Source organism: Salvia miltiorrhiza, chromosome 3, assembly GCF_028751815.1.
Source record: "Salvia miltiorrhiza cultivar Shanhuang (shh) chromosome 3, IMPLAD_Smil_shh, whole genome shotgun sequence".
NCBI lineage: Eukaryota > Viridiplantae > Streptophyta > Magnoliopsida > Lamiales > Lamiaceae > Salvia > Salvia miltiorrhiza.
In genome coordinates this window covers 58,500,150-58,616,890 of record NC_080389.1, presented here as the reverse complement: position 1 = coordinate 58,616,890, position 116,741 = coordinate 58,500,150, and the positions used below count along the sequence as shown (strand labels likewise).

Genomic DNA, 116,741 nt, shown 5'->3' with positions numbered 1-116,741 from the left:
CGAGATGATGCTCAGATGAAATAAAATTTTCAATATCGATACATTTTTCAAAATATTATTAAATAAAAATCTACATAAAAAGAATATTTATTATTCTAACAAAAGGTTAACATTTAATTGGAGAATATGATTCAAATTAATATAATTTCAACTATATTACCTTAGATTAAATAAATTTAAAAATAATTTATATAATAAGTTAAAATAATTTCCCGTCGAATTTCGACGGGTTGCGCACTAGTATAAATATAAAAGCATTGATGGTGGGAGTGACTTGATAGAAGGAGAGACTACATTGATCAAAAAGAGGTAGCTGATATGATCTTTTTAGTTTTGATTTTTATATTTTTCATTTAATTTTAATTACATAAATTTAGATAACACAATTTACTTCAAATTTAAATTGTATTAATTTTAAAGTCCTAAAAAATAAATAAAAAATTAAATAAAACTAAAAAATTTAAAAATATATCATAAAATAACTATTCTGGCCCTAGAGATTCGAAACGTGTCCAAACATGTTCGATCAAATCATGTTGGAACTGAGCATGTATCTGTCTATCTCAGAGAATTGCATCTCTTTGCACGTATTCCTCGAAGTAAACTGGGGTTGCTCGAGCACTTTCCGTCGAGTCACTGCTAGACGCCCCGTGTCCTGCGTCATCATCTCTTCAATGGGCAGCTCTTTCACCTTCGTTCTCTACAATGATGTTATGTAGAATGATGCAACACATCATGATGTCCTTGAGATTGTTGACGTACCAATCTCGCGCCGGACTTCGAATGATTCCCCATCGAGCTTGAAGCACTCCAAAGCCTAGGTATAACTGATTGCAGAGAAATTGTTCTTTGTAATCCAGTTGGAAAGTTTACGAACCTCTTTTCAACTGACCGAATCGAGAGTTTGAGCCAGAAGGAGTTCAGGCCAGTGCTCTGACTCCGTGAGATCTTAGTGCCCAGTGTGAGCTAGGAGTGAGAAATCCAACCCAGTGTGTTGGTACTAAAAATAGGATCTTCGGTTGTTTAGGTTTGTTGTGCACCCGTAAGCACAAGCCAAGTGAAGTTGTTAGTGTGATCAACTGACCGTGGACGTAGAAAGTGTTTCCGAACCACGTAAAAATCCATTTGTTGTTTATCACTTTCAGTATTTATTTTCCTATCTTTGCACAAACCTTTATCAACTGAAATTGATTAATTGCAAAGTGAAACATAAGTCTTGACAACTTGTTTAATCACAAAAGCTATTTCGAAAGAAAAGTTTTCCGTTGTTATTAGTCTAACTGATAAATCTTCGGATAGTCAGTAAGATTCATAACACTCCTCTGTTTTTTCAAACCCGACTGAAGCCTAACGTGTATCAGTTAAAGTCTCTGACTTAACTGATAATTCTTTACTGAAGAGTATTCATTATCAGTCGACAACCTTAGTTTTACTTAACTCTTTTAACTGAAAAGGTTGTACCGTTTAAATAAGTTGTGCAAATATATATCCTAAGACCTTTAATTAGGATCAAACTAAACCACAAAAGAGAGTAACATATTAAGGGATGGAACAATTGTAGCATATTACTGTAGCATGGATCTGTAAACAAACCAAATTACACTGAATGACTTCTTATTTAAACTTTATTTCGTAATTGATGATCGGAATACATTGTTATGAGCAACAAATGACATATGGGAGAGAGAGAGAGAGAGACGTGACTCGTTTAGTTAGACGATTACTGAAATTGCATGTATAAATAGTAGAGTTGTCAAAATTAGCCCGGCCCAACCCGCCCGAATTTAGGGTTGGTTGGGCTCGATAAAATAAAGGCTCGAACAAAACAGGGCCTAAAAAGCCCGCCCAGACAGCCCGCTGGGCCGACAGGGCTTCAGGGCTAAAAAGCCCGGGATTTTTGGGCTTTTTGGCCAGCCCGATTTATTTAATTATTAATTTATAATATTTACTTATATAATTATATATTTTGAAATTTAAAACAAAAAAGAATTAAAAATAGATTTATGTTCAGATTTCACTCTTATGTTAACTCATTAATTGAAAATTTTTAGCTTCTTAAATGCTCCATAAAAAATATTATATATTGAACTAAATAATTAGTACAAATTAATATATATTCCATTTATTTAAATTATTTATTTTTATGAACCATTTCATGATATAATGAGAGTGGCCATTTTTCTTAATCGACTTTGCCGTGACCGTGAGTTTGTCCATATTAAGAATAGACTTTAATCAGTGTAGTATGAAATGTGAATGTCTATTTTGCTAATTTTATTATTTAAAATGAGTGCTTTTTTTATTTGAATACAATTCTATTAATTTTGAGTTTACTTAATATATTTACTATTAGAACTTTAAATTTGCTTAAATACTTTGAAGTGTTATTTAATTTGAATTTTATTTAGTGTGTTTTGACCTACAATAATATGATGTAATATTTTTATTTTATGTTTAATTATATTTGTGAAATTGATGATTTGATTTGATATTAGGTGATTCAATTGTTTTTTATAGCAAAAAAATAGAATTTAAGAGATAAAAATTATTGGGCGAGTTTGGCCCGACCGCCCGGTGGCCCGATAAGGGTCGGGTTGGGCTTGCTATTTTAAGGCCCGATCATATTTTGGCCTGGGCCGGGCTGGCCTGACCCGACCCATTTGACACCTCTACATATGATACATCTTTTGAAAGAGCTATACAACAAAGAAAAATCGCTAGGCTTAACCACTAGCAACTGTATGTTTTTTTTTCTTTTTCTTTTTCTTTTAAAAATAATGATATTGATGTTATTCTTTTGTATTGCTATTGATGTTATTTTTTTGTTGTTGAAGGTTTAGGCTTGACACCCGGAGTAAGTGTGAAAGCACGTGACATGCGACGCAACATAAAACATACACAAAATGTGTTTGTGCAGTTGCAAGCCTTTTATGACAGACAAAAAAACAAACTGGTTGTTAGTGAAATCCGGTTCAAATTTGATGAGCATTCAAATCTCATAGATCATCCTCAAGCTTTCGCCGGGGATCTCGTGGAAAATGCATTGTAGGGCTGCCCTGATTTGACTCTGATTTGGGCTTGTAATAAATTAGTTAGATTCTTATTCGACTTGTTTTGGGCTTGTAATAAAGTAGTTACTTTGTGAAAGTTGCCTGAGCTCGTTTTGGGCTTGACACTCTTTTTGTGATTGATGTTTGGTTGAGTATTGTGGGAACAATTTACCATGTCTTGCAATCAACTACTCCCTCCGTCCCAATAAAAGTGGCCACATTTTCTTTTTGGGTGTCTCATTAAAAGTGGCTACTTTCTAAAAATGACAAAAGTTTACTTTAATTAAGTCAACAATTACTCACTAATTTGGTCAACAATTGTAGGCCACTTTCTAAAAATGCCAAAATTACTCACTAATTTGGTCAACAATTGTAGGTCACTTTCTAAAAATTACTCACTAATTTTGGTGGGTCACACTCAATTAAAACATAACAATCCATTTCTTAATCTCCGTGCCCAAAAAAAAGTGGCCACTTTTATTGGGACGGAGGGAGTATTACCTAGTATTTGGTTCATGTGACAATGTCTCATGCTTTTTTAGATCCTTGAATCCTTTTTCATCTAGTTTGATTGGGATATTATTAAGGTGCTTTGCATATCCGTTCAGTTTGCTAGCAATTACTGGATATTGTTTATTGTGCTGCAACATGTTTGTTATCTGATATTTTTAGGTCTTGCATTCTTGTTACACAAGAGTATCACCATCTGTCGAGGTGGATAATCCTCAGCTTGCGTTTGTTTGAGTTATAATGAATTTGTTCGTTTTATGTTTTGTCTTTTATATGTTATTGTATTATAATTCAGTTTTCATTTAGTTGCGGTAATTCATTTTATTTTTGCATTTATTCAACTCTTTTTGGTAGTTATTCATTTTTTTAATTTTGTCAAAGGTGTACAGATTTGTAAAAAACTGTGCCTTTTTTTTGCAGGTATGAGATGATTTTTACGCCTTTCACATGAAGGAATAACCATGGGAAATGCATGTCATTTGGTGCAGTCTTATTTCGCGAGAAGATATGGATTCATATGCATGAGTGATGAATAAGTTTCTTGAATGCATAAGTCAGTCATCGCGGTTGTTCATGACTGGTAATTTCGCGAGATGAATAGGCTCGCGAACATGTTCGTGAATAACACATTATTTTCGCTCCCATATATAAACTTAATAACACATCATTTCAGGTCTAAAATCATTTCAGTCTCTCTCTAAAAACACTCAGCCTTTCAGCCTTCTCTCCTAAAACACTCGCCGCCTTCTCCTCCTCCGTCTGATCTCCTTTGTCGCCGGCGACTCTCTTCTCTCCGGCCTCGCCGCCCTCTCCATCTCAATACCCTTCTCCAACCACCTCCCATCGCTGAAGCAACCACAGACGCCAGCCACCGACGAATATGTAGGTTTTTGGCTCCAATCTGGGTGTTCCACCGCCTCTCGGTCTCTCCTCCCCTCTTTTAGATTTATTTTTGTAGATCTAAAGCTAATATGTAGCCACCGGCGAATAGATCTCAGGCAGATCTTGGAATACTTAAGTGGGTTTCAATTTGTTTTGATTTTGTTCGATTTTTGTTTCTCTTGTCTTGAATGTCTGCTGTGGATTTATTTTTCTTTCTCATACACTCCATTTCCAAACTATGACGCTACAGAGGATGCGAAGCCAATATTTGAGTTTGTGATATTTTTTAGTGTGTTATGATATTCTCTAATTTCCAAACTAAAATCGAGCCAAATTCGAGCCGAGCTCGAGCTCGAGCTCGAACTAAACGAATAATTAACGAACCGAATACGAATCGAGCTCGAACTTAGTATTATTTCATCAAGCCGAGCTCGAGCTCATTTTAAAGCTCGATATCGAGCTCGAGCTGAATTCGAGCCTGCCCAAAAATTCGCGAACCGAGCCTGAGCCTAGAGGTATTCGGTTCGGCTCGGTTCGTTTATAGCCCTAGCCAAGACCCAGGTTTGAAGAAAGCTGTTAAATTAGTTTGACCTAATCCTTTGCATAGGTATTGTATATGGCACATAACTATGAAAGTTACTGAGAAAGTGCCGATAAGGTTGAGGTTAGATATTGCGTTCAAGATTAGATTTGGGAAGGTTGTATGGAATGATTTGAATGAACCATCTACGTTTGAGAAGAATTGGATGGATATGATTTAGGGGATAATAGATAGTTTTCTAATATGTATGAAGAACGGATTTCATGGGTTCTAGCTTATTTTAGGGATGTGTATATGAGTGGCCTTTTTCGCACGACGGCCTTGTCGGAGAGTGAGAATAGCTACTTCAAGCGTTTCATCAATAAACATTTCAGGTATTGTAATTCTTTCCATGAATTATAGAGTTGATGCACAACATGAGATTTACAAAAGGAACACATTAGATGAAGAAACTGGATCTCTGGTTTTGATTTTGAAGTTGAAAATTGAGCGTCATGCTTCAATAAACACTACATTCATGGAGGTTCAACGAGAAATTGATGCTCCATTCATTGATTGTAGTATTTTTAATATTGAGTTGAATGGTGTTCTCAATTCTTATGTTGTGGAGGAGAATGGGAAGAGGGTTTTAATGTCACACATGATTGCAGTCAGAAATATTTTGATTTGTAGTTGCAGCCTTGCAGGTTGTTCGTCAAAAGAGGTATTATATGCAGACATATGTTCACTGTTATGAAATCTTTGAAGATTGACAAGATTCCTGATAAGTATGGTGTCAAACGTTGGTGCAAGCTGAGTATTATTTCTCCTGATGATACTAACATTCTGTTTGAATGGGGGTGTGGCGCTACATCAACCTATTGCCACAAAGAGATTGATCAGGGTTATAAGTCAGTGCATTAGTAATGTTAGTGGTGATGAGCAGGGCCGGTCCTGAGATTTCCAGGGCCCTAGACGTAACGAAAAAAAGGGGGCCACAAAAATTGAAACTTGAAAATTCTTGTTGCTTCAAGAATAAGTTTCTCTAATACCTTATTTTCAATGCATAAAATTTATAACTTATTTAACATTTCTTAAATTGTAGTCACTTAGAAACAAGAAAAGAACAAAACATGAAATAGAGTAAATTGGAAGATGAGATAACAAAACATAGAAGACGAGCACAATGCAATTAAATTCTTTTATTATAATCAATTCAAGATTAGTATATAATACTATTTTATGATTAATACAAAATATATTATAATTAGTGAATTTTTAAAAAAATTGGGGCCCCTCAACTTTGGGGGCCCTAGGCCTTTGCCCCACTTGACATATGAAAGGGTCGACCTTGGTGATGAGGAGAAGACTGAACGTCTTGTATGCGATCTGACTGAATTGATTACAAAATTTACTGTTGATGGGTCTTGTATGTCTACTTCTTTGCAGCGAAATGATCGTTTTGTTGAGTTTTTCGGTGCATCGCCCTCGGATCATCCTGATGTATTACCTTCGCAAATTGTCAAAACTAAGGGGAGTGGTGCTGGTGGTACGAGAAAATCAAATTTTGAGAAGGCTCAGATTCTTGCCCAAAGACCTTTGCGTAGATACAGGAAATGCAACACTATGACTCATCACGATTCAAAGAATTATCCGGGGAAAAACGTTGTTTTTTATTGATTTTTTTCAATTTTTATATTTTGAACAAGTGTTTCTGATTTTTAACTCCATATTTTTATGTGAAACATTTTTTAGTTTTTTTTTCAAGTATTTTATGTGATCATTGTTTATTGATTGAGTAGGTAAATATTTTGAACCAAGTACTGTTTAAGTTCAATTTATCAAGTATTTTATGAGATCATTTTGTATTGATTGTATATGATTAAATGTTTCGAATTAATTACAATTGAAAATGTTTTTTTTTATAGTTTAATAATAATATGTATTTTATATTTGTGAAATATACATTTTATTTATTTGTATTCAGATATTTTAGTTGTATTGGTGTTTTAGACTTCGTTTTTTTTTTTTAGGGAAAGACGATAATTGGAATTAAACATAAAATCTAGAGTTTACATCATCAGGAATAGCCCGAGAAAAGGAAATAGGCGAAAAAGTACGTAAAGCAAAACTAGCTAAATGATCGGCCGTTGTGTTCCCCTCTCTAGGGGTCCAGCTAAAAGCACAACGAGGAATGGTAGAGCTCAACTCAAAGATTTGGTTCAGAGTATCCCCTAGGTATGATCGGTCGTTCTCGCGCTTCACCAACAACCACTAGAGAGCTTGGCAATCCATTTCAAGAATTATGTCGTCAATCTTCCAGTTACAGCACCACCTCACAGCTTCCACGAGTGCAAGTGTTTCCCCTTCAATGGCCGAGAAAGCCCATGGTTAGGCGCCAAACTTGCATCCCAGAAGAGCACCATCTTCAGCCCCCAACACCACTTCAATCCCACATCCTTTGCTCTTATTAATCGCTGCATCACAGGAGAACTTCATTTGTCCTTCACGGGTACAATTCACATAGGTCGCCATGGTCTGGTTCAACGATGAGTATTGAGGCGGCGTCCATTGAGCTCTAGAAGCAATGCGCAGACATTCCAGATGAGACAGTTAATTACTTTGGTAGATTTCTCGCATACCAGCTCGCCCATAAAATCGTGGCAAACGTTGCATGAAGTTCTCTATGTGGGTAAGCTTTCATTCGATCAAACTATGGATCTATAGAGCTATCAGTTCCCATCGGAAAATGTTGCAAGTGCAGTCGTGATACAACCTATAGGAACTCCACCCAAGGGCAATCGCGAAGTGCATGTTCGATAGTCTCCTTACTACTCCCGCATCTTCGGCAAATGGGATCAATATCAATAGAGCGTTTGCAGAGGGCAATTGCAATAGGTAGCGCCATCGATAAGCATCTCCATAAAAATATTCTTACCTTTGGAATGACATCCAAACCCCAGATCCAGTTCCATAATCCATTATTGATAGTTGAAGTGGAGGTTTCCGATCTTCCCCGGATATCACTTGCGAGCCAATAACCAGATTTTACAAATAGATATAGTACCCATCGGGACCTTCAACCCATGAACTCGATTAACTGCATCACGTAAAACACGAGAATCAGCAGCTGACCCCTCCCACCTAGTGAGCACATATACAAACTTCATATTTCTGTCACACACGACAAGTGTGTTTGTAGAAATCTGCCTCTTTCTCGTCCTATACCATTGTATATCGCAATTGGGCACCATGACATCTATATACGTACCATCTAATGCGCCTAAGCATCCCTAACACCAAAAAAATAATACGAAACGAACATTAAATCATTCGGTATGCAGTTGAGTAATATGGAATTATTGTATACTCTAGAAAATTAAATTGTACCTTGAACCACTTCCATCGTGGGTCGATACAGTTTTCGGGCACAACCGCGAGCTTCACAAACAATATTACATGTAATTTTATAATGACTTTGAGAACTACGTGCACGTAATGCGATATGATTTGACCACTCCTCCGAAAGTCAAACTTCACAACACTATTCTTCCTATGGTGAGCTGAAACAGACAAGAAGACAACTACTTGCTCTTCAACACTAACATACCTACCATCACTAAGCCCTCCCCCCAAAAAAACTTCAATAGTTGACACAACCGACCAAAACAATTGCCATCCATCCTTAGGTTCATGATGCAGTCCATGTCACTAACCTTATGCAATCTGTTCAAATGCTTAACTTGATGGAATATTCTAGGTATCATGGTGTATTGCTGTCAATTCAAGCTACGTTTTCTTTTTCGGTTTGTAGCCATAACAAGAGCATCTAGTGCAATTATAAGCTGGAGCTTCTGTTGTTGTAATATTTCCTCAATCATCATAAGGATAAATGCATTACGTTTCCTGTTTGTCGGCATCCCTATAGTTCACCGTCCTATACAATAAGTTTATCTATATACTTTAAGACAATATTGTTGAGTAATCCAAAATACAATTCAAAAACAGGAACATATATACCACATTAAATTTTATCACATTTCAATCAGAAGCACAATTCAATTCAATCGGGAACATACATATATAGCACACATCAATTACAATAGAAACAGATATACCACAATTTCAATCATTTCAATAACCATCATTCCTTCATATACTGATATCATTTTACCACTACGTAGTGCAGCAACACAATTCCAGCAGTTTAACACACCACATGCCACATGTTATCGACATATCATTCTAGGTATCTCAAAAAATATCTGCAGATTACCAAAGATAAGCGAATATAACAACTATAATTTTCGAAGATGTAGCGCGAAGTTCCGTGAACTTGGGCTCCTCCGAATACCCTCTAAGACATCACAGGGTAAGCAATGAGATGGCCATACCGTAAAATCAAAGAAAGGGAAAAATCAGAAAACCCAAATCGATTGTTCAATTTCAAATATTTTCTTATGTATTTGTTAGAGAAATCAACAATCTCGTATAGGGCTAGGTATACAAAAGATCAAGGTTACCTTGTAGAAGCTCTTCTTCTCTGATGTAGCCCTAGTAGGGTTTCCGATGCACCGGTAGAACGAACACAACGAAAAACCAGGAAATCAAAATCAACATATGAAGAAGAGGTCGTTTTCATCTATTTGTTACAGATTTCGACAAATCAAAAATCGCATAACTGTGGCTTTGAAATATAGAAGGTTACCTTCTCCAAATTTCACCTCTATGTTGCAGCCCTAGCAAGGGTTTCCTACGTTCCGGCAAAAACAACAGGGAAAATTAAGAAAGCCAAAATCGACGGAGAGTTGCATATTTTAATCGATTTGTTAGAAAAATCGAGAATCACGTCAATGTACGAAAATGGCTTACCTTCTCCGAGTTCTTCTTCTCTGGTGAAAGTGTGATGTGTGCGGCTGAAATGAAAAGAAACAATTTTGAAAACCTAAAAGGAAGGGCATTTGCGAAATCGTAAAAAAAATAGTATGTGGTACTATAGCAATCAAGAATATTAATCAAAGGGTCGACGCCTCATTCAAATTCCGATTGCAATAGTTTTTTTGTAGCGGGCCATGACGGGAATAGAGGCCCTTCAACATTATAATTATGACTACCAAATGAATGATTATGGCCGAAAAAAAGGGTTAATCAATCCATTTATGGGCTACCAAAGAGGCCCTAATTAGTATAATATTTTAACAGTTATTAATTTAGAATTTCATGGGACTTATATATTTATAAAATGATTCTCTAAAAATATTATTTTATCAAAATCGATGATTTTTTAAACTGACACATGTCAAGATGGGAGAAATTTATTAGTTTATAGAGTTTATTAATTTAAAGAAATTTATCTACAATTATAGAATCAAATAAATCGAATTACCTATTAAAAAATTAAATATTCCATAATTTTTATTTTTATCAAATAAAATAATATTGATTACGCTTAGTACCCTCTTTATGCTAGTAACTATAACAAAAGGACATTATTTTGAATCTATTTAGCTAGAAAAATATATTAATGTTCGAGATTATTTGAATTTACATTGATTTAATATGATAGATGACATTTACGATATCTCATACACAAAAGTCTTGTGTGATTGCGATAATATATTTTGATTGTGGAGTAGGGAGTAATAATTCGACTGCAATTTCCATGTGGATTTTTGTGTGTGTATAGTATAGATCAAGAGGCTTTGTGAATTATGCAAAAGCGAGAACATATTTCAACAATCTTTTTTTTTAGATTCAAAGTTTGGAAAAAGTATCGTGTCTTTAGAGGGAGAACGTGTGGAAGTGGGAAGAAAAACTGTAAAAAATTGCCGGGAAATTAATGCCGCTAGAAACTCATTTTTTCATATAATATATCGATGTCTTATAAAACTATCCAAAGCACAATTGATGTTGATAGGTTTGCATGATTTTTTGTAAAAGTTCTTGCACTTTTCTTACATGCATAAGTACAATTGTGTAAGATAGGTTGCTAAAAATGCACAAAATCTGATAAATGTGCAATTATTGTAAAGTCACGTCACTTTGTACCTAAGTTTGAAAGAAAAGAGGACACATTTGTGTGTTATAAAACATTAATACGAAGGTTGAAAATTTTCAATTTATGTGTATTGTGAAACAAAAAACATTCGGAAGCTAATGGATCCACTAACCGTGGATAAAACTTAGTCGCTCATACTAGCCGCGGGTGTTTTTTCAGCCTTCGATTAATGTTTTATAACACACAAACGTGTCCTAATTTCCTATTTGTTTTTTAAAATATATTTTCTAAAAATAAGTACATATGAGTGAAGGAGTTTGACAAAATTTGGTGCGGATTGACCTTTGAACTTGACACCCCTAGAGCTTTGACTCCCCCATAGTCGACCGAGTTGCATAGACCCCCCCTGAACTTCCGAAAAAAGGGGCAATTAAACAAACGACGCTCAAACGCCGTCAGGTTTTTTTTTTCTTTATTTCAAGCGGGCTCCACCATAAAAATCAAACACATCACAACACTCTTCTTCCTCAGATTTCGCAGCCGCCGTTGACCCTTAAGCTCCGACAATGCTACTCCTCCTCTCCGGCGTGGGTCGACGCCCTTGTCCTCTCTATTTCTCACCAAATACACAATTCAAGTGCGGTCTGGAGCTTCCCCTCTTTCCGCTTCTGAAACTCCTCCGCCATCTCCTACGGAAAAACAGTGAACAACCGCCGGTCGTCGTTCCGCCTGAGTCGGACGCTCCCCCACACTTCCCCTCTCTCAATCCACTCGTCTCTCTAAAATCCTTTGAAGAAGACGGAGATGAAAAGCCCTAATTCCCCCATAAAAAATCGTTGTCGCTGCTATTCCAAAAATCGACGAGCGCCGGCCTGAGTGTTGTGCTTCCATCCTCGATTCTCACTCCTTTTCGTTAAAACCGTATTCAATCAAGGCAAAGAGGGTGAGCCCTAGTTTTCCCGATCCGATCTAGGCGAGGTTGCTGTCGTTCGTGGAGGGCTGGCGAGTTAGTGTCGCTTCTCTCACTCGCTCAAATCTCGGCTGAATCAGAGAAAGGGAAGCCCCACAAAGGGGTCTAACAGAAGAAATAATAATAATGATAAAAAAAAAAGTTAAACAACGTCTAACAGTCGCTTAACGTGAGGGGATAAAATGCCACTTTGTACATTTGCCCTATCTAATATTATCACGGCGCAATTCCATTCCTAAAGAAAAACGCCCTAATTCCTAAATTCTCAATTTGGCCCTCTTAAATAAAAAGTAAAATGAACAAAACTCTCCAATGGCGTTCTCTGCAACTGATTTCTTGATTTTACGATTGCAAACTGTTTGATGGATTCACCAAGCCAAAACCCTAATCCTCCAACCTCTAATCAGCTCGACGTTTCTCACCAATCCGCTGTTCATCCCAATTCTCCATGTTCCAACCCCACTGCCGCTCGTCACTCCAATTTGAATCCCAACATTGTGCAAAACCATAGTTCAGATGCCAATTCAGTCCATGATCACTTCCTTTCTGCGGCGATACCGAAAGGTAAAAGGCGCGGCCGGTCCCGGAACTTGACGTCGCCCCAAAACCTTGTAAGGCTGTCAACTCTGTCTCTCAATTGCGGCGTGAGTAATGCAGGGGCTTCTTTGGTAGGTTCTAGTTCAGGTCAGGTTAATAGGGCTCAGCTGCAAAACCGAGGCAATTTAGTGTCGAAGAAACATGGCTCTAGTTCAAATTCTGCTACTCCGACCAAGAAAAGTGTGGACGACATGTCAGATGAGATAATCGTGATAAATAAGGATGCCACAGCTGAGGCCTTGATTGCGCTTACATCCGGGTTCCCGGCTGATTCGCTTACTGACGAGGAAATAGATTACGGGGTTGTGTCTGTGGTGGGAGGAATAGAACAGGTTAACTATATATTGATTAGGAATCATATAATTACTAAGTGGCGTGAGAATGTGTCGAGTTGGATAACGAAGGAAATGTTCGTAGACATTGTCCCAAAGCATTGCGGGCCACTGTTGGATAAGGCTTATGGTTACTTAGTTTCACACGGGTATATTAACTTTGGGGTGGCGCCTGAAATAAAGGAGAGGATTTTGGTTGACCCAAAACAACCTAGTGTGATAGTGGTTGGGGCTGGGCTTGCAGGTTTGGCTGCTGCAAGGCAGTTGATGGCTTTTGGTTTTAAGGTTACTGTTCTAGAGGGTAGGAAGCGTGCTGGAGGGAGAGTGTATACAAAGAAATTAGAAGGTAACAATAAGATGGCAGCTGTGGATTTGGGGGGGAGTGTGCTAACAGGCACTCTGGGGAATCCACTTGGGATTTTGGCTAGGCAATTGTCGTTCTCACTTCACAAGGTGAGGGATAAGTGCCCCCTATATAGAGTGGATGGGACACCTGTCGATCCTGTTTCGGATCGGAAAGTAGAGGCTGGTTTCAATCAGCTTTTAGACAAATTAAGTAAAAACAGGCAGTTAATGGGGGAGGTTTCACAGGATGTGTCTCTTGGGGCTGCTTTGGAGACGTTCAGGGACCCCTTAGATGAAGAGGAAATAAACTTATTTAATTGGCATCTCGCAAACTTGGAATATGCAAATGCCAGTCTACTGTCTAGGCTTTCATTAGCCTTTTGGGATCAAGATGATCCATATGATATGGGAGGGGACCATTGCTTTCTGCCAGGTGGAAATGGAAGACTGGTTCATGCATTATTAGAGAATGTTACTATTCATTATGATAAAATTGTCAAGGCCATCCGTTATGGCAGTGATGGGGTGCAGGTTGTTGTTGGTGGGGGCCAAGTTTACGAGGGTGATATGGTTCTTTGCACCGTACCCCTGGGGGTTCTGAAAAGTCGGTCTATTGAGTTTATCCCTGAGTTGCCTCAGAGGAAGCTTGACGCAATAAGGAGGTTGGGATTTGGCTTGTTAAACAAGGTTGCTTTGCTCTTTCCCCATGCATTTTGGGGAACCGATCTAGATACATTTGGCCATCTCTCTGATCATCCTAGCCGACGAGGAGAGTTCTTTCTTTTCTATAGCTATGCAACCGTTGCTGGTGGTCCACTTTTGATAGCTTTAGTAGCAGGAGAAGCTGCTTACCGGTTTGAGATTGCAGATCCTACTGATTCCGTGCAAAGGGTGCTTCGGATTCTTAGAGGTTCAAAATGTTATGCTCCTTTTCTTAAGACGAATGCTTATAAATCATTCTTTGAGTTTTTGGGGCATGCTATGGTTTTTACTTGCTTGCTATATTTATGAGAGGGCACCACTTTCAGTGGAAGATCTCGAACATGGTTGTGGATGTAGGACCACTATATGTTTCTGATTTATGTTGTTTCACGCATTCATACATGCCCTTTGTTTTGTCTCTGCATGCAGTCTTATGCAACTAATGTTGGTACCCACCCTGATCGAGGTCCTTGGTCATCATCTGATACTATCTCTTTCGTATGACTCTTGATGTGGTAGTTTAATGTGAGCTGGTGCTTGCTGGTTTCAGAACTTATTGATACTCCAAATGTGGTTGCACTTTCGTTTTGTCGTTTTGTTTGATTATTTATTTATCTATTGCACAAATTCTGAGTCATTAATAAGAAACAAACTGTAACATATACAGAAATGAGGCTCTTTGAGTATAAAGACTCAGCTTGTGGAATTAGATTATATTTGAAAAGCTAAAACATGTTCTTCAGGAGTTGTGTAATCTCTCCTAGTTTTATATAACCACTCCAACTCGCAATATGCTCTAGCATGATCTCTGGCCTCTTTAATGCAGACATATATGAGCCACAAGGCATTGAAGTCCCAGATCCTATTCAAACTGTCTGCACAAGATGGGGAGGTGACCCCTTAAGTTGTGGTTCTTACTCGAATGTTTCAGTTGGAGCGTCAGGAGATGACTATGATATTTTAGCAGAAAGTGTGGGGGATGGGAGACTTTTCTTTGCTGGTGAAGCTACCAATCGACGCTATCCAGCAACCATGCACGGTGCTTTGCTTAGTGGGTTCAGAGAAGCTGCCAATATGGCTCACTATACTAGAGTTAGAGCATTGAAAGTAAAAGTTGAGAAGAGTCCATCACAAAATGCACATACATGTGCTTCTATTCTTGCAGATTTATTCAGGCAGCCTGATGTGGAATTTGGCAGTTTTGCCGTACTATTTAGTAGAAAGAATGCTGATTCAATGGCAATTTTGAGGGTTACATTTGGTGGACACCGAAAGAAACCAGATCAGCAGTTCTCTAACAAGTTACTTTTTGAGCAGCTTCACTCTCATTTCAATCAGCAGCAGGAGTTTCATGTTTACACACTGCTACCTAAGCAACAAGCCCTCGAGCTGAGAGAGCTTAGGGGAGGTGACGAGACTAGGCTAAATTACCTTGAGAAGGTTGGTGTGAAGCTGGTTGGAAGAAAGGGTTTGGGGCCATCTGCGGATTCCATAATTGCTTCGGTTAAGGCTGAGAGGAGCAGCCGCAGGCGCAGCCGTAACCGCAATCCTTCTTCATCTGGTTGGTGGTCTCAATCTAAGCACTGTACTGCATGGGATAGAATTTTACTGAAGTTCTTATTTAGCTCATGTCAAACAGATATTGGCTTCGGCACTCTGCATTTTTCCATTTTGCTTGATTTAAACCATTCTCATGTTTTATATGGTTGTGAAAAATATGATTTAAACTGCTGACATAGGAAGCAATGCCTTTCATTTCGGAGGTTACTTCTTTTATATCTGGGTTATTTGCACTTGTGAAAAATATGATTTAAACTGCCGACATAAGAAGCAATGCCTTTCATTTGGGAGGTAACTTCTTTTATATTTGGGCTATTTGCACAAGTAAAATCAAAGGTAACTATTTGTTTTCTTCTTTCGTGAAGCAATGCCAAAGCCGCGAGTAGTTGCCACCAACCAAAGGCAGATTAGGTATGGGTAGATACTTGTGTTTCTTATGAATTTTGGTAACTTTGCTATTCCATTGTCTTATGTTGTTCCTCCTTTGAATAGGAAGGCTAAAATTATACGCAACAACAACATATTTCCCAGTCCAAGCACGAATATCGAAATTAAAGTTGGCAGCTGTGGTACTAATGCGGAGTCTAGGATATTGGTTAATAGTAATGGCTCAGATACTGGGGCAAGAGCAGTTATGAATAATAAGGACCAACCTCCTCCAAATTCACATGATGGTGCTGACTCTATATGTGAAAATAGATGCCCCATCCCTCAAAATTATGGGCACAATAATGGTATTACAACTTCTTTGGGTCATTTAATTGGGTCAGCGGCATCATGCAGCGATAACAGCCTTGCACCTCTGGATTCAAATGATGTGATGATACTAGGTGATGTACAAAGTTCTAGCCCTTCGAACTTTCTTGCCAGCAGCCTGATTCCTGCTAGTTCAAGTAGCTTGGAGACAGTTTTAAGCGTTACAGACAGCCTGTCTCTACCAACACATGTGGATGTTCATATGGGTTTACCGGGTGATACCAGTGGTTCTAACACTCAGAACTTCCCCAGCAATAACGACTCAATTGGTTGTCCGTCATCTGAAATTGAGGCCACAGCAGTAAGCAGTAATTGCAGCTTGGCTCCTTCTAGTTCGATTGTTCACAGCTTTGGCTCTGAAGACAGTGCTGTGGATATTTCTGATAGCATTAGCTGTATATCTACTCAAGACAACATATTTGAAGATATCTTGAATGAATTGCTTCCTCCTTCTAGTGCAAACTCCAGTACATGGCAATTCACAGGAAAATTGTAGGAGATGAAGTCGGTGTCAAGGACACTTGTTTCTCTGGTAACTGTTTACTATACCATTCTTCTAAACTTGATGTTAGACTTTCTAAGGTAGTCTAGTGGATATAGTTTAAAAGCATTGATGCTGTTTGTTGAATAATCTGGTATCTTTTGACTAGTGGAAAATAAATGCATTATTTTGGACAATGAGTGCCTTCTTGATGACTATGATTTTTCCTCATCATGCAGTGTGGCTGAATGAAGTAAAGACAACGACAAGCTGATTATGCAATTTGTTCCTGTAGATATACGGATGTAGAAGGTAGCACTTCCTATAACTATAGTCTATAAGTTCCTTTTTCAATACATGATTTTGAGATGTGAGCTTGTCTATATGATTTTGTACTATGTAGAGATGGAATTTACTTATTGTCGTAATGAATGCTTTAGTTTTTCAATAATGTCACGGGACCCAAATTTCGATATTGGAAAATTCACATGGCATCTGATGTGGAACTCATACATGTGTTTTCATATTAGATCCAATGTGCCATGTGTTGATTCTCCGATGTCAGATTGTAAAAAAGTAAATCTAAGCATATTGTATTCATTGTGAAATTAATTGCACTTCAAAACAAAAAAAATGTTCCTCATGAGATTTGAATTCGAGTGTTGCATTCATTCATCAAGGTTAAAAAAATAAAAAAAAATTCAACCCGCATGAGATTTAAAAAAAAGGGTTTTATATGAACTTCTTTGATGGATGAATGCAACACCATAGTTCGAATCCTATTAGGGGTGAAGTGTTTTTTTTTTTTTTTTTTTTTATTGCAGTTTGTTTAACGGCGGATGTAGTTATTTTATACGTTCAGTGCAATATTTTCAGTTATTACTTATTAGTAGTTTTTAGTTTTTACGGCAATCAATCCATGCATATATAGAGCTGGGGACCAAAATTCACAACGTAAATGCACAAACTAATACAGCAACTGTTTTTCTAAAAGATAAATACTTAGTAGAATAAAAGAGTTGAGTTGTAGTCGAGATAGGAAATTGATTTGTATTCGGATGCAATCTAAATCTGTGTATAAATATATGACAATAGATAGGAGATAGTAGAATAAGATTTACGGCATTGACGTAGGATTCATATATATTCCTGTGGTGTTGATATTTGAGGCTCCGCTCTATACCATTAAGCTTAGGCTATGGATGCTTTAAATTCGGTGAGAGATTTCCCGAGGCGCAGCGTCTGGTTCGTGAAGCGTTGCCAGAAGCCCGATCTCAACGAATTTACTAAGGTGGCCGCTCGAACGGCCGTCGGCATCGTCGTCATGGGTTTCCTTGCTTTCTTCGTCAAGTTGATTTTCATTCCTATCAACAATATTATCGTTGGCGCTGTCTAGTTAAACTTTTTTTTTTGAATTCTTTTTAGAAAGATTGTCACTTAGAGCCTATGTGGGAAATTTGTAGTTATGTTGCATTTAATTCTTAACAGTTGGTTATGTTGCATTTAATTGATTTGTCCATAATGAAATATACATGAGTGACCGAAAAGCTTTTAGTTTAATTTCGACGAATTAAAACATGATGCTGTATTTGCTATATTACAAACATAATATTTACATTATGGTGACTTTTTCCGTACAATTAACCCCTTTTTTAAATAGCAAATAAGCATCGATATTTCGATATAACCCCTTCGATGTGTGGAAAACTTTTATATGTGTTTCTTAAACTGAAGTTTGAAGTAAGTGGAATACGAATAGTAGCCACTCATTGAAAATCATTGATAATAAGATATAAAAATTACAAAATGCAAATCTTCATCTACAAACAATCAACACATTCACTCTTGTATGTCATGACAATCAAGCATACCAATTAAGAAAAGAGGTGGTCATGGAAGCAAGTCCCGGTGAGCTAAAGCTCCTCTGTCCAATTTCTTCCCCTCTCTTTGATCCTCACCACCAGCCCTTCCCAACCATTCTTCCAGTTTCGCTTCCCGATCGGCCTTGAACTCATCGTAGTTCTCGTACAAGGCCAGAAAATGCTGATGAGACAAACTTTTACTGAGCTGCGACTCCTCTTGCAGTTCCCTGCCATTCTCATTCAACAACGGCGAATCTGAAGTCTCCGGCTCTGCTACCGTTACAGAAGGACTGCTACCTGATGTACTCGCGACTGCAGGACCAAACTCCGAAGGAAGCTTCTCGTTCTTGGACTGAAAAGCTTCCTCAGAGCCCGTCTGAGACCGGTTGAAGCTCTGAGCTCGCTGTGTGACCGACTTAAAAGCACTGGACAGGTAACTGGGGCTCCTGTCGCCATCCTGCCGTGGAAAAACTGCATTACGACCCCACGAGGACGGAGACCAGGAACTCGTTCTTCCAAGAAAACCCGCGCTGGAGCTGTACACTAGCCCACTTTTTGGCTGCTTGGCCGATATGATGGAAAGGGATTTTTTTATATCTCTAAGCATTTCATCCACAACCGGGATGCCACATTCCTTCATTGACCTCAACATTGTCATAGAATCGTCCAGATCTTCTGTATGCAAAGCAGTCTCGCGTGATTTTTCAGCGACTTTGTTCTTGAGATTAAGAAGGTTGGGAGTTACATTCTGAGTGTGCTGCTGGATATAGTAAAGCCCCACTGAGGGCTCATTCGCCACAAATTTTATCATGTCTGCCAAATTTTCGTTTATCTCCACAAAGCCATCGACTGTGGAAAAATCATGCATCTTCTTGAAGGCAATTGGCTCCTCATCACTGGATAAAACCATCAGAAATATATAGTTTCAATAATTACTTGAAAAAGGAAAGCGACACAATAATTTCCACACAAACCATAAAAAATTGAAATCAAGAACTCTGATATAATCAATCATCACCACCATCAGAGCTCATCCATCCCCCATGGATGCTCATCCTTCGAATTTCCCCACTCTTCCCACACGCCATCATTTAATCCGAGGTCCATAACATCAGCGTACCCCCCACCCCCCAATGTCTTCAGCTAGCTTAGCAATCTAAGATTTGTCTAGTTGGGGCCATAAGAGAAAGAGGGAAAACTAAGAAGTTGATGAAGCCATGAGTATAAAGGCGAAGGTGTCGCTAAGAAAAGCATGAACTCTCAATATTGATTGGTAAAATACTGATAATACATAGGAATATCTATTGCAGGATGACAGCATCAGCACTAGCATATTGAAATGCTGAGCTTGTTCAGCAAAGAAGAAGACAAGCACAAAGTAATATCACTGTTCACATCAATGTTCATGTAAAGAAAATAAAAAAATTGAGGAGCAGAAGAAGCAAAAGGCAAATATCAATGGTCAAAATTGAAAAGCGATTCTAAGCTGGGTCACATAAATATTACCATGACAACTATATTTCTAGTCTCCTAACGGTTCCAGCTGATCACATGTTATCAAGAATTAGGCGACACATCACAGGCACAGGCTATAGCGATCTAGTTCAAGGCGAATCCAATGTTATCTCATCTCACCACTCCATGGTCCTTGTCTAGAACCTCAATACATTAAAAACTAACACTTTCATCAAGAAAAATAAAACTGTCACATCTTACTTGAACATAGATCACGCATCTAGTGATGAGCTTATTTTTGCAGAGTTACATCCAATCTTAAACAAAAAACACCCTGCAAATCGAAGTCAGAAAGAAGCCTTCAGTTAGCGTTTCAATACTTATTTCCCAAATAAAAGATTAATGAGTCAAAATTATTTGTCGAAACAAGTCAGCAGATTTCTCCTCATTTTTGAGATAGAATTTATTTTGCCGTGCATCAGATGCAGTCAAAGTTTCGAGTTAGTGCTCAAACTCAAAGCTCATCAAAATTCTTGAATAAGAAGCTAATGCAGCATATAAAAGGTATGCTAATATCAATATAATTTACGAAAAGATGCACGAAATTGGAAAATAAAAGCAATTTTATTTAGGGCAACCACGAAATTCCTTAAAATAAAATCCTTCAGAAAAAATTGTGGCTCGAACTCGAAGAATCAAAAAATAGCCCTACCCCATTGAAATTCAGAAGGAGCCCACTTCTAAAAATGCAATTTGTAGCTCATTGGCAATCGAAGAACGGATCAAGAAGTAGAAACAGACATACAATTGCAGATAATATTGAAAAAACAATACTATGAATTAGAGGTGAAAGAGAAGAGTTTCAAATACTTACAAATGTTTTACCCAGCTGAATTGGCTCCTTTTTTGCTATCAATTTACATGAATTATCATATACTGATGACATATAAAAAAATTATTATTAATATGTTAGCGGATGTGATGTCAATCTTCACAGGGTTTTTTCTTTTGTCCCTTTTGTTTGTGATGAGCTTTCTTTTTGTTGTATTTCGTCTACAATTCTTTATGCTAATGCCAGAACAAATCGACTCAAAAAGACCATTTTACCCTTTGTTAATGCCAAAAAGTATCTAAATTTGTAACATTAGATTAGCTAAATCAATATCTTGACTTGACTCAATTAAAATATTAATTGTGACCTCTTTATACTCCATTTTCTTTCGGCAACATATTCCCAACATAAATATGTTTTCTCATAGTTTTTTTACATTATATACGCACAAATATGAATAAATCACTTTATATATTCATCGAATGTATAATAAAAACTAATCTCGTAAATCCGTGATAAATATATTGATTATATTTTATTAAGGATTGATTGTTGCAATGTATACTTAATATTTATTTAATATTTTTTCTCAATTAAGAAGACATTAAATATTGAAAATTACAACATTATTCAGAATTTAGAAAATTAAAAATTCTCAGAATATAAATGTATATAGTTGAAGGGGTATTATTTTTTATTTAATTTTAATCCTAAAGATATTACCTATCATATTCATCTGCAAGAATATGAATATCTAGTGTGGAAGATAGAGAAAACCAGTGTGGTGTGGTGATGGCTTCTTCACTCATCTCCAAACAAAATTTTCAGTTCCAATTCCCTTCTCTCTTTCTTCATCAACCAAACACACAGTTGCATTTGAAATCATGCATTCCAAATTTTCCTTCATCAGTTGAAGCTTTTTCTCATTTGAACCTCAAACTCAAGCACAGGACTTCAAGAGCCTCTTCTGAAGGTCTCTCTCTCTCTCTCTCTGGACTTCCACGAATTGAACTATTTTCGTCTTTTAGTATATTAAAATTGCATTTTGTGACTGCTTTTATTGGGGCAATTACTATTGATATTCATTGCAGCATTTTGAATGTATTGAGAGTTTGAATTCTACGATTGTGAAGTTTTGATTAGGTATCATTAGACAGAATTGCTGCAATGTTAATAGGGATGAATGTATGATGTGTTTCGATATGTCCAAATTAAGTGCATAAGAATTTTAATTTCAGATGGTTAACTGAAAAAACTCTTAGAGCCTAATTTGCTTTACATGTGGCATTGCAGATCTTCCTTCTGAATTGGCTGAGGATTCCAAATTTGTCCCTTTAACTTCAGAGGATTCAAATTATGGCCCCCCTGTAAGTTCTGGTTAGTTCTATGTCATATGCTATCTACATGTATTGTTTAGGTGGAGAGAAGGAGATGATTTAATTTTAATAGATTACTCTCGTTTACTCGGCTACAGGCAAGCCAGATAACTTCATGAAAACTGAACCTCGTGAAAATAGCATTGTTTGTTTTGTCATACTACATTAGCTCAACTTTATACTAAATCTAGTATGATTGATCAAAACTGATGTTTTACATTATTTGCAATTGTTTCAGGCTTTATTGTTGCTAGGTTTTCAAGTTGAAGATGCAGCAAAGGTCTTGACTGATTCTTTGTAATTCTGCAATTCTCAGTAGTTTTGTGTTTGGCTTTAGTCACACTTCCTTCCATATTTTGGCAACAGATACAACAATTTCTGAAGGAGTTGGATGGTGAATTTCTTGAGGTAAAGAGAATTTTGTTATTTACCAATGGGATACTCATTATTGGTGCTTAATTTAAATAAACAAGATGTTTCCTATCTCTTCACTTGTGACTAGAAAATGGTATTGGAAATGTTCATCCTTTTTCTTTTTCATACATGTATATATAAATTCTCTTTATATGCATTTATGTTTTCTTGTGCATACATTGTTTGAGTCATTCAAGTAGACAACCTCGTAAATCAGGCCCAAACTTGAATAGTTTGCTCCTTTAATGTTTATGAAGGTGATTTTCTGCACTGAGGACATGATCAATCGTTCGCTATGGGAAGCAGTGAACACCAAACAATCTAATCTGGAAACATTGAAGGTTAGATTTCTAAAACTACTGCTTTCTTTATCATCTGACAAAAAATGTAGCCTGTTCTGCTGTTTTAATTTGAATACAGTCGGCTATGACAACGTTTAGTTCTACGTGTAAGATAGATACAATGCTGCTCGTGCTCGGAGTTTAGTAGTTTATACATCCATATTGGCTGACCTTAACTCAGCCAATGGATCTATGCAGTATGCACTTTGAGCTAGTTTTCAGCTTTCATGCCAACTCGAGCTGCTTCTTGAGTCCGTTGTTGTTGGAGAAACTTTTTTTGTCGGCTTCTGTTTAAAGAAACCGATCTTTGAAGACTACAAGAAAGTTAAATACTCTAGTGTAAATCATCATGTATAGAAGGTGCTGATTAATGCAGTTTTGTGAATAATTTGTGTATACAGTGATGCTAATCTGACTTGGGAAAGATTATGATCCTTTTGAACAAAAGTGAAAGTAAAATTCATTCTTTTCTAACTTAACTAATAACTAAAGACGAGCTTAAGATCATGCTTATGTGCCTCTATGATTTACCTAATTTTGTGATTGAACACATTTGCAGGTTGCAACATCAGTTCCGCGAATTTGCTTCCTATCCGGTCTTACCGGGGAGGAGATGATGATGTTCATCGATGCCTTCCCTGAAAGTGGTAATGAATGATACGAAACACTATAATTTTCTCACTTCCTCTTTGTTAAATTCCAGAGATATCCTAAGATATATTCCTAAACTAGATTTCAAGTCAAAACTATAAAAGAGAATCTGTCTAAAACAGACATACCAATTCTAGAATAAAAATGACTAGCAACATATAAATTCTGAGAATAAAGATAAGGCCACCATCCTGATAGGCGCTTGATGTTTGAATCATTTGTATGTTGAAGATTCTTTATGATATTTCTTGCTTTTCCGGTTTCTCTGTTTTCGTGTTCAGGTTTGGAACCTCCCATATTCGCGGCCCTCGTCCCACACAGCGCCGACAAACCTTTAGCAGAGTTGATAGACGAGATCATGGGAGACCATGAAATGCTAGTAAGTTGGTCAGCTATACTCGTTTAAACTATTTTTGATATAGCTATAATATCCTTACATATTATAATTTGTGGGGACAATTTAGTAATTTAATATATAGTATATAAGAATCCTTTTGCATGTAGAATTCTTCAAAATTATGATTGGATTTATCTATTTTTGGTAAAAAGAGAAGGTGGAGGAAACGTATATTTGAGTTTGTTTTTTCATAGTTGTGAATTATTTGATGCAGTCTGCGCGGCAAACAAGCTAGAAAGGGCATGATTGCTGGGAAGTTTAAGGTGAGATTGCAATCTAAATTTTCCATTTAAGCTGTGAGATGAAAGTAGGTGCAAACTCTTATGGTGTTTGTTAACATTATGTAAACTGAAGAGCCTCTTTCGAAGCACAGGACTTCAAGAGCCCTTGAAGTCCTGTGCTTTTTGAATATTCTAAAGCACCACTTTTCATACAGTAGTTGCTAAAGGTATGATCATGTAAATTTTTCCATGGTGGTGAATCTTGGATCAGGAATTTCAATATTCTAGATATGTATATTCTGAATGAAATAATTAAGGTTGCTTTTGCACTAGAGGATTTGAAGAATATATTTCCAAATCTCAAACAAACTATGCGCTCTCTCTCAGCTCGGATTGGTTTCACCCCTAAACCATAACAATAATTTTACTATTCTTCAGAAGTTGGCGCCAAAAATTATTCGACAAAAACCTGCGATGGAAATTGTGTATTACTGTATTACATTTCTGAAATTCTTAAATATTAACTCCAGGGTATAATCAAAATACATGATTTATTATTTGAGAACAGGAGAATCCATTTTTTTTTTTGACGGAAGAACAGGAGAATCCATTGACTTCAAGTGGAATTGTATTTATAGGTGAGTGCATTGACTAGTCATTCCAACAAATTGTTAAATTTATTTTTGCAAAGTTTATCATAGATATAATTCTTAGGAGTGCGTTCTCTTTGGTTGTAAATTTATCATGGGAAAAAGAAGGATAAATAAAATTTCACCCTTTAAATCATTCCTTTCTTTTCCCACATTTTCTACTAGACCATTACTCATTCTTCATGTACACTACAAATGAGGGATAATATTATCACACCATTTTTGGAGGGATAATATTATCCCTCCTTTGTAGTGTAAATGAGGAATGCGTAAGGGTCAAGTAGGAAATGTGGAAAAAGGAAGACAGGATTTAAGGGGTGAAATTTTGTTTATCCCTATTTTTCCCATGATAAATTTACAATCAAAGAGAACGCACCCTTAATGTAATCGATGATAGCACAACTCAATTGATAAAACTTTTCTTCTATGTGTGTGAGTTGTAATTCGAAAAAAAATATTTATCATAATTTGGGGGCAAAAGGAAAAGGAAAAAGAATCGACATATAGCAACCAAAAAATAAGAAGAAGAAGGAGAAGAAGGAGAGATTAGACAAAGGTGTGATGGTCCTTTTCAATGAGGCACATACATTGGAGCACGTTCTTCCTCTTACTCTTCTTCTTTAGAAGAAGATAACACGTTCTTTGTTCATATACGAAGAAACTTATAGAATATAAATGTGAATGATATGAACAAATATTTGATTGTATATATATATATATATATATATATATATATATATATATATATATATATATATATATATATTTATATGTGGTCATAAAATTACAAAATTTCATCCAAATTAACGTGAAAGATATGCACGAATAATTTATAGGTTAGTTAATATCCTGAAATAATACACCCGAATAATGTACATGCAATTTCACACAATTATAAAACTTTACAATCACACCACCATTTTTTTTTTAATGTTTACATACTTACAGTAATTACAAATTCAGATAAATATATGTTGTGTTATTTCCAGCAATTAATTTAATTTATTACACAAAATTTGCTCAAAATGTGAAAATTAAGACAAGTTATTACACATACCACCTGCAGTACTCCTCCACCTTATTAATTCCTTTGTCTAACACCTAGCTAGCTACTTCCAAACACCATTAACGTTCTTGATTTCTTATCTCAAGAACATACACAATCTTGAAACAAATAAAACTAACTAACTGATTATAATGATGACACACTGGCTAATTAATTGCTTAATTATTTGTAGGAATGAATCTTTCTTTGTTTTTTGATGTTGTTTGATGTTGATTTTGAAGCCAGTTGGAGAAAGATTGGAGGGTATTCATGTCTGCCCTGTAGTGTTTCTGTGTGAATTCAAGTAGGGTTGGCCATGTGAAATCTGGATATATTCTGGGATTATTAGAGTCCACTAACTCAGCTGGTGGCCTCACAATCTTATCCATTTTTGGACACAGGAAGAATGCCAGAGATTTCCTACGACACTTGCTGTTCACCACTGCCCTGTGCAAACAGCTCTTGTATCTCCCATTTGATACTGCCTAATCAATTCATTAATTACTTACTTTTAATTAATATATTCCACAACCACAATTAATTAATTAAACAAATCAATCCCATATATATTTAATTACCATGAATGTGTCACCAATGTTCACCACAAAGGCAGTGGGGTCCGGACAGATGGCTCGCCATTGGTCGTCCACGAAGACTTGCAGGCCATGGACGTTGTCTTGATGAAGAATGGTGAGTGAAGTGGGATCGCAGTGGGGCCCTGTGCCTAGGGTTAGCTCTGGTTTCTTACACGGTGGGTAGTAATTCAATCTCATTATTGATTCATTATCTTCGAACAACTCCTTCAAATCCTCACGTGACACGCCTAGGCTCACCGCTAAAAGCTCCACGATCCCTATCGACAGTTTGCTCATTGCAACGCAATAATCTTGGTAAACGCTCCTGCACATCATCATCATATATATTAATCTTAATTCATCATCATTTTATAATTAATTAATCACTCATATATACCCCAAGTGTGCAAAATCTGGACCCAGAGTGGTGCGGAAGTAGTGTTGGACGTTACTAGAAGAGCCCTCTTGAGAAGAGTGCTCAAACGAGAGAGTCTCCTTCCACGGCAGCTTGGAAGAGAATCTGCCGATGAAGCTGCTCGCGTACCCGCAGTGCTCGCCGCTTCTCCTCTCAGCCCTAATCTTCTCCTCGAACGGCTGCTCGAAGAAGTCGTCCATGAGGCGGTGGGCGTCGGCGATGAGGCCGGCGTCCACGCCGTGGTTCACCACTAGGAAGAACCCATGCTTCATGCATGCCTGGCCGATGAGCTCCGCGGCCTCTGCAGAGGCCGCGGGGTCACCGGCCAGGAAGCCCCCGATGTCGACCACCGGAGCGTGGAGCTCCGGCGGGTCGGGGGAGGGCTTCTCGTGGTCCGGCCATATGAACTGTGGGGGTATGTGGGAGTGGTGTGGAGAGACTAGGGCGTCCAAGGTTAAAGTGTTTTGGGGGTTTTGGTTGGGAGATTGGTGGGAAATTGGGGATTGGTGCTTGATCATGCAAGGGATAGTCATATCCTATAACTTGAATCTTTAAAAATTATTTTTTTCTCTTGGTGGAGAATGATTGAAAAAGAGGAGGATGGATGGAAAAGGTGATATAGTTTACATGGGATCAAGTGTAGGTTTATAGAAATATATATAGGCCAGGAGGGTTTTTTTTGTCGAATTCGACTCGGTTTAATTAATTTAGATTATGTTTATTGTGTGTGTCCAATTCTTCTTCTATCATTGGATTGGTGAACTTTATTTTGAACTATTGTATTTGGAGCCACAATTGAGAAATCGTGCCTTAATTAGAGAGAAGGCGTTGGGATCTAAGAGAGATACGTAGTAAGAAAATTTTAAAAGCATGTACGAATTGGATAGAAAAAAAATTCCACATGAAATCATTTGATGTAAAACCGTGAAATTTGAACTATAAATAACCTTCATTATAATACGAAAGTCATCATTAATTGTTTGAAGAGTCGTTGGTCTCCTATCAGATCGAGTGTATAGGTGTGAGACAGATCTAATCCGACTCGATCGGAGGATGCGGGCACTAGGGAGGGCGTGGGCGCCGGTGGCGAAGGGGCACGAGCACTGGGGAGGATGCGGATGCGGGGCGGAGGATGCATTGTGGTCAAATAACTATTTTTATAAGAAAAAGTAATTATTGATATAAAGAAAGATAATGTTTAAAAACATTATTTTTCTTCATGTCGATTGTTACTTTTAATCACAATAATAATTACTTCGAATAATTCATATTTTTCAATCAATCTTGACTGGCAGAGCAGCAGAAGGTGCGGGCGCGGAGCGAAGGACACGACAACATTGTACTTATTTTAGTCAAATAGTAATTATTATTGTAATAAAAAATAATTATTGATATAAAAAAAAGGTAATGTTTCAAAAACAATACTTTTATTCATATCGATTATTACTTTTCATCACAACAATAATAACTTTAAATTATCCGGCACAAATCCGCAATCCGGGTTCCGCCCATACCCGCATCCAAATTCGTTCAAACTCGTGCCCCAATCTCGATCCGATCCGTCTCATTTATATATTAAATTTGACAGGAGAATTTGTATTGTTTGAATGTTCACGAAGAACCTATGTACTTCTGTTTTACGCATAAATTAATTAAGATATTTTGACATAGTTAATTAAATTATAGAAATTGTGATAGTAATATAGTCAGCGTCCGTGAGAGAAGCAACATAAAATAAATGTTTGCATGTGTGGCAGTGTTAGTGAAGGCACACGTGCGTGGACCCAATCAATATTGATAGTAGAATACCTTTTGGAGACAAAACAAGTAATAGAACTGCTCCTGGTTTTTGTTTCTATTTTAAGTACGTTTGAAAGCTCAATTTACAATATCTCATCAAAACACACGTACACGATGCAAAATTGATACTACTACTTTATACTAACTAATTTGCAGATAATCATATAACTTATACTTCATTCGTTTCACTTCAAATATCTTATTTTCCTTTTTAAACTATCTCACTTCAAATATTTTGTTTCTCTTTATAAGAAAAATTAATCTAAAAAAGATTTTTTTTTAAAGTTTACATTACCTTTTTAACTCTGCGCCACATGTCACTTAATAATCTAATTAACTTTATTTTAAGTAATTGTGATAAAAAAAATAAAATATTTATAATGAGAGGGAGGACTATATAAACTTATTATTCTAAGAACACAAAAATTTGGATACAACTGGATGCATCGTACAACCGATTGACCCATATCCAAAATAGTAATGAATGCGGGTTCAAATCAAAATGCGGGATAAGGTTTGAGTACGAGTGGTCGAGTGCAATCCGATTGTACGATACAGATGCTTGTACCCAAGACCACCTCTTCTAATAAAAAATATCTATACAATTCATCAACTTTAAGTTGTTCCATAAAAAAAAAAACAAATAAACTTTAAGTTGATTTCAATTATCTACCAATATTCGAGTTTTTCAAATCAAACAATTTTTGGGCCGATTTTACTGAAATGTGTCTTTTCTTTTGCAGGGCTGCCATGGTTAAAATTTAAAAAACACCAAGTCTTTATTTATTTTTTATTTTTTTATTTTTTTTGGAGAAAAGCCTTATATCTACTCGCTCGGTCGCTCCTTCCGACCAACACCCAAAATCATAGACTCATATATAGTATCGAACTCCAATTAAAATATTTCCAAATTTATCATCTCTCCATTAAGCTCCCAGTCTATAGGTCGTCGAGGATTTTGGATTGGCGGCCTATTTTATTTCCCAAATGAAATAACGAATGCATTATTCTCACGAAAAAATGTATAACATGTTTTGAAATAACGAATGCATTATTCTCACGAATGCCTATTTATAGGACGTTTGATAAAAATTTGATAGTTTTGAGGGTTCAGAGAACATTTTGAAAGTTTCAGGGTATTTTTGATAAAGCGGGTATACTTCAAGAATTTTTATGATATTTTCCCTTTATTATATATATATAATTTTGAATAAACCCACGTGATAATATCTAATCAATGTCCAAGTTATATTTGGGTTAAACACCACAACTTAACAATCAAATAAACACTAAGTGCGGAAAATAGTAAAACTGATTGATATTCGCCAAACATATCCAAGTGCTTCCCTTAAAAATAAAAACATATCTAAGTGCTTCAAATAGTAGATTTGATTGATTGTCAAACCACATAGAGATATAAAGGTTTTGATAGCATATACAAGTTGGTGGGGCTTCCGGGTCGGATCTTTCAATTTTATTTTATTTTCTCAAATAAAGCGCATATTAACCAACCAACTTTTTTCTTTTTTAAATGGAAAAATAAATTCAATTCATGTTTTTATATATTAAAACTAAGTCATTTTATTTTCAGTTATGTTACTACTGAATTTCTGTGAACTAATTTTGACATAAATGAATGTGAAAAAATAAGTCAATTTTATAATGAACAAAGTACGTAGATCTAATTCAGAAAGGGAATAAACGGAAGAAATAGAGACAGAAACTAAAATAACTCAATTAAAAGTCTAGATTTCTTAGAATAGAATTGAAATATTACAATAAAAAAACAGCAAAAAAAACTATACAACTATTTTGTTAATAAAAGGAAAATACTTATTATCAAAAAATCTAATTCAATCGATAAAATTGAGACATCAAAATTTCATCTTTTGTCATTTTTGAAATGTCCATAAAAATTAGTCATTTTTCATTTTTGTAAACGTGGGCCTTATTTTCACTCACAATACATTAATTATCATTACAAACGCTACTTTTTAAAAAAATTGTAAAATTTAATCAATTCATACATTTTGTAAGTGGGTACTTATTAATTACCACAGATACAAACACGATGACAAGAAACACCTCCATACCTAATTAAAAATATATCAAATCAACTAAAAAGTAGTACAGCTGTTGCCACATAAATTTTTTGATACCCCTGATTTGCTTTATGTACTTGATTATGATTCCTCAAGTCATCCAAAACGGAGAGGCATGAGGCATAGAACTTTCGACATATACATGTCATATTACATGTAACAAAAATGTAGGAGTATAACACTGTTGTTCGTCTAACCTAAATTTTGGAGTTTCCAAGTGGAGAAATGAAAAGATCCATGTTCAAATACACATACATATATGCACGCCATAAACAAATTCTATGTTTTATTTCTGATTAATAATATTTTGTGTCCCCAATTTTGTATTTTTCATAAAATATACCAAATTTTCATCTTTCTTACAAAATCCGTTAACGAATAAATAATTAATCTTTTTTTTTTTCACACAAACTTCAAAAATTATTTCATGATACAGAATTCGATGATGGAAAAATGATTTATCTCGTTGAAGTTTGAAGTGATTTTTTGTTTTTTGTTTTTCCCCCCACCTAAACTAAACGCCGTTTTAATGCTTGGGGAGAAAAAAAAAATACTCTTTAATTCATCTCTATCTCCAAAATATCAATTCTGGCGAAAAGATTCCACTTACCATCACCACCACCATCATCAACTGCGACTCTCATCTTTTCCCTCATTTCTGCAGTGATCAATGATGACGAGAGACGGAGAGATTGTTGAATTTTCAATTTTGTTTCCATCCAACATCAAAACAACATCGTTTCATATGATAAGGTGGAAAAAAATATTCCAACTTATATTCCAATAAAATGAATCATATTTCCATCACCGATATTTGAATCGCATGTCATTTTATGCAAAATATTAAAGGTGGGGAGTTTTAAGAAAAAACGAAAATTAGTAACATTTACGGAATTCACTAAAACTTGAGAGTACAAAACACTATTAATCCTTTTATTTAGTACAAAATCCAACGAGACTTAGTTCCAAATATATCCAATTTATTACAAGCAACAACAATGAACCAAAATATAATTGTATCTGTTTACATATGTTAATTTTGTCATAGCTTCTACTTGTCAAGTATTTGGATGGCAATTAATAAAACCGTACCACCTCAAACTATTTTCGCATTATCAACTATATCTTGAATTATAGTCCCCAGATAATTTGAGATTTAAAATGATAATTACCTAAAATAAAATATGATGAGATACTTCGGTTGTATAAAAATAATAGGAATCTTTAACTAGTAATGCGGATCCAAAGACTTTTAGTCTAACCATAAATATCATATATTAGTACTCGTACAAATTAGTAGGATCCCAAAAGTAGGAACCCTGAGAGTTGCTGTTAACACCCTTTACTCTATTGATTGGGCCCTCCTCCACTTTAACGTATCTTATTTTCTGCCTTATTATTGAATCCAAGTATTTATATTTTTAAGAACTGAGAAATGGGCAGAAAAAATATGTTCTATTCTGTATAATCACCATATGGTAACACAACAACACATACATTTATAAGTAGAAGAGAACGAGAAGCACGTGTAGCGTGGGTCACACATTAATACGTTGATGATGAAGTGACGTCACATTGAATTATACTCCCTCCGTCCACGAAATAAAGGCCTACTTGCCTTTTTGGGATGTCCACAAAAACAAGGCCTACTTTCTACTTTCTATTTATGGAAAGTTTTTATTCATATTTAATTGGTGGGTCCCTTTCTCCACTATACTTTTTCTCCACTCAACTAATAAACAATACATTAATTGGTGGGTCCCTTTCTCCACTCAACTAATAAACAATACATTTTGTGGGTCCCATTCTCCACTCAACTAATAAAAATACACTTTTTCTTAAAACCCGTGTTTTTTTACCTAGGCCTTGAAATCGTGGACGGAGGGAGTATTAGTTTATCAAAATATAAAGTGTAAATGCATGATAAAACTCTTAAGTAACGAAAGAAATTCCATAAATAGTATTATCTACTATTTTTCTTATTCGAGACTCTACTCTTGCACAACCAAATAGTATGTCAATACTAGGCTTTTGCATCACTCTATTATTACATGAAAGTTGATTGATTGCGACTATATATCAAGCAAGCATAACCATGCACATTATAGTAGCGGATTGAATGTCAAACCAAAGATAAGTATTCTATAAGAAACAAACTGATGCGGAATCATAAGGCCCTACGAAGTTTGTCTCTTTTCTGATTTTTTCGAAAGTAATCAAACTTAGGTACCCTTTTTTCTTTTATTACTTTGGCCAAACAAAGAAAAAGCAGATGTATAGTGGCGCATCTTCAAATCAATTCCAACTTCTATTTCACCTTTCAACAAGTTTCTTGTGAAACCTATTGATATAATTAAGACAAAACAAAAGGGCCAATTTATTAAAGTGATACTAATATTGTAGGAAAAGATGACACACACTTTGTTTGCTCCAAATGGGTGATATATAATTGAACATATAATCTATAGGACTTAGTATTTGAAGGATTACATGATCCAACAAACAAGTTTAAACAATCAAACAAAATATGTGACGGGTTAAACCTATATTATTTCTATTTATTCAAGCTATCACCTAAAGTGAACACCCCAAAATGTGACGGGCTAAAACCTATATTATTTCTATCTATTCAAGCTATTACATGATTCACTTGGCTCATGCACAGATGTTAAAAATTGAATAGTTTATAATACAACAAAAGAGAGAAAATAACTATTTTTGAGAATATATTTGTCAAAAAAAGTAGGAGAGATAATAGAGATATTCCTTTTTAGGTGGAAAAAAGAGATAATTATATATGGGTCACAATGGCATTTTGTGTAAATAATTAGTTGAATAAGAGTGTTTGTTATGTATTGCTTTCTATTTAAGGAAGTAACCTATTGAATTGAGACGGTGAGAATACTTGCCAATATTAAACATTGCCAAATTATGACATGGCACAAGCTTTTGCTACATAGCAACAGCTAACATGCAGGGCTGGACACTTAATTTCACAGGCTATGATCATTGTGTACAGTAATAGAATATAAATGGCGATGGAGAAGCCTTGGAAGAAAGGAGGGAGAAAAAAAAGATTATGTATACTAATCACCAGGATTGAGCTAACAGAATTACCAACTGGGACACCTTAGCCAAGAATAAAAAGATAAGGTGATGTGGGGAGAGGTCCACTTGTAAAGCAACTAACATGGAGGAGGAATGGCACCATATTTCAGGCATACAAAATTTGAGGTGGGACATAATTGCTTAAGATCCCATGAAACTGTCAACAAACAGCTATTTATTTGGATCTCAACTCAGTACAAAAGAACTATACACAAATTATACATGAATTGTTTGATATTGTGGATGACTGGTTACGGAGGGATGCATACATGTAGTCACACAGTCAATTTTATTTTATAGCCTAGACCATCATGAGTAAATTATGCGAAGTTCAAATACCTCAAGATTAGCCACTCATATAACGAATCAAGATTTAGTAGATTTACCCTCTGGATATCTTGACTTCATGGATCCACTACAGTTCTTCTCAGGTATAGACCAAAAAAAACACATCTTTTAGATCCAATCCATTATCTCAAAAGATTACCATCATGTATTTGGTGGGGCTCGTGATGAAATGTTCTTTTGATGTTATTGTAGAATGGGGAGCAAACACGATCTGCATTTGATCTTGGTCTGGGGCTGTTGTTTTGATAGTAAAGTGGTTCCAAAAGTTTGTGACTGTTAAGGTTAACTGTTTGGTGAAAGCAAAAGGGGGTTTGTCTGCACAACATAAACAAGGTTTCCCGCCAACATGTGAAGTTGTTGGCTACTTATCGGACTAAGTACTATCAGATCAACTAATTTTACACTTAGGATAATCCATTAGAGCTGGTCGGATTAAAGAATATTTATCAGTTTCTGAAATTAATTCAAAGATAGAATCATTTCTAAGTCCTATAGTATGCAATATAGTCAATAAAATTGACTTCCTATTCCTACCTCAAGTTGAATGTAACACACTTTTAACTAAAAACTGAAAAGGCAATGTTGGTTGTGGGAGGAAGTTTCTTTGTTCACTCTGTCTAGGATTGAAGGTTTACAAAGCTTTGTTCACTCTGTATAGGATTGAATATTGTTCTGTTGATTTATGCTTCGACTCGATTGCAATATGACCATAGTTTATTTAGTACACAAGTTGATGAGCCCACCACCCTGGAGCACCCCACTTTCTGACTTGAATAAAATTTACCTTAAAGTTTTACGGACTATCATTCATGTTCATATAGTGTGAGGGTATGCGCTAAGTCCATGTGCATCGTTCACAAGACAAGTATTTTAATTGACAAACCCATCTTAGAGTGATTTACTAAGTAATGACTGCAAGTAGAACTAGATCAGTGAAAGATTTGAAATTTACCTTTGTTAAAGAGAAAATGAAGCTGAATCAGTGCAAGGGCTCCATCACAGATACCCCGTTTTAGCTCCATCCAATCCGTGAGTTAACTTGGCACTATGCATTCAAAAAGGACAAAGATGGATCAAAAGACAACATAGAAAATAACAAAATAAAGCTATACTCAAAGATGAGAGAGGTGGGGATCATGCTCGTGCAACTTGTACGCAAGTTTCCCATATTTAGTGGTCTACATATACCAAGCGCACAAATATATATGATGTAGGGTAAACCAGCCAAAAAATAGAAAGTGAATTGACACTTCCGACTTGAAACACAGGGCCCAATGACAAGATAGCAGCAAACGGAAAACCACACGCAACATACGGAATCAATGTACAGTAGTTACAGGTGCCGTCAACCTCAAGTTCAAGGACTGTGTCCAACTGATCCTTGGTCTTCGTTTGTCCATCAAATGCTGCAACAGAAAAGTATAGATATTTTCTGCTTTCAAACCGATTTGTAAAAAGAAAATGAAAGTGACATCAACTCATGGAGAGAGCACTAATTAGTGCCAAAGTCACAAGGATCATAGCTTTGTTGATGAAGCTAGGTCAGCCTGTCTATGAGCATCTTTATAATCACTAATCAACATTTCAAGTACAATAGGGATCACAGTAAGGGTCAATATAGCACCTTCCCGGGACTAAACTTATAAATTGAATGGTAGCAATAAGGCATGGTAAAAAACTACTCACCCTAGAAAAAGAATTGCCAAGAAGGAAAAACAGGTCTGGAAAATACTACTTACCTCCCAAATTGAAGTAAACCGCCACCATAATAAGCTAATAATAGCGGATGGGGATTTTAGTACATGAAGGCAATAAAACACAAAATTAGCGGATGGGGAAACTATCGTTTCAGTAAACAAAGGCAAAAAACTGCTTAGCAAAAGGGCAGTCATGCAACTACACAACAACATAGGGCAAGCTTCATAATTGAAGCACATCCAATTTCAACATTTTGCCTCCATATATTATCCAACATAACTATCATGAGGCTGTAAGATGTCGAAAAGTCATCTCTTATTTACAGACACTCTATAGTCCAAGAAAAGCCAAGCTTCGCAATCACATTGAAGAAACCAGGTTTTCCTGTTCAGCAGTCAATTTTGAGAGTGACCCCTTCATCCACCTCCCCATCATCTCTAGTGCAGCTTTAGGTTGATCCATAGGAACCATGTGTCCAGCATCATGTACCTATATTCAGAAAGGGACTTGTAAGGACAAATTAAAGAGTCAAAAGAAAGGAGGAAGTGGAAGAAAGGAAGTGGAAGACCTTTAAGAAACTCAGAGGTCCATAACTTTTCAATAATCCTGCTTCTGAACCATCAACTTGAAAAGGGACTTCAGGAGATGATTCGAAGTCATTCTGGCCACTCCACTGCATTGCATGGACCCATCTTGAATTACCTGCTCATAAAAATTATTGATACAGTTTTTGTCAATCAGTAACCAGCTATGAAATTTAATTTGGATAATGTTACTTCTCCCTGATCAGGAGTAAAGTAGCCTCACCAAGCCAGTTGCAGATCAAATCATATTCTCCAGCATACACCAACATCTTTATTCCATCCTCAAGAAGAGCAGGGATACCAACTTCAAGATTTCTCATCCAATCCATAAGCATTGCCTGGTAAACAGTAGGACTGCACGAGACAAACTCTATATCTCCAACTCCAAGCGCACTCCTCACAGATTTCTCGTTAAGGAACTTCTCCATGATTGAGAAGTCGTAGCATAAATTGCCTATGCACTTCTTCCTGATATCATAATACTGCAGTAAAAAAGTTCCAAAATGCTTAGGCACATGGTAAGCATAGATTGATGAGTTTATGAATTTCATCAATGAGTTCAATGGCTTTATTTCATCCAAGTTCATCTCATGGATAGATGAATATGATAATATTTTTTGCACAGGAGTGATACATCAGGAGATAACCCACAACCTTGGTTCCAAATTGGATAATCACAAGTTAGCCATAAGCAGGCAAGTTATAGATTTCTTACATTCACATCGCCAGCATGTGAAATAATAGAGCTGAATATTGTGTTGCAAACAAAATAGGCCGCCATGCAAGATATTGTTCCATCAGTGCCTGAAACAAGTAGAGGAAATAACTTTAATAGTTAACTAGCAACATAGCTACAGAAAGATAGCACCTCCAAGCACTTGAAAAATATAATGGTAACTCATTTACAAATAAGGCTGAACAACTTGAATAATGCCCTCGCAGAAAACAGACAGAGAACAACAATCCAAAAACACATAAATCATTGTAACATAAAGGATATTAAGAACAAGAGGGTGTATAGTACCACAGAGCTTGATCGCTGCTTCACATAGTGGAAGCACTTTGTTGATACGGTCATGCTCAGATTGTGTAAGTATTCCCATATCAAGAGCATAATCAGCATATGCAGCATACTGAATTCCTGGATCCGTGAGACCATTTCCAATGGCAAATCCCTGTTTAGTTAAGTTAAAAGTCATATAAGATAATCAACAGAGCCACAGAAAGACCTCTAACATTATTCGTTCAGGAATACCTTCAGATTGACATGAATTCCTTCCGCTTCTTTGTTTCCGCGGTGGACGCGAGCAGCAAAAGCAGGAATATAATGTCCAGCATATGACTCTCCAGCAATGAAGAAATCATTCTTTGCCAGTTCAGGATGCTCAGTAAAGAATGCCTATAGCAGAAACTGAGCGGTGAGGACTCTTATCTATTAAGTTCTAATATAATACTCCCTCCGTCCCACTAGAATTGGCACTTTTGAGTTGGGCACGGAGATTAAGAATAAAGGGTTAAGAGTGTAAAGTAGGTAGGGTCCACTTATTATATGTGTGTAGAGAATGTAGGGACCACATACCATTTTAGGAAAGTGTCAATTCTAGTGGGACAAACAAAAAAGGCAAGTGTGCCAATTCTAGTGGGACGGAGGGAGTACTATATTTCCTCATCTAATCCAATTCCACCCTAATTATAGAAAGAAGGTACCTATGAATAAGTTATACACTACACAAAAGCTTGAGAAAGAATTGCAAAATATTAGTACAATGGCACAACAGGTTCGCATCATTTGTTTCATCAGTAAATTATTAGCAATTTTTTTGTTCTGTCTAACACTAGTAGAACTTAACCACACAGAACTTCAAGAATAATCATCATTATACACTTCATTCAACATTTTGAATTAAGTTATTAAGAATTACTAGCTGAAGTCCTGCTGGCAGAACTAATTTTATGGAAATATGTTGAGCAAAGTTATAAATACAGTGACCACAGATTCACTCTAGGGTGACAATGAAAATTATCAATCCCACTAATTCTGTGTCTTTACTTTATACCCTGATTCCTTTGCAAAGTTTCCCCTCCCCCATCACTACAGCAAAACATGATCCCAAGAAGGGTCCATCACTAATGAAAATTATGTTGGTCAAATTCTAAACATGAGAAAACCAACTACACATCTACTTTAAAGTATTTTTTCCATAGCCTGTTCCTTTCTGCTATGGAACAATACTAGTCCCACCGTCCCATTTGAAATGTCTCAAAAAAAAAATGGGAACAGAGATTAAGAATTGTGTGATAAAGGTGTAAAGTGAGACATTTCAAATGGGACAACCCAAAATTAAGGGCAATTTTCTTTCTATTTATGGGTTGAGCCATTTCAAATGGGACATCCTAAAAATAGAAAATGAGACATTTCAAATGTGACGGAGGGAGTAATTTTCTTTCAGATAAATATCAAATTTAATGTTAGTATTAACTAATCCTCGTACATCATCAGGCACAACTAGTAAATAGAAATGTATTTAAGGGTTAACTTCATTAAATTAAACCACACTTAAAAAAAAATGAATTGCGATAATTTTGTCAGCGAGTGGAAAGAGAGAGCTCTGGGTACTTGGCATTTAGTAACACCCTTTTTCTCTAATTTCTCCTTTTTTTTACGAATAAATCCAATTTCCGCTTGTGTGTCTAACACCTAAACCACTAAGATAGATGTAGATACATTCAATTTCGTTCTGAGCAATAGGCAGCATAGCAAAGACCAGATGTTCCTCTATGAGAGGGTGTAAAAGAGAAACAAAGTAACAAAACTAACCTGTATAAAGTCATACAGGTCATCACTGACATCATGCTCATTATGGGGAATGTCACGTTTATCAGAACTATAGCTGAATCCAGTTCCAATAGGTTGGTCAACAAATATAATACTTGAGATCTGCAAAATCATTAAAGAAATTCAAATACCACAAGTGTTTCTGAAACTTGACATGTGACTAGATAGATTGACATATCAGGAACAATGAAAACCTAATTCAGCAGTTCAAGCATGGCACCAAAAATCTTAGAACACTAAATGTTACAATTCCAACAATTAGCTGAATTCAAATAACCTATTGGTATAAGCATTGTACAATATAAGGATTTTATTGAACAGTACGTAATATAGTATTATCATCACCAAAATTAACGAAGGATAGTACCTGGAACCACCCATACTCATTAAACACAAGAGTTAGATTATCAGCAATATCACCAATACTGAAGGGCCCATTTTCATAGAAAAGAGCCAACTCACTGCTACAACCTGGCCCACCAGTCAACCAGATGAGAACAGGGTCCGTGGTGCTATTTTGAGACTCAAAGAAGAAGTAAAACATCCTGCAATCATAATGCCAATAGCCTCAGTTTGACCATTGGGTATAGTGGGTATATCAGAGGCTACAGAAAATCAAAACATTTCCATAGGAAACTTTACAAACTTATGTCCAAATAAACTAGAAATGTTATACACTATCATTCATTTATAAAATGAACATGCTCTAGAATATAGTTAATCCGTAAGTAGAAAAAACAAAATCCCCAGTTACCATTGCTCATGAGGTCAATAAACTTAATCACAAAGATATATGGTCACCAGCCCTTTTATTATCAGCCAGCTCATGGCAATAAAAAATGTTAAATGTCAAAATTAAGGTTCAGAGTAGATTAACCTTGCGTAAAATATCAATGCCAAAGCATAAAATCCAGCTTAACAGATTCGAAGATCCGCATTTAGCGTCATTAGACAGAAATGCAAACAAAAATACAGAGTGCAAAATGATAATTAAAAAAAAAAAACAAAAAAAGCTCTAAATGCAATCCTAGAAAGTATCTGAACAGGCAGAAAAGTGACTGCACATAGAAAACAGGTCCCATTCAAGTTCAACTAACGGATAATACATTTCCAATTAGTTAAACACGGGTATTGAAATTTAAAATGCTCATCGTAACAAAGTAATCACAAAATGCTTTAGCTCGATCAATTTGAACTCGCTATAGAGCGTTGAATAAAACAAAAACATTTATCGCGCACAATTAATTGATATAAAATCACGGATAATCAAGGAAAATTAGTCAGACAACCGTCACATTTCTATAAATCGGCTGCTAGTGCGGATCATTTACCGAGTACCAATTAATTAACGACAACAAAAGGAGTTCGCTGAGAAGGAGCTCTAAAGTCAATTTCTGAAGAAGCTAACCTGGCGGCATGAGAATGCTTAATCTGATAGTAACCAGCATGGTGACCTACTTCCTCAGCTGCTTTGGGATCGACCGAAATCGGAGACCTAAATGGCCTCTCGAAGATCCTCGCAGCGTCGGGAGAAGCAACCTCATCGTCGACGATGTTGATCGGACGTTTAGGGAACAAATTGAGGTCGTGAATCAGCCGCTCAACCGAAACCATTGCCAGATTCGGCGGCGCACGGAGCAGGCCAACAACGGAGGCGATCGGCGAGAGGAGGAGGACGACGACGACGAAGAGAGAGAGGTAGCTTTGCGAGGAAGACATCATTTTGTCGTGAGCTTGAGAATTGCTAGTAGTGTGCAGTGTGCACTGTGTGTGTTTCCGTTGCTTTGCTTGATATTTATATCGAATAAAATAGAATATTATCAGCTGTGTCAAAATATCCGTAGAGAATACATGATGCTTTGACGTGGCCAGTTGCACCTCGCTCATCTTAGATCTTATGGATGAGGCGGATGAGGGTGCGTTGGAATAGTTAATGCTTAAAGATCAATAAGTTAATGCTTAAAGATCAATAAGAAACACATGCCCAAAAAGAAAAAGATCAATAAGAAACAAACACAATAGTGTGTGGGGTGGGGTTATTGGGCTGTCGGTGAAATAATTGATGCTTAAAGATAAAAAAAATAGGTTCGAATTTATTATAAGGCGATTTTTAAATTTCTTTGTTCAATTATTAATTTATAAAAAAAATAAAGAATGTCTAATTTATGCTTCGCTCGTATATTTAATAATGTAGGATAATCCATTCGCTCAACATGACATGCACAAATTGCTAGCCCTGGTATCTTGGGGTCAAATAAAACAAGAATTGCTAAAAAGTATTGGAAATTCTTACAGTAGACATAACCAGGAAAACTTTTACAGTTGCAAGTGTTGAGATGAACTACAAAAATAGTTAAAGCATTACACACCAACATCTAGCCACATTTTTGATGTGTTCATACAAATCTAGTATTTAGCTCGTCTTCATCTTAAGAAGAGACAAGACCAACAACTATGATTATCAGATTGAATGCCACTACCTACACTGTTACAACAGCTAAAACTGGCAAAATAAGCCATGCTTGGATCATCTCAAATAACTTACACATGGTACTTATTCGAGAACACGAGATATAGCACCTTATCTCAACGGAGCATGATTATTGTTGTATAATGGTATATAAGAGCAGAAGCTTATCTACCGCACAATGTATCATTAAGGAGCATAATCGAGCAAAAAGTACGTTCATCACTATTTAACAGCATCTAATGTGGCAGCAGAAGTCGATGTTTTTTGGTTTGTGAAGCCACTTAGATAAGAGTATCTAATCAAAAAGCCCCTCATCATGCCAGATATCAACCAAAAAATCTACCATCTCCTGCAAAAGTGTGAATGCATCTATTTGTAGCTACTTGTATTAGAAAAGACTTCAAATATGGTATAGCACAGAGTTTAACTTACAGGTAAAGGAATTGGATTAGGGAAAGGGTCATTGGTCGAGAGCAGGTCTTCGTACGTTGTTGACCAGCTGCAAGATCACATGATGAAGAATCAAAGCACAATCATAGAATTACTAGAAACCAAAAGGGAACAATGTAATGCAAAAATCAACTTATCAATGATAACTAATAATCCTTGCAAACACTTATAAGCTTCTTTTAGCTCCTTACTAAGGGATATGACATCATTCGAGAATTAGCCCAAATTTTATTGGTGATCATCCAGCACAAGCTGAGGTCTCTGTATTATTACCTTCACATTAGGTAGCTGTAAGTGGTTCAACTTCATCTTTCGGCATATTAACAAAGTATTCAAAGATCAAAATACAACTACTACTTTGGATTTTCGCAGAGGAAAGAAGACAAGGAGATCATAGTACCTTATAATTGGATCATTTTGCATTCTTTGAGACCTCTGAGATATATCTCCAATCCATTTTCTTCTGTCCTCCTCCCATTCAATCGTAGCTATATTAACATAAGAAAAAACCAAAATAAAAATTTATACGCATTAGTTAGTGATACAGTAACAAAGAACCGTTGTGACAAATGGAAGATTCTCTTTTGAACTGACACATTGGTGTAATGATTAGTTACGAGGAATTAGTAACATGGGGTGCAGTTATTGGACCAACAAAGATACAAGTATGAACTATTGACACTCCGTTTCCAGAATACGAAGCAAAAGAAGGTGGAGATACCAATAGATAGAAAGGGTATTCTGTTTCTTGATATCACATGTACTCTAGATACATTTCTCTACTCTTTATGCAGATAAAGCAGTGCAAAGAAGGCTTACCATGATTAACAAATTGAGAAGTGTCTGGTCTGTTATCTTCTGCCTTTTTCTGTTCATTACGAGACGTAGAAGGTTCCGAACATTGGTTTTCATTGCAATGGGAAGTTCTACCATTAACTTCCATAATGTCAGGAATAAAGGACCATCAGCCTTTCGCAAACTGTATGCCTCAACTGCTTTTCAATGTTGATTTACAGCATAACAAAAATCTGAATAGGTTTCACAAACACACACCAATTAAGATATAAAATAACTTCCTAAGAAGAAGAAGAAGAAGATCAATTCAATTGATACACCCCAAAATTGTTATACATAGAAAAAGGAACTATTCAAGATCTCCCATTCCTATCAATCTGATAATAAAGTAGCAATGGGGTGGGAATTGCTTAATTCAGTTCTCACACGGACATGGAAAGAATTGTAAATCAAGAAAACTGAGGATGCAATACTAATGCACATGCATAGTTTATTGCTCAATCTCTAAATACTTATATTGGATGTTGAATCAATGTCCTAGGTAGATAAATACTCTTCACGCTTTATAGCAATGATGCTGCTCAATCTAAAAGTTCTTATCAATTACATATGTTTGATCACAAATTGCTACTTATCAAACTACCCAAATCATAAGCATGAATTACTACTCAAGTACGATCAATAGCATGACTTATTTACCTTTAGACAGTATTTACTGTTCAAGATTAGTCTAGATACATAAACATACTATAGACTATTCTATTGTTTACTACTAAAGATGGATTGGAACTTTGGGGTATCCTAAGGCCCAGTGATAATTTCTACAATTTGAGCTAATTTACTTGATTCTTATCCAATTGAAAGAGGCGGGAATGGGATTGAAGAAATCCTAGTGATGAAGATAAAAATAGTTAACCAATCATGTCTATTGTCGATCCTCAATAGTAAATGCACCTTAGAGGCTTCAATTAATACCGACAAACACCAACAATGAAGATATGCAAATGCAAACAACTCATTAAATCTCCACTAAACAATGCCAGTAAAACAAGAGAATTGACTCACCATGGCATGTAAAATATGCTCTGTTTTAACTTTCGCGGTGCCGTAAATCTATCTACTGAAATAATTGGCACAGTAACAGACAAATTACAAGGAAACCCCATGAAAAAAATGTAGTATCATAATTATCGCTTCACCTTTCTTTAAAGGGCAAGAGGCAAATGGTCAAAAATTCAATAATATGAAAAATCTCCTAAATTCCGAAAATAATTGGAATGACAAAAATCTTGCAGGAGAGATAGATTTATCTTCAAAGTCAAGCCAATTGACGACAAATAACATGCTCAAGAATACTTTCTTTTCCGCAATGATCTCAATCAGCACAATTTCACTTCAATTTCTAAAAAAACCATTAGCTAACGATTCGTGAGATACACATGCAGCATGCCAAATCATAGCAACATGAGCAGAGTTGAAATCAAGATTTCAAGAACATGAGAAATTCTAACTCAAACAAAAAACCCATAAAAACCCATCAATATTTCCCCACAAGTTTCAATCTTTTCCACGTCCCATCAAAACAACATTCATATATTGACAATTCACAAAGAAAAGACAAAGACAACCAAAATTTGAAAGAAAAAACAAAAACAGTATAAAAGGAAACAGAAAACACGCATGAAAACAAGAAAAGTAAGAAATACGTACCTTTAGTTTAGTGGAGGCCAAGCAGAAATGGGATATAAAGAAGGAATTGAGAGGGGGGAAATGGTGTATATATAGGCAGAAAAAAGGAAGCATAATGTGGGCTCAAGAATATGCAGCGTCGTTTTCTTCGTTTGGTGGCATCCTGTAAACAGTTTCTCCAGTTTCTAGATTCTATTCCTCTTTCTCTCTCCCTCTCCCTCTCATCGCCGATGTGGATTTGGTTCCATTGTCGAATAGTACTTGCATGTTTAAAACGATTGCCAGGACCTGCCCTTTGGCTGCAGGGAAGATTTGCAACGAAGGTTTGTACTTTGAGGGCTATATGGTCATTTTTTATGGGGCAAGGATGGATAAGTACCTCGTGCTCAAGATTCTTGTACCTTGTAGATGGTACCACGAGATGCACGGTGTTACCGACCACGCGAACAATTTTAATACTATAGTAATTTTTCGGATAATACATTCGCCTCATCGATATTATTTCATTTTTGGGGATTGAACACGCTACACGAGCAAATGAATTTGAACTTAGAAGTGGATTAATTATACTCCCTTCGTTTTATTATTTACTAGTGTATCTCCCGCGCCATGCGCGATTAAATGTGAATTTAGACTCGTGTAAAATCTGCATTTATATAGTATAATATTAATATAAACTAATATAATTAAAATTCGATATCAAAATTATTTTTTGCTAAGTGATCTAATATTTTAATATAATCAATGTAATTATACAAAAATATAGCACATGCCTATATATATATATATAGAGATCTTGTATAACTTATACAGGGAGTTTCTATAATTACAAAAATTAAACCAGATTTATCGCATAAAATAAGTTGTGTATGAATTTGTTATGTAACATTATGGATTTGGTGTGAAAAATGATGAATTAAAAAAATATCAACCTATAAAATTCAAACTATGGACCAAAAATTCATTTAGAAACTAAAGCTATAATTTCACTAAAGTTTTAATCATAATTTAAGGGACGAAAGTGCTTGCTATTAAGCATATTGGTCATTGACATATTATATTTCAACACATATTTTTGAGATATAAATAAACACGTAAAGATATCTGAACTTAATTTAATACCTATCAAAGATAATTGTATGAATACAAAAAAAAAAAAAAATACATGCATTAATAAAAATAAAGAAGTTGTCATATTTAGGAAGCAACACTAATTTTTAACAAATTAATTAAAACATAAGATTTTCTTTGTCTCTTATAACTTTTGATTCAATAAAATCTTGAATTTAATTTTCATTTATTTGATGATGAAATAAATATTGAAAATTAGAATAAAAATTAAGAAAATAATCTTTGAACATATTTTTAGAATTTTTTATGCAAGTAATTTACACATAATTTTAGACTCAAGTAATATATACAACTATTTTATACTTATTGATTTAATTTGATAAAAAAATTATAATATGTAATATTTTATCATTTTATGATAATTACATAATGTCATATTAATAATGTTTTTAATGAAATAAAAAATACATAATTTGACAAAAATTTAAAAGAATGATACAGTTTATAATTGCAATTAAAATCTCATTCCTTTTGAAGGAAATATCAATATTTTTAAATATAAATATTTTATAATTTTATATTATCATAACTTGCTCATTTTAAATATTTTTTTATTATATATCAAATTAAAGTTCATTTCATAATCTTTTGTTCAAGATGCATATATCATATATTTGACATAATATTAAATTACTTAAAAATGAAAACAATCGTGTTCTATCTATGAAATAAGGAAAAAAATATTTATACAGTGCTTTGCTATTTTCTTGGTTAACTTGTAATGGCAGTTTTTTATTTTCGAAAATAAAGTGGGGTCAAACATATTAAATTTGACTTTTAGTTTTTTTTTTCCAATTCCAAAATTACCCTTCAAATTAAATTTATTGACATTTACTTTGCTTTTTATATATATAAAGATGTCTCACTTAATATTTTGGGCTATTTTATTTTTATTGATCTATTTTCATAAAAGATATTCACTCAAGCTCATTTCTATTTATTCAATTTCTTTTGAACACAAAAATTAAAAAATATATATAAATTAATTAAAAATAGCAGGGTTCATGCCTTTTTGAAAGATTAATTATCAGTACTATCTTAAATGAAAATGGAACAAGAAAAATAAGACAACTAAGAAAGAAAAAAAGATAAAACAATGGGACGGAGGAAGTAATAATTAATTCTTCGAAAGGTTTAAATCCTACAACTTTTATCTAATTTACACATTTTCTTTAATTTTTCTGTTTAGAAGTTTTGGGACATAAATAATACTTTCTTCGTTCCACTTATAATGACACAATATAAATAAGTACGTAGATTAAGAATAAGGTATTAGGAGTGCAAAGTTGGTAAAAATCAATTATTTAATGTGAGTAAAGTGAGTAGAGATCATATATTAATTTTAGATAATGTTATTATAAATAGGGCAAATTAAAAAAAAAAAAATAGGTCGTTATAAATGAGACGGAGTAAGATGGGTGGGCTAAAATTTAGATTGAAGAAAATCATGAATAAATAATTTCTGTTTTTGGTTTGATTTAACACTTCGGTATTCGTATATTGATTACTCATTTCAAATCTAAGTGTATTGCATTGAGGTATTATATCAATCGATGACTTATCTTTGACATGTAACGAAATTTAATTGATGAATTATATGATGAACGAATAAGAGGCACCACATAAACGAACTACGTTGTCATTTTGTGATCACATGGACGGACTACTTCAGCCACGTTGGATAGAATATTTCATAATATTATACTAACTCCATCTCATAAGAGTGTGTATGATTATTAGCGGTACGAGTTTTTAATAAATATTAGGTAAGTGGAGAAATGAGTCCAGTTTACTGTAAAATATAGATAAAAAATAAAAAGTTGATGGTGAGATAGTGTCCAAAAATAATAAATGTACAAATTTATGGAACGTCTCAAAATAAAAATAAGTGCAAACTCTTATAAGACGGAAGCAGTGCAAAATTAATATTTTCGAGAGATAAATGGGCCTTGAGGCTTTGGCAATCTCGATTTTGCTTATTGGGCTGGGTACATAAGGAACGCATATATTCATAAACAACAAATTCAGGAAAAATATTAACCAGCTACATGGTAGGAACTATGTGTGTTATAATGGTGATCGATTTTGATTGGTCTTATATTGGTTATACTAAGTATAAATGTAAACCATTATTAAAAAAATGTCCTTAATTATTAAACAAAAAAAATTATTAAATGAAAAAAACAATTATATCATGAATTTTCATTGTAATTGATTAATTGTAGAATCCCCAGATTTTCCAACAAGTAAAATTTGACGTATCTAATACTAAAATTTAGGGGTTATGGCAAAAAAATATACGAACTTTGAAAAAAGTTGCAATTTTCACCTGAACTTTCAATTAAATCAAAAGATACATGAATTTATATTTTTATTGCAATTTTCACCTAAGTTTGAATTTCAACGAAATTAGAGCTTGATTGACCTCTCCATATATATATATATATATATATATATATATATATATATATAGGGTGTGGTTCTTGGAAAAACAAGATCTGGCGGAAAAACCAGATCTAACCGCCGCCGCTGCTCGCGCTTCCTCGCCGCTGATAGGTGCCTCGCCGCTGAGTTGTCGAGCTCTCCAGCAGAGTCGCCCCCAGCAGACCCTAAAGGCAGTCACGCCGCCAGCCGCTGAAGACTTCGCCGCCGCTGCTCGCGCCTCCTCGCCGCTGCCCGCCGCTAATTGGTGCCTAGCCGCTGCTGTCGTCCAGCAGAGGCTCCCCAGCAGAGACGACACGCAGTGTTAAATTGCAGCGGAGGAAGATCGAAGAGGCATCAAGGCAGATCTTCACGCAGCCGCCTCGCCGCAGCCGCTCGCCACCGCTGCTCAGCTCCGTCGCCGCTGCTCCTTTACTGCCGTTCTCCTGCCGGTGATGGATTCGAGTTCGCCGGAGGTCCATCGTGACAAGGGGGCCTCAATCTTCCAATGGTATCTTCTAATTTTAACAGGTCTCGATCTAAGTCAACTGAGATTCGCCTACCACAAAATCAACAGCCGAGGATTTTGGAGCAGGGGAATTTGAAACTTGACGAGGTTTGTTTGTCCTCTACAATTCCGTCTGAAGGAACAGCTTCTGTGCCTAGCTACACAAAGCTGCCGCCACCAGAGGGTAGGATTTCCTACGCCTCGATCATGCAAAAACGGGTTGAACGACCTCCAGATTTACCGGCGCATAAATTCTCAGCTCTTAAGGCTGAGAAACTTGCTGATGGGTTCTCTCTCACCATTCCAAAACAGATGTATCAAAAACGTATTGCTGAATTCAAATTCTCTGTTATTGGAAGGGTGTTACTACGGAAAGGAAGCAAGCCACAGGCGACACATCAATTGAAACTTGAACTCAACAATTTGTGGGGTATCCAATCAGAGTGGAAGCTTCTCACTTTGGGTAAGGGTTTCTTCACCATGAAATTCTCTACTCTTGAAGATAAAAAACTTGCGAAAGCCAAAATTGTTTGGGATCTGGCTGCGGGTTCCATCCGCCTCCGCGATTGGGTGCCATGTTTCAATCCCTACAAGGAAGTCTCTTCTATTTGTCAAGTTTGGGTTCGGATTTATTACCTTCCGAATGAGTTTTGGGATCCTGAGGTAATAACAGCAATCGCTAGAATTATTGGTTTTCCAATCAAAATTGATGGTGTATCAGCTTATGGAGAGGTCGGCCATTTCATTCGTGTGCTTATTGAACTGGATCTCGCTCAGCCATTGCAGGAATCGATGCTTATAGATTGTGAACATCCTTTCTATGTTGAGTTTAGCTATGAACAATTGCCTTTCTTTTGCTCGAATTGCCGCATCACTGGACATCAGGTGGAAAAGTGTACAAAGCTTAAGCAGAAGGACAGCCAGGACAGTAAAGAAGCTCTGGAAGCAGATCAGAATGTCGTAATTCCTATCGAGTCTTCTACTGATAATGAAAACAAGGGCAACAAGGTGTCGGTTAAGCCTAAAGCTCATTTGGCTTCTACTTTTGGGAAGAATCATGATAAACCTGCTGCGGTTTGGTCAAAGGTTGCCGAACAGGCGGTAAAAAAACAGGTTGCTGCTCCGGTTCTTGAGAAAGAGGCTGTCGAGACGCGAAATGCATTTCAGGCTCTGGATTTGGAGAATAATGCAGATACTTGTTTGGATATGGGCGTGGATCCTATTTCTGGAACGTCTTTCGGGATTCATTTATCTCAGCCGGATTCGTTGGAAAAAATCATGGTTCCAATTCAGGGGGATAAAGATGTGATTAAAGATAGTGACTTGGTCATTAACGAGGAAGACTCGGATGTGGAGGAAACTTTGGAAATGGAGGCTCCGGATGGCGCGGATTTGAACAGACCGATTTTTGACGACACAGCTGTTGCTCTCGAAAGTGACCCAAATTTGGACAAAAACGGGGGTGTTCTGCATGAAGGTAACAAAGATTTGTCCGCTCTTGCCCCGGACAATATTACTAGTCGCATTTGTCGGTTAGAGGAGCAGGTTAGTCAGGGAATGCAATTACTCTCGGACAAGACGACAAAGCGAGGACGTGGCCGCCCAAAGGGCACGGGAAAGGGCATGGGAAGTGAGCCGATGCAAGCGGTTCCGGAAGGTAGCATAAAAGGTCGCCTCAGGAATGCGGGAGAAATGGGCTACAAGCCGAGTAACTTTGTGGTTGATTGTAGCTATAGTGATAGCATGAGTGCAATGAATAATATAGTTCATAGACGTTGGTCAGATGAAATGGACGACTATCCTGATTTATGGGATCGCTAGTATCTTCAGGTTTCTTAGTTTAACGATCTCTTTTCGAGTTTCGTGCCCTTAGTCTGCGTTTTGTGCTCTCAAGGGATTCTATTTTCTTTTTCTTTTATAATAAACCTTAATTTAATAATATAGGGTGTGGTTCTAGAGAGAACTACATTATTTGTGAGAACGGGAGAACCATCAAATCTAATGCATTCACTGTAAAAATTAATGCATCCGCTGTTAAAATTAATGCACTCAAAAAAATAAAAAAATAAATGCTCCCTTCAGGATTCGAACCCAGGATCTGCATTCATCCAACAAGATGATGCATCCACCGTAGATCTTAATGATCGAATGGCTGAAAATGGTTCTCCGGTCTTCTTTTATTTATGGTTTTTTCCTGAACCTCTCCCTATATATATATATATGGGAGGGCTATAATAAAAACAATTTTAAGTGTATAAGATATGAATGAATCTTGTCCATTAGATCTTGATTGATCTAATGGCTTGAAATTAGCTTAATAATATTTTTAATAATTCACGAAAATTATCTAGAGGATAAGCTAGTAATTTACTCAATCTTTATTTTCGTGAAGAAGATTTGTTTTAGTGATCATTTTTTTTTCTTCCATATATTCCTTAATCATTAAACACGTCTGCCACCTTACGCCTCCATCATAACCTATAACTTAAATTTTTTGGTATCATCAAACGTAAATAATCGATGAAACCAAAGTTTTCTGGATTCATCTATCTTTTTCGACAAATAATCTCATGGATCATCCAGGTAATGAGTTCTTAAATTCGCAAAGTATTAAATGTTAATTCGTAATATAAATTAATTTCTGTATCATCAAACGTCTAATTCGTAACAACATTACTTATAATTCGTGATTATATTGAAAATTTCCTAGGTTACCACATTACTTCCAGTTTGAGCAAAAATTAAACTCGCGAAGTATTAAATATAATTCGTAATAAAAGTACTTCCAATTCGTGCGTAGAATGAAAATTTTTCCGTGTTACATGAAAATATAATTTGTAACAAAAGTACTTTCAATTCGTAAATAAATTTTATTTAGTTCATAACAATAGTACTTTTAATTCGTAACCAAAAATTTCTTTAGTTCATACGTTATTAGATCAGAATCAGAATTTAATTTTCATAATAAATGGAAATCAGATCAGAATATCACGTGAAATTCTCAATGGCATTCAGATCAGATCAGAATTTATTTCCATAATAAATGGGAGTCATTTTCGGAACCGCATGGTTGGTGAGAGAAAGCCAAATTTATTCAATTACAATATTATCCTTATTAATAAAGATGCTACGAATTCACAGTACATTTGAAACGAATTAATCTAAAATGCAGATTTTCAATCTAAACCGTTAAGCTGGTACAGATCTAGGGTGAGAAATTATTCATATTTTATACACTTAAGAGTGTTTTCATGGTACCCACCCCTATAGGATCCCTAGAGAATTATATTTTTCGAGAGAATGGAGAATAACAAATAAATCTATAAATTTTTACGAACAGATCAACATTACTAATGAACAGATGTATTCAGTAAAATACAGTAAATATAGTGAAAATCTCGCCCCTATCAGGATTCGAACCTAGGTCAAAATATACATTGATTTATTTATCAAAATTATAGACTTATTCGTTATTTTTTCACGCATTCTCTAATCTCAAAATATTTAGCATTCTTCATGGATCTTCTCCCTTCCATATATATATATATGGAAGGGCTACCGTGAAAACACTTCTTAAAATAAAAATAAAAACGTTTTTCAATGTACGAATTTTATGTAGAACACGTAAGAATTCATCCAACAGGGTTACGAATTGTGAAAAATAAATTTTGCTACATTTGGGATTCAAACTCAGGACCACGAATTCATCCAACAGGGTTACGAGTCAACCGTAGATCTTGATGATCTAAGGGCTGAAAATAGTTTATATTTTATATTTTAAGAAGTGTTTTTATTTTTGCCCTCCCCTACACACACACACACACACACACACACACACACACATATAATTCCCCCTATCGATGACGTCTCTATCGCGTACATGACCCTATAGTCAGGGTCAAAGTTGTTTACTACCTAAACGTCGCAAAATCGCACCAAATACCTCCCGCGCTTTAACGGGGGTTAACATCGTTAGAATTTTTTATTTTATTTTATTTTTAATTATGCTCTCTCCTTGAATCTCCACCACTTTGACCTCCCCTTCCACCCGCTTAGCCCCACCACCGCCACCGCTCAGCCTTGCCTCTGGTAAATCACTGCTTCTGGTAAATCAAAACGTAACCTCCACACTCAGCTAGAGAAAAAATTAGAATCTCTCTACTCTCCGGTCCGAAAACTCATGACTGTAAAGGTCGTCTCTCTCTTCCCTTGGCACACACACGACAACACGACAAACAACACCAAGCCCGCTTGAGTCACATATGGCTTCTTCCACCACGGCAGCTTCTTCACTGAGTCCGCTTTCTCCCCCACCTACCATCACCACATCATCCCCCTCGTCATAACAGCTCAATCTGCGAGGGATGTTCCTCAACTGCTCTTTTTTCCTGGGGAAGAAACCCATCGGGAATGAGGGGGGATGATAGGCGCCTGGGTTCAAGGAGTGAACATAATTAAAAATAAAATAAAAATTCTAACAGTGTTATCCCCCGTTAAAACGTGAGGGGTATTTGGTGCGATTTTGCCACGTTGAGGTAGTAAACAGTTTTGAACCGGACTATAGGATCCTGTATGCGATAGGGACGTCATCGATAAGGAAAATTTGGTACTTAACCCTATATATGTATGTGTGTGTATATATATGTTTGTGGGGGGGGGGGGGGGGGACATATGTATTGTGGTGCTAATAAGCTCATAAAAAGAATTTGTTGGTGAAAAAGACGAGTGCTAATAATAAAAAAATATTCTCTTTCCTCCTATATGACAATATGGAACTTCACCATTTGAAATTTTCACAATCCTTCCTCATTCGCAATTATTATTTATTTACATTTTCTTAATTCCTAATTATAATTATAAATGACATGTGGCTATTAACATTAATATTTATTAATCAATCAATTAATTATGACATTACAAAAATATAAATTAATTAATAATTTATATATCATTTATAAATATTTAACACCTAACTATAATTGTGATGTTATTGAATGATTTGTGGTGTTAATTGTAATAGAAATAATTGATGAGGAGTAATAACTATATCAACGTTGATCACTTATTTAGCTTTTTATTTGAACAAAAAACAAATAGACAGATGAATTAGAAGCAAAATGTTATATAATAAAATTGAGATAGTTCAAGGAATTAGCACACGTATCAAAGATGAGCTGCCAGAGCTGCCACAAACCAAATAAAAAGAGTCAACTCCTATGAACCCACTGTTGCTACCATAATAAGTTGGGTTAAGTACCAAATACCCCCCCAACGTTGGGGTCCCTATCGCGTATAGGACCCTATAGTCAGGGTCCGCGCTGTTTACTACCTCAACGTGGCTAAACCTAAGCAAATCCCCCCCCCCCCAACGTTGGGCCCCTATCGCGTATAGGACCCTATAGTCAGGTATTAAGTACCAAATACCCCCCCAACGGTGACTTAATGCAGGGGGGGTATTTGGTATTTGAGGGGGGATTTGCTTAGGTTTAGCCACGTTGAGGTAGTAAACAGCGCGGACCCTGACTATAGGGTCCTATACGCGATAGGGGCCCCAACGTTGGGGGGTATTTGGTACTTAACCCTAATAAGTTTAGGGGTGAGCAAAAAATTTGAAACCGAATAACCGAATCGATCCAAATCGAAATTTTAAAATATGGTTCAGTTTTTTCGATTTTTCGGTTCGGTTCGGTTTATTTTTTCATAAAATTTCGATTTTTCGGTTCGGTTCGGATTTTTTAAAACCGAACAAAACCGAAAAATTGAATTATATTTATAATATATATATATATATATATATATAATATTTTAATTATAATTTTATAATATCTAACTTCAAATATTTTTTTAATTTAATAGTTTTTTTGTTTTTTTTTTGGAATTTTTTATTTTTTTTTTCAAAATTTTGGTTTTTTTATTAATTCGGTTTTTTATATATATAATATAATATATATAATATTTTAATTATAATTTTATAATATCTAACTTCAAATTATTTTTAGTTTAATATTCGGAATTTTTTTTTTCCAAATTTCGGTTTTTTTGGATTAATTCGATTTTTTGGTTCGGTTCGGTTTTAACTATGAAAATTTCGGTTAATTCGGTTCGGTTTATTCGGTTAATTCGGTTCGGTTTCGATTTTTTTTTCCAAACCGAATTAAAATATGGTTTGATTTGGTTTTAACAAAAACCGAACAATATAACCGAATGCACACCCCTAAATAAGTCATAGATCATTTGTGAAGAGTCAACGCTGTCTAGGCAGGAAGAGTCGGCGCCGCCTGAACAACCGACAAGATACCCGACAAAAGTTGTTAGTTAGTTAGTTATTTTTAATATTGTTAACAAAAGGATATAGAGTTGGACGACGACATGCAATGTACGTGAAATATAGAATTTGACCCATTTACCTCTGTTATCTTTCACCTATATAAATAGAAGATTCAGTTTCTGTTGTAATTTTTACGCTATCTATTAATACAAGAGTGAGTTTCTTCAATTACCAGTAGATTGGATCAAACACTCTTCTTTCTATCGACGACTCATGATACTCATGTTTAAATCTATGGTATTTTGATATCATTTAAACAAGATGTTGATTTTAGTTACATAGTAAATATTAAAATGTAGAAAATTCATAAAAGTCCAGAAAAAATATTATATATATATATATATATATATATATATATATATATATATATATGCGTGCGTGCGCGCATGTTTATTGTGGTGCTAATAAATTCATAAAAATGAATAATAATAGTATAATAATAAGAAAATATTCTCTCTCTGACATGATCAACAATCTAAAACTTCACCATTTGATTTTTGTCACAACTTTTCTTCATCATTTTATAATCTTTTAATTATAATTATAAATGACATGTCACTATTAACATTAATATTTAATCAATTAATTAATATAAACGTTAATAAAGCATAAATTCATTAATATATTTATATATTATTTTATAAATATTTAGCACCTAACTATAATTGTGATGTGATGCTATTAAATAATTTGTGGGTGATAATTGTAATAGAAATTGTAAATGTAAAAATGGACAATATTGCACACAAAAATATATTCTATTAGGCGACCCGTCAGGTACCTCTCGCCAACTTAATTATACATGTAATTGAGCACAAATATACATAATATTGTACACAAAAGTGCATATATATATATATATATACACACAGACACACACACATAAATATGCATAACTTTGCACACAAAAATATGCATGATCGGTGTTGCCGCAAAATATGCAATGCATTTTTGTATGCAAAGTTATACATTTTGTATTTATATATATATACATTTGTTTGTTCAATTACAAGCATAATCAATGTGGTGAGCGGTGCGAAAAAAAAATAGATAAAAAAATAAAAAATAATATAAATGAAAAAAAAAACTATTACTATTTTTTTTAATATCCAAAATTTATATTCATATTTTATCCCTCTGTGTATTTTGCTTTGGAAGGCAACTGCCACGTGTCGTGTTCTTAGTGCGCATGAACAAAATATGTGGTCCAAAATTGGTACTACATATATACTACCTAAGGCTTGGGTACTATATAATCTCTTTCATATATATTTATATTATATATATATATATATATATATATATATATATAGGGAGAGGTTCAAATAAGAACCACTAATAAAATAAGAACGGAGAACCATTTTAAGCCATTCGATCATCAAGATCTACGGTGGATGCATCATCTTGGTGGATGGATGCAGATGCTGGGTTCGAATCCTGAAGGGAGCAAAAAATTATTTTTTTCGGATGCATTAAATTTAATAGCGGATGCATTAATTTGTATAGCAGATGCAGTAATTTTATTGATTCTTATGTTCTCACATAATTGTGGTTCTCACTATAACCGCACCCTATATATATATATATATATATATATATATGAATTGTACTAAAAATGCTATCTTTCGGAGGAAATAAGAATATAAGTTAGTATATAGTCTTGCATAAACTGCTTATAATGACTGCATAATGAAATTCAATCCCAAGTAAAAATCTGTCCTCTCTAGATAAATATTAATCTTTAATCAAATCTAACGTTAAGATTAATTCTTACATCTATTCTTATTTGATCTTCTCCATACATATATGTAGTTCTCACGTCTATTCTCATTTGATCTTCTCGATCCATACATATATGTAGGATCCAATGTAAACGAGAACTAAGAATCCATCATATCCGTTGATTTTCTAATTAATCCTACAGTTGATTTATCATAAGATTATGCTTTTATAACCGTCCCCTTTCTGAAAAAGAGTAAATTAATAGTGATTTTAGTTACGACAAATCTTAATTAAATAATTATTTACTGGAATCGTGATTATTCACAATCAATTAATATTTATTTATGCCATATATCATTTCTCCATATTAAAGAAATCAGGATGCATGTAACCTCCATATTTTATTTCGGTCTAAGACGTATACAAAGGGTTATAAAACGAGGTATACATTAGATATTATATAAGCTCATCCGTACACACACACACATACTCAACAAGAGCATGCTTGCTTCCTGCTTATTTATATTAATTAATTAGGAAAATTTAAGGAGAAGATTAATATATCATCGGTGAGCACTCAGACGCTTATGTTGATAAGCAACAACACCACGAATTCCCCAATGAGTCCAAGCACCGGCGAAAACACGATGTTAAGAAGCGTGGGAATGCCGGCGAGGATGCCGGTGGCGGAGCATAGGATCGGGCAGACTGTGTGGTTGAGCGGAAGATTGACGAAGACAACGCACGGTAGGCCTGAGCCGATAATGGAGGGGATAAGGCCTATCGAAGCTATTACGTTGGGAACACTAATGTTGTAGATTCCGTTCACGTTGGTGACGCCCTGCCCCACCGTGATTGATCCGCCGGCGAATGGGGATGTGCAGTTCATCTGCACCAACACTCCGGGAATTCCAGTAGCGCCGGCCGGACAGTTTCCGGTGGACGTACAACAAAGTTTGCCGTTTACAGTGATCCCATTCAATTGGCCGTGGGCCAGAGGAGTGGCGGCGGCGAAGAGGAGGAGAGCCACCACGATGAAGGCGGGAGCTTGGTTCGGAGACATTTTTAGGACTTGGTGTGTGTGTGATTTTTTTGTGATTTTGGTTTTGATGTATTAGAATGTGTGGGAATGAGGCCTATTTATAGTTGTTTTTGCCTCTTTTTTTGAGAAGAAATTTGTAGATGCAACTTGCAAGTTTGGAGTAGCTAGGGTTACGTGTGATTTTTTAAATTAATACATTGCCCTTACCTTATCAATTTAATTGTTTCATTATATATGACAACTTCCTTAGTCAATAATTTATAATTGTGGTTTCTAAATTAGCTTGCAATAAAACCTGTTATTTTAGTTTGATGAAATACTCGTTAAGTATGCTATATTTATTCTCTTCGTCAACTAATTGTATACTACTAATGCCTAAGAACATCTCCAATGACAGCAATTTCGTGCTGGACCGAGCCGGCACAGGTAGAGGAGGCCGCGCTGGAGTGCTCATCCGACTCGTGCTGGACGGACGCGGAGGAAGGTGCCGAGCAAGTAGACGATATGTGTGAGACGTGTGTTACGAATTTTGAATTTTTGTTGTTTTTTTTTTTGTTAATTACAGTTGGCAACCAACGGCTCTTTCCAATTACTTTTTTTTTATTTCTTTTTTTATTATCTATAAATAATTGGTCTCGTTTTGCTCCGGTTTAGTCATAAAAAAATTAATCTAATTTTAATTTTAATTATTATATTTTATTTTAAGTATTTTATTTTAATTAATGTAATATTGAATTTTAATTTTAATGAAATGTTGAATTTTAAAATAGACAAAAAAAAAGATTAAATAGAAATGAAGATTATAACGCCTCTTATAGAGCCAATGCATTAAAGAGGAGATGCGCTAAAATGGGGACCACCTTTTAGTGCCTCCCACTAGAGATGCGCTAAGATGGGGGCCACCTTTTAGCGCCTCCCACTAGAGATGCTCTAAACGTATCTTCCGGAGGTTAACGGTAATTAATCTAAAGAATAAAAAATACTGCAACAACATAAAATTTGAAAATTCTCTTAATATTTTCATTTTTTTGGATGGACATTAATTTTATAATTTATGTTTGCTGGTATTGAGGATTACATACCGAGTTCAATTCATTTTATCAATTAATGTTTGATGAATTACGCTGGAGCAAATAATTTCGCTTTATTCATACATTAAATTGCGATGTACATGTATATTAATATGGTCCAAATATGACAAAAAGATACCAATCTATATATCTATATATTATATAAAATAGCAGTATCACGACTACTTTTTCCCACCAAAATTTTTCTCTCCTCATTTTTCTTTTTTTGTTTTGACTCTTTTATAAAAATAGTCAATTTTGATTAATAAAAAAATATTCAACATGAATGTTAAATTAAAGATAACGAAAAGATCTTTAATTTGATATAAAAATTATAAAAAATAAATTTAAATGAATATGTTATTATCTATTAAAGTTACAAAATTATTGTTTTTTCTCTCTCATATTTTATCTCTCCTTTCTCTTTTCTAATTTCTTTTAATTATACGGTTCTTTCTCCTTCATTCAATTTTTATATTTTCTATTTTTTTTATTATAACAATTTAATGCAACTGAAAAGATGAAACTTATATTTATTCATTTTAGAACTCTTTAGGTTAAGCATAATTTTTTTAAGTGAATTTTATATTCATATATATATATATATATATATATATATATATTAAAATAGATTTTCAAATACGACTTAGATTAATTAAATTTTTAGTATGTTTTTATATGAATTTTTATTAACATATTTGTTATTATTATTTCTTAATTGAATTTAATATTAGATTGACAATTACTTATCTATTAAGCAAAAAAAAAATTGAAAAATCATTAATTGGAGAATCATTTAAAAAAAATTATTACACCTAAAGAAAAGAAAAATACACTCACACTCTAGCCTACTAGCTGACTCGAACCCCTGACCTATTAGTTGGAGGAGAAGTGTCTTACCAACAGACTTTAGAGGCTAAAATCTACAATTGAGGATGACGTCTGTACGTCCAGATCGATCGGGCACTAGCAACCTGTTAACACAAAAACACGTAAGAGCCCTAGGTTGAGCATCGGGAGGGGCTGTATATGTCGACCGTAGAGCCTCCGACGCTCAAGTCAGTAACGGAATAGCCAGCGAAGTGAAATAAAGAACATGATGAAATAAGAGAGAAAGACAGGCTGGAATGCGTGGTTATTCCAGGCTGTAGGCGGCGTCGGAGGGTGGAAACGGTGACTGTGTGTTGTGATAATGGAATATGGGAGGCGGAGATAGGCCAAGTTGGCTATTTCCGTCTTGGAAGAGCAATTAGCGTGGCGGCGGAGTAGAAAGAATTCAAGGAGTAGAGAGCAAGTAAGATTTTTCGTCTCCCCTTTTGATGACCTAGTCGGACTGTTTATATAGTGGACATCCAGCCGCTAGGGTTTCTACAGTCTGGCCTCGTCAAGGCCCTTATCTCTCAGGTTGTTGCGATTTGGACGGGATCACGAAGATTTACCCATCTGACTGCGTCAGCTTGGTGGGAGACGTGTTTTAGGGTTTGACGGTTGTGAGATGTTTTTTAGTGTTTGACGGCTGGGTCTGACCACCTTGTCAATCTAGGTTGACAAAAACCCTTGGGCCGCATGCGATATATCCAGCTTGGTTGTAGATTCAAGTCGATCTATAGGTTATCGGGCTAGACAGACCGATCTGTTTGACTAATTGGGCTTTTTAGGGTCGTGTCAGATCGACGAGCTAGCTTGATGGGTTTAGGCTGAGTGTGAATTATTCGGCCTGACTGTTTAGACAAGTTGGGCTTGAAGCGGGATAGTCAATCTGGGTCAATCCATATTGATCTTACAATAAGTATAATTTGACTTATCGGGTTGGACGAATAAGTTTCCTGAAGTAATTGGGCTAGCCGCATTATCGATCCAAGTTGGTTCGAAGTTTGTCGGACTGGACTGACCGGGTTGCTTGGCCCATTGGTCCAGCTTGAAATGTTAGTTGGGCTTGAGCCAAGTTGACGAATTTTGCCCATTACACAGACTGCACTTCATCGTCATTAATTGGAGAATCATTATTGATTCTCTTTAAAATATAAAATAAAAGTAAATTGAAGAGTTTAATTTTGTAGTAGCATGTCTATTCAAATTTACTTAAATCATATACTCCACATTTTATTTTTAAAAAATGAATGACACGTTCAACCCTTTATTTTTTATGCTAACGCATTGATAAAAAATATTTATTAGTAAAATAGACAAATAAAAATGTTGATGCATATAAAAATAATTGTTGTCATGTTTATTCAAATTACATGGCATGTATGCACTTACGGCTCACCGATGAAACCATTTTTCAGATAAATTTCTTCTTATTAAAATCGAAACCCCAACTAAAATAATGCAACATCATTATTCAATATTTATAAAATTAAACTTAATAAATTGACCATTTTTTATTATGAAAACGAATCATGTCTTTTCGCAAAATCAATTCTTTGGATCTTGTATAGGAACTTTATTTTAGAATTTGTATTTAAACAAAATGACCACATAAATATGATTAAATATGCAGTCCAAAAATATACTATTAAACTATATGCAAATAAATAGTTTTGAACATCTTAGAATATTATATAAATATATAATGATACTCATTATCATTTCTATTTACTTTTGATGGTGAATTTATATATTTATACACATTATCAATGAAAATCAATTAATTGGTAATTGAAAATACAAAATTGAAAATTTATATATTTTCGAATTCATGTTTTTTATTGAAATTATGTCGTGGATAATTTCAATTTTTAATTTATATTTATACTTACATTTATTTATATTTAAATTATATATATTTAATATGCATATTTATCGTTTAGTTTCGATACTGATCGTGCACCGCACGAGTAGGCGTGTGCTAGTCTATATAATATATAAAAAATGAGTTTTTTCCCATCATTTTTTCCCTCTATTTTTTCTCTCTCTCTTTTCCTATCAACTTCTTAACTATTTTTTTTATCTCTTTTTTATATAATTTTATTTTTTTTAAAATATTATTAAATTTAATTTATGAAAAAAATATTCAATATGCATCTTATAATGTTTAAGTTCGTAACAAGATCATTAATATGGTATAAAAGTCATTAAAAATGAATTTAAAATTAATAGGTTATTAGAATTATAAATTATTTTATTTTCTTTCTCTTTGTTAAAATTTTACAATTTTTTATTTATATATATGAAAATATTTATTTATTATTATTATATGGAATACTCTATAATAATAGTGTGTATATTAATTTTCATTATGAAATAATTTAAAATTATTTAATAACTATAATTATCATTACATTTTATACATAGTTGGAAATTACGTTTTTAAATTTGAGATTTTATTGAGTAGCTGATATTTTATTTTAAATCATATTTTATATTTATTTATACTTTGATTCTATTTAATATTTATATAATTTATTTAAAATATTATTTAATTTTAATTTTGCCGTGCGATGCACGAATGGACTTACCAGTAATTACTGAAAAGATGAGCGACGTCGTATGACATGATGAAACTATCTTAACAAATTAGAGATAGAATACAATAACTAGAGTTGTTACTCGCACCCGCATGATTAATAATTTAATATAAACAATTATTGAAGTGTGTACGAATTTAATATCTTCCGACCTTAGCTCAGTTGGTAGAGCGGAGGACTGTAGTGTAATTGTAGCTATCCTTAGGTCGCTGGTTCGAATCCGGCAGGTCGGATTTTTGAAAATAATTTATACTTTATAAACAATACTTTCTTTTTTTATGTATTTCATTTCAATTTTCATTATTGTTGCCTATAATCAAGTCTAGTTTTAAACTTAGAATAATCGAAATCAAAACTTCTGAAAGAGATTTTGAATCAGATGAGTACCATTTCTGAGTAATCATGTTTGATTAAATAGACAGGATAAGTTCCAAGTATAGAGGTTCTTCCATATAACAAACCATTACATCATAACTAAGCATGCCCTAAAATATAATTTATAGTATCACATTATTTGCAAAAGGCTGTAGTATTAGCTAGGTAGAGGAGAGGTGACGACGGCCGAAACCATGGTGTTGATCCCGCACATGCCGTGGCCCCGGCAGAGCCGGTAATAACCCTGCTCCCCCCATCGCTTCCCCCACGAGTTCTTGATGATCCAATAAGGCTTGTACCCGAAGCGCAAGATGGAGTACCCTCTCGACCCGTACCCCACCAGAAGCACGCCGTGGTTCACCCATCTCTTCCCGCAGATAAGCGGGCACGACACGCCGCCGATGTATGTTTGCATGAACACTGCATTCAGCCCCACCGCCAGGGGGCCGTGGCTCACCAAGTGGGCGGCGATCTGATTCTCATTCAGGGGGATGGTGCTGAAGTTGGCAACCTTGACAGCCACATTGTTTGGTCGGAATTTGCATTCGCCGCGTTTGGCGGTGTAAGGGTAGGAGGACTCTTCCTCTATGCCTCCGGCCGCCATCAAGTACTTGTACGCGTTCGTCATTAAGCCACCCGAGCATCCGTTATCGCAAGCACTCTTTTCCTTGGCATCACACTAATTATATATGCATACACATTAGCTTAATTAAACTATTCTTGAACCCATCATAAACATGAAATTGAGGCGTATATATATATACCGCGTGATCACAGTCCACCAACTGTTGCTCGCTAAGATTTAAAAGCTTCCCACTTGCAATGAAATTTGCTCCTTCGATTGCTCCAGTTGTGCTAAATGCCCAACAAGAACCACACGACCCCTGCGCCATTTCTCTATTTTAAATATCAATATTTCAATTATATTAACCCACGCTGAGTCTGTGTGCTAGAAAATTAAAATAAGATTTTTGGAGTGAAAATTGAAAAGTGTAGAGTACAAATGTACAATAATTCAGATTAATTTTTGTCTAAATTTGAAACACGATAATTGATCACCTGCATCTTAACATCAGTAACAGCACCTCTCTCCCTCCAATCAAAGCTCTCCGGCAAGTCCTCCGCATCAATCTCCGCCGCGGCCACTCCGTTCTCGGATGGCTCCGGGGAGGCGCCTCTGACCCCCATGTACATGCCCTCAAATTCCTCGGGGGAGAGATCGGAGAACTGCGTGACGCCGTGCTTGGCGGTGGGGTCGAGAACCTGGTGCTCCGCCGCCCTGATCAAGTTCTCGGCGAAGACGCCGAGGCGGTGCAGGTACTCCGCGCGAGTGGAGTACTCCTTCCCGAACTCCTGGACGAAGCTCTTGAACTGGACCTCCGCCGCCGTGCCGAGGAGCTGGTGGTTGCGGCGGTTACCGGTCACCTGGAGGATCTTCGGATCGAGCTCGGGGTCGGCGCGGAGGCTGACGGCGCAGGTTAACAGTGCGGCTGCGAGACACGCTGCTGCGTACGTTAGACCTCCTCCTTTCATTTTTTATGTGTGTTTGGATTCTTGGTTTTACTCTGCATATATTGCAACTGATGCATGATAAAAGGCTGGCGATCACCTTTTTACTTTATTGCAAATTTGCCCTCTTCATTTTTCGTTTTTCTTTTCTGTGGTCAATTTCAAAATAGCCAAATTCAAAATAACGCACAACTTTTCCGCTAATTTTCACTTTAAACACCATAATTGGTGTGGCAGTGCCGCAGTGGTATTATTCATATATAAATATAATGATAATTTATGAGATTTAAATGGCAAGATATATAGAAAGTTACAATTTTTCCTTCTTTTTTAGGAAGGAGAAAAGATTGAGGGACAACTAATAAGATTGAACTTTTGATCGCACTTTTTATATATAAAAAAAATTTAATCGTTTAAATGTTTTTGAACAGAATTAATTAGAACATTATTATTGAGAGGCTTCTATATATAATATTGTTATTGAGATCACTTTCCATTTAATTGTAGGAAGTTCAACACACAATCATGTTGCAATTTACATGACCAAAGTTAACATTGTTCTCTCTGGTCCACAATAAAATTTTCTAAGAATAAGTGGTAACGAATTTTAAGACGAAGTTATTAAGTGTATTGAAAATGGTAAAAATATATTGTTATTAATAATGAAAACGGTGAAATTATTCAAAAAAATAATTATTGAAAGTGATGAAAATATATAAAGTAAATATAAATGAAGTATTATAATCCAAAAATAGAATAAACTTTTTTTTGGACATACCACGAAGATAAATAATTTTTTATATCTTGAACGAAAGAAGTACACTATTACTATTTACCAATAATGTCATCTATAGAATAGATCATTTTGTCCTGTCATTTTAGAGAGTCCTACACAATCTCAACTGAAACATTTCATAAATAATGTAATGTAAAATGAGTACAAGATATGTAATTATTTTTCAATTTACCTCTTAATTAATTTGTCGAGACATATGAAGAAAATATCGTGAAGAAAAACCATCTAACGCATCTTACACCAGTACATTAAAATATCCTACTAATATTCTGATTGGGGTGATATGTTATTTAGGAAATGAAAGTAAAAGTAATGAATGAGTAGATAGGGTGAAATATAAATATTATAAAAGTAAAAGAGTATGCGGGCAAATTGCGGAAGTTTGCTAGTGCTAGTAGTCGGAGATAACGTAGTCAGCTCTCATGCAGAATTATTTCTTTTTGAGCGCGACACGTGTAAGAGGTTTATCCACGTGTTGGCTAATCAGGAACTGACTCATTTTCATCTTCTTATTATGCTGTTGTAAAAATTTAGAAAATAAAAATAAAACAAGTACACTTTAAATTTCAAATTATCTCCACGTTATCAATTAAAAAATAATTAAAATTTTAAATATTAAATTAACCATAAATTATTGATTTTCAATTAATTATACCGTGCACTTATTATTCAGCATCAAAAAGTTAAATGTGGCTCTCATTGTATTTTGTAATTTTTTATAATTAAAGTGACTCAAACGACTCATTTTAACCATTATTTTTAAAAAAATACACTGGAAAAGATGGAAAAACACGTCGGAATCCTCACCCAAACAGCGATGCTGACGAAATGGACATGTTTTTTTTTTTTTTTTTTAATTAGTGGGTAAAACAATATAACTTGAGTCACATCAGTTTAAAAAAGATAGTAAAATACACCGTGGTAATTCAACAGGCCACGTTAAATTTTTGAAATCAGAAAAATAAATGAAGGGTATAATTAATATAAAATTAATCATAAGATTAAAAAGTATTTAAAAAAAATTAAAATATACTATTAGTACAAAAATAAATTCAGATCTAATGTAAGATTTATTCAAAAAGAAAAATAATTTAACCTATTCAGGTCGGGCCGCCAATTTTTGAAGCCTGGCCCACCATCAAAATTGGGGTTGGCTTTAGGCAAGCGGCCCAACTGAACTAATTATCTATAATTAGTAGGCCTTGCCCTTCCCGACCCACTGTGGTTAACCCGACCCAATTAACCTAACTCATTAGACGATGTAATATATATATAGAGAGAGAGAAAGAAATATTCAAATAAAAAATCTATATAAAATAGGAACTTATTAAAAATATAAAATATGAATAATTTTCAGCCCTTAGAACAGCTATTGGGTGGGCTTTGTTTCTCTCTGCGTTGTCGACTTGCTCGGCTTCGTTCTCCCTCGTCCGAGCTTCGATTTGACCATCGTTTGCGCTCACGGATTCGTATCAAACAGTACTTTGACCCCATGCTTTCATATTTCTCCTACTATTCTTTGATTTTTCTTGAAATCACACCAAATCTATATCCCAACATCAAATCTTCATAAGTCTCAACACTAACACACATTCACAAACAAAATACGAAGAAATTTGACAACAAATCATATGAAATTGAGATACAAAAATCATGTTTGTCACACTATTACGGGTTGTTGGAGGCATGAAAACAATATAATAGAGTATTAGAAAATTCACACTTAAAGAGCTTGCTCGGAACATACAAAAGTAGCCAAAACAAAGGTATCTAAAGCACATTTTTTTAGGGGAATTAGAGCACAAAATCTAATCTGATTTATACACGTTCATGGAATTTTGAATGGCATATATTTCTTATTAAAAATTTATAATTATAGAAGTTGTTGTTGACCTAATAATTGCGAGAAGAAAAAGTTAAGCACCAAGTGATTATTTTGATTTAATCATTAATTTTTTAATAAATAACAAGTTGAAAAGGATGGAAAAGCATGCCGGAATCCTCACCCAAATAACGATGCTGAAAAAATGAACATATTTAATTAAAAAAATGGCTGAAACAATATTATTTGAGCCATGCACAAAAAAAAAACTAGGATTGTACTTGTGCGATGCACGCTATAAATAATACAAATTTTTTTTATATATAAAAAGTGCTTATCTATAAGCTAATTATCAATATAAAGAGTAATATTTAAACAATTACAATACATTGTACCAAATACAAATATAAAGAATAATACTTAAACAATTACAATACATTGTACCAAATACAAGTATTAATTGTAGCTCAATAGTATTTCTTTATTTGTAAGAGTGGGCGAACAAGTTATGAATCTGAACGAAATGTATTGAGACTTAGTCGAACGAAGATGAATTTGAACAAAATGTTTTCATTCACATCACCAATATGTATAGAACGAAACCTATTTCTGTAGTCGAACTTTAAAACATTACGTGTAACGTACGTCTAGATTGAGACTTGAGAGTTTTGCAAAACTAGGTTTAGAAGGAAACTTTGGTATCTATAACTTTTTATACATTTTTTAAAAAATTGGGGAAAGAATCTTTAAAATAATTACTTAATTAGCTTATGCTGCTTTCATTATCATTGAGAAACTACATTGTCAAATTGTTTGATCACCTAACATTTATTTGATGAATTGTGATTTTAGTTAGTATCTCGCAAGAAGTTGAAGAAATGTGATTTCTATATCTTTCTGTGTAATATATGTTGATTTTTGCATCAAATTAGTATAAATTTCCAATTAGATCATGCATTTTCTCTTCATCTTGATTTCGTTTAGTTTAGTTGAATTCATTTCGATTGCTACTTATGTTTGTAAAAGACCAAACATGTTATTGCTTTTTGTTTTTCATAGTTGTGGGAAAGCCTCCCAAATTAGCTAACTCATACAATGTGTAAGTTATCTTGCTTGTCATTCAATAATAGGTCAACTGTCTTTCCCAATTACCTAAATTACAAGCATTTGAAATTTGGATCTTAGAAAAAACATTTCAAATTTGCTATCTGTATTGATGTCATCTTAACCGGGAGAGCAACCATGATATATATTGCTATCAAAGCACCACCCATAGCATGATTGAGTTGGTGGGGTTGATGATCTCATTATTGAAATATTACAAATACTCATGTACGTGCAATCGGTTGCACTGTGCAATTGATTTCGAAAATGACACTACTTCATTCGGGAAATGACACTTGAACATTTTCTCTTCAAGTGTCATTTGTATGTTGAAGTAGTGTAATTCAGAAACCAATTACACGGTGCAACCGGTTGCACGGGAGAGTGCATATTGAAATATTACAAGTTTTTATTAATTAAAATTATTTAAAAGTCTAATTTAAACTAACATATGTAAATTAAGTGTGCATGCATGATTTTTTATGGTTAACAAATCAAAGTGATTTTTTTTTTAATGGAAAATTATCAATTTGTTGAGGGATCGATCGAATTGCTAATCAAGAATATATATAGGTCATGGTCCTCAAACTAGGTGCATAGTAGAATATATATTCCTTTTCCGAGTTTAAAATTTTTTAAGATCACTATCTTAGGCCAGTTTGTAAAAATAGGTCAACTTTTTTTTTTTTCTAGAATCGTAGAATTAGGTTAATTATTTTAAATTTTCGGCGTTATTAGGCACATTTGGGCCAAATTCGGTGTATATAGTTCACATTTAGACCTACATTTCGGCCCCAAATCTGGCCCTAAATAGTTGCCCAATTGTGGCTCATGGGCACAGAAATTTAAAATAATTGTACTAGTAAAAAAAAAATTGGTCTATTTTTACAAACTGCCCTAAAATAATAGCCTAAAAAATATATTCTTCATTTTGCGCAATTCTACAGAAAAAGTTATACTGATCGATCATTTGAAAGATTTATACCAAACAGATTCAAATTCAAATATTGATTTTGAGCGAGTATATCACTACAAAAAAGCGCCGATTTATCGGCGAAATTTACCGGCGGCCGCTCCGCCGCCGGCGATTATCGGCGGCTTTCCGACGGCGGAGCTGCCGACCCATAGTTTTTGAATATCTGGCGTTAATACCGGCGGCAAAATCGCCGCCGGTAAATTTTAAGGCCGTCGGGAAATGGGTATTAATTTTTTTTTTATATTTAACAAATAGCGGCGGCATCTGCCGCCGGTGATTAGCGGCGGCACGATTGCCGCCGGTAAATGAAGAATGCGGGTCGGGCTTTAGCGGCGGCAATGGGCCGCCGCTAATTTTTAAGCCCAAAATCGGGCTTCAAGCCCTAACCCTCGCCTCCAGAACAGAACACCCCCCCTCCCCTCCAGCCCCCCTGCCCCCTGCCCTGCCTGCCGCTGCCCTGCTGCCGCCTGTCGCCGTCGCCGGTCGCCGTCGTCGCCTCCGTCAAGGTAAGCCCCTCCTTTTCTTCTCTCTCTCTCTCTCTCACCCCCTCTTCATCTTTCTCCTCCTCATTTCAGGCCAATCCTGCCGCCTCACCGCTCCTGCCACCGCACGGTTCCGCCGTCGACTCCCACGGTACACTCTCGTTTTTAATAGACTTTTATTTATTTGTTTATTTATTTATTATTTATTTGTTTGATTAAAATTAATTTAACTCTAATTAATTTATAGTATGTTTAAAGTATGATTAATTGAAATTAATTTGCTAATTAGATTAATTTTGAATTGATTTAACTATAATTACTTTATAGGATGTTTAAAGTATGATTAATTGAAATTAATTTGCTAATAAGATTAATTTTGAATTGATTTAACTATAATTACTTTATAGGATGTTTAAAGTATGATTAATTGAAATTAATTTGTTAATTAGATTAATTTTAAATTGATTTACTGTTTCGGATGAAATGATATGTTATTATATATTGTGGGATAGATTTAATCAATTTCTTAAGGATCTTCTCCCTTTGGGATAGAAATTGATTATTTCTTAAGGATCTTCTCCCAACAAATAATTGTGTTTGATTTTATTACCTTATTTTTTTTTATTGTTTTATATGTTATTTTATTATTGTTTCGACATTGGGGGGCCGGGTAGACCTAGTATAGGTTTAGTAAATTAGGACCACTATGGTCACTATAGTTGCTGGTAGAGTCGAGCACTTGGTAGTTAGGATAGTGGGGTTATGCTGTCGAAATTTTCTTAGATTCAAGTAATTTATTGTATTTGATTTATTTTTATTTTCAATTAGAATTTGCAAGAATTCAAAATACATTATAATTACAAAATGAAAATACTTATACTCTATAACGTAGATTGATAAAAAAAATTAATAACATATTGATTAATAAATAGATATATTGTTTCGACATAAAAAGCATAAAAATAAGGACATATATGCAAATGAATTCAAAAATACATTAAAACTATCAAATTAAAATACTTATGATTAATAAACTATATTGGTAAAAAAATATACTCCCTCCGTCCCGGCTAAGACGCTACATTTGCTTTTCGGCACGGGATTTAAGGAGTTATAGATTAATGTTTTAAGTGTGTAATAATAAAGTGATAAAGTAAGAAAGAGAAAGTAATAAAGTGATAAAGTAAAAAAGAGAAGGTAATAAAGTGATAAAGTAGGAGAGAGAATGTAATAATTAGTGTTAATTAAGTGTTTAAAATTTCTTATTTTTGCCAAATATAGAAATGTAGCATCTTCGTTGGGACGGCCCGAAAAGGAATACTCCCTCCGTCCACGAAATGAGTACCCATTTGGGGGTGACACGGGTTTTAAGAAATTGATTAAGTGTGTGTAAGTGGAATAAGGGACCCACTTTTATTGTGAGTGGGATGTGTGGGGTACACTTACCAAAAAAGGAAATGAGTACTCATTTGGTGGACGGACTAAAAAGGAAATATGGGTACTCATTTCGTGGACGGAGGGAGTATGTAGCATCTTGGGCGGGACGGAGGGAGTATATATTAAAAAAATATTTAAAAAATAAATATTTATTTGACATAAAAATACGGGCGGCACGAGACTGGTCCGTAATTAACAACATTACTTGGATATTATCTCCTCATATTCAAATGTTATGAATATATGATATATATTGTGTATTGAAATAGCCTTTAAATGATTTAATAGGCAATAGATATATCAATTATACGAGTGTTCTCTACTGGGGACAATTCAAAAGGAACTTCAAGGTTAAGCGTGCTTGACTTAGAGCACAACTAAGATGGGTGACCCACTGGGAAGTTCGCCTAAGGTTTGAAATATTGTATAAATACGAAAATATTAGTGGAGATAAATAAATAGATAAATAAATAAATAAAATAAATAAAATAAATAATTATATAATTAAAATAATTATTTAATTACCGGCGGTAATATGCCGCCGATAATTAGCGGCGGGACGGGCCCGCCGGTAATCTCCCAACATCGACGACCATCGATGTGGTGGTGGTGATCACCGGCGGCATCTCTACCGCCGCTGATTACCAGCGGCATCGTGCCGTCGGTAATCAGCGGCGGCGAGAACCGCCGGTAAATGTTCAGGAAACCACCTGAGTTTCCCGAGAAAATATACCGGCGGTAGGGCCGCCGCCAATCTCCGGCGACTGAGCTTCGCCGTCGGCAATCTCATCTCCGACGAAATTATTACCGGCGGCAGCGGGCCGCCGGTAATGAAATCGCCGGCGGCCGCCTCTTTTTTACCGGCGGGAATCGCCGCCGGTAATCCCGAATTTTTTTGTAGTGTATATAATTAATGTCCAATTTTGTCGAACAAGCCAAAATCAATTGTATATATATACTGAATTATAATTATAAATAAATTTGTATACACACACTGACACAAGTCCAACGAAATATATGACACCGACCGTCGTAGATTTACGGCCTATTGGCAATTGCATGTAGTTATCGATGTAAACTTATTTGTCGATCGAGTGCAATCATATACAAATAAAAGACTATGGGGAATTAAAATGTTTATTTTGATTAATTAATATTCCTTGAAAAAGTAATAAATTGAGGGCGACCTTTGTAAGAAATTTCAACTTATTGGATACTTACGATTTATGTAATTCTTCTTTTTACTTTATCGTATTTGCTCATCATATTCAAATTTTCAACCATCCAATTGTTTCTTGGATTATCTGAAAATTATATTTGCGCATGCCTTTTTCAGCTTTAGACTTTGTGGTTTCTTTTATTTTCCCTCAAAAAAAAAAAAAAAAACTTTGTGGTTTCCATTTTTCTTCAACTTTCTCAGTTTCTCTTAGACGATTTTCCAGACATTTATTGGTTTAAATAAAAGATTTTCAACAATGCCAAACTTTCATTTTCTAATATTCTTCTCAATTGCCGAAACCCCTCACCATCAACAACCCTCGTCCATGTAAAATATTGAAAATCTACAATGAATGCATCATCAATACTTGAGTTCAAATTTTAAAGGGATTAAAGGATTTTTTTTTCAAATGCATTAATTTATAGAGAAAAATATAGTTTCTCACGATATAATAGTTAATTGCTAGAATTAGTAATTTGTGTTTTTCTGCTCAAATTACCTTTTCATTTATGTAAATAATTTATAAACAAAAAAATGAGTATTTTTTTTAATTACATTTTTTCAGTTTTACCCTAGCTATTTTTAACCTCCAAATCAATAAATCGATCATAATGGGAGTATAATTAAGGGGTTATTGCCAGAAAATACATATACTTTGTCAATTTTCTGGTTTATATCATGACTTAATAATTTGGCCAAAAAATACATCAATTTTCAATTTAATTGCAATTATAACATGACTTTATAGTCTGGCCAGAAAATACACCAAATTTCAATTTATTCTCAATTATAACATGACCTTATTTAGATTATTTTTCATCATAGATGTATTAATATTTATTGTATTTATATTAGATTTTTATGTATAAAATATTTTTAATTGATTGATTAATTTTTATAAAAATTAAGTTAGATGATTAATTATTTCATAATATATATATATATATGTATGTATTTTTAAGCCATCAATATAATATCTTGTTTTATATGTATATATATATATATATATATATATATATATATTTGATTTTAATATTCTATTAATATATTATATACATAATAAGTATTTATTTATTTAAATTGTGAAATTATAAAATATTAGGACTAATTAAAAAAAATACGTACATATATAATAGAAACTATGTTAAAAAGTAAATAATATTATATACTCTTATTTACATATAGATGTATATTTATCAAATATATATGTATTTATATATAGTATATTGTGAGATGAAAAGAAAATTAAAAATATTTAATGTATTAAACTTGATATTATTATACTAAATTAATTACAAGGTCATGTTATAATTGAGAATAAATTGAAACTTGGTGTATTTTTTGGCCAAACTATAAAGTCATGTTATAATTGCAATTAAATTGAAAATTGATGTATTGTCTGGCCAAATTATAAGGTCATGATATAAACCAGAAAATTGACAAAGTATATGTATTTTCTGGCAATAACCCCTATAATTAATACTCCTTTATTTATTTTTTCCTGGATCTGTTTTATGACTCCATAAATCAGATTTTTAGCGATCAATACAAAAGCAAGAAATTGTTGCAAGATTTGTTTGTGACGCTTAGATAATAAAAATATAGAATTATTTTATTTTTTTAGGTGTGAACAAGTGGGTTGAACGGTACTTCGCATTATTGCTTGCTCAAGCGGAATATATATAGACTGTGCATAGTCTATATTTGACTTAAATATGTCGCCCTACATTTTTTTATCAGTCTTCATAGTTTATTTTTCCAAAGCATAAACTTTTGAAATATGTTACACTGCCGTAAGTTTCTGGTCATTGACTTTAGATTGTGACATTTAGAATATTCTGTTTAAATTAATTTGGTGTTTAAATGGAGCAGCAACTCACATGTGACATATTTTCAAGTGGGCTAGCAATATATATTTCTTGGAATGAGAAGTTTATCTGAAGTTGGTATTGTCTAATTAGGGTTGCGTGTATGTACGTATATATAAATATCCTTGACTAATGACTAGGATAGTATAAAAGATTTAATTTGACTGTGTAAATTGAAGTTGTCATTTAGGTTGGGTGATATAAAATTAATTACCTAATCTGGATGTTAGGAAAAAAAATCACTGATTGTCGTACTTTTGGTTAAGTAGATATATAACATCATTATGACTTTTATCAAGAAAACTAAAAAGCATATATACTGATTTTAGAAAATTAAAATAATGCCATTTAAATGCGTGTATAGACACGTGTAAGTCTCTTTATGCGGGAGACTCTTTATCTTTTTTTTTTTTTTTTTTTTTTTTTTGATCGGGCAAATTCATGTTAGATGTTAGTAATTAGTTCCTCATCCACTCCAAGAACCCCTTATCTCTCCATTCACCAAAATCCACCTTATATCTCCATTCTCCAATTCGCTCCCAAGAGGGATCGAACCCGGGTCACTTCACTTAAGTGAGGACCCGGTGGCCAGTGGGCTAGGGAGACTCTTTATCTATGATGTATGTATACAAATTAACAATGATTTTACCTAGTACAATAGATGTCGGGAGTTTTGGCAAATAAAATCACATTCAATTTTGAATATTGTAATTTTAATGTGGTTTTTGAAGTGTGGCGAATTACTAATGTGTTCAATTTTGAATATTGTAATTTTTTTAATTTTTGCAATTTCGTCCCTTTAATTTAATTTACTAGTGTGTTGAATTGAAGCTTACGTGGATTAGTAAACACGACGTCGTTTCCACGACGTCGTTTTTGTGAGGCTTAAACGACGTCGTTTTGTGAGGTTTAAACAACGCCGTTTTATACAATTTCAATTAAAAATTTATCCAAATTATAAAATGATTGTATCCCATTATTTCCAATATTCAGCAATCTTATAGAAAACGACATCGTAACATGAATATTATGTGGCGAACTAATCCACGTAAACGCTAATTCAATAATTTGACGATTGAAATAACTTGCGGGGGTCGGAATTGTAAAAATTAAAAAGAGTAATTTAATTCGTCATACTTCAAAAATCGCGTTAAAATGACAAATTTAAAATAGTCCGTGATTTTATATGCCAAAATTCCTAGATTTTACAAAATGTTTTGGGATAAAATATAGTAGAAGTTATTCTTGAAGGATGCGATGATAAAAGTCATCTTAAATTTTGAGTTGCAAGATTTCCTAGAAGATTTGTTTATAAATATTGTTGTATAATTTTAATATATAGATAATTATTTTGAATGACACCCACCACATAATCATTAATGGTTCACTTTTTATCTATACAATTTAATATTTCAGATTGAAAGTTAAATTATATATATAGGTACCTAATGATGAATTATTGCGATAATTATAATAACAAGAATGTTCAATATGCAGGCGCTCGCTCTCACATAAAAGTAAATAAGGCGCGCGGATATTAATTCACAAATTAAAATGATGATATATATATGGATAATATAATGGCATGTTTACTTTTTATTCCTTTAAATAAATATACAATAGTGTGTATGTGGTAGAGTGATTAATGCTTAAGAACAAAGGTATTTTATTTAAATTTCTTTAACTGTTTAACTGTTAATTTATTAAAAATAAATAAATGAATAATATAATGAGATATAAAATTATCACTTAAATTGGAGATCATATTTTTTTTATATTTTATTTAGTTTGAATGAAATATATTTATTCCATTCTTCATAAAGTGTGGTATAAAATTATAAAACTATTTTAGGTATAAAATTATATTTTGCCCAAGAAAAAAAATATGCTGCTCGAATTTTTATAAGACCTGCTCAAATTTTTATTATGTCAAAATAAACTAAATATAAAGTGATAAATAAAACGTATCCTTCCATTATACGGTTATATCCTAAAACAAACGCATCCTTAAGGGTTATGGCATGTTTAATTTAAAGAGGTGATCTTGGGTACACCTGGGTGCACCGTACAACCGGGTTATATCTTCACTAAAATTTTGATCCATACCCTAATTTGAATCCATATCCTGACCCAACCCATATAAATAATACTATTATGGATACGGGTCAACCCGGTTGTACGGTACACCCAGGTGTACCCAAGATTTTGTGTAATTGATATGGGCAAGTGACGCAAGAAAATACAAATCAAGGAAGTAATCTTATTTCATTTGAGCCTTCAAACAAAAAAAATAAAACACACACACACACAAAATTTGTTGGACTGCTCTTTTTCCTCGTTGGCTCCGTGAGGTGCTTGCGGAGGACGTCTTTTAATATATGACACGTCTTCGATTTCAAAAAAAAAAAAAAAAAGATTCCGAGTCTCTTTCACTCGCGCCTCATGTGCAGAAGGATATATATAGGAAAATATATGATATAATAATGTAACTAATTTTCCACTATTCTGTGATAATTAATAAAGCAATTAGGTTCCAGAAGTCATGATTTTAACGTATTAAAACACAATTGAAGATTAAGAGTCCACACGTATGTGCTAAGGGCAATGTATAAGTCAATTAATAATGTTAGAATTGACTCGTAATTAGCAAACGACATTGAGCATATATACGTACGTTTTAAATATTCCAAAGAGTCAGATTTCACTTATAATTTTTTCGAGTCGTTATAATCTAGAAAAACGAATACTTCATATTATTTAATCACAACTATTTTTATGGAATGAGCTTCTTCTTCTTCTTCTTTCAGTATCTCTTTTGTAAGAGGCCACTGATTTAAGTTTCATCCACGGCTTATGAGTTGTATTTTCATTTATTTGATCTAATGTATATTAATTTGGTTTAATTTATTGATTTCATTATGGTCTAATTTGATTAACTCATTATAATATATTTTTAATTTCATGGTATGTATCTTGTATTTTACAAAATAACTAGTTAATGTGATGGAATGGTTTAGATCGTGAAGGAAGTTCAAAGATAATTCAAATCTGAGCAACTCATTAATTTGCTATGGTTTGTTTATTTATCATAATCTCCTTAGCTAGAGTACTGCACCATAATTGGCCAATTATATCATAGCACTCCATCTCCATCTGACCCATAAAAATATAATAGTAGTAGTATTTTTTTTGTCTATCCCACAAAAGCATGTACTCCCTCCGTCCCACGAATCTCGACACGATTGGTTTCGGCACGAGAATTAAGGAGTTGTAGATTAATGTTTTAAGTGTGTAATTAATAAAGTATAAAAGTGATAAAGTAGGAGAGAGAAGGTAATAATTATCACCTTATTTGAAAATGTGTCAAGATTCGTACGTGGGACGACCCAAAAAAGAATACGTGTCAAGATTCGTGGGACGGGGAGTATAACTTATTAATTTTCGAACATAACCCCACCACTAACTTCTTATTATCATCACTTTCAATATTTATTTACAACTTTATCAATACGGTCCACCAATATTTCTCCATTCCACTTACAAACGTGGACTCATTTCTCCACTGACAAAATATTTATTAAAATCAATGCCGCAAACTAATTATACTCTTCCAAGGCATAGAAGTATTTTTTGTTCTTATCACCCAAATATATGGATCTCATACAATAGTCATAAAATAATATTTAAATTAGTAAAAATTATTTTTTATTGTCAATTAATCTAATTTATAATGAAAATATTTTTTAAAAATTACATAATTGAAATTTTAAAAAAATATAAAGGATGTCCTGCATCACGTCTCGTACTAGTCGGGAGTAGTAGGCCTCATGACTTCATTTATGACGTACCTAGTTTTTCAGGGTAGCTGGACGGTTCGATTATAGGATTAATTTAATTGAACTTTAGATCATTGTCGAGGGGATCTTTTTTTTATTTCTCGAAATGAATTTTCCCTAATTTACTGGGACCAGCATGTGTTATTGACGTAATTGAATCATCGATCAATGACATATTTGAATACTCTTAGTTCAAACAAACACGTACATAATTAATCTATTATGTTCAAAGATGAGAAAAATATTATTTGGTGCAATTATGTGCGAATCTTGTCGTGTTAACTTAATACTAAGATGTCATCTTTTTGACAAAAAAAAATAAAAAATACTAAGATGTCATATAGATATAGGTTAGATACATATATGAGAATCATATCATGTTGACTTAATAATACGATATACTCCATGTGATATACATATAGATAGAATTGGTTATAGTGAAAATAAAAATAATACGGAGTATTTAATATGTTAAAACTGTAAATTATCATAACTTGTTCATTTTAAACTCATTTTCTTTTACATATCATATATCAAATTAATGATCCTTTTATGATATTTCATTTAAGACGCATATTACATATTTTATTCAAAACATAATCAAATAAAAATGAAAAAAAAATTGTTCTATTTACAAAATAAGAAAAAAAGTGAAGAAATTTAAAATTTAAAAATTGACAGTTAATTGAGTGGCTAATGGACGTTTTATTTGATTTTCATGTAGTATTATTTTTAATTTTACATGGATTAACATTGATTTCTCTTTAACTTACAAAATTTTCATTAATTAATTTTAAATGGGAGATTTCCTTTTTAATATATAACGTGTTGATTAGGGAAAAAATATATATGAATTTATAACATTTTGATTCTGAGTAAGTGAATATGCATGTTTGTACTCCTTTCGTCTCATTGATCTTGTCCTGTTTTTCTTTTTGGATTGTCTCATTGATCTTGTCATGTTTCTATATTTAGTAATGATTTTACACTACAATTCTACAATTTTACTACTCTCCTTAATAACTGTGTCCAAAAAAAAAAAATTAGACAAGTCTAATGGGACGACGGGAAGAGTATATATATACTTGACGTCGAAATAGTCAGATAAACATAAACCTAAATGCAAATGTTCAAAATACCAATAATCAGCACGATCTTAGAATTAATTAAGTTTAATTTAATTAAAATCATGCAAGCTGGAAGACAACAAAGAACATTAGTAGTATTGTTTTATTTAGCCGAGACAATTGTCGTATACTCGTATTGTTCGTGCATAATGTTAAAAGGATATACTACTACGACAGTTGGCTACCTAGAACAAGATAAATTCATTTCTGTTATTAGTTAGAGACAAAAATGTAGTTTAACTATGTCGTTATTGATGTTCTCCACGTTAAAAAAATAATAATAATACAATTAATTGGTTGAACAATTTTTTTGAGGGTATTGGTTGAACATTGCATAGTGACGATGTATGACTAGAAAAAGTAGGGAGAAAAAAAAAAAAAAGACCACTATGATATGCGGAATAGTAGTTATCATCATACAGGTGTCACCAATTATTATTGCTAATCATAAATATTTCGTATATAAACGTAGATACTTATGAGTTAATTTTATTACTTGAGGCTATAATGTATTCATACGACCACGCGAAAGGTCACTGATTAAGTGATTATGTTAAACACGTTTATATAATTATATTACAGTATGTATATTTATATTAGATATATATTTAGAAATTATATATATGATGAGGCTACCATGAAAACACCCTTAATTAAGTGTATAAAATAAGAATAAAATCCTACCATCCATCTAACTCAAATCAACGGACAAGATCGAATTTTAATAAATTAGACGGTTCTTAAGATGTGATTGTCTAATTCGTAACCAAAACCTCCCAAAGGTTAAAAATGTAACATGCTTATGTTGACTTTCCGATTCTCTTGGGAATGGATATGGAAATTTTTTATTCCATATCAAAAATTAATTTGTATGGAATGAATTGAATATAAAATTAATTACTAGCACACACATCCCTCCATTGAATCGGCCATTTTTAGTTTTACGAAAGGAATGAGAATTTTATTATGAACTGGGAAGTGGGTGGTGGTTGCACGAATTTTATTTATTATGTTACGAATTAAAATGTGAGAAAGTTTGCACGCATTTTATTAGTTATGTTACGAATTAAAATATGAGGAAGTTTGCATGAATTTTAATATAGTCACGAATTATAAGTAATGCTATTACGAATTTCAGAGGTGCAAAGTTGATAATTTTATTATAATTCATGGAAAATTTTCATTCTATGCACAAATCTGAAGTTATTTTGTTACGAATTATATTTAGTACTTTGCGAATTTAATTTATACTCGAACTGATAGTAATGTTGTAACTTGAAATTTTTTTTATTTAGTCAAAGAATTATAAGTAATGCTGTTACGAATTTCAGAGTATTGTTTCAAGCAAAAATATAAACAATTCTTTGAAGAAATAGAATGATGAATCCAGAATTATTAATTTGCTTCCGTTAATTTTACACGTTTGATGATAAAGACTCTGTGTTTTACGTTTCAGAAAATATTATGATTTAGGTTAGAATGATTGTAATAGGTGTAAGACGTGTGTTAAATAAAGATTTGATATATGGAAATAAAGATTTGATATATTAAACAAATCTACTAATTCAAAATTAAATTGAGCAATTACATACTTAACCTTTTTCCAACTAGGCGTGAATATGTCTAGATTAGATTAGACAAATCTCAAGCCATTAGATCAAACAATATTTAATGGACAAAATTTATCCATATTTTATACACTTAAAAATGTTTTTATTATAGCCCTCCCCTATATATATATAATTTAGATAATTACATATAATTTAAATTAAACTTTGGACCTTAAATTTGAATCCATTTTTAAAGCGTTTGTAAATTTTCTTTTTGAACTTTTTGCCCGAGCTGCTGAGCTAGCATAAAAATTGAAACTTAAAATTGACTGAAGATTTACGAAACTGATTTGATTGTTTGGGTGTATCCTCGTATCATGTCAATTTTATTGTTAAAAATCCTAAATTACAATTCAAATCATCTAAAAATTTTAATTTTTGTTGCGTCATCTCCCGACTCATTTTTCAACAACCTATAACCTCCAAGATAAAATTGATGACATGAGATGAGAATAAATTTCAGAAGTCCTCACTCAAATATGTATATAATTTTGCACGAGTAAATTAAATGGAGAAATATATAGTACACTAATCAACAATTTGGTAATGTTGCATTACATGATTTACCGATTGAAATAATAAAAGTTTAAAACATTGGATACCAAAACTACTATCTAATGAGCAAGACTCTCCTTGCTAGAGGTCGGTACAGATTTAATTAGTTTATTTAGTAACTAATATTGATCTCATTGATTCGAAGATAGATAAGAGGAAGAGTCAACGCTCAAACCATTCATTGCTGGCATTGATACTTCCACAGCAGATAAGTAAAGAAATCAAACAAAACATGGCAGTATTCAACCATGGATAATTTAACTCTCTCTCTCTCTCACACACACACACAAGCACTACAAACCAGAAACTACGCTTATCAAACATTTAAAAAATAGGGACAATCTCCAAGAAATTAGAATATTTGAGATAAGATCAATTTGACAGCCCACTTTTTTTATGCATTCCCTTCTAGTTATTGCTTTGAATTTTCTTTCTAGCTCATCTTGGACTTTACGACAATTTTTAATTCAGATTCATTCTCACCGATTCAATTATAATATATTATTTGAATATTAATATAAATCACAATTTGTCTGAATGCATAGCTGATAATGGGCAAGAGTATAAGCATCTCTATTAATAGTCTCCGATAACATGTGGACATGAAATTATATGTCAATATCTCAATTAGATATTCCATTATTGAAACCATAAATTCGAACAAATATTTCCCTTTCGATGTAGTTTCCAGGAACCACTTGCTCTATGTATATGAATAATTTTGAGTACTATTCAAAAGTATCTTTCCCTTTCAGTCTAATTTCCTTGAAGCACACTTGTCAAACTACTTGCTACTTACCACTCTACTCTCCACAATTAAATGAGGTTTTTCTGGGATTGCTTAAAGATAGAGTGACTATATTTAATGTCAAATTAAATATCTTAAGTTCAAAATTTTCGAATAGATCATTTAGGTCAAGCTTGTCACATATATCTAATTTTTCAAGTGTGAAATTTCCCTCATCATATAAAAAAGTGGCACGCATGACACAATTTCATGTTATATTTTTATTTTGCATCTAATTAATATTCTAATTATCAATATTACACAACACACGTATATTAATTAGATGGAGTATTATGTATAGTATCGGATGGCATTATAAATGGGCATAATTAAGTATGTATTGACGAAATTAAGTACTCCTTTGCCAAATCACATTCCACGTCCCACGAAGATTGAAAAATCACTTTTAATTTTATATACTTATAGAAAAACAAATTAAGTTTAGTTCCATATGCATGCAATATGACACTCCTAGTAAGCCTTATTTACTCATCCAAAATAAAAATATATTATAAGTTTCAAGTAATTAAACATGAGTATATTAAGGATAAAAAACTATTATTCATCTATAGAAAACATATATAGATAATAAATAAATCTAAAGATTCCTGAAATGAATAAAGTCTAAAATATAATATGAAAATGTATGTGAAGAAGATATCCCACCTAAATATACACCTTGTAGTCAACTGTTAATTAGTCTTCCTGCACATCGTACCCCCCCCCCCCTACCCCCTACCCCCTCACCCACCTACCCCCTCCCCATTTGCCCGGGTATACACATTATAAATGACCCCACTTGCTTCACACATAAATACGAACGAGACATGCAAATTTACAAACATAGTCTTTCTCTAAATTAAATGTTGTTTGTCTCCTAGTTAGCGGCGATGCTCAAATAGCTAGGGATATCTTCATCACTCATAAATTAAACCAATTACAACTACATTTCTCCCACCCTATTGTATATTAATCTAACTAACCATGGTGGCCGCAACCAACGAGTCGGGCACCGGCTCCTTCGCGGCCCAAGTGATCACGGGGCGATGGTTCATGGTATTCGCCACCACCCTGATCATGGCCGCGGCCGGGGCCACCTACATGTTCGGTCTGTATTCTCCAGAGATCAAAAAATCTCTGGGGTACGACCAGACCACCCTCAACCTCCTCTCCTTCTTCAAGGACTTCGGCTCCAATGTCGGGGTCCTGGCGGGGCTCATCAACGAGGTGACCCCGCCGTGGGTGGTCCTATCCATCGGCTCCGTCCTCAACCTCTTCGGCTACGTCATGATATGGCTAGCCGTCACCCGACGCATCGCCCGCCCCCAGGTCTGGCACATGTGCCTCTACATCTGCATCGGCGCCAACTCGCAGTCCTTCGCCAACACCGGCGCCCTCGTCACCGCCGTGAAGAACTTCCCCGAGTCCCGGGGGGCCGTCCTCGGCCTCCTCAAGGGGTTTGTCGGGCTGAGCGGCGCCATCATCACGCAGATCTACAACGCCGTGTACCACAACGACCCTCGCGCCCTCATCCTCCTCATCGGGTGGCTCCCCGCCGCCATCTCCTTCGTCTTCCTCCGCACCATCCGCATCATCAAGATCGTCCGCATCCCTCACGAGCTCAAGGTCTTCTACAAGTTCCTCTACGTCTCCCTCGGCCTCGCCGGATTCCTCATGATCCTCATCATCCTCCAGAAGCAGCTCAACTTCACGCGCACCGAATTCATCATCGGCGCCGCCACCGTCATCTGCTTGATCTTCCTCCCAATGGTCATCGTCATCAAGGAAGAACTCTACATCACCCAGAAGAAAAAGCTAGATTCAATATCCAACCCTCCTCATCAACAAGTCCAAATCGTCGCGGAGAAACCGCCGCCGCCGCCGCTGCCGGCGGCGGCGCCGCCGCAAAATGAAGAAATGTCATGCTGGAACCCTAAAAGCATGTTTCATCCACCGCCTCGAGGCGATGACTACACAATCCTTCAAGCTCTCTTCAGCTTGGACATGCTTATCCTATTTTTCGCGACGATCTGCGGCGTTGGCGGAACCCTAACCGCCATTGACAACCTGGGGCAAATTGGGGCTTCGCTAAATTATCCGAAAAAGAGTATTAGCACATTCGTATCGCTTGTAAGTATATGGAATTATCTTGGTAGAGTAGTTTCGGGGTTCGGATCGGAGCATTTCCTGAAAAAGTATAAAATCCCGCGGCCGTTGATTCTCACTCTAACCCTAGCGATTTCATGCATCGGGCATTTGCTGATCGCCTTCGACGTTCCAAACGGGATGTACGTGGCGTCGGTGATTATCGGATTCTGCTTCGGGGCGCAGTGGCCGCTGCTGTTCGCGATCATATCGGAGCTGTTCGGGCTCAAATACTACTCCACGCTTTACAATTTCGGGTCGGTGGCGAGCCCGATCGGGCTGTATTTGCTGAACGTGAAGCTGACGGGGCACTTGTATGATAAGGAGGCGCTGAAGCAGCTGCGGGCCAAGAACCTGACTCGGGTTGAGGGGGAGGAGTTGGATTGTAATGGGGCGGTGTGCTTTAAGTTGGCGTTTTTGGTCATTGCGGCGGCGACGGCGTTCGGCGCGGTGGTTTCGCTGCTTTTGGTGGTGAGGACGAGGAGGTTTTATAAGAGTGATATTTATAAGAAGTTCCGGGAGGAGGCGGAGGCGGCGGCCGCCGCCGAGGGGGAGATGGCGGTGATCCCCGCCGCCGGGAATGGGAACGGCCACGCGCAGAGTAGCGTTATTTCCAAGTAGTCTATGTGTGTGTGTGTGTGTGTTGTGTGCGTGTGACAGAGAAAGAGAGAGATATAGTTTGGTGTAATGATAGAGAAAGTATATAGAAATATAGGGTTGAGAAAGATTTCGAAAAGATTATTTGTTCGCCCAAAATGAAATTTGATTTTTGCACTTTCACTTTCTTTGTAATTAACTATGCATTTAGGCTCTCAAAAAAAAAAGACTATGCATTTAGTTCTTTTTTATAGTTTTTTTTTTTTGGTGATAATATAGAGCTTCAGTTATTGAACATAATATGGTCTGAGTCTTATATTATGGTTCTATCTTTTTCTTAAGAGTAGATATAACTATAAAATTCACCATTTGAACCTCTAGCCATGAAATGTGCAGCTTGGTCCTCCGTATTTATAAGTAAAATTAATAATTAATCCACAATTAAAAAATGAACTTCATCACCTGTCGAATTTGATGAAATCGAAATGATTTCAGATCGAACCAATCTGATATAAATTAGGGTTAATAGTGTTTTATATCTCGAACTTTCAGCGTTTTCCACAAAATATCCCGAACTTTCATTTTCTCCTAAAAAACCCTGAACTTTCAGATTTTTTCATAAAATGTCCCACTATACAAAATTCGGTGACAAACAAATGAATTATCTCGCCGAAAGAAATATTTTAGGGACCGCCATTGTTGGAAAACCATATTAGGAATCACCATTGTTAGAAAACGCCGAAAGTTTGATGTTTTTTTATCGTCATCATGAAATTTTGTATAGCGGAATATTTTATGAAAAAAATAAAAAGTTTGGGATTTTTCAAGAGAAAATGAAAGTTAGGGACATTTATGAAAAACGCTGAAAGTTCGGGACATAAAATACTATTAATCCTAAATTAATTAAGTTAAGATATATTGATTTGAAATTCCTACACTAAAAATCGTTGTAACCTAATCTATCTGCTTTAAATTGATCAGTCGGCCTCTGATAATTTGACAGCTATTGTCAGAAGTAATGAAAGATTGATCCGTACTTGAAAAGCGAGTGTTAGATTGGATGAGCAGTGCATTGAGTTGAGGTCCCGCTTTGAAAGTTGGGAATGAATAATTAATAAGTTTAATTCACAACTTGGTTCATTGACTAGGGAACACGCTCAACTCCAAATTTTGGAAAATATATCCACATGCACACTTACTTCTCTCTCTCATGTTAATTTTCGATTATTTTAATGTATAATAATTTAAACATGTAAATCAAGTGGGTGATGTTAAATGTCCCCTACAACAAGATGAATTTATAAAATTACAACTTATTTAATAATTTTGAGAACATGAGTGTGTCTGTCCACGTGCACATGTATGCCATCCCATATTGTTCGATATTTTTCAGCCTAATTAATTAGATATATTAGCACTTATACATTAATGAAAGAGTAAAATTTTGAAGTAGCCAAAATGAAGCATAAAACACAATTTATGGTCACACATTGAAAAAACACAAATTTTGATCATTTTTATTGATTTGGACGTTTTTACCCTTAATGAGGCGGACCGGGTAGGATCAGGCACGCGGGTCGCGTGCCGGGTCGGGGTAGGCAAGTGCCAAGATTTTACTTTGGTTTTATTTTGGATTTCCGTTGGCATTTATGACACTAGTGCCATAAGTGCCAACGGAAATCCAAAGTGCCATAAGTGCCAACGGAAATCCAAAATAAAACCAAGTAAAATAATCATTTTGGGCACTTATGCCACTAATAATGCCATAAGTGTCATACGTGCAGCACAAATACAGAAACAACAACATCATTTAAACCCTAAATGGAACATTTAAACCCTAAATGCATAATCTAAACCCTAAATGGAACATCTAAACCTCAAATGGATAATCTAAACCCTAAATGGAATATCTAAACCTTAGGGGGAAGTGTGCACTTATGGCACTTATGACACTAATAGTGCCATAAGTGCCATACGTGCAGCACACAGATCAGATCAGATCTGCCATGGCTGAAATCGAAGGAGGCGGAGATCAGATCTGCCGATGGAGGAGGTGGTGCAACGATCAGATCAGATCCACCGTCGCCGCCTCATCAGACCAGATCTGCCGCCGTCGCGCGCTGGAGAGAGAGAAAGAGAGATGAGAAAGATAGAGGAGAGAGCGGCAGCCGCTGGAGAGAGAGAGGGGGAGGATCTCCTCCACCACCGCCGCGAGAGCTCCGACGAATTCTCCAAGCTCGACGCTGCTGCCGCGCAGCCGCTGGAGAGAGAGAGAGAGGGAGATGAGAAAGAGAGAGGAGCCGCTGGAGAGAGAGAGAGAGAGATGAGAAAGAGAGAGGAGAGAGAGAGAATGGTAGAATAGTCATGACATACAAAAAATGGCCAAAATTTATGTTTTTTCAAATGGTGGACAAAATTTGATGTTGTATGTTGAATAGGGCCATTCGGCCCTATTGTTTCTTAAGTTAATGAAACAAGTACCAATACCTTTAAATAAAAAGATAAAAAACATCAATATTTATATGATTTGATCAAATGATCTACGTTCATGGGAGGTCGTCGGAAGATTTCACTATAGTTTGTTCTTTTGTCGTCGTATAATTGTAAAAAGAATGCAAAGTAAAAATAATATGTTTTTTTGTTCTACTTATTAAATTTTGTAATTTTAATATTGTAATTTGTAAGTATTTACTTTGAATTTAATAATAATACGAATTTTATTATAGTTGAGTGATATAATTTTATTTTATTTACAAATTAAATTAAATGACATGCAAAGTATATTCTCAAACTAAATATATATATAAAAAATATGAAAACCGCTAGTTCAGACCTTGAAATCGACAGCTCGGCCTGGAACTTGAACCGTCGATTTTGGGCCTAGCCTGGAATTGCTTAAATATTTTGATGGGTAGGTCATGATTCACCTCCTCGATGAATTATAAATCGCCAATTAAGGCCCGGAACCGACGGTTTTTAATCTATAGGGAACACGGTCTAAAATTATCCCATCTTACACTTGTATGGCCAGCCATCAATGAGGACTAAAATCTATTCCATTCTCACTAATTTGAGGTTGAACTTTAGGGGGGTGTATTCGTTGTGGATTTCCACAGACTTTAAAAAGTCCATGAAATTTAAATTCCATGGAATTCACATAGATTCCAGACGACTTTCAAAGAATTCGTGGTTGGATTTCACCCCGATTTTCACTGATTTTCGAAGACTTTACGGGATAATTTTGGAATTGAATTCCATGAAACCAGCGCCCGCGGAGAACCAGCGCCCGCTAGAAGAGACCCAGCGCCCGCGGAGTCCCAGCACCCGCTGGAAACCCAGCGACCGCTGAGTTCCAGCGAGCGCTCGCTGTTGGGTACGTTGAAGGCAGTAAGCTTGTGAGCTTCACTATGTAGGTACTTATTTTCCATTCATTTGCAGGGAATAAATTAACAGATGGTGGGGACTGGTTGAAAAATCATGGGGAATTGTACAGAACTACCCAAAAGTGCCACACTATCACGCAGAATTGTTGGTTTGTTTCAATACAAGTAGAACAACTAAAATCAGCAACAGAAGTATTGCATAACTATCAATGCATTCAGCTCGACTCGCAGACAAAATTGATCTTACAATTACTACTATTTCGTCACTTTGGTTAGCATAACATATTTACATTCATCATGAATCATTATCACCGAAGAAAAAGACAAAATGACATCAAAATTGAAAAATAGGGCAACGAAAAAGGCAACGTCGAATTCAACTATAAACGAAGATGAACAGGAATAATCGGAGAATAAAGTACCTTTAATCGGATGATGTACTCCTCCTCCTTCTCAACGAAGAAGGCATTAAACTTGTCGAGCTCATCCTCCAAAAGCTTGAGGAAATCCGCCTCCTCCTCCGTCATGGCATCCTCTTCTCGGCCGGTCTCCTCCATCCTCCGCCTCTTCTGAGGCCTCTCTTCCCCGGCGCCTGCTCCGGCCGGCGGATTCAACTCGATCAGCTTGAGCCGCTTCTTGAGCTCCTTGTACGACAAAAACTTGTCCCTCCACTCCGGCAACGTCTCCTCAATTTGGTTGCTCAAACTCTTCCCAAACTTCATCTTCCAAAATGAAAACAAATCAAGAATTTTCCAAAATGTGGGATTCCTCCGGCTATGTTCATGCAAGTATATATGTGGCGCGGTAATGTATAATGGTGTGATATTTTATGCGAAGACAAGGAAATAGGAAAATGGGGAAATGAGAAGGGCTGATATATGCAGGGCAACAAATTAACTAACAGAGCACCCAGCGCTCGTTGGACTCTCAACGATTGCTGAGTTCCAGCGCTCGCTGGCTTCTTGGCCACGGGCGCTGGAACTCAGCGCTCGCTTAAAATTTCATGGATTTCAATTCTCGTGGTTCTTGACCAGATTTCTTCGTGTGTATTTTTTGGATGAAATCCATGAAAGTCATTCTGAATTTTAAGTCAATGGAATAACGAATACACTTAGATTTGTATGGATTTTAAAAAGTCTTGAACGAATACACCCAGATTAATATGGACTTTTAAAAGTCTTGAACCAATACACCCAGATTTCTGCAGACTTTTAAAAGTCTTGAACGAATACACCCAGACTTTTAAAATCCATAGAAATTCATCAAATTCCACAACGAATACACCCCCCTTAGTCCCATCTCGGACTCGTATGGCAACACTGGAAAAGTTGTGTTTAATGTATCAGTCAATTGTTTCGACACGAGAAAGGGGCGTTAGGCTGATCGGAACTAGTTCTCGTCTCTTGTTGCATTACGGAGACGGAGATCCTTAAACTAAATACGTTGTCACTTTCATCTAATTTACAACTTGAAACTTGTAACCATTCACTTGCAACTTGCGCAGACTATGAATCATACGCTGCCAATGTTGATGTGAGAGACAGTCTCAATGTTTATCCCTACTTCTTTCTACTTCTCTGAATTTTACTGCATTTCCACTATGCATGTGTTATAATAGCCTCCTTTCTTTGTAATAGTTATGTATTTATAGTTTCATTAGTTCGTTTATAATTTTTATTCTCTTCTCGAAATCTGCATCTTGCACACTGTACGAACTCTCTTGAATTTGTTCCAATGTAGACAATGAGCAAGTGACATGCATCGTGCTCACCAATAGTCAAAATCATGTGTAAGCAATAATCTATACATGGGCAAACAAGATAACTATGCCAACGAGCATATCATATGCAAATGTTCACAGATCTCAATGTCCAATAGGCCAGGTAGATACCTCATACCAGTTCGGGTAGCATCGACTTAACTAAACACACACGACTATAGCACGACCTTGTACTAATACAATGTGGATGGAACGTCTTCAAGCCATGGGAGAGTGGATGCTAAACACACTCAAACTAGAATCGTTTTCAGACAGTAATAACAAAACTTTCTCTGGTTATATCTTGGAGCACAGTCCTCTAATAAATACATGTAATGGTAAAATCATTAGGAGGGGGACCAACGATAGCAAAGACCCTCAAAATCTATTATCAGGAACAACTAAAATTACAGACCATACCGTCTACCATCCAGTTCCACTTGCTATGCAATTAATGAACACTTGAAGTTCAGTGCTAGAGGACTCACCACGTGCATCAGGTGGTAACTTGATTTGACGACGTTTGGAGATTAAACCTTTTTGATGATTTGCACAACATCTTCATCTTCCAGTTCATGCTCCTGGTAGATAAAGCAGTCGGATATTAGTAAAGATATTGGCAAACTGTACTGATGAAGGAGAGACGGACATTTAAGAGTTCTATAGAACTTACCTTCCCGACCCTCTGGGGCTTGTGTTTCGCGCTTGAACCCCAAACCAATGCACTACAATTTAGTAAACAAACTCAGTCAGTATATATTTATAACCTGATATTGGAAAAGTTCGAGAATTTCAACACAAGAAAATTCCACATTGATGCTGATGTCCCCCACCCACCCCACCCTCTCTCTCTCCCCTGACACCCAAGGGAAAAAAAACTACATGCTGAAAATGATTAAGGATTCAAAGCCCCCTACTACAGAAAAACTGAACAATCAAGTCAATTTGTGCACAATTAATGGTGTGTTAGGCAGGGGGGCAATCAACTCTAGAGCACCCAGGTTGTTGAGAGTTCGAAACTTACTATTTATATTGCTTCAGCATGTCCTTGTGGATTATAATACAGAAGTCCTCCACTGTCATTTTCTTTGATGACAATATGACAGGATCATCATAGTCGGGATTCATCCCCTTGGGCTTTGTGTATATGCGAGTTAAATTGAGATACTCCCAGATTTTTTCTAAAAGGCCATCAAGGTTCCATTCCAAATGAGCACTGTAGCAATTCATTTGCACATCACATGAACATATGAAACAGAAACAAAAACAAAAAACCTAAGGAGTCTGGACAAAATGAGATTTATATTATTGTTAAATTAAGGTGGAACCCAAGATGAATTGAATAAGTACACCACCGACAAAAATTGGACGGGGAAGTACCTGATTGGGCAATAATGTGGAAGTTTGTCCAAAATCTCCAGCTCTTCAAGTGTAATCTGATCAATTTTGTTCACAACGTAAATGCAAGGCATGTATACCCTACTGCCCTCAATGACATCTATGAGGTCATCTGCTGTTGCATCATATCGGAGATTGATATCAGCATTGTGTATCCGATATTCTCCACAAATTGCTTTCACTGTGTCGATGTCAAGATTTGTGTTGTTAATTGTGGATGTAGGATTGATCCCACCCTTATCTTTCCTCCGGAAAGAGAGATTCGGTGGCTCCTTGTTTAATCTATTACCAGAGAACAGGAAACAAAAGTGTGTAGTTGTAAAGGGAAGGCAAAATAATATAAAAAATATTCATATACATTTATCAGCAACTAAAAACAAGTTGAGCATTCATTAAAAAGTTACTATAACATATATTCTACATCTTGCACAAGATAGCACAATATAAGCATACAAGTCACACACGTCTTGTGACTAGCATGCAATCAATAGATTATACAGTATGTTGTAGCAGGTTACAAGGTGGTAATAAACACCTCCATGAAAAATAGAGCAGGTCGATAATTCACATGTTACCTTATGCCAAATCCCTCAAGCTCCTTCTCTATTAGACGTTTATGAGTAATCGGTTTTATTGCATCCAAGACAATGAGGATGCAGTTACATGTCCGGGCAGTACTGATAACCTGATTTAAGAGACCAGATTCAATCATTAATGAAATAATAAGCATCAAGACCATGTCCATGAGTACATCATGTTGGTCAGCAAGGTGTTGAAAAAACAATAACAGGAACATGAATAACTGGTCAAACTCTATAATAGATTGGAATGCAATAGGCTTGAAAAAAAGAATATCTGAATGGCCTAAATAAGAGAACTATTAGCAATAGGGATCACATGAATAATGAAGCGCTAAGAAATTGTGTAGTGTTAATTTCTTGTGCTGTACTTTTAATTCAGATTCACATCATCACTCGGTGGTCTTCTTATTTCTCTAGCAGCATGAAGAATATCCCGGTATATTAGAAAGAAAGTGCAGGAACTCAGCTTACATAGCCAAAGCAGGATATTCTGAGCTAAAACGTTACTTAAGATACACTACAGTTTAAAAAAAGAATACTATGATGGAAGATTGGATATGATTAAGTTTGTCAGCATATCAGATGCCCAACTTCAAGGAATTGCATGAAAGCTCCACAAAAAGATAGTAATAAGCACCAAAAATCAAACTTCTCATGAGTGCCAGTTGAATATTACCTGCCTACCTCTACCCTTTCCATCCTTGGCACCCTCAATAATACCAGGAAGATCTAGGAGCTGTTGGAGGCATGAAAACAATAGATTAGAGTATTAGAAGATTTACATTCAGAGAGCTTTCTCAGGACATTCAAAGCAATTCTACAACAGCCAAAGCAGAGTAATTAGAGCAGAAATTTTTTATCTAATTTATACCCGTTCATGGAGTTTTGAATTGCATATATTTCTTATTATAAATTTATAATTGTCAAAGTGGTTGTTGACCTAATTGCAGGAAGAAAAAGGCAAGCACCAAGTGAATAAGAACTTACAATAAGAGATAATGTTTTATGCATCAGACTACAACACCGTGCCCTATCAAGGATCATAATTAAAGGCAGAGGACAAGTGGATACTGTTTATTCTTTTTTTATGACAACCAAACAAGAACATAAATTTCCACAAGTTTGATTTAATTTGAACCACACACACATACACACGACCAAAATTTGATCTTTAGACCCACACACATGTTTGTTCGTCTCTAGATATAACAGCTCAATGTTGAACAAGGTTTCATCTATTCTAGGAGAAGAAGTAGTGCTTATTAACAAGATAAGGTGTCTTGGCAATAGTAATGATGTAACCAAATACAATAAAAAAATTAATAACAAAAAAGAACATAGTCCCAAGAGCCAGGCCTTATTGACACCTCTACTTACAAATATTCAGTTCACTATCAAAGTTCCTTTACAGAGTGCAGAATATAACATTTGTGAACTATATGCAGAAAAATTAACTAGAGTGAAATCCTCATAAAAGCAACAGCATGCCCAAAGGCCAAGCAACATAGGTATTTTTACAAAAAACAAAATTCCATGTTCTCAGTTTACAAGATAACAAGAACCTTAGTTCTGGTGATGATAATACCTGAATTTTGGCTCCTCGGTATGTGATTACACCAGGAATGCAAGTTAAAGTAGTAAATTCATATGAAGCAACCTGCAATTCAAGAGAGAAAAATGGGTAAAGGAAACCCATTGGAGCTTTAGCAACTGAATCAAATCTGTTCTGTTTTGTTATTCCAGGTGTATTTCTTTTGATCAGACAAACATGCCTTATATATTGTTTCTGTACATCTTTATACTAAGGAAGATGTAATTCCAACTTTCTAGTATAGACATAATACCATTAGTAATGATTCATTAGCTACTAAGTCTACATCATCAAGTGGAATACAACAAAACCGTCATTAATTTACAGAAAGCGTGTTTGTTTCACAAATAATGTAAAGCAAGAAATCCAATAACAACATTCAAAAATTATGGACCTCTGAAAAAGTGCCAGTTAATTTGTTTAAAAGTGTTGATTTCCCAACTGAAGGGAAGCCCACAAGCCTAACTCTTGAATCACCACTTTTTGTTACATCAAAACCTTCTCCAGCACCACCACCTCCCTTTGAGGTTGGTGTGAGAATTTCCCGCCGAAGCTTTGCTAGTTTTGCCTAAAACAGATCAAGCATTCACAAAAAGCAATTAGCAAGTTCAAAATTAAACAAACACCGATGAAATGCCTGCAAAATACCAGGAGAGGGAGAACCAATAAATGTGTTGGTGCTTACCTTCAACAGGCCAAGATGATGAGCAGTAGCTTTGTTTTTCTGGGTTCTTGCCATCTGCAACAGGTTTTAAAAAAAAATCATTAACACTCCTAAACCACTGAGTATTTCTAGTGAATCAAATCTAATAAGCATGCACTAGAGGAATGATTCGAACTTCCCAACCACGAAGGCAAAACAATTAACAAATATTCTCAGGTAACCAATGCTCCAAGTATACATACACTACTGTACACCTTGCTGCATAGCATAATCGTTCAACTCCAAAACAAAAAGAAAAAAATCAATCAATCTCAAACAGTATTCACTCCAACTGCTACATGATTTTGTGAGAACAATAATCAACCAGTCAGCTAAAACACATAAGAAAATAAGAAATACTTTACATAAATTTTTCCGAACCATTCCGAACATAATCCATTTTGAACTTGGAGCACCAACTATTCTTTCTTTAAAAAAAAAAAAAAAATAAATAAATACTCGGAAGTTCCTTAAGACACCGAACTTCTTAGAACAAGCAATCAAGCAAAATCGACGATGAACACACAACAGTACTCCTAAATAACTTCTTGTGCACTAATTTTCCTAATCACCTCATCTTCGATGTCCTTGATTTTCTGCATAATTGTCGCCATTTTTGCTGAGAGCGATAACCTCTAAAAACGACGGCGTTAGATTGGGAGCGAGAATCCGTAACCGGTATTTCGCAGGAGCTCAAAGGGGGGAGAATGAACAAAATGTACATCAAATTTTACCCAAACAGGCCCTAAAAATGGAGAGAATTCTGGAAACTCGAATTGTTTATTGATGGGCCGGTCACGGGTCCAACTTGGATTTGGGTGTACTTTATGGGCCGTTAAATAAAAAGATCAAATGCTTCCCTATCAGGGCCAGCCCAATGTTTTAATTTTCATATTTTTCGAAGACAAATTTTCATCTTTTTATAAGTGCAAATGTGAAATGACGTTTGACTTGCGCTGCGAGAGATGAGGTTGGTGTCATGGTGCAAACTATTGGTTTCATCTTTTTTTTTTTTAACTGAAATTCATCTCAAAAGACTCAAATATTGTCTACTCTCTCACTCAGTATCGACTCTCTGTCTCTCTTGAAACGCACATGAGAAATTCCCAACAAATTTCTGTATAAATCGCGACAACTGGGATGAAATCCTGAAAAAATCGGAATGGTTTCAGCTAAGGGTAACGAGAAGGTAACTGATGCCGGGCGAAACGGCCGCGGCGGAGGCGACGATGACAAGACGAGGCGGAAACGGAAGATCCCCGGCGCGATTTGGTTTATCGATCATTCGGCGTACGAGGACGACGCCGAAGAGGATTCCAGCGATGATTCCAGCTACGATAGTGGTAATTGATTGTCGAGAAGAACCCCTTGAAAGATGAAATATGAATTTCTGTTACTTGGTTGTCTTTTCAGTGCTGCATTTGCTTGTTTTGCGTGTGGTTTTGCGTTCTCTAGTCGTATTGACGAAAATGTGGGTTTCTTAGTATAATTCCTTTTAGGGTTTTCGTGTTTCGTTTTATGTTTGGGTTGTGGGTGCATGCTCGATGAAATAAAGGTAATTCTGGGTAAAATTGTAAATTTGAAGTTCAAATTTTTACCTAAAGAGAAATGGATTTTAGCTTTTTTGAGTTGAAATGGATTTTTAGTTGTGTTGATATTGATGCATGTGAGTTTTCAATAACTTCCATTGCATTGTGAATGTGGTTCTAACATAACTGTTTGAAGATGAACGTGGCTCTGAGGTGAAAGTGAACAATGATCCTGGGAAAGAGAGATACAAACCTGGATCCAACATTGACAGCGTATGTGTGCCATCTGCCAAAGATCCAACAACACGGAAAACAACCAAGTTAGAATTGATTTTTATTTGCACTCTTTCATAATAAACAAAACCTCCGAAGAAATTGTGTCTAGTTTGTATGTACTGCACTAAGCTAATAACAATGGCATTTCCTAGCAGGTCTTCGTGGTCTGCTGCTCCTTTCTGTGAATTGGAGTATTTTATCTTTATTTTCAAATGTGTGTAATTTTGGCCATTGAATAATTGTATTGTTGTACATTTTACAGGTACCCGAGGAATCTGGTTATGGTGATGATGATCCTAACCCAAACTTTGTCATGGATTCTCAAGTTCTAACTCAAATTCTTAGTAAGAGGCCCACAACTCTTCAGTGGAATTTAAGTTGAAGATATTAAATTTTTTAAGCATGAAAAATCTAAGTGAGACATAGATGACAAGAAATGTCTGTTCGATATTTGAATTTCTCAAATACTTTACCTAACATCCCAATGTCAAATAAATGAAATAATAGAGTCAGCGCGAAATGCTTATGCATATTCACATCCTTCTCTTTTTGTTATCTCCTTTCCTCTTTTATTGTGTGTGTATATATGTTCTACTCTTCGAATGACACTAAGCTCTCTTTTTTCTTTTTATACCATCCAGGAATACCATGGCAGAATATGTCCAACCTCCGAGGCCAACCCGTGAAGGCTGCGATAAAGGGTGCTTCAGCTCCCTCTACAGCTGCAACAGATGCGGAACTCATCCGATCGGTTCCACCAACGATTATTCCCACTGTCTCCCAAACTCTTCCTCCCAAATGGAAATGAGTCGCCTCTAGGGAATCTGCTCCGAAGAAGAGTAGAACTGAGCCTTTCCCCCAGGAGACTCCGAAGGATGCTCCCAAGAAGGCCCCCTCTTCAAGGGAGGGAGTTTTATCAAAAGACAAAGCCCCTGTGTCCCAACCCGCTTTTGCCAAGGACAAGGCGGCCATCACCAAAGGCAAAACGACTTCTCCTGGGATCGCGGAGGAACTGTCCACAGAGGTCAAACCTCTGAGCACTCTTACAGGGAAAGAGTGCTTCCAATTTCTCTCATCTCTTGGTACTGCTGAGGAGCGGGAAACCCGGAGCAATGTCAAGACAGAGAGTCTTCGTGACAATCTGTCGAAGAGCTTAACCTATGTGAGTATATTCCTTATAAGGTCATCATTCCTCCATTACTTTCTTCTTGAGTAATTCACTACTAATTGCTTTCATTCTTGCAGACCTGCTTTCATTTTGCTGAGGTGGTGGAGAGATTGAATAATTTTGACAAGATAGAACAGGATCTCGAGGAGGCACGTAGGGCCTTGCAATCTCGAGACAGAGAGCTGGTCATCTCAACCAAGAGGTTAAGTGCAGCGGAGACGGAGCTGAGGAAAGAAGAGACTTTCCGCGCGGAAGTGGAAGCCTCCCTTAGAATGGAATTGGACAGAGTTAGGCGTAATCACATGGAGGAGCTGATGCGCTTGGAAGCCCACTACAAACAAAAACTTGCAAATGAGAGGGCAGCTTCTGTAGTAGCCGCCGAACAATCCTATTTCAATGGGGCCGGAAACCTCTGCCGTGATTATTTCTTTAGCAAACAAGGTCAGCTGTTTTTTCAGATCTTTCATGCTAAGATGTTGGGGGCTTACCATAAGTCTCCGGCATTCTTGAGACATCTGAAGCCAGCTATTGGCTTCTTGGCGGAGGATATCGGGAAGAATGTTGTGGCACAAGTGGGGGCCTCATCTGAACAAATAGCCAAATTAGACTTTCATGCGCTCATAGATGAAATCGATGAGACAGGTCTGATGGAATGTTTGGGTGTGGATAACAGCCTACCTGTGAATGATGAGTGGTGGGTGCGTGTTCTGGAGCAAGCTATGGATTTCTTCTTTGGAGATCCCAAAAGAGCCCAATAGACAATAGTGCAGTCGAGATGAACCATCCGCCACCCAAAGCTACCCCTCGAACATAACCTTCTTCTGCCCAGTATACTTCGATTTCTACGCCTCCCCCACGGGCCTCGGCTCCTACTAGTGGGGTGATTCTCCAAGAGTTCTGATAGTGGACAAGATTTCACCCTTTTGTAGTGTGACTCTTCTTTTGAACTGTGATGTATTTATGACTTAATGTTATGATTTAAGCTCATTTACCTTGCTTGTCCTAATTCCATCGTTGGGTAATTTTGTCTTCCTAAATCTTAATCTGTGTTACTGTTGAAGTATGTAATGTGTATCTGAGGGTGTGGCTGAGTTTCTAGATAACATTTGAATATGCAGCTGTGCAGAAAATCTTATGGGAGAGTTGTCTGTAGTTGGTTGTTCCTTATCATTAGAGCCTTTTTTTTAGCGAGCGTTCTCTTTGGTTGTAAATTTATTATGGAAATATGGAAGGATAAATAAAATTTTACTCTTTAAATCCTTCTTTTCTTTTTTCTCATTTTTCTGCGTATTTATTTATTGAAATAAATGAACGCGTTTTTGGGTGCACATTATCTTATTGAAATAAAATTCATTAAAATTTTGGTCCTATCTATCTCATCGTGACTCCATCATTCATAATGCTTACCTCAACAATGATAAGATTGTTCAGGTATTATTGCTTCCATGACACTTCCAATATAATTTGTTGCGGTGTATTTTCATCATTCATTGGCTGAGTAAGCAATTGGCATTTTCATATCCTTCATCAGTCATCGCCATGAAATGTGGATATCGAGCCCCCAAGAGTGATGTGAGATTGAAACTGGCATTGGCTGCGTGTATTCAACGATGGTAACACAATTCATATACTTCTGTTGCATGAAGCATGGAAATGCTGAAAACCGTACCACCCAAATTTTCTTACTTTATTATTTGTGTTTGTTTCGTTTGAACCTTTATTGTCAATACTTGTTTTATTGTATAAATATTTTACTATTATATACAAGCTTACTTTTACAAAATTGGATTTGCTAATTTTAATCCCTTTTATATTCGTAATAAGGGAAATGATGTAATGTTTATGTCGATAGAAATATTAGTACTGTACAAATCCCCTATTAGAATACTTTATACAAGAATAAACTCTATGTAGTAATAAAAAATCATGATTCCGACTCGGGGCCAATTATATAATTTATATTTATGAATAAATTCAATATTGTAATAAATTATTTATTTCAGTCCCATCCAATTATTCACCGAAAGTAAATGTTCAATATATAACCAATCCTAATTAAAACTTGTAAAAATCAACCAAAATACAATAAATTGAAATTAACAAAAACAAATGAAAGATCTTGCAATACGATGATTAGCCCAATGACTTTATTTTTTAATTTTCTAGAATTGCAAATTTGAATTATTTTTTATTTGATACAGTACCGCTAACTGTTCATCACTACAACTTTTTAAATTTTGCTATGTGCTCATCCATTTCCACATGTAATCTCGTAAAATTACAAATAAATTTAGCACCTAACTAAACATCGGATTTTAGTGTCTAGGAAATTTTACATATGATATGCACATAATCAGATCAATATTTCGGTTTCAAAAAAAAATAAAATTAGATCAATATTTCATGATTTTGATCCCTCAAACAAGTTAGGCATGATGGGTCAGTTTGATTTCAGATCGGATTGGGCCCAAAGATATTAAGGCTTGATGAAAATTCGCATCGGCCCTGCGAACCCGGTCCGACCCGGACTTTTTGCGGTAAAGCTTGTTGGGTTTCATTTATTTTTGCCTGACAGATTGTTTACTCGATCTGGCACAATTTTTAGAGAATCTATGTATCATGGGCTCGATCCACTCCAATTTTTTGCCATCTTTAGTCTTACCAATTAAATACTCCCTCCGTCCACAATTTAAAGCCCTACTTCCCCTTAAATTTTTGTCCACAATTTAAAGCCCTATTCTGCTATTTGTACCTTTTTACCCTCCATCTTTATTTAAAATTACTACCATTTGCCACTAATGAACCCACCATACAACACCTTTATTATTTTTATATTCTATATTTATTACACTTTATCACTAGTGGACCCACCACACAACACCTTTAACACTTTAGTCAACTACTTTATCACTTTAGTCAACTACCCTTTTATTTCATCCACATCACCATTTTCAACTTTCTTAGTCTCCGTGGACTTTAAATTGTGGATGGAGGGAGTAGAATTTGGCCTCTCAAAAAGTTCTATCGTTTTCGTTTCAAAAAAAAAAGTTCTATCGTTTTTTTTTTCTTTTTTTTTTCTTGCGCCAAGTGGAAAGGGTATCGACTATCCTACCAGTTTTTTGTTTTTTGTTTTTTGTTTTTTTACTGAAATTCATCTCAAATATTGTCGACTCTCTCACTCACTCTCAACTCTCTCTCTCTCTAGAAACGCACATGAGAAATTCCCAACAAATTTCTAAATAAATAGCGAAGATTGGGGTGAAATTCTGAAGAAATCGGAATGGTTTCAGCTAAGGGTAAAGAGAAGGTAACTGATGCCGGTGGAAAGGGGAAGAGGAAGCGGAACGGCCGCGGAGGAGGCGACGATGACAAGACGGGGCGGAAACGGAAGAGCCCCGGCGCGATTCGGTTTATCGATCATTCGGCGTACGAGGACGACGCCGAAGAGGATTCCAGCGAATATTCCAGCGATGATTCCGGCTACGATAGTGGTAATTGATTGTCGAGAAGAACCCCTTGAAAGATGAGACATGAATTTCTGTTACTTGGTTGTCTTTTCAGTGCTGCATTTGCTTGTTTTCGTGTGGTTTTGCGTTCTCTAGGCGAATTGACGAAAATGTGGGTTTCTTAGTATAACTCCTTTTAGGGTTTTAGTGTTTCGTTTTGTGTTTGTGTTGTGGGTGCATGCTCCATGAAATAAAGGTAATTCCTGGGTATAATTGTAAGTTTGGAGTTCAAACTTTTACCTGAAGAGAAATGGATTTTAGTTTTTTTGACTTGAAATGGATTTTTAGTTGTGTCGATATTGATGCATGTGAGTTTTGATTAACCTCCATTGCATTGGGAATGTGGTTCTAACAGAGTTGTTTGAAGATCATCTTGGCTCTGAGGTGAAAGTGAACAATGATCCTGGGAAAGCATCTAACCTTCAGCATGTTAAAGAAGAAGCAATGAGTGAGGAAGAGTACGATAGAATGATGGAAGAGAGATACAAACCTGGATCTAGTTTTGTTACTTATGCAGAAGATGGTTATGATCAGAAAAATTCCATTGACAGCGTATATGTGCCATCTGCCATGGATCCAACAATATGGAAAGTCAAATGCATGGTAGATTTTGTCATGTTTGGTGTTGCATTATATATTTTTATGAGCTTATTACTTATTACTGTATTTTTGCTTCCATTTCTGCCTAGGTTGGGCGAGAGAGATACTCAGCATTGTGTCTTATGCAAAAATATGCGGACTTGGCATACTTGCAAAATAAGCTGCAGATAATATCTGCATGTGCACTTGATCATTTAAAGGGTTTTATCATTATTGAAGCTGAGAAGCAAAATGATATCTACGAGGTTTTCTTCTTGCTCTTTTTCTACAATTCTTTCGATTATGTGGTGTTTGTTTTGGCTTTCTGTTTATCTACATCAGTTCAGTGTAGCATTTGTGGGCCATGCATGCACTTGTATGGCTTATGCCTGTACATGCATGTATTTGCCTATATATCTGACACCCTTCTTAAAACACAGGCATGTAAAGGTCTTTCCACAATATATTTAAGTAAAGTCACAGCTGTTCCGAGTAACGAAATCTCTCGTTTATTATCAGTCAGAAGTAAGTCTAGTGCAATATCAGAGGGCGATTGGGCCCGTGTGAAGAATGGGAGATATAAAGGTGATCTGGCAGAGGTACGATATTTCCCATATTGATTGACTATATAATTTTTCTTGGTTACTGTCTAGTATCTATTGAATGTGCCACTTTCTATCTTTTAGTAAAGCTAATTTCTGCAATGTTACTCATACTGCTTACAGGTTGTCCATGTGAATGAGGAACGGAAGAAAGTCACTGTGAAACTGATACCAAGGATAGATTTAAAATCAATGGCTGAAAAATTTGTAAGATGATTTTTTTACACTAAGTTTTGTGTGCACTGAGATATTGCTCCTCTCTAATATTTTGATTCACACACACACACACAAGATATATATATATATATATAATATGCGGATATGTGATATGTCCATGTGTAGGCATTTTCTTAAAGAGTGCCCATGTTCTGAACAAACCAAATAGCTTCTCCATTTTCTAGACATTAATGATTTAGTACCTTTTTTTTAAATCTAATCTGTCTCTTTTTGATAGTTTTTGTGTGAAGCTCATTTGTTTTGAATTTTTTTACTAGGAGCTAATTGAGGAAACAAACTAGCTGATGTTCTAAATCTCCAACTGCTTTCATATCCTATGATAACCATCTCTTGTTGGTTGTAAAAAGTGTGTACCCATTTATTCAGTCTAATAGTCAATATTGCTAAATTTGGTGATCTGAGTAATGCATCTGATATCTGAACTTGATTTCACATTCTTTTCCATAACTCCATTTCAGTTTCCTTGTAATCATTAGAAAATTTTACTTTTCTTCCTTTTGGGGTGTGTTTGTCTTCCAAATGATAAGTAATGTAATTCTCTTTTTTCTTTTTTGGTGCATTTTTCTTCATTTGTTGTTTCAGTATGCCATATAGTATTTGTGGAGGAAAATACTCACTTGTGTAGTTGAGTTTCTGTTCTTTTGCTGTGCATAATTATAATTCTAACAGAAATCCACTGCGTGTATTTTCTCATGTGTTTAATATGTTTCGTAGGGTGGAGGAATTCCTGCTAAAAGGACAGCAATCCCTGCACAGAGGCTGATTACCCATAGCGAGCTTGAGTAATTCGCTGAGCACCAATTCCTCAAATATTTTCTGTAATCTTTCTTCTTGTTTGTGAGACTTGTTTCTTCTTGTACATTCAGGGAGTTCCGCCCCCTTATTCAAAGTCGGCGAGACCGTGATACTGGCAAGATGTTTGAGATTCTTGATGGAATGATGCTGAATGATGGCTATCTGTACAAAAAGATAGCAATAGACTCATTGAGTTTTTGGGGTATAAAGCCTACTGAAGATGAGCTCTTGAAGTTTGAGCCAGCAAAGAAGGATGAATCTACTGATGTACAGTGGCTTTCCCAACTTTTTGGTGAAAAGAAGAAAAAGGAAGTCAAACGTATTAAGCCTGACAAAGGGGGTGGGTCCGGTGGGAAATCAGAGGGATCCTCTAGTGCCAATCCCGAAAATAATTTTGAATTGCACGACCTTGTATTTTTTGGGTAGATCTCTGAATACTATCCTGCAACGTGATGGATTTAACTTGTGCGTCCTTTGACATGCTTTGTTCTCAACTGTTTTGGCAGCCGGAAGGATTTTGGTGTTGTGATTGACACAGAGAAGGATGATACTGTCAAGGTTTTTGCTTAGCATAATTCATTAACCTTTGTCTCTCAGGACTTTTCTTTTGGTCTTTCTGTATGTGCTTTCAGCCTCGTGTGTTCGGCCTTTTCTGCACCTTCTTATGCTCCCTCTTTATGTTTCAGGTCATAAAAGAAGGTTCTGAAGGACCACTAGTTGTCACTGTTAAACAAAGTGAGCTGAGAATTGCATCTTTTGATAGGAAATTATTCACTGTGTTGGATCAGCACTCAAATACTGTAACTATCAATGATGAAGTTCGTGTTTTGGATGGTCCATTGAAGGTTTAGCAGTATTTACCAACTAGATATATTGAATTGCTATTCTGTTGGAATTTATGTGGCACTGTAAGCATTTATTTATTAAAATAATGAATTGCAGGGTAGACAAGGTATCATTAAAAAGATCTATAAAGGGGTACTGTTTTTGTATAACGAGAGTGAACAGGAGAATAATGGCTATACATGCATCAAAGCACAAGTATGCGAGAAAGTCAATCTTTCTGGTGATGACCCAAATGAACAGGTTTGTACAGATACTGTTGCTGAAGCAGGATCTTGCTGCTTTACCTTCAATACTTACACTTGTCTTTTGGTTTCAGGAAGGTGAGCCAGTACCTTCAGGCTTTGCAGATTTGACGTCTTCCCCGAAATCTCCACTGTCTCCCAATAAATCTTTGCAAGAGAAGGATAACAAAAGAAACTGTATGTTGGAAATTGACCTCTGTACTTTACTTAGCCTGCTTCGTAGTTTTAACATAATTAACATCTGTCCATTGGGTTCTCACACTGTTATCAATGCAGTTTCACGGGATGATAATGAGATGTTTTCTGTCGGCCAGTCATTAAGAATTCGTGTTGGCCCTTTAAAGGGTTATATTTGTCGAGTGTTGGCTGTTCGTCGCTCTGATGTCACAGTGAAACTGGATTCTAAGCATAAAATTATTACTGGTATGATGGCTGAAACTTGGATCCATGTTATTGATGTAACACTGATCTTCAATCTAAAGGCGTCTTCTATTTTCAGTGAAAAGTGAGCACTTGTCTGAAGTTCGTGAAAGGAATCCTGCCAGCGCCCAGGGGTACCATCTACTCTTTTTAACCTCAAATAATTCTGATGTTTCTAATATGAATTAGTGTGTGTGTGTGTGTGTGTTTTATGAACTACCCTAATTTGGTTTGGTGCTTCTAAACAGAGAGGATTCTGGGTCTGTAAAACCATTTGATTTTCTTGGAGGACAGGACGGGTCAAGAGGTAAGTTTATTTTGTTGTTGTAGATGACTTGTACATTGTATGTCTTTTGCTTTCTTGTAACATTTACTTTTGTACCCTTTGTCACCATCTGCGGCACAATACCTGTATGTTCTGAAGACTGGATGGACGCGGCAGCATTGTCAACAGAGGACAATAAATGGAACGCAGGCGGATCTGTGGAAAGGTTAAGAGCCTAATTTACACATATCCTTAATTTCTATATCTATGTGATATCTGTGTAACTAATCTCAAGTGTGCATATCTCTCTCGCAAAGTTGAGTTAACTAAATCCTGTATTTTGCTTTGGTTTACGTACTGAGTAGAAGTGTTTCAAGCTAAGAGCGCACCATTAATAAAGTTTTGCTATGGTGATATATCTTGCTTAGGGCTGGTCTTAAATGTCGCGGCAAGTTGTGTTAATATTATATTGTGCTTAGGGCTGAGCAGAGACTGTATTGAGAGTGCTAATTTACTAGTTGAGTCATTGTAGAGTAATTACATACTGAATAAAAGTGGATATTGTTCCATCTGCACGTACAAGAATGATAAAACTGCGTTTTAGAACTTCTAGAAAGATGTCTAGAGTTGATATTTGTTTAATAATTCAAGAAATATCACTGAAAGTAGAAGATGGAATAACTGGAGAAAATGTATTTGCAGTGGAAAACAACCAAGTTAGAACTGATTTTTATTTGCACTTTTTCATATTGACAAAATCTCTGAAGAAACTGCATCTAGTTTGTCCTTTTTGGTTATTTTGTACCTGCACTAAGCTAATAACAATGGCATTTCCTCTCAGGTCTTCGTGGTCTGCTGTTCCTTCATCTGATGTCTCTGTGAGTTGGAGTATTTTATCTTTATTTTCAAAACAAGTACGTGTAATTTTGGCCATTGAATGATTGATTGCTGTTCATTTTACAGGTACCAAAGGAATCTGGTTCTGGTGATCCTGCTGATGATCCTAAGAAAGGTATTTTTAATGTTATAGCATAGCCAACTTCATTTCTTTTTTTCAAACTTGGTCATGGATTTTGAAGTTCTAACTCAAACTCTTAGTAAGAGACTAAGAGGCCCACATCTCTTCAGTGGAGTTTAAGTTGAACATATTCAATTAGGCATGAGAAATCTGTGTAAGTGAGACATTATAAATGATAAAAAAGTCTGTTAGGTATTGGGATTTATTCACACTCAAATACTTTATCTAACATCCCAATGGCAAGTAAATGAAATAATAAAGTCAGGTAGAATTGCTTCTGGCATATTCAGAAAAAACTCTATTGCATATCTGGATGTCAGCTAATTGAGCAGGTTCAGTAGTTCATGACAATCAGTTTTTCTTGTGGTTACAATCGTGAGCGATCCTTTTTAATTTTTTCTCCTGTCAGGCGTCTGGTCCTAACTGAAGGTTGCTTCCTTCCTTCTGTCATAGTTTAAATGGAATGTGCTTAATAGGAGTATGTGATTGGCTGATATCAATGCTTTTAGTTCACGCTTTGTGTTCAATCTGTTGCAGATGAGTCTTCTTGGCAACTAAAAGAGACCCCGAACCAGAGTTCTTCATGGGGTGCAGCTGCAGCCAACACAGGCTGGGGCAAACCTGTTGAGCCCCAATTAGTCAGTTCTGGTGAAGCATTAAAAGATGATTCTTGGGGAAAAGCTGCAGAAAAGTGGAATAGTGGAGGTGATGCTTCTGCTAGTAAAGTAGTCTGGGGGCAGGCTGGAGTTTCATCAGGGAAACAGATTGATGGAGATCTCGATCAACCTGAAACAAGTGCATGGGGTAGTGCAGGTGGCACATCAAATGTCGATGCAGTTGGTTGGGCAGTGTCAGCTGCTGATAAGCAAGACAGTCAGACAAAAGGCTGGACTACTGGAAAGGGAGGTGATGATGTTGCTGAGAACAACCAGAACGACAGTTGGGCTAAACCTAGTTCTGTTTGTGCTAATAGTGGAACTTCTTGGCCTAAGCAGGACAGTAAGTCATCATGGGGGAAATCAGAGGGCACAACTTCATGGAGCAAGCAAGATGGTGGATCCTCATGGGGCAAGAAAGAGGATGCATGCCAAGAAATGAGCTGGGGAAGTCCAAAGACATTTGATTCGGGCCGTGGTTCAGGGGGAAGGAACGGCCGAGGAGGGCGCCGAGGAGGAAGGGATAATTATGGTCGGGGAAGATCTTTTGATCAGGATCAGTCAAGTAGCTGGAGTAAAGAAGGTCAATTTGGTGGGTCAAATGATGCTGGGAAAACTGCAAGTTGGAGCAGCAACCCAGCAGGTGGTTGGGGAAATTCCGTGTCTGATGAGGGCAGTAAGGGTAATGATGGATGGGGAAAAAAAAATGAGTCTGAAAAGGGCGAGGAATCAGCATGGAATCGAGGATCTAATGCAAATAAGGATGGTGGTGGGCAGGAGTGGGGTAGTACAAATCCTGAAGGGAGTAAGCCTAGTGGCTGGAATGTTTCGAAAGATTCCAACAGTGGTGATTCATCTGGTTGGGGTAGATCATCCAATACAAATGAACAAGCCGGTGCAGCTGGTAGTGGTGGCAGTAGTTGGGACAAATTGCAGAAGCCAAATGAAAATAACAATTCTTCCTGGAATGCCGCAGCCACTTCTGTGGATGGGAACCAGTCGTCTGGTTTGAGCAAAGAAAATAACTGGGGCAGTCAGAAAGCTTCCGAGGAAAATAGTGGTTGGAATCAGAGTTCTGCAGGCAATGGAAAAGATGGGTCGAGTGGTTCATGGAATGTTGCAAAGAATAATGACGATTCATCTACTGGATGGAAAAATAATGGCAGTTCATCTGCTGGATGGAAGAGTAACGAAGGTTCATCTGCTGGATGGGGTCAAAGCAACTGGTCAAAAAAATTTGGCACATCTGAATCTGGTGGGAACCAGGATGGTACTTGGAGTAGTAAAAGCAATTGGAACTCAGGGGGTGGTTTTAATGACCGTAACAATCAAGATGATGGTGGAAGAGGTGGAGGTTGGAGAGGTCGGGGTGGGAGAGGTGACCGTGGTGGTTTCCGAGGTAGAGGTGGATCAGACAGTGGTGACTTTGGAGGTAGAGGTGGCCGAGGCAGGTTTGGAGGTAGAGGATCTGATAGGGGAGGATATGGTGGTAGAGGTGGCTCTGACAGAGAGGGTTTCCGTGGGAGGGGTGGCTTTAGAGGCAGAGGAAGAGGTGACTGGAACGACAGAGAAGATAATTCAAATCAGGACAGATCCTCTAGCTGGGGTAGGGGTTCAAACAGTGATGGTGGGGGATGGAAGAGCACTGGGAATGCTAGCAGTTGGAAGCAAGGAGATGGTGGAAATAGTTGGGGTTCAAGTTGGAACCAACCAAAAGATAATGCATCGCAGGGCGGCACTTGGAACCAGAGAGGCAGCGACAACAATCAGACTCAGGGTTGGAACCAATCCAAAGGGGATGCATCAAGTTCGGTAAAAGCTCAAGCTGGGGAATGGGGTAAGACTGATTGTAACAAGGATTCTTTGCAAAGTGATGCTGGCGGCGGTGCCTGGGAATCATTTACTGCTCCAGCAAGGGAAGCATCAGTTGGCTGGGGTAAACCAGCTGCTAACAAGGAGACGAGCAGCTGGAATAGTAATCCGGCCTCGAATGACAGAACTCAATCAAGTTGGAACCAGTCCAAAGGGGATGCATCGGGCTCGGTAAATGTTCAAGCTGGGGAATGGGGTAAGGCTAATGATTCTAACAAGGATGCTGTGCAAAGTGATGCTGGAGGCAGTGGCTGGGGTAAAGCATCTGCTAACAAGGAGACAAGCAGCTGGAATAATAATCCGGCCTCAAATAATGGAACTCCATCTGTTAAAGCTTTAGAGCAAGCTGATACAAGGGAGAAAGCAGCAGGGAGCTCCTGGGGAGCTCCCCCTGTAAATAGTAGTTCTTCAGGAGGCTGGAACAAACCAGAAATTACTGTTGAAGGACCATCTGACGCTGCAACGGGCGCCTGGGGAGCTCCCTCCACAATTAATAGTTCTACTAAGGATGAAGGACCATCTGATTCATGGGGTAAAGCTGCTACGAGCACCTGGGGTAGTGGAAGTGGAAGCGGCAAAGGAGGATGGTGAGAATGTCGAGGTAATCACAAGGAGTATGTAGCAAATAAGTCTATATGTGTTTTTTTACATATCTTGCATTTCTTTCTATTCCTCTTGAGAAATTTTCCAATTCAAAAGAACTTGGTATCCTTTTCTATTACTTGAAAAATGATTTTAATCAAATAAATATAATTAATGTACCTGCAAATACTATGACCATGACTTTTCTCTTTTATTCATTCTGTATTTGGCTTTGTTTATTTGAGCTACTTAATTATATTTGCTCAAGTAGCAATTTTGAGTTTGCAAAGTAGTTGGTTTGCCAAATAGATTTTGTCGTGCTTCACGATGTGGGCAAAGTAGTTGGTTTGCCAAATAGATTGTGTCATGCTTCACGATGTGGCTGTATTCGATATAATGTTGCTGCACACTCAACTGTTTCCTTGCTAGTGCTACTTTGTGTCGATTCAATTGATTGAGTTATATCATCATCTCTTCACTTTGGCCTGGTCGAGTAGTCTTGAGGTCTCCTTGCATGCGCTACAGTATCCTTTTCTTTTTGAAGCAATCTGCAACAGTCATCTGTTTACACCATTTGTGGTAGTTCCAACTCATGAAATTTGAGATGATAACGTTTATGACGAATTGCATTTCTGTTTTGCTACAGGTATAGATGCTGGCAAGAGCTGGAATGTCCTCATCATGGAGTGGTGGCAATAATACACCTCTCTTCTAAATATGTTATTATTGTTATGGAAATATGACTAGTTTTTAAGCCTTATGAAATTTGGACATGGCTTAGTATTCTCATGACTAGCAGCGCAACCCTTTTGGTAATGGAAGATTATGTGCGCGTAATATATCTATGCATAATTCTGATAAAATTTCTAATCTTCTGTTGCTTCATTTATGATATGCATATCTGATTCTCTTATTCACGTATGTAGTATTTGCGTGTGATGACTTTCTAGGAAATTCACCCTTGACCCTGCACCCAAAAGTGAAAGGTGTAGTATTTTATTTTAGAATTTTATATTAATGCTCCCTTTTTTTTTTAACATATATTATTGTAAGTTTATGGAAATAATTGAATGTAGATCCTCTGTTTGTGTCAACTTGTACGGCTTAGTGCAAAGAATCCGTATACATTTTCTCTATTTGATATATAAAACTTAAGAGTATTTATCTAAGCTTATTGATGTGTTTTGGGGTACCAAACATTTGACTTCTCATCTCCTTTTTTTTTTAATATAAATATACTCGGAATCTGAAAATAGAGAAAATATAAGGGAAATTAAATGCTGATGAGGTAACCATGGGAACGAGCGGCCATTAGATACCGATACACTACAATGTGGTTGATTTAATGGGGGAAATTACAATTTAGCCCATGGACGGCGCCTTCTTAGAAAATCAAATTTAATGGAAACCATATAAATAAATAATTAAGATAAAGAAAATCGAAAAAGAAGCCCTAAGCCCCCTCCTCCTCATTTTTTTCTCATCGGCGGTGGCTTAATTCAAATCATATCCTTTTCTTCTTCATCTAAATCTTCTGTCCCTGCAACCGGTTTCTTCTCAATTTCTGCTCTCTTCCGCCGCCGCCTCCAGATTTGTGCTGCTTTTGAGAGTAGAATTAGTTCGATTTGCTCTCGAACTCGTCGATTCAGTAACGAGACACTGCTTGCTAAGTTCGCCAGAGGTGATCGAGTACTGGCTTTGTTCGCGGATTTGTATGTTTCGGATTTCTAATTGGATTTCGTGATTTCTCAAGTATTTCTCTGGTATTTTGTTTCTCTCGAGTCGTTTGCGATTTTGCACAAGCACGGAAAGTAGGGAGGAACATATTTTTCTACTTGATTTATACGGCAGAAGCGTTTCTATGTTGTTACTTGTTAGTTTTAGTAATTGATCGTGCCTTAATTAGGTTTTGGGATTGCGGTCCCGGAGTTTTACCTCCAACTGCTTTGATTGCTTTGCTATTGGAAGTTACTGGAAGAGCAAGTAAAATGTGAAGTTGAGTGGAGGTGGGAGAATGGAGTAGTGTGATAGTGGGTTGCTTTAGGCTGTTTCGATTTCTCTCTTTCGTGTGGTTTCTCTATCTTGTTTCGGTTTAGGATCACAATGTTGAACAAGATAATGAAAAGGGGGCAGAGGAAGTCTTCGAAATCTGAAGCAATCGAGGCCCCCATACTCCCATCGTCTGCTTCTAGTGTGACTGTCAATCATGCATCTCGACTGGCCTCTGCAACGCCTCAGCCTGTGACCCTTGCCAGCATCCCGCAGAACCCGGGTACAGTTGAGGTCTTGCCAACGTTGCGGGATGTTCCAATGTCTGACCGGCATAATCTATTCATTCGGAAACTTCAAATCTGTTGTTTCCTATTTGATTTCACTGATCCGACCAAGTCTGAGCGGGAGAAGGAGATCAAGAGGCAAACACTGGCAGAACTCGTTGACTTGGTGCAGTCGGCATCATGTAAAATGAATGAGGTGATGCAGGAGGAATTAATCAAGATGATATCTGTGAATATTTTCCGGTGTTTGCCACCGGCTGCACATGAGAACACTGGCTCAGAGGGTGGAGATCCTGAGGAAGATGAGATGTTCATGGACCCTTCCTGGCCTCACTTGCAACTTGTATATGATTTACTTTTAAAGTATGTGGTATCATCAGAAACAGACACTAAGATTGCCAAGAAGTATCTTGACCACTCATTCGTACTGAAATTGCTTGATTTGTTTGATTCAGAAGACATGAGGGAGCGAGAGTATTTGAAGACAATTCTTCACCGCATATATGGGAGATTTATGGTTCATAGACCCTTTATAAGGAATGCGATAAACAACATTTTTTATAGGTTCATATTTGAGACCGAGAGGTACAATGGGATTGGTGAGCTATTGGAGATTCTAGGAAGTATAATTAATGGGTTTGCACTTCCAATGAAAGAAGAGCACAAGTTGTTCCTTGTACGAGCACTTATTCCGTTGCACAAGCCTAAATGTATTTCTTCATACCATCAGCAATTGTCCTACTGTATAACACAGTTTGTTGAGAAGGATTACAGGCTCGCTGATACTGTTATTAGAGGGGTGCTGAAGTATTGGCCTGTCACAAACTGTGGCAAGGAGGTTCTCTTCCTTGGGGAACTGGAAGAAATTTTGGAGGTTACACAGTCTGCAGAGTTCCAGCGCTGCATGGTACCTCTGTTTAGACAAATTGGAAGAAGCCTCACTAGCTCACATTTCCAGGTCTTAAGATTATCATGAACCCTTTATTGGCCTTCATGTACTTACTTTCTATCTAATATCTAATTAAAAAGGGTTTGCAACTTGTTTTCGTTTGATATATATTGTTTTTCTACCGTAATGTTCTCACTTTCCAGAATTTAGTTTGGTCAATGAATGTTATTGTTTAAGAAGCAATGTGGATGAAAGCTCAGGCAACATTTTGGCTGAATATTATGATTAAGTATATGAAATTCAAGACTGAAGGAGATAAGTCACTTATCATGATGCTTGTAATGGATTTGTTTGCTCTCCTTATGGATTGAAGTGGACATCTATAAAGTCTACTGTTGAATTTGGGTGCTGTTTATAATTCTAAAGTTTCGGCTTATATTTGAGGTTATGTACATATAGTTCATTTTTTTTTTGTAATAATGTCTTTCCCAATTTCAGAAAGTGAATAAAAATAGTTTTAAGTACCCTTTTACTCTGTCTGGTTAGATTTTATTGTGCTCCCTCTTTCCAGCTCCCTCACTTTGAATTATCAGAAATCTTTAGTCAGGATCAAAAACTTGTCTCTAATAGGAGTTTGTTCTGGAGGTATATATGGAATATGAAGAATAGAGTATAATCGAGTGGGGGGAAGGTAAATTTAGAATTTTCTGGTTGAGTTCTAATATAAGCGAGGCGTTTAATACATATCAAAGCTTTTTCACCCCTACTAGTTCTAAAAGTGAATATAGAAACTTCATGACGCATACATTCTATACAATGCATTATGCTCTCTTGGCTGGGTTGCCAGATTTGATATAACAATGTGAAGGGTCCGAAGCTGAGAGATAGTGGTCTAAAATATCTTTATAAGCTAATTCTCTTGCATGGACATATTTAGAGGCGTGTGATTTGGCTGTCTACTTCACTTAGATGACATCTTTCTTATGAGAATGCTTGTTATGAGACATCATGTGCATTATAAAAAACTGATGCAGTCGTGAATCTGTTGAATTGTTTACTTCTTTGTACAGTTGGCAAGACTTGAAAAACCTGAAAATTGTTGTGATCATTTCAATTTATTGATTGCACAATCTGTCTGTCATCAGAATCTTCTTTTTTCAAACTTTAATATTAACTGCCATGATTTTCTATTTGATAGGTAGCTGAACGGGCTCTTTTCTGGTGGAACAATGAGCACATAGTAAGTCTGATTGCAGAAAATCGGCACGTTGTTTTACCAATCATATTTGATGCACTAGAAAAGAACATACGAGGCCACTGGAACCAGGCAATCATTGGCTTGAGCTCCAATGTCAGGAGAATGTTCCTAGAGATGGATCCCGAGCTATTTGAAGAATGTCAGATGCAGCATGATGAAAAACAAGCAAGAGCTGGAGAACTTAAAGAGCATCGCGAGTTAACTTGGAAGAAACTGGAAGAGGTTGCTTCTCAAGTTACTGGTGAAGAAAACATGGTCGTCATTTAGTGATTTTTAGTGGAACTTAAAAACATACATCTGAGGATTGTGAAACAATTTCCCCAGTCAGTCGGCCAAGCTCTATGGACCCGACATTCCGTCACTTCTCAAGGAGTAGGAGCAACATATGGAAAACCAATAGATTGGAAGGAAGAAGGCCGGGAAAATGAAGGTAAGCACACACTACTTGGTTTCACACAAATGCCGTCCTGTTGTGCTTGTGCTTTGCAACATTTCATATTATTTTCCATCCTAATAATGATCAGTTTTTGTAATCTATAATTGTTTTGTGGTTTTTGTATTTTTTGTATTTTCTAAAAGAACAGACAGAAAAATCAAGCTATTAGGCATTTTATCAATGATTGTTATACTGCTTTGAGAATTGCATTTCTTTGATTTTTAGAAGCTTGATTGGTGACTTCATTTTATTTGGGAATAATGGTTTTTTTCAGTTTTATTTGATTGGAAGAAATTCATAAATGGTTTTATTTGATTGGAAGAAATCAAGCTATTCAACTTGAGTTTAGTGGAACTGCACATGTATATGCTTTCTTGCATGCCCCCATTGCTGTTATTCTTCTGAAATTCATAAATAGTGACAGGTATGATGCTTGAAGCATAGAACTTCAAACTTGGTTAAAGCAAAACAAAGTGTAAAATGTGCCCCCAATCCCCGTATCCCCCCAAAAAGTGTAAAATGTTAAGGATTTATCTTCTCGGTTTACCTATATCAATACTAGTGAGCTATTTTTTAATTTGTTTATAAATAAGCTAAGAATTTAATTATTTTACTAATATTATTTATATTGTAGCTGTTTTTTTGGTAAATTTTCTATTTTTATTTTAAAAATAAACTATTTTTTTCCCCTATTTATCTAGTTTGTGTGCAGTCACAATATGGCTGCATAGGTTAATGGAGATTTATTGTTCTTACCTTAAAATTTAAGTTGTGTTTAATCGAGAAGTATTAATTGTAACTTAAATTGTATTATGTTTTTTCTTTTTGATTTTTGTATTATGTTTAAAATTATTATTTTCGTTCAAGAAAATTATGATCTTACTACTATTTTTATTTGTACATAAATATTGTAGTGTTTAGCTTTTTTTTGGAAACTATCGTTTATATTTTAAATTTTATTTACATTTAATATTTACAAAATATCCATTTATTTAACACATTAATTTTGGTAGTCCCCTTCTACCCATATTTCAATTAAAACTCTCTCCTCCAAACTACACTATAAAAATTGGCAGTGGAAGTACTATTTTCAATGGATAAAGTAGTGTTGTTTCTCTTCTCCGAAGTACTTCACTTTTTCTTAACACACATTTACTTTCTAATTGAGAAACTGAGTTTTTCGTTGGAAAATACCCCTCCGTGCTATATTCTCTTTTTGGTCCAGCCCTTAAATGAGCACTCACTTCTCTTTTTGATAAGTATATTTCACACAATTTACTAATAACAAATTACACATGAAATTTTTATTTCACTTGCACACTCAATTAATTTTTTAAAACTCTTGTCATTCTTAAATCTACATTATTGATCACAATTATAGAAAATAAACTTCACAATCATCCAACTGTGTCGTCCACAATCAATTATGGGTCAAAATTTAAAATACCCACCTTCATAACTTATCTATCAAAAATACCCACTTTCACAAAACATAAATCAACCATACCCAACTCATAATTAATGACCAAACTACCCTTCAACCAATCCTCAACAAATCCATCCTAAAACCATTTCATGTTCAAATTATCAAAATTCTATTAAAACATAATCAGGCCCAACATGCTTCCGTACAACTTCGAAATAATTCAAATCATAAATCAACAGTATACCTTTTGTCGATGGGTCACCTTCCGGAGCTTTAATCGCGTTTTACGGACTTCTTGCCTCCTCGGCCTTCGTCCAACCACACACTCGCAAGTGATGGTTGCAACCTTCTTCCTTCACTGTGTTCCGGCTTTCGCCGAATGGTCACCTTCAGGAATCAGTTTCCCTCCTTCACTGTGTCTCGACTCCAAATATTTTTGTTGAAAAATGAAAAGAAAATATTTTTACTAAACCGGAATAGTTGGACAAAAACTAAGTGTTTATAGAGGAATTATATAAAATTTAATTTATTTCATAAAATACTCCCCAAGGGAGGAGACTACTTGTTTAGCTACGCATAGTAGCTAATACTTGTGTACATAAAATAAAAAGGAACTAAAACTAAAACGAAAAACTTTGAAAACAAAATTAAAAATTACAAAGATAATTTCTAGAGAGAGGAAGTGGTGTGTGAAAATGTTGTGAATTTTCGGATGATCTTCTTCTCTCCAGCACTTGGGTTTATATAGAGGTTTGATCCCCTCTACAATTGCTTGGTTGTTGGCCTCGGATTCCATCTTCGTGGCCAGCTTGCTTGAATATGACATTCACCTTCTTTTGTCGGCCTTGATTGCCGACACTTGTTAGTGGCATCACATGGTGCTGGACCCCTGCTTTATCTTCTTGTGATAATGCTGGTAGGGGCCGGCTGTTTTTCTCTCCACTCACTTTTGTCCTGGAGCTTTTGGTGAGTGGTCCTCCTGTTCTTCCACCCACTTTTGTCGTTTTTGTGGGTGCGATCCTTGCTGTGAATCACATGATTCACTTAGCTTTGTCGGCCACCTTCCTTTTTTGGTGCCCGAGGTGTCTTTCCCTTTGGAGTCTGATGCTTGTCATGTTCATCAGACCGGAACCTCCTTTTATCCGGCTTTGGAAAGAATCCTTTGCCGAATTCTGGCTCCTTCTGCGATGAGCATTGATCGCAGATTTTATCGATCCAATGGCCTATATGAGCCATATTGCAAAACTTGCGACGAGTCTCCTGGCTCCCCGCAATCTTGTTCTTCCAAATCATTTGCCGTTTCTTCTCGAAGGATTCTTTGGCAAAAGGAGTTGTTGTTCCTGTCATGGTATTAACTAGGAACGTTCCCAGATCCGAGCTTTGATAGAACTTGAATCTGGATTTCATTTTGTCCATCTCTGTGAGACAGACCCATAGACCCCATGCTCGTCTAGTGGAGATTTGATCCTCCGTGAATGTTGAGACGATTGCGGCCTGGAAGTCGGGAACTTTGATCCGGTTAAGGGCTCCCGTATCAGGTCTCCGAAGCTTGATGAAGTGAAAAGCTTCACGGATTCCTTTTCCGACTGGCTCTGGTGCTGCACTGAAACAGTACAATTCCAGAACATCTCCCCTTTTGAGGGACTCGTTGTTCTCCCATGTGTCGAACACCGTTTTCTGGATCCATTTTGGTA

General features: G+C 35.7%; 13 protein-coding genes, 1 long non-coding RNA gene and 1 other non-coding gene across 34 annotated transcripts; 8 read left to right on the top strand and 7 right to left on the bottom strand.

The window, feature by feature from the left end:
* Window positions 1–6,996: 6,996 nt before the first annotated feature.
* Window positions 6,997–10,041, bottom strand: LOC131014812 (uncharacterized). Of its 2 annotated transcripts, XR_009098330.1 has the most exons (7): window positions 9,835–10,041; window positions 9,671–9,715; window positions 9,486–9,516; window positions 8,353–9,319; window positions 8,234–8,255; window positions 7,901–8,062; window positions 6,997–7,805 (listed from the first exon to the last, which is right to left on the bottom strand). It is a non-coding gene; the product is annotated as an uncharacterized LOC131014812 (long non-coding RNA). The 2 variants fall into 2 exon arrangements; XR_009098329.1 differs by having other exon boundaries at window positions 8,353–9,516.
* Window positions 10,042–12,141: 2,100 nt separating this feature from the next.
* On the top strand, window positions 12,142–18,255 carry LOC131014798 (protein FLOWERING LOCUS D). Of its 6 annotated transcripts, none has more exons than XR_009098324.1 (6): window positions 12,142–14,114; window positions 14,733–15,467; window positions 15,832–15,877; window positions 15,963–16,754; window positions 16,943–17,015; window positions 17,899–18,255. XR_009098324.1 is itself a non-coding variant. In XM_057942886.1 (5 exons), the coding sequence occupies exons 1-4, from the start codon at window positions 12,293–12,295 to the stop codon at window positions 16,716–16,718; spliced, it is 3,363 nt and encodes a 1,120-aa protein (XP_057798869.1). In that variant the 5' UTR covers window positions 12,144–12,292; the 3' UTR covers window positions 16,719–16,754; window positions 16,943–17,154. The 6 variants fall into 6 exon arrangements, 2 of the variants coding, with proteins under 2 accessions (XP_057798870.1, XP_057798869.1); XR_009098321.1 differs by having other exon boundaries at window positions 12,144–14,114; window positions 15,959–16,754; XR_009098322.1 differs by having other exon boundaries at window positions 12,144–14,114; window positions 15,959–16,754; window positions 17,838–18,255.
* Window positions 17,902–18,255, top strand: LOC131014811 (protein transport protein Sec61 subunit gamma-1-like). The gene has a single exon (XM_057942909.1). It carries the CDS (start codon window positions 17,902–17,904, stop codon window positions 18,097–18,099), a length of 198 nt encoding a protein of 65 aa, XP_057798892.1. The 3' UTR covers window positions 18,100–18,255.
* A 204-nt stretch (window positions 18,256–18,459) lies between these two features.
* On the bottom strand, window positions 18,460–98,897 carry LOC131014806 (uncharacterized). 8 transcript variants are annotated; one of them, XM_057942899.1, is made up of 3 exons: window positions 98,887–98,897; window positions 20,282–20,354; window positions 18,460–19,461 (listed from the first exon to the last, which is right to left on the bottom strand). In XM_057942899.1, exons 2-3 carry the CDS (start codon window positions 20,287–20,289, stop codon window positions 18,594–18,596), a joined length of 876 nt encoding a protein of 291 aa, XP_057798882.1. In that variant the 5' UTR covers window positions 20,290–20,354; window positions 98,887–98,897; the 3' UTR covers window positions 18,460–18,593. The 8 variants fall into 8 exon arrangements, with proteins under 8 accessions (XP_057798882.1, XP_057798879.1, XP_057798881.1 ...); XM_057942896.1 differs by lacking the exon at window positions 98,887–98,897 and adding an exon at window positions 20,895–21,101; XM_057942898.1 differs by lacking the exon at window positions 98,887–98,897 and adding an exon at window positions 20,906–21,091.
* Window positions 21,581–24,621, top strand: LOC131014807 (uncharacterized). Of its 2 annotated transcripts, XM_057942903.1 has the most exons (8): window positions 21,581–21,825; window positions 22,146–22,219; window positions 22,467–22,508; window positions 22,595–22,636; window positions 22,900–22,983; window positions 23,543–23,630; window positions 23,916–24,013; window positions 24,246–24,621. In XM_057942903.1, exons 1-8 carry the CDS (start codon window positions 21,645–21,647, stop codon window positions 24,264–24,266), a joined length of 630 nt encoding a protein of 209 aa, XP_057798886.1. In that variant the 5' UTR covers window positions 21,581–21,644; the 3' UTR covers window positions 24,267–24,621. The 2 variants fall into 2 exon arrangements, with proteins under 2 accessions (XP_057798886.1, XP_057798885.1); XM_057942902.1 differs by lacking the exon at window positions 22,467–22,508 and having other exon boundaries at window positions 21,586–21,825; window positions 22,146–22,229; window positions 22,545–22,636.
* Window positions 25,861–27,826, bottom strand: LOC131014802 (gibberellin 20 oxidase 1-D-like). The gene is made up of 3 exons (XM_057942890.1): window positions 26,920–27,826; window positions 26,526–26,847; window positions 25,861–26,432 (listed from the first exon to the last, which is right to left on the bottom strand). The coding sequence occupies exons 1-3, from the start codon at window positions 27,468–27,470 to the stop codon at window positions 26,127–26,129; spliced, it is 1,179 nt and encodes a 392-aa protein (XP_057798873.1). The 5' UTR covers window positions 27,471–27,826; the 3' UTR covers window positions 25,861–26,126.
* LOC131014801 (serine carboxypeptidase-like) lies at window positions 36,120–41,312 on the bottom strand. Its single transcript, XM_057942889.1, has 9 exons — window positions 40,822–41,312; window positions 39,781–39,958; window positions 39,396–39,515; window positions 37,833–37,976; window positions 37,602–37,752; window positions 37,293–37,381; window positions 36,801–37,059; window positions 36,562–36,695; window positions 36,120–36,482 (listed from the first exon to the last, which is right to left on the bottom strand). Exons 1-9 carry the CDS (start codon window positions 41,298–41,300, stop codon window positions 36,354–36,356), a joined length of 1,683 nt encoding a protein of 560 aa, XP_057798872.1. The 5' UTR covers window positions 41,301–41,312; the 3' UTR covers window positions 36,120–36,353.
* On the bottom strand, window positions 41,680–45,067 carry LOC131014810 (uncharacterized). Of its 3 annotated transcripts, none has more exons than XM_057942908.1 (5): window positions 44,839–45,067; window positions 43,153–43,325; window positions 42,734–42,821; window positions 42,316–42,382; window positions 41,680–42,232 (listed from the first exon to the last, which is right to left on the bottom strand). In XM_057942908.1, exons 2-5 carry the CDS (start codon window positions 43,274–43,276, stop codon window positions 42,179–42,181), a joined length of 333 nt encoding a protein of 110 aa, XP_057798891.1. In that variant the 5' UTR covers window positions 43,277–43,325; window positions 44,839–45,067; the 3' UTR covers window positions 41,680–42,178. The 3 variants fall into 3 exon arrangements, with proteins under 3 accessions (XP_057798891.1, XP_057798889.1, XP_057798890.1); XM_057942906.1 differs by having other exon boundaries at window positions 43,153–43,361; window positions 44,839–45,066; XM_057942907.1 differs by lacking the exon at window positions 44,839–45,067 and adding an exon at window positions 44,194–44,786 and having other exon boundaries at window positions 43,153–43,361.
* TRNAY-GUA (transfer RNA tyrosine (anticodon GUA)) lies at window positions 62,657–62,742 on the top strand. The gene is given in 2 exon segments: window positions 62,657–62,693; window positions 62,707–62,742. It is a non-coding gene; the product is annotated as a tRNA-Tyr (tRNA).
* Window positions 62,899–64,449, bottom strand: LOC131014804 (probable cysteine protease RD19D). Its single transcript, XM_057942893.1, has 3 exons — window positions 63,944–64,449; window positions 63,649–63,768; window positions 62,899–63,563 (listed from the first exon to the last, which is right to left on the bottom strand). The coding sequence occupies exons 1-3, from the start codon at window positions 64,415–64,417 to the stop codon at window positions 63,042–63,044; spliced, it is 1,116 nt and encodes a 371-aa protein (XP_057798876.1). The 5' UTR covers window positions 64,418–64,449; the 3' UTR covers window positions 62,899–63,041.
* Window positions 82,779–84,937, top strand: LOC131014800 (uncharacterized). Its single transcript, XM_057942888.1, has one exon. It carries the CDS (start codon window positions 82,997–82,999, stop codon window positions 84,776–84,778), a length of 1,782 nt encoding a protein of 593 aa, XP_057798871.1. The 5' UTR covers window positions 82,779–82,996; the 3' UTR covers window positions 84,779–84,937.
* LOC131014803 (developmentally-regulated G-protein 3) lies at window positions 89,940–95,008 on the bottom strand. 3 transcript variants are annotated; one of them, XR_009098326.1, is made up of 11 exons: window positions 94,742–94,886; window positions 94,152–94,205; window positions 93,861–94,034; window positions 93,461–93,532; window positions 92,552–92,611; window positions 91,870–91,979; window positions 91,277–91,576; window positions 90,921–91,112; window positions 90,570–90,621; window positions 90,227–90,477; window positions 89,940–90,113 (listed from the first exon to the last, which is right to left on the bottom strand). XR_009098326.1 is itself a non-coding variant. In XM_057942892.1 (10 exons), exons 1-10 carry the CDS (start codon window positions 94,781–94,783, stop codon window positions 90,427–90,429), a joined length of 1,107 nt encoding a protein of 368 aa, XP_057798875.1. In that variant the 5' UTR covers window positions 94,784–95,008; the 3' UTR covers window positions 89,940–90,426. The 3 variants fall into 3 exon arrangements, 2 of the variants coding, with proteins under 2 accessions (XP_057798875.1, XP_057798874.1); XM_057942892.1 differs by having other exon boundaries at window positions 89,940–90,477; window positions 94,742–95,008; XM_057942891.1 differs by having other exon boundaries at window positions 89,940–90,621.
* LOC131014809 (uncharacterized) lies at window positions 95,140–98,148 on the top strand. 2 transcript variants are annotated; one of them, XM_057942904.1, is made up of 3 exons: window positions 95,140–95,512; window positions 96,237–96,318; window positions 96,616–98,148. In XM_057942904.1, exons 1-3 carry the CDS (start codon window positions 95,366–95,368, stop codon window positions 96,780–96,782), a joined length of 396 nt encoding a protein of 131 aa, XP_057798887.1. In that variant the 5' UTR covers window positions 95,140–95,365; the 3' UTR covers window positions 96,783–98,148. The 2 variants fall into 2 exon arrangements, with proteins under 2 accessions (XP_057798887.1, XP_057798888.1); XM_057942905.1 differs by lacking the exon at window positions 95,140–95,512 and adding an exon at window positions 95,533–96,018 and having other exon boundaries at window positions 96,616–96,808.
* Window positions 98,898–100,213: 1,316 nt separating the features above from the next.
* On the top strand, window positions 100,214–109,634 carry LOC131014796 (protein RNA-directed DNA methylation 3). Its single transcript, XM_057942884.1, has 19 exons — window positions 100,214–100,633; window positions 101,004–101,251; window positions 101,338–101,493; window positions 101,668–101,826; window positions 101,953–102,036; window positions 102,781–102,848; window positions 102,933–103,283; window positions 103,368–103,419; window positions 103,548–103,706; window positions 103,804–103,947; window positions 104,024–104,126; window positions 104,226–104,372; window positions 104,449–104,503; window positions 104,618–104,676; window positions 104,794–104,860; window positions 105,476–105,512; window positions 105,598–105,646; window positions 106,190–108,781; window positions 109,409–109,634. Exons 1-18 carry the CDS (start codon window positions 100,423–100,425, stop codon window positions 108,769–108,771), a joined length of 4,731 nt encoding a protein of 1,576 aa, XP_057798867.1. The 5' UTR covers window positions 100,214–100,422; the 3' UTR covers window positions 108,772–108,781; window positions 109,409–109,634.
* A 543-nt stretch (window positions 109,635–110,177) lies between these two features.
* Window positions 110,178–113,825, top strand: LOC131014797 (serine/threonine protein phosphatase 2A 57 kDa regulatory subunit B' beta isoform-like). Its single transcript, XM_057942885.1, has 2 exons — window positions 110,178–111,996; window positions 113,126–113,825. Exons 1-2 carry the CDS (start codon window positions 110,866–110,868, stop codon window positions 113,450–113,452), a joined length of 1,458 nt encoding a protein of 485 aa, XP_057798868.1. The 5' UTR covers window positions 110,178–110,865; the 3' UTR covers window positions 113,453–113,825.
* The last annotated feature ends 2,916 nt before the right edge of the window (window positions 113,826–116,741 follow it).

Coding starts and splice junctions, on each gene's coding strand:
- LOC131014798 (XM_057942886.1), top strand. CDS start 12,293: ATGGATTCACCAAGCCAAAACCCTAATCCTCCAACCTCTAATCAGCTC. Junction 15,468..15,831: donor CCGCAATCCTTCTTCATCTG/GTTGGTGGTCTC, acceptor TCTTTCGTGAAG/CAATGCCAAAGCCGCGAGTA. Junction 15,878..15,958: donor ACCAACCAAAGGCAGATTAG/GTATGGGTAGAT, acceptor TCCTTTGAATAG/GAAGGCTAAAATTATACGCA.
- LOC131014811 (XM_057942909.1), top strand. CDS start 17,902: ATGGATGCTTTAAATTCGGTGAGAGATTTCCCGAGGCGCAGCGTCTGG.
- LOC131014806 (XM_057942894.1), bottom strand. CDS start 19,475: ATGGTTTTATCCAGTGATGAGGAGCCAATTGCCTTCAAGAAGATGCAT.
- LOC131014807 (XM_057942902.1), top strand. CDS start 21,645: ATGGCTTCTTCACTCATCTCCAAACAAAATTTTCAGTTCCAATTCCCT. Junction 21,826..22,145: donor TTCAAGAGCCTCTTCTGAAG/GTCTCTCTCTCT, acceptor GTGGCATTGCAG/ATCTTCCTTCTGAATTGGCT. Junction 22,230..22,544: donor TGGCCCCCCTGTAAGTTCTG/GTTAGTTCTATG, acceptor TGCAATTCTCAG/TAGTTTTGTGTTTGGCTTTA.
- LOC131014802 (XM_057942890.1), bottom strand. CDS start 27,470: ATGACTATCCCTTGCATGATCAAGCACCAATCCCCAATTTCCCACCAA. Junction 26,848..26,919: donor CCAGATTTTGCACACTTGGG/GTATATATGAGT, acceptor GATGATGTGCAG/GAGCGTTTACCAAGATTATT. Junction 26,433..26,525: donor ACATTGGTGACACATTCATG/GTAATTAAATAT, acceptor TGAATTGATTAG/GCAGTATCAAATGGGAGATA.
- LOC131014801 (XM_057942889.1), bottom strand. CDS start 41,300: ATGAGCGAGGTGCAACTGGCCACGTCAAAGCATCATGTATTCTCTACG. Junction 39,516..39,780: donor ATGAGTATGGGTGGTTCCAG/GTACTATCCTTC, acceptor ATGATTTTGCAG/ATCTCAAGTATTATATTTGT. Junction 37,382..37,601: donor AGCAGCGATCAAGCTCTGTG/GTACTATACACC, acceptor TACTTGTTTCAG/GCACTGATGGAACAATATCT.
- LOC131014810 (XM_057942908.1), bottom strand. CDS start 43,276: ATGGAAGTTAATGGTAGAACTTCCCATTGCAATGAAAACCAATGTTCG. Junction 42,822..43,152: donor TTCTCAATTTGTTAATCATG/GTAAGCCTTCTT, acceptor ATGTTAATATAG/CTACGATTGAATGGGAGGAG. Junction 42,383..42,733: donor CAAAATGATCCAATTATAAG/GTACTATGATCT, acceptor GTGATCTTGCAG/CTGGTCAACAACGTACGAAG.
- LOC131014804 (XM_057942893.1), bottom strand. CDS start 64,417: ATGAAAGGAGGAGGTCTAACGTACGCAGCAGCGTGTCTCGCAGCCGCA. Junction 63,769..63,943: donor TTACTGATGTTAAGATGCAG/GTGATCAATTAT, acceptor GAAATGGCGCAG/GGGTCGTGTGGTTCTTGTTG. Junction 63,564..63,648: donor TGGTGGACTGTGATCACGCG/GTATATATATAT, acceptor ATATATAATTAG/TGTGATGCCAAGGAAAAGAG.
- LOC131014800 (XM_057942888.1), top strand. CDS start 82,997: ATGGTGGCCGCAACCAACGAGTCGGGCACCGGCTCCTTCGCGGCCCAA.
- LOC131014803 (XM_057942891.1), bottom strand. CDS start 94,783: ATGGCGACAATTATGCAGAAAATCAAGGACATCGAAGATGAG. Junction 94,206..94,741: donor TCAAGGACATCGAAGATGAG/GTGATTAGGAAA, acceptor AACCTGTTGCAG/ATGGCAAGAACCCAGAAAAA. Junction 92,612..93,460: donor ACCGAGGAGCCAAAATTCAG/GTATTATCATCA, acceptor TGCCTCCAACAG/CTCCTAGATCTTCCTGGTAT.
- LOC131014809 (XM_057942904.1), top strand. CDS start 95,366: ATGCCGGGCGAAACGGCCGCGGCGGAGGCGACGATGACAAGACGAGGC. Junction 95,513..96,236: donor TGATTCCAGCTACGATAGTG/GTAATTGATTGT, acceptor TACATTTTACAG/GTACCCGAGGAATCTGGTTA. Junction 96,319..96,615: donor AGTTCTAACTCAAATTCTTA/GTAAGAGGCCCA, acceptor TATACCATCCAG/GAATACCATGGCAGAATATG.
- LOC131014796 (XM_057942884.1), top strand. CDS start 100,423: ATGGTTTCAGCTAAGGGTAAAGAGAAGGTAACTGATGCCGGTGGAAAG. Junction 103,420..103,547: donor AGAAGGATGATACTGTCAAG/GTTTTTGCTTAG, acceptor TTTATGTTTCAG/GTCATAAAAGAAGGTTCTGA. Junction 103,707..103,803: donor TTTTGGATGGTCCATTGAAG/GTTTAGCAGTAT, acceptor AATGAATTGCAG/GGTAGACAAGGTATCATTAA.
- LOC131014797 (XM_057942885.1), top strand. CDS start 110,866: ATGTTGAACAAGATAATGAAAAGGGGGCAGAGGAAGTCTTCGAAATCT. Junction 111,997..113,125: donor TCACTAGCTCACATTTCCAG/GTCTTAAGATTA, acceptor TCTATTTGATAG/GTAGCTGAACGGGCTCTTTT.